This window comes from Zingiber officinale, chromosome 3B, assembly GCF_018446385.1.
Source record: "Zingiber officinale cultivar Zhangliang chromosome 3B, Zo_v1.1, whole genome shotgun sequence".
Lineage (NCBI taxonomy): Eukaryota > Viridiplantae > Streptophyta > Magnoliopsida > Zingiberales > Zingiberaceae > Zingiber > Zingiber officinale.
Window position 1 is genome coordinate 40,278,862 of NC_055991.1, and position 144,179 is coordinate 40,423,040.

Genomic DNA, 144,179 nt, shown 5'->3' on the forward strand with positions numbered 1-144,179 from the left:
AAATAATTTAAAGTTAAAATAATTTTTAAAATAAAATAATTTTTAGGTTAAAATAATTTTTAGATTAAAATAATTTTTAAGTTAAAATAATTTTTAAGTTGAAATAAATTTTTAAGGTAAAATAATTTTAAAATAATATTTAATTTAATTTAAATTAATTTTAAAATAATATTTTATGTTAAATTAATTTTTAAAATAATATTTAAATTAGATTAATTTTTAAAATAATATTTAAGTTAAATTAATTTTTAAAATAATATTTATATTAGATTAATATTTAAAATAATTTTTAAGGTAAAATAATTTTTAAAATAATATTTAAGTGAAATTATTTTTTTAAATGATTTTTTTGGTTAAAATAAATTTTTAAAATAATTTTACATCAAAATAATAAAATATTTTTTTAAGTTAAAATATTTTTTTTTGAAAACTAATTTTTTAATTTAAAATATTTTTTTGAAAAATAATTTTTTAAGATTAAATAATTTTTTAAATAATTTGAAATTAAAATTTTAATTTAGTTTTAAATTAAATTTAATTTGATTTAGTTTAATTTAATTTAATTTGAAATTTTGTTTAATTTAATTTTAATTGATTCGATTTGATTTGATTCAATTCAATTCGATTTGGTTTGATTCGATTTGATTTGATTCGATTCGATTTGATTTGATTTGAAGTCCTTAGTCATCTCACCCGATCTATATTTTCAATCAAGAAATCCTATAATTTTTATGAGATGAAGTTAAGTTCATTTTTTTAGGGTTTGGTTTAACTTTGTGTTAGATTCAGATTTAGCTTTGAGCTTAACAAATAGACATTCTTTGGATAAACTTCTAGGCTATGGTGAATCACTTGGACTGTAAAAATATCGAAAGAGGACGAATAACCATAAGAAATTTTTTAGAAATTTTCTGAGAAATTTTCTCAGAAAATTTCGGAGTTCGTATGACGTATTTGGAGGGGATGCATTTATAGACTTGGGAAAAGCCTGTTTGGAATATCCAAAAGCGGGAGTTGATTGAGGAGTATACTTAGGGTTTGATTAAGCAAAACCCTAAGTTCATTTTTCCTATTTATCCTCGCCAAACCCCTCTTCCTCTCCCGATTCCTCCCTCACCCGCCCCCGATCCCTTCCTCTCACCGAGATCGGAATCTAGTCACGATCTTAACTTAGATTTCTGAAATAGTTCTAAGTTGGATCGACACCTACTATTTCCTCAAACGGGGAACACGTCCTCACCAAGTCACTCTCCTCCAATGACTTACCTTAACTTATCGCTTTACTAGACATCCGGTCAGCCCATCGACCCGTCTGGACTTTATGCCAACTATCCGGTCGGCCCGTCAACCTAGCTAGACTTCGTGCCAAACATCAGGTCAGCCCGTCGACCAGTTTGGACTTCGTGTCAGCTATCAGGTCAGCCCGTCGACCTACTTGGGCTTCATGCCAACTATCTGGTCAACCCGTCGACGTAGCTGGACTTCATGCCAACTATTAGGTCAGCCCGTCGACCTAGCTGGGCTTCATGCCAGATATTAGGTCAGCCCATCAACCTATCTGGACTTCTCATATACACTTCGTCAAAGTGTTAGATCACAACAAAACTAACTTAACCTACTTTGTCATTTATTAAAACCTGAGTTAGACCGTTAGTGCTAACCGCACAAACACTAGCTTGACGACCATTGCTCCTATATGGTATGAGCTAGTTTGATGACCATTGCTCCCTTTACGGTATGAGCTAGTTTAACGGTCATTGCTGCGGTATGGTATGAGCTAGTTTGACGACCATTGCTCCCTTGTAGTCGGAGCCAGTTGATAGTGATTATTATACATCTGGATCTACATGCTCCTATCGACCAGGGCTCCCTCCTGTTGTGATTGCACTATACGGTGAGTGTTGTTTCCTAGGCTGCCCATAGTGATATGTGGTAGAGTGATCTCGCGCATCCCATAGCTAGACAGCTAGTTCCTGTCTGCCCACAATGATCTGTGGTAGAGTGATCTCACGTAGACAAGAACCCTAATATTTCGGACTGCCCACAGTGATTTGTAGTAGAGTAATCTCGTGCAGTCCCTAGTTAGATTGCTAGATGTCTTGGTCACTTGTATTTCTTGTGGTGGAGCGTCGCTCCCATATATTATGGTTTGGTTATGGTTTTATCCTTAAGTTATTATACCCTGGGCTACCCATAGTGATCTATGGTAGAGTGATCTTGCGTAGCCCGTAGCTAGATAGTTACTTCCTGTCTACCCACTGTGATCTGTGGTATAGTGATCTTATGTAGATAGGGACCCTGATATTTTGGACTGCCCATAGTGATCTATGGTAGAGTGATCTCACACAGTCCCTAGCTAGATAGCTAGATGTCTTAGTCACTTACGGATTGTTTGTGGTGGAGCGTTGCTGCCACATATTGTGGATTATTTGTGGTGGAGCGTTGTTCCCACATATTGCGGATTGTTTATGGTGGAGCGTTGCTCCCAATATTGTGGATTGTTTGTGGTAGAGCATTACTCCCACATACTGTAGATTGTTCATGGTGGAGCATTGCTCTCACATATTATGGATTATTGGTGGTGGAGCGTTTCTCCCGCATTCAATGGATTGCTTATGGTGGAGCGTTGCTCCCACATATGATGTATTCTTGTGATGGAGCAATGCTCTCACATTTGATGATCTATTACTATTAATCATACATGGGTATAATGTCATATATATAGCTCAGGTGTTTTGAGCAGGTTTATTGCTAATCCCTAGTGAGTTATTGATCATTATACTATTTATGTTAGACCGGTATGGGTATGTATATTTGTTATATAATATATATATGATCATATTCTTATTTCCCTCTTGTGACTGTATATCTTTAATCGCCTTATACTTTTGTCCATTCACTACCATGTTCATATTACCCACTGAGTGATCCGTACTCATTACCCCTTGTACTGATTTTTCTTTCGCTAGGTAACATGTAGATGATGGAGGAGTTACTTGGAGGATCCTACCTGCCAGTCCCACATCACATCTGAGATCAGTTTTCCATGCTATTTTGTATTGTGCTATTGGTACTTTGTATTTGGTTTTGGTATTGTGTTATGTGTTTTGTATATAGTTTTGAGCCTTTTGGCCACTTTTATTCGGTTTGGGTTTTATTGTGGTGTTAGTCATGCCGGCATGCAGTCAGTTTATTATGTTGTATTATTTTTATGTTTTGCTTATGTTTTCCGCTGTGTTTTTTTTAGCTGTGTAGGATGTTTATCAATTGCATGGTTGTGTTTACTTCCAGCCGAGTGAGCTGCTTATAAATTGCATGGTTGTGTTTACTTCTAGCCGTGTGGGCTGTTGATAACTTGTGGGTAGCTTTGTGGCATTGTATACATGTTTCATTTGTCACTGCTATAGGGGAGATGCTGTCCGATTTTCGTCGGACAACCTTACCCTTGGGGCGTGACACTGTTGTTGGTTGCTACTCGGAAAACCTATAGGTTCCACTGTACAAAAATTTTGTACAAAGGTCTGAACCTTTTCCTAGCTACCATGTGTTCTTTTAAATTAAATTTTGGATCGCCTGCGGAACTTAACACGTTTGATCCAAAACTTAATCTATTTGTTCTTTTAGGTTTTGACTTGGATCTCCTGCGGAACTTAACACGTTCGACCCAAGTCTCCTTAAGTTATTAATTCCATTAAATATTAATTTCCATAAAAGGTTCCCAGTACTGACGTGGCGAGGCACATGGCCTTCTTGGATATGGGAGCAACCACCACCGACTAGACAAAACCTTTAATAGAAAGCTAATATTTAATTTCCTAAAATAACTTTAGGTTAACCAAAGAGAACAATCAAATCACAAGGAAAAGAAAGAAACCAAGAACACAACTTCGAAAAACCATATTCGAAACACTAGAACGTAAGCCTCTTGTATTTGGTATTATTTCCAAAAATAACTAGTATGATGCGGAAAGAAAAATTACTAGTTATACCTTTTAGAAAAACCTCTTGATCTTCTACCGTATTCCTCTTCTTATCCCGGACGTCGTGTGGGCGACGATCTTCCGAAACGAGAACCACCACGCACCTTCTTCTTCTCCAAGCAAGGTTCGGCCACAAGAAGAACCACCTCCAAGGAAGAAGAACTTGATCACCACCAATACTCCAAGGGATCTTCAAGATGAGGCTTCCTCCTCTTCTTCTTCTCCTTCCTAGGTCCGGCCACCAACAAGAGCTCCAAGAGATGTATGGTTCGGCCACCAAAAGAGAAGAAGGGAGAAAGGCTAGGGCCGGCCACAAGAAGAAGAAAAGAGGGAGAGAAAAATAGAATAGATTCGTTAGCTATGAAGCCTCCTCTACCCCCTCTTTTATAATCCTTGATCTTGGCAAATAAGGAAATTTTAATAAAAACTTCCTTAATTCTTTTGCCATTGAAAAGGAAAATTTATTTAATTAAAAATAATTTCCTTTCTCAATTTTATAATGGCCGGCCACACCATAGAATTTCCAAGCAAATAAAATTTTAAACATCAATTAAAACTTCCTTATTTGCTTCCGGAAATTTATAAAAATTTCTCAATAATTTTTATCCCTTCATGATTGGTTTATAAAAAGGAAATTTAATAAATTAAAATCTTTCTTTTAAACATGTGGATAAAAAGAAAGTTATCTCTAAAAATTAAAATCTCTTTTAATCTACAAATAAGGAAAGATATCAAATCTTTTCTTAATCTCTTGTAGAAACTTATAAAAAAGAATATTTAATTTTTAAACTTTCTTTTAAATCATGAACATGATTTAAAAAGGAAAGTTTTCTTAAAATTTAAAATCCTCCTTTAATCAACAAATAAGGAAAGATTTCAAATTTTAAACTCTCTTTTAAACATGTAGATGATTTACAAATAAGGAAAGTTTTTACCAAAAATTAAAACCATCCTTTTAAACTACAAATAAGGAAAGAGGTTAATCTCTTCTCTTAATCTTTTGTAGAAAGCTATAAAAGGAAATTTTTAATTTTTAAACTCTCTTTTAAAAACATGATATCCACATAAGAAATCATTTTAATAAAAATCCTTTTTAATATTCTAGTGGCCGGCCACCTAAGCTTGGGACCCAAGCTTTGGCCGGCCACCAACTTAACTCATCCACTTGGTCTTGGCCGGCCCTAGCTTGGGTTCCAAGCTAGCTTGGCCGGCCCCATTGGATGGGTAAGAAGGTGGGTATGCGGTGGGTATAAATCTCTATATACTAGAGGCTACGATAGGGACCGAGAGGAGGAATTGGTTTTGGTCTCCCGATAAAATTAAGCATCCCGTGTTAACACACAACTTAATTTTATCAATAATAATTCATTCCACTAGAGAACTATTATTGAACTACCGCACCAATCCCAAATTACATTTTGGGCTCCTTCTTATTATGAGTGTGTTAGTCTCCCTGTGTTTAAGATATCAAATGTCCACTAATTAAGTGAGTTACTGACAACTCATTTAATTAATATCTAAGTCCAAGAGTAGTACCACTCAACCTTATCGTCATGTCGGACTAAGTCCACCTGCAGGGTTTAACATGACAATCCTTATGAGCTCCTCTTGGGGACATTATCAACCTAGTATCTCTAGGACACAGTTTCCTTCTATAATCAACAACACACACTATAAGTGATACCATTTCCCAACTTATCGGGTTTATTGATTTATCGAACTAAATCTCACCCATTGATAAATTAAAGAAATAAATATCAAACATATGTGCTTGTTATTATATTAGGATTAAGAGCACACACTTCCATAATAACTGAGGTCTTTGTTTCTTTATAAAGTCAGTATAAAAGAAACGACCTCTAATGGTCCTACTCAATACACTCTGAGTGTACTAGTGTAATTATATAGTCAAGATAAACTAATACATAATTACACTACGACCTTCCAATGGTTTGTCCCTTTCCATTTTAGTCGTGAGCTACTGTTTATAATTTATAAGGAAACTGATAACATGATCTTCTGTGTGTGACACCACACACCATGTTATCTACAATATAAATTAATTGAACAACTACATTTATCATAAATGTAGACATTTGACCAATGTGATTCTTATTTCTAGATAAATGTTTATACCAAAAGCTAGGCTTTTAGTATACACTCTAACAATCTCCCACTTATACTAAAAGACTAAGCTGCCATATCAGCTGCCATACATCTGATTCCCAACCCTTCAACATGCCCATCAAAAGCTCTTGCCTTAAGGACCTTAGTGAAAGGATCTATAGGTCATCACCTGATGCAATCTAGGCGGCAACAACTTCTCCTCGTTTATACAATTTCTTGTATTGGGTGGTACTTGCGCTCTATTGTGTTTACTTGTCTTAATAGACTTATGGTTTCTTCGAGTTTGCTACTGCACCAACATTATTACAATAAATTGTAATAATCTTTGGACAAACCAGAAATCATATCTAAGTCTATCTTGAGGTTATTGAGTCATTCAGCTTTTATGGCTACCTCAGAGGTTTGCCATATACTAAGCTTCTATGGTGGAGTCCAGAAAAACACCTATGCTTATCACTCTTCCATAGTTATGACTTTACCTCCTAAAGTAAACACAAAACCCCGAGCTTGATTTATTATTGTCCCTATCCGATTGGAAGTCAAAATCCGTGCAACCCACAGGGACCAAATTAACTGCCTTGTAAGCTAGCATATAATCTCTAGCGCCTCTAAGGTACTTTAATATATGCTTTATTGCAGTCCACTGTCCTTGTCCAGGATTACTTTGATATCTGCTAACTATGCCCTTGGCAAAACAGATTTCTGATCTCGTGCATAGCATACATTAGGCTTCCAACAGCCGTAGCATAAAGAACTGCCTTTATTTCCTTTATCTCCTTTGATGTCTACAGAGACATATCTTTAGATAAAGTTACTCCATCCTGAAAAGGTAAGAAACCTTTCTTGGAGTTTTGTATGCTTAAAACGAGCAAGAATTTTTTTTTTTTTTTTTTTTTTTTCGATGTATGAAGCTTGGGATAAGTAAAATATTCTTTTCTTGCGATCCCTTATTACTTTGATCTCAAGAATATATACATTCTCCCAAGTCCTTTATATCAAATTGTTTGGACAACCATACCCTTACTTCTGACAACATTTTGATATTGTTTCCAACTACCAAAAATGTTATCTAAGTATAGTACAAGAAATATCACCACGTTTCTATCACATCTTTTGTATACACAAGACTTATCCGGTTACTAAATCCATAGATCTGGATTACTTTGATAAACCGGATGTTCCAAGACCTTGAAGCTTTGCCTCAGTCCATAGACTGATTGAGCTTGCACACAAGATGCTCTTAGCCCTTTGCAATGAACCCTTCTGGTTGCTTTATATAGATGTTTTCTTCAAGACTTCCATTAAGGAATGTTGTCTTGACATCCACTTGCCAAATAGATAAAAGAATCCGAATAGACTTAAGCATGGCTACCAGTGAAAAAGTTTCCTTTTTCATCTAGCCTTGCTTTGAAGGTTTCTACCTTCCTGTCTATCCCTCTTTTCCTATTATAGACCTTTTACACCCAAAGGCTTTTACACCACTTGGTGGTTCTACAAGCTTCCAGATTTTATTAGAATACATATATTCTAATTCTATTATTCATTACTCTTTGCCAAGATGCTGCATATTTATCTTGGAGTGCTTTATCATATGTCCGGAGATCAGGTTTATGTCCTTCAGGGATCGAGTCCAAAAACTCTCCCAAAACATGACCTATTTAGGTTGCCTAACAACCCTCCCACTACGACAAGGCACTTTCTGCAATTGTGTATCATTTGTGATACGTGTTGCAGTTTTCTTGTGGTATCTTATCTTGTACAGTTGGTACTAGGTTAGATATGTCCTCTATTATTTCCTTAAGAACAAATTTACTTATGAGCACGTGGTTCATTATATAGTCCTTTTTTTTTAAAAAATCAGTCATTGTTGCTAACAATGACTTTCTGATTTTTAAGACTATAAACCTACTTTTGTTTATCTAGGATAACTTACAAACAAGTGGACTCCTATCCAACTTATCATTGTCTCTCATATGTGCTGGATTACCCGAATCCGAATATGCTTCAAAATAGGTTTTCACCTATTCAGCAATTCTATATGAGTAGAGAGTTCTATCTTGGAAGGTACTATGTTCACTTTCGTTTTCAGAGTTTATCCTTAAAACAAATTTGGTAATAACTCATCATCGATCTAATTATTCTATAAGAGCTTTATACCTTCCTTTTTCTACACCATTCTGTAGGGGTGTACCAGGTGTAGTTAGTTGGGATTGAATCCCTACTTTTGATAAGTGACTCCTAAATTCTCCCAAGAGGTACTTGCCACTACGATCTCACCGTAGTGTCTTTTACTTTGACGTTTCTCCGCATCAGCCTTGTACTCTTTGAACTAATCAAAGTACTTAGTCTTGCGGTACATTAAGTAAATTTATTTGTATCTTGAATAGTTGTCTATTAAATGGACAAAATATTCAATACTACCTCTTGTCTGGATAGTCATAGGATCACACAAATCAGAATGAACCGTTTTCAACATATCTTTGACTCCATACCCCTTGGACTTAAAAGCTTCTTGGTTATTTTCCTTCCAAATAAGACTCGTAGGTTGGAAAGATTTCCACTACCAATGAACCCAAAAGTTCATCAGCTACCAATGAATCCTACTCAAGTATAACCTAGCTTTAGATGCCAAAGATATAATTGGTTCATTTCCGAAGGTTGCTTTCTCTTAAAATTAGAAGATGTGTTACTAATTTCCATTTGTTGCATCGTGGGAGTTTATTGGATTATAAATTGTCAACCATCATACCGAATAGATAACTTTCCTATTTTCTTGATAACAACTTTGTTATCAAAATAGACATAATATCTATAATAGTTTAGAAACCGAAGTCGGTTCTTTCTAAACTTGGTACGTAAAGACAATTACTTAAAATCCATATTTTATTCTTATCAAAGGATAAACATCTCCCATTGCAACAGCTACCACTTTTACAGTAGTGCCCATGTGGACGGTGATTTTCCTTTCATTTAGTTGTCGGGTTTCTGGAACCCTGCAATGAATTGCAGACATGATTAATGGCATCTTGTATCTACACTCCAGGTTCCGGTAGATAACACCACTAGACATGTTTCAACTAATGAATTAAATACACCTAAATTGTTCTTAGTTCTAAGAAGGCAGTCTACCTTAATGTCCAAGTCCTATTTCCAATCATTACAATTGGGACTACTAAGTCTTTTCTATAGTATGACTACTAGGATTGACAAACATCCTAAGAATCACAAAATATTTGGTCAAGATCAACTCCTTAAAATCTCCATGAATTTTGTGTATACAAAATCAAGAGGAGATTTTATTCATTAATTTTATTATCTCGTCAACTTTACTTTATGAATAAAATTAATAGTTGATCTGTCTTTGATCAAATATTTGGTCAAACTCTTTGAATTTAAAATAACATTGATTCCTCAAACAATATTATTTAAATTTACCAACACCTCAAACACCGTGAATTTTGCATGCCACGTTAGTGTGGACGATACAAATTCAACATTTGTAAAGGAGGGTTTTACCCATTAACTATCTTGTCAACGTATCTTTATGACAAATAAAATTATCTCAAACACCGTTAATTTTGTATGCCACATTAGTGTGGACGATACAAAATCAATCATTTGTAAGAGGGGTTTTAACCCTTTAATTTTATTATCTTGTCAACCTAGTTTTATGACAAATTAATAGTTGGTTTCATTTGGTCACACAAATAATAGCAGTGACTCGATGGGAGGATACTATTAGATGTGTCTAAGTGTATACCATTACTTGACACTAAGTCCATTAATAAGATTATGCCCCTTCCGTTGGGGAAGATCACACGCCTTTAATTAATTCCAGTCATCCAAAATGGAAGTCAGTGAGATGATGATGATGATGGACGGCCACACCAAGAAACGCAAGCTTGTTTGCATCACTTACAAACCAATAATGGAGACCATGGGATTTACTTAAAATCCCTCTCCCACTTAGTTATTTATAAATGAGGAATTTTAACTATGCTAGCCTACTAAATATGTAAACCAACATGCACACGACAATATAAAAGCAATAAATAGAAAATCTAATTTTCAACTATTATGGCTTTTATCTCTAGTTGTCCTCCGTGTGTTGTCATCCCAAGTCACTGCCATATTTGGCCACCGCTATCGGGTCTAGCTTTCGCATCCATCTTGCTAGTTCCGCTGCGCCTCTGGTCCTCGGAAGGTTCCACGCTTTGCAAGATTAGATCCATGACATAAATAGAATTTTACATTTTGATCCTATATTCCATAAAAGGAATGTACATGTATCTAGATCAAAATAAAATCCTAATAAAACTAAATACAGCTGTATTTTATAATACAATCATGCACACACAATAAAATGCCCTTGACATGTCCAAGGTCCAATCACACACATAATAACTATAAGCCATAATAGTTGGATCCTGCATCCACAAAGTTAGCACATCCTACTATTAACCTGCCTAAATTATGTATGACATGTGCATAATTAAACTAATACCAAATACATAGAGGCAAAACCCTAGCTCTGATACCAATTGTTGGTTGCTACTCGGAAAACCTATAGGTTCCACTGTACAAAAATTTTGTACAAAGGTCTGAACCTTTTCCTAGCTACCATGTGTTCTTTTAAATTAAATTTTGGATCGCCTACGGAACTTAACACGTTTGATCCAAAACTTAATCTATTTGTTCTTTTAGGTTTTGACTTGGATCTCCTGCGGAACTTAACACGTTCGACCCAAGTCTCCTTAAGTTATTAATTCCATTAAATATTAATTTCCATAAAAGGTTCCCAGTACTGACGTGGCGAGGCACATGGCCTTCTTGGATATGGGAGCAACCACCACCGACTAGACAAAACCTTTAATAGAAAGCTAATATTTAATTTCCTAAAATAACTTTAGGTTAACCAAAGAGAACAATCAAATCACAAGGAAAAGAAAGAAACAAAAGAACACAACTTTGAAAAACCATATTCGAAATTCTAGAACGTAAGCCTCTTGTATTTGGTATTATTTCCAAAATAACTAGTATGATGCGGAAAGAAAAATTACTAGTTATACCTTTTAGAAAAACCTCTTGATCTTCTACCGTATTCCTCTTCTTATCCCGGACGTCGTGTGGGCGACGATCTTCCGAAACGAGAACCACCACGCACCTTCTTCTTCTCCAAGCAAGGTTCGGCCACAAGAAGAACCACCTCCAAGGAAGAAGAACTTGATCACCACCAATACTCCAAGGGATCTTCAAGATGAGGCTTCCTCCTCTTCTTCTTCTCCTTCCTAGGTCCGGCCACCAACAAGAGCTCCAAGAGATGTATGGTTCGGCCACCAAAAGAGAAGAAGGGAGAAAGGCTAGGGCCGGCCACAAGAAGAAGAAAAGAGGGAGAGAAAAATAGAATAGATTCGTTAGCTATGAAGCCTCCTCTACCCCCTCTTTTATAATCCTTGATCTTGGCAAATAAGGAAATTTTAATAAAAACTTCCTTAATTCTTTTGCCATTGAAAAGGAAAATTTATTTAATTAAAAATAATTTCCTTTCTCAATTTTATAATGGCCGGCCACACCATAGAATTTCCAAGCAAATAAAATTTTAAACATCAATTAAAACTTCCTTATTTGCTTCCGGAAATTTATAAAAATTTCTCAATAATTTTTATCCCTTCATGATTGGTTTATAAAAAGGAAATTTAATAAATTAAAATCTTTCTTTTAAACATGTGGATAAAAAGAAAGTTATCTCTAAAAATTAAAATCTCTTTTAATCTACAAATAAGGAAAGATATCAAATCTTTTCTTAATCTCTTGTAGAAACTTATAAAAAAGAATATTTAATTTTTAAACTTTCTTTTAAATCATGAACATGATTTAAAAGGAAAGTTTTCTTAAAATTTAAAATCCTCCTTTAATCAACAAATAAGGAAAGATTTCAAATTTTAAACTCTCTTTTAAACATGTAGATGATTTACAAATAAGGAAAGTTTTTACCAAAAATTAAAACCATCCTTTTAAACTACAAATAAGGAAAGAGGTTAATCTCTTCTCTTAATCTTTTGTAGAAAGCTATAAAGGAAATTTTAATTTTAAACTCTCTTTAAAACATGATATCCACATAAGAAATCATTTTAATAAAATCCTTTTAATATTCTAGTGGTTGCCACCCAAGCTTGGGACCCAAGCTTTGGCCACCAACTTAACTCATCCACTTGGTCTTGGCGGCCTAGCTTGGGTTCCAAGCTAGCTTGGCCGGCCCCATTAGATGGGTAAGAAGGTGGTATGCGGTGGGTATAAATCTCTATATACTAGAGGCTACGATAGGGACCGAGAGGAGGAATTGGTTTTGGTCTCCCGATAAAATTAAGCATCCCGTGTTCGCCCCGAACACACAACTTAATTTTATCAATAATAATTCATTCCACTAGAGAACTATTATTGAACTACCGCACCAATCCCAAATTACATTTTGGGCTCCTTCTTATTATGAGTGTGTTAGTCTCCCTGTGTTTAAGATATCAAATGTCCACTAATTAAGTGAGTTACTGACAACTCATTTAATTAATATCTAAGTCCAAGAGTAGTACCACTCAACCTTATCGTCATGTCGGACTAAGTCCACCTGCAGGGTTTAACATGACAATCCTTATGAGCTCCTCTTGGGGACATTATCAACCTAGTATCTCTAGGACACAGTTTCCTTCTATAATCAACAACACACTATAAGTGATACCATTTCCCAACTTATCGGGTTTATTGATTTATCGAACTAAATCTCACCCATTGATAAATTAAAGAAATAAATATCAAACATATGTGCTTGTTATTATATTAGGATTAAGAGCACACACTTCCATAATAACTGAGGTCTTTGTTTCTTTATAAAGTCAGTATAAAAGAAACGACCTCTAATGGTCCTACTCAATACACTCTGAGTGTACTAGTGTAATTATATAGTCAAGATAAACTAATACATAATTACACTACGACCTTCCAATGGTTTGTCCCTTTCCATTTTAGTCGTGAGCTACTGTTTATAATTTATAAGGAAACTGATAACATGATCTTCTGTGTGTGACACCACACACCATGTTATCTACAATATAAATTAATTGAACAACTACATTTATCATAAATGTAGACATTTGACCAATGTGATTCTTATTTCTAGATAAATGTTTATACCAAAAGCTAGGCTTTTAGTATACACTCTAACAACTGTGACTACAAATAATTTATTGAAGTCTTTTGTAGCCATGGTGATGACATTTGATATCTCAATATCCTCAACTTTGGGTCTTCTAGTATCGTCTATCTTATAACGTCTCAGTTCAGTTTTTAACTTAGAGTTCCTACAGACAATGACAATTTGATCCTACCTGAGAACGTCGATGGTCAACTAACTAGTGATTGTATGCTGAGGTTGACTATCATATTAATCACCTGACTACGTGGTCTTATGAAACTTCTACAAGGGGCTTGAGAAGGAAACACATCAGGAATATGAGGTTAGAATGATGACCAGGGGGTTTCCTGACGTAATCACTCCAACGCTTATATAAGTCTTCAAAGTATAGATGAAAGATATGTAAATGAATTAGGGTTTGATACATTATGTACATGTACCTTTTCTTATTAGGGTCGACTACCTTTCATTAGGTTATGAATATTCACCATGTTCTCCTTTTATCCTTTGTTTCTTGTGATCATTACCATATTTTTAGAAATAAATGATCATTACTGTCCATTTTATTTCAGAGTGAATAGCTGTGTTTTTTAACTTTCTCACGATAACGACGTTGTCCATGTCTTCAATAAATAACAATTTATCTCTTTAATTCTTGATAGCTAGGGTCGTTTCGGTTTAGTCAGGAAGGGTTCGAAATCCAAATTAAGAGTTGGTAGTCAGGAGTCGGGAGTTAATAGTGATTAGGACCAAAGCACTTTTATTGTTGACTTTTGAGTGTCACATTAGTAAGGTTATTGACTTCTTTAGCCATGTGACCTCTCCTGATTACCCCTGTATCGCAGCGATCACTGATTAAAGATGGAAAAATGATGAACTACCATGGTTGAGGGATGCCAGCCGCTCGTGAGCTACTGTGCAAGGATGCCAACCACTCGCGAGTGGTCGTTCGTGGACGTCCATCGCTCGCAACGAGCATTAGTGGCCGTGCGAGGCCAGTTGTGTAGAGCCGTCAGAGCTATCGGAGGCATGCATGGTTGAGGGCAGTGATGCACGCAACAATCGGACGAGAAGGCGTTCTACCTGATTTTAGGTGAATTAAAAATAGAACAAATCAATCATAGATAAATTTATGAATTCATCAGTCTATTATTCGATACGAAGTAAACTATGTAAAGGATTAATAATCCATTGTTTATGGAAAATTTTTCGCACGACAAACTTTCCTAGTTTCGGAATCCGTGACATAGTATAAGGGTCAACAGGTGAAAGTGGATAATTCATTTGAGAGCCTAAGTTGGATCGACACCTACTATTTCCTCACACGGGGAACACGTCCTCACCAAGTCACTCTCCTCCAATGACTTACCTTAACTTATCGCTTTACTAGACATCCGGTCAGCTCATCGACCCATCTGGACTTTATGCCAACTATCCGGTCGGCCCGTCAACCTAGCTAGACTTCGTGCCAAACATCTAGTCAGCCCGTCGACCAGTTTAGACTTCGTGCCCGTCGACCTACTTGGGCTTCATGCCAACTATCTGGTCAACCCGTCGACGTAGCTGGGCTTCATGCCAACTATCAGGTCAGCCCGTCGACCTAGCTGGGCTTCATGCTAGATATTAGGTCAGCCCATCAACCTATCTGGACTTCTCATATACACTTCGTCAAAGTGTTAGATCACAACAAAACTAACTTAACCTACTTTGTCATTCATTAAAATCTGAGTTAGACCGTTAGTGCTAACCGCACAAACACTAGCTTGACGACCATTGCTCCTATATGGTATGAGCTAGTTTGATGACCATTGCTCCCTTTACGGTATGAGCTAGTTTAACGGTCATTGCTGCGGTATGGTATGAGCTAGTTTGACGACCATTGCTCCCTTGTAGTCGGAGCCAGTTGATAGTGATTATTATACATCTGGATCTACATGCTCCTATCGACCAGGGCTCCCTCCTGTTGTGATTGCACTATACGGTGAGTGTTGTTTCCTAGGCTGCCCATAGTGATATGTGGTAGAGTGATCTCGCGCATCCCATAGCTAGACAGCTAGTTCCTGTCTGCCCACAATGATCTGTGGTAGAGTGATCTCACGTAGACAAGAACCCTAATATTTCGGACTGCCCACAGTGATTTGTAGTAGAGTAATCTCGTGCAGTCCCTAGTTAGATTGCTAGATGTCTTGGTCACTTGTATTTCTTGTGGTGGAGCGTCGCTCCCATATATTATGGTTTGGTTATGGTTTTATCCTTAAGTTATTATACCCTGGGCTACCCATAGTGATCTGTGGTAGAGTGATCTTGCGTAGCCCGTAGCTAGATAGTTACTTTCTGTCTACCCACTGTGATCTGTGGTATAGTGATCTTATGTAGATAGGGACCCTGATATTTTGGACTGCCCATAGTGATCTATGGTAGAGTGATCTCACACAGTCCCTAGCTAGATAGCTAGATGTCTTAGTCACTTACGGATTGTTTGTGGTGGAGCGTTGCTGCCACATATTGCGGATTATTTGTGGTGGAGCGTTGTTCCCACATATTGCGGATTGTTTATGGTGGAGCGTTGCTCCCAATATTGTGGATTGTTTGTGGTAGAGCATTACTCCCACATATTGTAGATTGTTCATGGTGGAGCATTGCTCTCACATATTATGGATTATTGGTGGTGGAGCGTTTCTCCCGCATTCGATGGATTGCTTATGGTGGAGCGTTGCTCCCACATATGATGTATTCTTGTGATGGAGCAATGCTCTCACATTTGATGATCTATTACTATTAATCATACATGGGTATACTGTCATATATATAGCTCAGGTGTTTTGAGCAGGTTTGTTGCTAATCCCTAGTGAGTTATTGATCATTATACTATTTATGTTAGACCGGTATGGGTATGTATATTTGTTATATAATATATATATGATCATATTCTTATTTCCCTCTTGTGACTGTATATCTTTGATCGCCTTATACTTTTGTCCATTCACTACCATGTTCATATTACCCACTGAGTGATCCGTACTCATTACCCCTTGTACTGATTTTTCTTTCGCTAGGTAACAGGTAGATGATGGAGGAGTTGCTTGGAGGATCCTACCTGCCAGTCCCACATCACATCTGAGATCAGTTTTCCATGCTATTTTGTATTGTGCTATTGGTACTTTGTATTTGGTTTTGGTATTGTGTTATGTGTTTTGTATATAGTTTTGAGCCTTTTGGCCACTTTTATTCGGTTTGGGTTTTATTGTGGTGTTAGTCATGCCGGCATGCAGTCAGTTTATTATGTTGTATTTTTTTTATGTTTTGCTTATGTTTTCCGCTGTGTTTTTTTTAGCTGTGTGGGATGTTTATCAATTGCATGGTTGTGTTTACTTCCAGCCAAGTGAGCTGCTTATAAATTGCATGGTTGTGTTTACTTCTAGCCGTGTGGGCTGTTGATAACTTGTGGGTAGCTTTGTGGCATTGTATACATGTTTCATTTGTCACTGCTATAGGGGAGATGTTGTCCGATTTTCGTCGGACAACCTTACCGTTGGGGCGTGACACTGTGACTACAAATAATTTATTGAAGTCTTTTGTAGCCATGGTGATGACATTTGATATCTCAATATCCTCAACTTTGGGTCTTCTAGTATCGTCTATCTTATAACGTCTCAGTTCAGTTTTTAACTTAGAGTTCCTACAGACAGTGACAATTTGATTCTACCTGAGAACGTCGATGGTCAACTAACTAGTGATTGTATGCTGAGGTTGACTATCATATTAATCACCTGACTACGTGGTCTTATGAAACTTCTACAAGGGGCTTGAGAAGGAAACACATCAGGAATATGAGGTTAGAATGATGACCAGGGGGTTTCCTGACGTAATCACTCCAACGCTTATATAAGTCTTCAAAGTATAGATGAAAGATATGTAAATGAATTAGGGTTTGATACATTATGTACATGTACCTTTTCTCATTAGGGCCGACTACCTTTTATTAGGTTATGAATATTCACCATGTTCTCCTTTTATCCTTTGTTTCTTGTGATCATTACCATATTTTTAGAAATAAATGATCATTACTGTCCATTTTATTTCAGAGTGAATAGCTGTGTTTTCTAACTTCCTCACGATAACGACTGCGTTGTCCATGTCTTCAATAAATAATAATTTATCTCTTTAATTCTTAATAGCTAGGGTCGTTTCGGTTTAGTCAGGAAGTGTTCGAAATCCAAGTTAAGAGTTGGTAGTCAGGAGTCGGGAGTTAATAGTGATTAGGACCAAAGCACTCTTATTGTTGACTTTTGAGTGTCACATTAGCAAGGTTATTGACTTCTTTAGCCACGTGGCCTCCCCTGACTACCCCTGTATCGCAGCGATCACTGATTAAAGATGGAAAAATGATGAACTACCATGGTTGAGGGATGCCAGCCGCTCGCGAGCTACTGTGCAAGGATGCCAACCACTCGCGAGTGGTCGTTCGTGGACGTCCATCGCTCGCAACGAGCATTAGTGGCCGTGCGAGGCCAGTTGTGTAGAGCCGTCAGAGCTATCGGAGGCATGCATGGTTGAGGGCAGTGATGCACGCAACAATCGGACGAGTAGGCGTTCTACCTGATTTTAGGTGAATTAAAAATAGAACAAATCAATCATAGATAAATTTATGAATTCATCAGTCTATTATTCGATACGAAGTAAACTATGTAAAGGATTAATAATCCATTGTTTATGGAAAATTTTTCGCACGACAAACTTTCCTAGTTTCGGAATCCGTGACATAGTATAAGGGTCAACAGGTGAAAGTGGATAATTCATTTGAGAGCCTAATTTTTAATCTGTGTTATATATCATAAAATATCCTATATTTAAAACAAAAATAAATCTCTTTCGATAATATTGTTATATAAATTTAAACTATCACACATTAGTTAAATAACTAAGCCCACTAAATTTAACAAAAGTTGTATATTTCAAATTCAGAAATCTTTAAAAATAAATTATTAAGATAAAAAATATTATTACATTATTCATATTTAGTTATTTTTAAAATAAAAAAAGTACAAAATTAACAATAAGATAATTTTATCTCAAAGGACTGTTACTTACTTTTGCTCTAATGTCTCTAACGAAGAAGATAATGATTATCCTGTGAACTAATAAGAATGAAGATTAAAGAAATCAAGAAAATAGGATGCCAAAATAAAGGAAAATTGTCAGATTTATTAAAAAATAAATTTTGTTAATAATAGAAAGATTAATTCACATACAATTATATAAGATGTTGATATAGACAAATTAGGATCCATAAATATCAAAAATATCAAAATTAAACTAATTAAATGTCATAAAAATACAAATTATTAAAAATAATAATAAAATCTTCAGATTCTCAATTGATGATCTAAACAGTAAAATTTAGGTCAAAAAATAATAGTTACGGATATCCTAGTAATAAATATAAATTTTTAAATTTTGTACTAATAAAATTTGACAAAACCTAATTCCAAATCTTGAATAAAAAATTATACCTTTTTAAAATTTAGATTGATACTGCATCAACCACTAAGTCTTCCATCAATTTACTTTGCATGGTTTAGCTCTTGTGAGCCACCAAATCCCACCATTCCAAAGCACTTATACATCCACATACAAAGTGTTCATTCACCTTTCAAACAACTCAATTCATTCATGATGTCGTTTGATTCTCAAGAATGACTATTTTATTTCAAATAAATATTTTATGTTCCATTAAAACTAATTTTTAAAAATAATATTTTTTACAAATATACTATTCCTTTGAATGGTTTTGAATTATGAGTAAATAAGTAAAGAAACAAATTAATTGTCCTTAAGAAGTAGTTAGTATAAACTGAAACAAAAAATTGCATAATTAATTATCTCATCTGATGCAAACAAAATTATGATGATCATGATCCACACTTGCATCCTTATCGTATAACATCATATGATATTATATTTGGAGCATCTTGCATATTGAGGGTCAAGGAGAATGAGATTCAGCACCTTAATTTTCTTTAATGATGAGATTGAATATAATTGAATAGAGCACTGAGTTATATATCTTTTCAACTTATATATCACATACTTTAAAGGAGTAGTCGATGTATATTAGATCTATTGTACGTATTGTTATCCTTTATAAGTGATTGTTTTCATGATTTGAATTCATAATCATAAAATCACACAACAATAACTTTACCCTTTATCAAGCCTCCTCTTCCTATATAAAAAAGAAAATTCATAGGCTTAAATATTGATACAGTATGTATAAACTTTTAAAATACAAAAACTAGTCACTTAGATCTATAAAACTATATAAAAAAGTCGATTAAAAATTAAGATAGAACTAAGTATTTAGTTAAATAGATTAAAAAGTTTTAAAAATAAAAAGAGATTCAATAGTAACTATTTTATTTATAAAAAAATATTAGAAGAATGAGAGAACTTATTAATATTATTTTTTATAATTATTTCATAATATTTAAATACTAATTTATTTTTATTTAAATAGATGTAATTTTAACCAAATGATTTAAATAAAAGAAGCAATTAATATTTTTTCATGGAATCTTAAAATCTAAAAATTTTATATGTACGAGTTTAATGATGAAGTCATTGTAATGAAATTATTATTTAAATTTACATATATTGGTTTCTACATTTCCTTTTTTTTTTTTATTGAAGAACACATTCAATTCATTTATTTGCAATAAATTATTATTATATTTTTTATTAGTAAATAAAAATTTATTGATCAAATTAAAATATGCATCTTAATTACTAGATTTAGCCACTACTATTCTTCTCTTCTTCCTCCATTACAAACCAATGTTGTAACTTACTATTTTGTCTTATATCGATCGGTTCGGTTTTTTTCTCCCTTTCGTGCTCTTTTTCTCAATTATAAAAATAAACAAGAGAATACCACTAACTTTTATTGATTAAAATTAATTTTACTGACTAAAAAAACGATTATCTGCTAAAAAGGAAGGTTACTATATTATAATGTTAAATAAAATATTCTCATTTAAAGAATGAAGTAGAAAGTGAAAATGAGAAAGAAAGTGATAAAAACATAAATGAAACAAGATATATATTACTTACTAAATGTATAAAATAATTAAAATTATGTTTATACTTTCTATCAACTGTAGCTCTGTCTGAATATTAATGCATATAGTTTCTAATATATTTTGTTTTCAAATCTTTAATTTATGAAGCTATAACTGTTGCTAAAAATGTGGGTGGCAACCAAAGTGAAAGAATTGCTCCTGCAAGCGATCAGCATGAAATGCCTCTAATCCCCAAGGAAATGTGCCTACTTTGCAATTAATGTTAATGGGCTTTTTATTGTGGATCATTTATGTTTTTTTGGAATACTTCGAATTTTGTTAAACTTTAATTTAGGTTGAACAAACTTTTATAACTTTTCTAAAATATCAAAATGTTGAGTATACATTTTTAAATATATATTCATCAAAGTGTTTGATATTTGTTTTTTTTATATATACAATGAACATGGAGAAAGAGACGTTCAATATAATTTTGAAGCACACCAAATTCATTTTCAGGAAAATTAGTCAAACGTCAATTTCAACATCTCTCTTTCCCAATCAGACTCGGCCTCTTGATTTGGCACTCGGCCATTGAGTCATTTGACAGTTGAGCCACTCAAACCTCTTAGCATCGGACCACTCGGATTATCTTCTGAGCACTGGATCAGTCATGATCCACTTGAACTCGGCTCCTTGACTTAGTGCTTACGCACCTGACTTAAGCAGATGACTTGCCACTTCACCTCTTCACTTGGCAGTCAACACTCGGTAGCTTGGGTATTAGAGTCATTTGGAAGTCAGCCTACTTGGTTGCTTAACACTAGGCCTACTCGTATCTCTCGACTCTCGGGCCGCTCGACAATCGACCCACTTGGCATCTCAAAATTCTGCCTACTTCGGCCACTTGGAACAGCCTAGTTGACGATCGTGCGGGCCACTTAGCACTTAGTCCACTCAACACTCGGGTCACTTGGCACTCAATGCTCAACTTGCTGATCAAGTCAAGTCACTCGACACTCGGCTAATTCGGGTACTCACTAGCTCATGTAATCGACATTTGATCGACTCGGATACTCAATTTATTCAACCTTCCTAATAACTCAAACATTCCAAACAACTCACCATTCCTAATTTGGCAACTTGTCAAAAGCTTTCGACATGTAAGTCTGAATTTAATTTTTACAAATTTTAAATTTAATATATATTCTCTATAACTCAGGCTACCATTTTAAAAAATTTTAAAAGTAGTTAAGAGGTCAAACGTACTGAAAATTTTATACTTTTAAATATTTTTAATTTTTTAAAAATATGTAATATTTTAATGAATATTTATTGATAGATTAAGTTGTCAATTACATGTAATGGAGTTATTTATGAGAATTAAAGTCATATACAATGGCAACCATCTAAGCGTATAACACACATTTTTTTTTTTTGAGGGGGGATTAAACAACTATATATACATTTACAAAAAAAAAAAAATACCATAACTAGCAACTATAGATTATTTTTATTATTATTATTTTTTTCAATTTGGAGTACTAAATAATAAAACATTTAACTTATATTTACACGTAGAGTGAGTGGACGTTCATCTTATCGATCCAGCCATTTTGAAGCAGATAAGCTACTGATTTTAATGAATTAAGACATTCTGTCAGTCTGTCAGTCTGTCGAGCGGGTGGATCGAAGACAGTGCCTAATCCAACTTCACAGAGTCAACGCTTATATGCATCTGCCATGGTTGAATTCCATCAAGTGGAGACAGTCAACTTTTCCATTCCAGATCGAACTACACTAAACGCAAAAATTAATGCAGATCAATCAGTGAGTGGGCGCACCCTTCAACAGTGGCGGCCGCTCTTGGCCCTCCTCAGTCAGCTGTCTGGTGGCAGACAGGTTTTATCCCAAGCGTCCTTGTTCATCATCTCCTAGAACATACACCTTGACTAGAACCTAGCTAAATTAACATTTTAATCCATCTCCTCTAATGTGTAGCATACAACAACAATATGTTCTGCCTTTGGGTCTGCATAGGACTTGTTAGATAAGGATGATAATTGGCAGAATTGTCTGCATAGATTTGGATGGTGGCCGGCCTACTCTAAATTCTGTACACCTTTATATATGATGATCCATCACGAGAGAACTTAATTGGCCATAAAGAATTAAAGATGCCACAACTCGCATGATATGTACAAGTGATTTGTTCTGAAAAAGTAGATATGGAATTGATACTTGTTTCCTTCCAGAATGCCTTCATTTCCATCAAAGAATATCGCCAAATTATTAACTCAAGAACTACAAAGAAAGTGAAAGTAGTTATGAATATTGTTCACCTCATCGATCGTTCCTGTAACTTTCAATTGGATAAGCTGCTGATTTGAGTGAAGACATATTCTGACAGGTAGCTAGATTGAAGATGAAGACTCAAGCCAATGTTCCAATTTGATCCAGTCGATGGATGCATGCCATGGTTAAATTCCATAGCACATTATAAGTCAACTGCTAGTTCCTCTACAACTTTGTTCTGCAAGTTCGTAGCTAGAGCACAATGAGTTCCAACTTCAACTCCATGTCATCTTCAACCGACGTTGTAGCCATATCAAACACGTCGATTAAAGCAAAGCAAAGCAAAGGGAGTGAACATGCCCTTCAACAGTGCTCTTGGCCCTCAGTACTATGTCTGGTGGCAGACAGGCTTTATCTCAACTAGTCTCCAAGTGTCATTGTGAGTCTTGATGAAATTGTGATCCTGAATGGTAGAATCCTATTCGCATTGTGATTTGGATGATGAAATTATGATTATATCAATATAATTCTTTTTTTTTTTCTATTCCACTAGTGTACAAGATCTTTGCATAAAGAGAATAAGAAGAAATATTTGATTTGGAATTATTATGAATTTCTTTAGCTTTTATACTATCAGATCGGTTCTTGTTCGTCCAGCTTAGTTTTAATTCAGAATCATGAAGGACACTAATATAATTATTGATAATTTAGATTTTCAATTTTTCAAACAGACTAATATATGATCAATATGATTTTACGAAAATTTTCCATCGACTACTAAGATAAATCAAGAAGCACTCGCAAAGACCTATTTAAGCGGTCAACGTTCTTAATTAGAATTATCATTCTAATAGAGAAAAATCCCTATAGTGCCTCACAGTTTAAATTTAACTCTTAGATATCTGATTAATCATTTGAAAAGTTTAATAATTGTACAATTATCCTGGGCATGATACACATTGTTATGAGACTATAAGAGAATGCAATAGTGCATAATTTACATTATTTTGAACCTTTATTTTAGCTAAAACATAAAAAATAGTTTAAAATTATAAATAAAGACTAAAACACTATATAATTATTAGAGGTGTAATTTGGGTCGGTTATTAATTAAATAGATTAAATTTAAAATAAAAAAATTTGAATAAATTGAACCAATCCAATTTTATCATGAAAATCTAACAAACCTAATAAAAAAATAATTAATTCAGTTAGTTACCAAATGAATCGATTTTTTTAATAGGCGGTTGATATTTAATCAGTTTAATCGATTTTTTGAATTTTAAAATCAAAATTAAATGAAATAAACTAAAATAATGAAGATTTTTTTTTTTTAAAAAAATAAATTTCTGAACCAACCGAATCTTACTTTCGAATTTGATCGGTTTGGTTTCAATTTAACCGATCTTTTGGGTGCACTAAGTGTAATAGTGTTCATATGATATGATTTTAAATATTTTTATTTGGTAAGACATTTGATTTATAAAAAAATAAAATCAACAAATAAATATAATAAACATTATCCGAATACTAATAGTACTACAATGATTCACATACATATGACATGATTTGAAGCCCTTTTTATCTAAATAACTCAAAATCATAGTTAAAGAGTTTTTATGGAATATATTTACCAAAATATCGTTTGTGTGAGAATCTTGGGCTTCTTCTGATTACCATGGTTAGGAAAACTATCCAAACCAATGTGCACACACAATTTAAAAGAGGGATTTGGGTGAAGGAATATTTTAATTATCTCACTTTGATAAATACAAAATCAAAATCATGGCACATTTGGAATAATATTAATATTTACATGGGGTGTTGCTATAATAAAATATCAAATTTAATTAACTTTATGTAATCTATATATCGAGTCATGGGGTCCAATTTAGACAGCCAACATGAGCTGCCCTCACTAGATATATATATATATTTCCCTAAGCTACCATAACTTATCACTGGAGTAGTATACAAGTTATTTCTCCATCCTCAAGTAGTTTTCAAGTTATTTCCAACCGTTATTCATTTTTATTTAAAAATAAAAAGTTAATTCTACAACAATCTAACAACCTACTAACTAAAAGTAGATCATACGTACTCCTCCCTACTTCATTTTATTACACTGGAAAAAAAAAGAACAGGTCATTTGCGAGCTTTTTTTTTTTAAAAATCATCACAAAAATAATTTGTCATAAATAATTCATTGACAAACTCTACGATGAAAAGATTAAAATTCATCATCAATTTTATGACATTTTTTTCATCATCAAATTCATTGTAATTTCATAATAAAAACAAAATTCAAAAGTCACCGCACTCAAATCTAAGACGAAAATATGTTTTCATCCCAGATTTAGCCAAGACTTAAGTTTTCATCGTGGATTTGCAACGAAAATGAATTTGTTGTCAAATCTAAGACGAATATTGTTTCGTTGTTAATCTGTGATGAATATATTTTCGTTGTCAATCTGCGACAGAAAATAGATTCATCACATAAGTACGATGCATAGTAGTTTTATAATAATTTGACGATGAAAACTTTTCATCACCAAATTTGTTGTAAAATGCTAATATTTTACCTAGAACCTGTCCATTTTCTATGATTTATCTTGTTTACATAATACATCATATCATATTCACAACATACATATCCTATTCACAACATACACCTGTTTATAACATATACATCCTATTTAATATCATATCATATCTTATTCACAACATACACATCCTATTTAACATTTCAAACCAAATCTACAATCATACAAGTCAAAAACAAACATATCCATAAGGATTGATACCATACAAACAAGTCAAATCCATACATATTGAAAATTCACACAATAGGATCGATTCATGGGGTGCTAGGGGGGATCAAGTTATTTAAAAATCTTTTTTTTTTTTTTGTCATTTTTAAAACAAATACGCAACTGTAGAAATTAAGAAAAGGAAAAACTAATCATATTATTAGATCTTAAAATTGATACAAAGTATAAGATCTTATATAGTTAAGTTAAGAAAGCCTAAACTCTATAAAAAATGAAAAAAAGTCCAAATTGTCCTAAAAGCTATAAATAAATAAATATATAATCTAGTATCCCCCTCAAACTCACGTTGTTATAGCTAGAAGCATTGAAAGTTTGTCAGATAAGAAATGAAAATGTGAAGCGGAATGTGCCTTGGTAACATATCAGCACTTTGTAGCTTTGAAGGAACAAAAGATAATGTGATGGTGCCAATCTGAAGATGATGATGAGTAATGTGACAATCAATTTCAATATGTTTCGTCCTCTCATGAAAAACTGAATTGCATGTAATTTGAATAACATTATGATTATCACAATATAACGGAGTAGGTTGATGAAGAGAGACACCCATATCCGCAAGCAACCAACACAATCCAACTATCTCACAAGTAGTTGAGGCCATGGCACGATACTCAGCTTCTGTAGAAGATCTAGAAATAACATCTTACTTTTTACTCTTCTAAGAAATGAGGGAATCACCAAGAAAAATGCAGAAACCAGTGATAGATTTATGATATGTAGGATCACCATCTCAATCCGCATCAGAGTATGTATGCAACTTAAGAGATGGAGTAGAAGGAAATAAAAGGCTTTGAAATTGAGTGCCACGAAGATACTTGAGAATACGAAGAACAACAACCCAATGAACTGTAGTTGGTGCAGTGACAAATTGACTAACCACATGAACAACATATACAATATCTAGACGAGCCACGGTGAGATAAACCAAGCTTCCAACAATAGTTCTATACTGTAACGCCCCGCCCCTCCTGCTAAGGCCACGGGGGTTACTTTACCATACTTACTAATTACAGCGGAAGTCTTATTCGTAAAATTTTAAAACTTTTCTTTAGCTTTTAAATCACCATGACAAATCATCTAACATATAAACCACACAGCATACTTAACATATTTTTGAGACATGATACTCAAACACATAATAAAATGTCATGGATTTATGAAATAGTGACATAAAGCTAGGTATAATTATCAAACTGTAGCGCCCCGCCCCTCTTGCTAAGGCCACGGGGGTTACTTTACCATACTTACTTACTAATTACAGCGGAAGTCTTATTCGTAAAATTTTAAAACTTTTCTTTAGCTTTTAAATCACCATGACAAATCATCTAACATATAAACCACACAGCATACTTAACATATTTTTGAGACATGATACTCAAACACATAATAAAATGTCATGGATTTATGAAGTAGTTGTTGGTGCGGTTAGCACTAACGATTTAACCCAGGTTTTGATGAATGAAAAATATGTTAAGTTAGGTTTATTGTTAATCTAACACTCTGATCGAGTGCGCAGGACAAGTCCAGACAGGTCGACGGGATGACCGGATGTCTGACACGAAGCCCAGCTAGGTCGACGGGCTGACCGGATAGCTGACACGAAGTCCAAGCGGGTCGACGGGCTGACCGGACGCTTAGGCACGAAGCCCAGCTAGGTCAACGGGCTGACCGGATAGCTGGCACGAAGTCCAGACGGGTCGACGGGCTGACCGGACGTCTGGTAAGTCACTGGAGGGGAGTGACTGCGAGGACGCGTTCCCAGGAAGGGAACATTAGGCGTCGATCCGGCTTAGATCCATTTCAGATATCTAAGTCGAGATCGTGACTAGATTCCGGTCTCGGAAAGACGGAATCTAAGTCATACTTTTTCTGTTAATTCATACGTTATAAATTGTGCTAACAATCTGTGTTGCAGGATATATTTTGCCTCGGACTAACCTTGTTTTACAGGAGAAGGAATCTCTGGAAAAAGGTGGTCCGAGCGCCCGGAGGGGATTCGGGCGCCCGGAAGGGATCCGGGCGCCCAGAGGGGATCCGGGCGCCCGGAGACAACTTTTATCCTCTGCGCCGTCTCGCCACGTGGAGCATCCTGACTGGACTTGCCACGTCGCACCAGGGCGCCCGGAAGGGATCCAGGCGCCCAGAGCAGCATATAAAAGAAGCCCTATGGGTGGAGCTTCAATATCATCTCAGAATTCCCAGATTGCTTTGCTGCTCTGTGCTCCAGCGACGCTAACAAAGCTCCGACAACGCGCCCTTGCTCTTTAAGCTTTCTTTTCTGTCGGTATAGCTTTGTGTTTTGTTTCATTAGCATTTCTTGCACTCTTTTTGTAATCACATTCGAATTGCTAGTGATTGCCCAACGAAAGTGGTCAAGGACCACGGGCCTTCGAGTAGGAGTCGTCACAGGCTCCGAACGAAGTAAAATCAATTGTGTTCATTTACTTTTCCGCTGCGTACTTTTACACTCGAGTTTTCGAATCGATATTCACCCCCCCTCTATCGAACGATCACGGTCCTACAAGTGGTATCAGAGTAGGTACCGCTCTGATTTGGTGCAACCACCAATCAGACAGGGGGTGAAAAATTAATCTTTTTTTTCGATTTTTAGTTTTACGTTTAATTTCAAACTAGTATTTTTACCTGTTTTGAATTTTTTTTCTCGTTGCAATTAAATCTAAATTGGTGCAACACCAATTTAGATACTTCTATTATTTTTCTTCTTCCGCACTACTAATCCAAGACCAAGTCTTGGGATTTTTGTTTTTCTTTTCTTTCTTCTGTGCGCAGGACTAAAATGTCTCAGACAGAAGGATTCAGCACAGTACGACCTCCACTCTTCAACGGGGATGACTTTCCGTACTGGAAGAAGCGCATGGAGGTTTATCTCAAAACAAACTTCGACCAGTGGATGAGCATTACGAGACCCTATAAAATTCCAGCAGACAACTCCAGGAATATACTGGATCCTGAAGACTGGACAGCAGATTTGAAGAAAAAGGCGTCAACAGAAAATAAAGCGATCAACACTCTACAGTGCGGATTAACAAGAGAAGAACTAAACAGAGTCGGTCCACACAAAAACGCTAAAGAGCTGTGGGACAAATTGATCGAGCTGCACGAGGGAACGAGCGACGCCAAGGTAACAAAACGAGACCTGCTTTTAAATAAAATTCTTAATATAAAAATGCAGGAAGGTGAAACGGCGAATCAGCTCCACGCGAGGATCAAGGACATCCTCAACGGGCTTCATGCGATAGGCCACCAGATGGAAAATAGAGACTTAATAAGGTACGCATTAAATGCTTTTCCACGTAATAGTTTGTGGGCATCAATCGTAGATGCCTACAAAATTTCTAAAAATCTCTCTAAGTTAAAATTAGACGAGCTTTTCTGTGAATTAGAATTACATGAACAAACTAATGCTGGAGCCGAGAAAGGTATAGCTTTATTTGCAGGTTCCTCCAAAGAAAAGAAGAGCAAGCCTGAATATGAAGAAGATTTCGACCGAGACTCCGAAGACGAAGAGCACCTGGTGAACTTGGTAAGAAAAATGTTCACCAGGAGAAAAAGGAGCTTCAGCAAAAAGGACCTTCAAAAGATCAGTTCTCCCTCAGAACAAAATAACGTGACTTGCTTCGGCTGCAATAAAAAGGGACACTACAAGAACGAATGCCCAAAACTGAAGTTCGACAAACCGAAGTCAACCAAAAAGAAGGCCCTCAAAGCAACGTGGGACGACTCCTCGGACGAATCGGAGGAAGAAGAGTAGAAACATCAGAGCCACCTCGCACTGATGGCCCGCGAAGCTGAAACAGAAGACGAGTCGGAAGATGAAGACGGGTCTGAACCCGAGTCTGTACTCGTTTCCGAAGGCTCAAATGAGGTATATTTTAATTTAAACAAATTTTTTTTTAGAATTATTTCCTGTTTAAATAGTAAATTAATTAAAATAGAAAATGAAAACAAATCACTTCTTGAGGAAAATCAAAACCTCAAGGAACAAATAAAAAATTCAAATCCAACTCAAGATCTAACACTTGAGGAGGAGAATTTATCATTAAAAAATGATATTAACAATTTAAAAGAAATGCTAGAAAAATTTACAACAAGATAAAAAAATCTTGACTTAATCCTGAACAATAAAAAAACATGTTATAATAAAACCGGACTCGGATACAAGTCAAACTCAAATAAAACTTTTAAGTCATTAATAACTCAATACAAATCAACTAATCAAGTTTGGGTTCCAAAAGCGTGTTTGACCACGCAAGTAGGACTTAATCAATATTATATACCTAAAGAAAAAGTATATTATATAAACTCGATTAAACCAAATAAAAAACCAAAATACAAACCTAAATCGAAAAATTCAAAATTTAAAACTCAACAAAATATAAACTATCACCAAGTTAATTACAATTATAAAAGAAACAGACACAAACCTAAAACGAAAATTTAAATTAAAGGTCAATAATTCAGGGGGAGGCTCCAGAATAGCTGACACCTCCAAAATTAACTAACTCGGCAGGGTAATTAGGATTAGTTAAAAAGAGACCAAGTTTAACTTGAATCATGGTACTGGTGAAGTTTTTGGATGATAGTACGTTAGGGAAGCTTGGGCATCGCATGTCTAGAAAGATATGGTTTCGATCTGGTGCATTTGGCCAAGTGGAACTGACCGAAGCTACCCTTAAATGAATCCTAACCAGTTAGACCAAGATTTAGTACTAAGCTCCGTGGACAGGACTATTCGGAAAACCTCGAAAGGTTGGTTACTACTAATGACGTCCATGTGACTCACCAAGCTTAGAAGTTTATCCGAAGATTGCCTATTTGTGGAGACCAAAGCTAAATCTGAATCTAACACAAGTTAAACCAAAACTCCATAATTAAAAATCCAATTTTATCTCACAAAATCATAGGATTCCCTGATTGATAATATAGATCGGGTGAGATGAACAAGGCTTAAATTTGTTTAATTAAAAATTAATTTCAAAATTTTAATTTCAAACTTAAAAATTAATTTCAAAATTTTAATTTCAAACTTAAAAATTAATTTCAAAATTTTAATTTCAAACTTAAAAAATTAATTTCAAAATTTTAATTTTAAACATAAAAATTAATTTCAAAATTTTAATTTCAAACTTAAAAATTAATTTCAAAATTTTAGTTTAAAAATTAATTTCAAAATTTTAATTTTAAACTTAAAAATTAATTTCAAAATTTTAATTTCAAACTTAAAAATTAATTTCAAAATTTTAATATCAAACTTAAAAATTAATTTCAAAATTTTAATTTCAAACTTAAAAAATTAATTTCAAAATTTTAATTTCAAACTTAAAAAATTAATTTCAAAATTTTAATTTCAAACTTAAAAATTAATTTCAAAATTTTAATTTCAAACTTAAAAATTAATTTTAATTTAAAAATTAATTTCAAAATTTTAATTTTAAACTTAAAAATTAATTTCAAAATTTCAATTTCAAACTTAAAAATTAATGTCAAAACCAAACTTAAAAATTAATGTCAAAACTTTAATTTTAAACTTAAAATTAACTTAAATAATGTCTGCTCAAAAATAAAAAGACTAACTTTAAATCCTACTTACTGTAGGAAACCAAGTGGATTTTGGACAGTGGTTGCTCCAAACATATGACTGGAGATCACACCAAGTTCACTCAACTCACTTACAAAAGCTTAGGAACAATTGCCTTTGGAAACAACGGCAAACTCAAGGTAATTGGTATAGGTAATATTGAATTAAAAATAGACTTTATAATTACAAATGTTTTACTTGTTGAAAATTTTAAATATAATCTTCTGAGTATAAGTCAATTATGTGATACTAGGTATAAGGTTAAATTTCTATCCACAGAGTGTTTAATCAAACATCTAGATAATCCTACCATAAGCCTAAAAGGTTTTAGAAAAGACAACATCTATGTCATCAACTTAACCACTTCTTCCATTAAGTGTTATTTAACACAAAAATAAGAAACATGGTTATGACATAGAAGAATGTCTCATACCAACTTTAGAAATATAAGCAAATTAAATGGACTAGTGAGAGGCTTACCAAAATTACCTAACATAGATTCAACCATATGTAATGCTTGTCAACAAGGTAAACAAACTAAATTCACTCACAAACCAATAAATCAGCCACAAACCAACTCAATATTAGAACTTCTACACTTAGATCTTTTTGACTCCCATGGAGTCAAATCCATAAATGGAAACTTATACTGTTTAGTCATAATAGATGATTATTCTAGGTTTACTTGGGTAAAATTCTTAAAACATAAAGATGAAACTTTTGAAATCTTTACAAACTTTTGCAAACAGATTGAAAATGAAAAAGATCTTAAAATTAAAAGAATTAGGAGTGATAATGGGGGAGAATTTAAAAATCATAATTTTAACAAATTCTGTCTTGAAAATGGCTACCATCACGAATTTTCATGGCCTAAAACCCCCCCAACAAAATGGAATTGTAGAAAGAAAAAATAGAACCTTACTAGAAGCCTCTAGAACTATGTTAAATGAATATAACCTACCTAAATATTTCTGGGCAGAAGCTGTTAGCACAACCTGCTATGTGCAAAATAGAACAACATTAAATAAAAGACATAATAAAACCTTCTTTGAAATATTTTATAACAAACAACCTAACATAAAATATTTTAAAGTATTTGGGTGTCCAGCCTTCATCCTAAATACTAGAGAACATTTAGGAAAATTCACCTCTAAAGTAGAAAATGAAATTTTGTAGGATATTCTCTAAACAGTAGGGGTTACAGAATATATAACAAAATTACGCTAAAAATCGAGGAAACCACAAATGTAAAATTTGAAGAAACCCAAGGACAAAATCAACTTCAACCTACTGAAATTAATGATTCTGAAGAAACCAATAAATCCCTAGACTATGAAGAAGATGAACACACTCAAGAAAATCAACCCCCTAGAACTATAAAAGTAAATCCTAACCATCCAACTGATCAAATAATTGGTGACCCAGACCTAAGGGTTCAAACCAGATCATCTTTTAGGAACCTGAGTCAAATCTCCCTGATTTCAAAAATCGAACCCAAAACTGTAGATGAATCCCTACTAGACCCAGACTGGATTATAGCTATGCAAGAAGAACTAGCCCAATTTGAGCGTAATGAAGTTTGGGACCTAGTACCACCACCTAAGAATAAGAAAATAATAGAAACAAAATGGGTATTCAGAAACAAATTAAGTGAAACTGGGGAAATTACTAGAAATAAGGCTAGACTAGTTGCCAAAGGGTTTAGTCAGGTTGAAGGACTTGACTATGATGAGACCTATGCCTCAGTAGCCAGATTAGAATCCATTAGAATGTTACTAAGTTATGCAGCCCACAAGGGATTCAAACTATACCAAATGGATGTTAAGTCTGCCTTTCTTAATGGACTAATTAAAGAAGAAGTTTATGTAGGTCAGCCTCCTGGGTTTGAAAGTCTAGAACACCCTGATTATGTTTTTAAGTTAAAGAAAGCATTATATGGACTTAAACAAGCACCCAGGGCATGGTATGAAAGGCTAACATCTTACTTAACATCTAAAGGATTCAACTAAGGTCAAATTGACCCAACCTTGTTTGTTAAATCATTAAATACAGACATATTTATTGCACAAATATATGTAGATGATATAATATTTGGTTCAACAAATTCAGAATTTTTAGAAGAATTTATTAATCTAATGGAAAAAGAATTTGAAATGAGCTTAGTAGGAAAATTAACTTATTTCTTAGGATTACAAATCAAACAAACAAATGAAGGAAATTATATTTATCAACACAAATACACTAAAGAATTACTTAAAAAATTCGGAATGGAAAATACAAAAGAAATAGAAACACCTATGGCAGTAAACACAATCTTAGATAATGACCCAAATGGAAAACCAGTTGATTTAAAATATTATAAGAGTGCAATAGGTAGCCTACTGTACTTAACCCGATATTTTATTTGCAGTTAGTATGTGTGCTAGATACCAAACTTGTGCTAAGGAATCCCATTTGACACAAGTTAAAAGAATTTTTAGATATCTTAAGGGAACAACAAATGTAGGAATTTGGTATCCTAGGACCAATAATTTTGAACTAATAGGATATTCTGACTCAGATTATGCTGGATGTAAATTAGACCACAAAAGCACAAGTGGTGGATGCCAATTATTAGGTTCATCACTTGTCAACTGGTTTAGTAGAAAGCAACATTGTGTTGCTCTATCTACCACTGAGTCAGAATACATAGCTATAGGCGAATGTGTTGCACAATTATTATGGATGATGCATACTCTAAAAGATTTCAACTTAAATATCACAAATGTAAAAGTATTAATTGACAACATAAGTTCAATTAATTTAACCAAGAACCCTGTGTATCATTCAAGAACCAAACATATTGAAATTAGGCACCACTTTATCAGGGATCATGTTACTAAAGGTGATATTGAACTCAAATACATTGAGTCCAAATCAAATTTAGCTGACATTTTCACAAAACCACTCCCTGAAAGTGAATTTAGCAACTTACGTCAAAAATTAGGGATGTGCTTAATAGACTAGGGTTTTTCAAAATCATTTTCAAAAATTGTTTTCAGATTATAAGTTAAACCTGTTTGTTTTCAAAACTTTCCATTTTTAGATTTTCAAAAACAGTTTTGGCCTTAGACTAGTTTTTGAATTCTTAGAAAGCATGTACCCATAGGTCTAGTTTTGAGCATCTCACCAAAACCCTAGGCTTGCCTTGCTTGTGTTTGCCAAACAATAGAAAGGAGTGAGATGCATAGGCCACTTGCCTAAGACTTAAGATGCTTATTTCAGTGCATCGACATAAGTCTGGGCGTTAAAAACAAAATATATATTAATCAAGTTAAGATTGACCTTAACTTGACTAACCAAGTGAAAGCTGCTATCTTTTGATAAGTCAGTCAGTAACTAACTGGTTAGACATTTGATTTGATGTCAGGTCCAGGGGGAGGAATCAATTAAAATTTTTTGATTTTTCAAAACATTTTTTTTTAAAAAAAATTTCTTAAACCTATTTTTGAAAACTAAGTTATTGAATTTCAAAATTAGACGTAGTTTTGAAAATTGAATTTAAAAATCTAGTTCTGAGAATTTGACTTTACTTAATTCTACTTAATTCTACAAAAATTATTTTTTGTAAACTAAACGTAAGTTTATAAACTAAGTCTTTTTAATTTTTTTTTAATTTTTTACAAACTTGAAAATTAGACTTCAATCAATCTTGAAATATATTTTAAAACTTAGCTTTGAAATCTTGCTTATGTTTGAAAAGAGTTGAAACCTGTTTTAAATTTTTTTTTTGAAATTTAGAACTTATTTAGAAGCTATACTTGAAAAATTAGCTATTTTTCACAAAACTTAGCCTTTAAATCTAAATTTTTTTATATACACCTATTTTTGAAAACTAGCTTTAAAAAAAATCAAGTCTTTTATGTTCTTAAGTCTTGAAAGTTGAATCCTTTACCAACTCAGTTTTAGAAAATCAATTTTACCTAGTTTTGAAAAATAGATCTTTTAAACTTGTCTCAAAACTTAGCTCTTTTACAAAAGATAAATTACTAAATTTAACTCCCCCAGATTAACTTGACATGACTCCTTACTTTGTCTGAAGTCTGTATTTTTAATTACTTTAAACATGCTTATTTTTGATGAATGCCAAAGGGGGAGGGTTAGGTGGGTTAAGTTAGCCAAACCAATTGAAAATACAAACTAACTTAAAAACCTCCACATATTGATGTTATCTGTTTTTCTTTCAAATGTCTTCACTAACTTAACCAGGTTGTCATTTCATCAAAAAGGGTGAGATTATTGGTGCGGTTAGCACTAACGATTTAACCCAGGTTTTGATGAATGATAAATAGGTTAAGTTAGGTTTATTGTTGATCTAACACTCTGATCGAGTGCGCAGGATAAGTCCAGACAGGTCGACGGGATGACCGGATGTCTGGCACGAAGCCCAGCTAGGTCGACGGGCTGACCGGATAGCTGGCGAGGGGTCCAAGCGGGTCGACGGGCTGACCGGACGCTTGGCGAGAAGTCCAAGCGGGTCGACGGGCTGACCGGACGCTTGGCGAGAAGTCCAGACGGGTCGACGGGCTGACCGGGCGTCTGGCAGGTAAGTGAGGTAAGTCACTGGAGGGGAGTGACTGCGAGGACGTATTCCTAGGAAGGGAACATTAGGCGTCGATCCGGCTTAGATCCATTTCGGATATCTAAGTCGAGATCGTGACTAGATTCCGGTCTCGGAAAGACGGAATCTAAGTCATACTTTTTCTGTTAATTCATACGTTATAAATTGTGCTAACAATCTGTGTTGCAGGATATATTTTGCCTCAGACTAACCTTGTTTTGCAGGAGAAGGAATCTCTGGAAAAAGGAGGTCCGGGCGCCCGGAGGTCCGGGCGCCCGGAGGCAACTTTTATCCTCTGCGTCGCCTCGCCATGTGGAGCATCCTGCCTGGACTTGCCACGTCACACCAGGGCGCCTGGAAGGGATCCAGGCGCCCAGAGCAGCATATAAAAGAAGCCCCAGGGGTGGAGCTTCAATATCATCTCAGAATTCCCAGATTGCTTTGCTGCTCTGTGCTCCAGCGACGCTAACAAAGCTCCGACAACACGCCCTTGCTCTTTAAGCTTTCTTTTCTGTCGGTATAGCTTTATGTTTTGTTTCATTAGCATTTCTTGCACTCTTTTTGTAATCACATTCGAATTGCTAGTGATTGCCCAACGAAAGTGGTCAAGGACCACGGGCCTTCGAGTAGGAGTCGTCACAGGCTCCGAACGAAGTAAAATCAATTGTGTTCATTTACTTTTCCGCTGCGTACTTTTACACTCAAGTTTTCGAATCGATATTCACCCCCCCTCTATCGAACGATCACGGTCCTACAGTAGTGACATAAAGCTAGGCATAATTCTTATTTTTATGAAAGCAGGTCTTTTCTTTTTCGTTAGCCAAATCACTGCCACACACATCCTTCTAGCCCCTCCTGCTGCTCCCCTAGTTCATCCATCCCTTGCCCTTATCTGTAGTACAAGAAAGTAAGCTGTGAGCACTCATGGCTCAGTAAGTTCCTTTCCTACTCACAAAAACCGTATAGCATATTAAGAACACAAGTCATATCATATGGAGTTAATTTCATCATATCCTGTAGCACATCATGGCATGATCACAACATAAACATAAGATATCATAGTATCACACAACATAAACATCATACATGTCATAAGCATCATCATAAATATCATGGCATCATCATGTCATAAACATAAGGTATCATGGCATCACCTAAGGTATATGCAAGGTGAACTCTTAAACATGCATCATGAAAACATATGCAACATGTCTTTTAAAACTTATAACATACATACTTAAACATAATCTCAACATGATTAGGGCCCCGGCTTGTACCACATACATAAATGCGCGCGTCCTATGTAGGTCCAAGGTAGCAAGTCTTGAACCCTACAAGGCATACATACTAGGCCCGTTTCTTAGTCCATCGACCTAGGGGCACTTAGGAGCCCATCCCTAACGAGGCCCGTTTCTTAGTCCATCGACCCCAGGGCGCTTATGGAGCCCACCCTTGGTACAAGCCTTAAAAGTAAAGTAGCATGTCATAATAATAAAATTCTTAGCATAACTTTCATGTCATATTCATATCATGAAGAGTGCTCTTGATCCCACTTGTAGGGAAGCAACTCTTAGGCATACTTAAAGCATGTGAAATTGAGCACATAGCATATCATGAATTTGGGCACACAGCATATCATGATCACATGCATAATTAAGCACACAGCACATCATGAATTTGAGCACACAGCATATCATGATCATAAGCATATTTAAGCACACAACATATCATGATCATAAGCATAATTAAGCACACAGCACATCATAAATTTGAGCACACATCATATCATGAATTTGAGCACACAGCATATCATGGTCATAAGCATAATTAAGCACACAGCACATCATAAATTTGAGCACACAACATATCATGAATTTAGGCATATAGCACATTGTTACTCATAAGTCCTAATCACATAAATGAGTATAGCTACATAGCATATTCTTATCATGTCATAAAGCATTGCATGTGAGGCACATAAAAGATCAAAATTAGGTTTCTACCCTAATATCATGTGATGGCCGAAACATGCTAATTTGTGACCTAGTTTAGTAAGCAACATGAAAGCATATGAACCCCAAGACTTTATCATATCTTACATCATAAGGAATACTTTGAACATGTTTGGTTTGGGTTCTTAGCTTCCTAGGTCTCTACTTTCATCATGGCCGAAACTTGTAGGACTTGATGCTAGGGTTCAAGTGTCCTAAAAGCATGAGAACCTTAAACAACTTTCATAGCAAACATTCCAAGGAATAACATGAGCATAGTTGAGTTAGGTTCTAGGGTTCCTAGGCCCTTAAACATGATGTGGCCGAATGGTATAGGTCTTAAAACCAAAGTTCAAGTGTCCTAAAAAGCATGAGAACCTTAAACATATTTCATAGCAAACATTTTAAGGACTAACATGAGCATAGTTGAGTTAGGTTCTAGGTTTCCTAGGCCCTTAAACATGATATGGCCGAATGGTGTAGGACTCAAAACCAAAGTTCAAGTGTCCTAAAAAGCATGAGAACCTTAAACATATTTCATAGCAAACATTTTAAGGACTAACATGAGCATAGTTGAGTTAGGTTCTAGGTTTCCTAGGCCCTTAAACATGATATGGCCGAATGGTGTAGGACTCAAAACCAAAGTTCAAGTGTCCTAAAAAGCATGAGAACCTACACAATTTCATGGTATCATTTGTAAGGAAATAACATAAGCAATTTGGTTCAAGTTCTAATCATCCTAGGTCTTGGAACCTTAAGTGGCCGAAGGTTATAGACATGTAATCATCATTCTATGCAACAAATAAGCATAAAAGCAACAAGTTAACTTCATATCATTTCATCAAGAAGGTCATGAGCATCTTAGACTTGTTATAAATTTTCCCTAGGCTTCCCATCTTAATATGGCCGAATCTTCTTGCATATGAAATAGGGTTTATATCTTCATACAATCATGGCACATCATAATTACCCTATCTTAGAGAAACATAGCATGCTTAGTTTTAGATTTAAAGCTCTCCTAGGCTTTTAGTTTTATCATGGCCAAATACCCATGTGAAAGAAAATTAAGTTAAATCAACATACAATTGGGAACAAATATGTTAACCACACTATTATCATAGAGCACATATTATGAGTACAAGAGATCATGCTTAGTTTAGTTTTGAAGCTCTTCTAGTTCTTTTGTTCATGCTTGGCCGAAATATTAAGTTCATGAACCTATAACCCTTTTAGCGTAAAAACATAAGGATAAACTCCTACCATAATATACATGTCACAAGAAGTATATTGAGCACATCTAGTTAGGTCTTTAAACTTAGATTCTTTCTTTTGATCTTGGTTAAAAAAAAACCATGGATTTTCATGAAATAATACCTAGGTTGTTAAGAAAATCTATTTACATGAAAAATCCCTATAAGCTATTGTACCACAGGTGAGGGGAACTTACTTCCTTTTGCTTGTGGTTTCTCTTAGAGAAAAATGTTCTAGTTGCTAAAGAAAGGAAGAAGCTTCTTCTTCTTGTGCCTCCTTTGGTTTCCTTTGCTTGGAAGGGCTAGAACTTGAAGATTTCTTCTCAGAAATTAGCTTTCTTGGAGAAGAACTTAACTTAGTGTTCGGATCAAGGAGAGGGAAGACCCCTTGGTCTCGGTGGAGAAGAGAGAAGGGAGAAGGAGGAGGAAGAAGGAGAAAAATGAGAGATTTCTTTTCTCATTTTCTATTTATTCATCATGAGGGGAATTTATGCCTTCATTAATCCTTCCCTTAATTCATCCATCACTCCTCTCTTGATTCCCATGAAAATGAGGAGAGGGAAGGGTGAGGAAGGCAACTTGCCTTCTTCTTGTTCCTTCTCTTAACCAAGAGGAAGAGGAGGTAAGTCACTTGGTATTCTCTTGCTCTTTTGCTTAATTTTCTTTTATTTTTCTTCTCACCTTTAACTAAGATTCCATTCTTTCCTATCCATATGTAAATCATTATCCTAGTGGTTGTCATGCATCAATTTATCTTCATTATTTGTGGGAGGTCCAAGGTTCAAACCTTGACCTCTTCTTCTTTTTATTTCTATTATTTATTTCTTTGATTCCTCTTACTTTCATGCTCTAAAGAGATTAATGCTCATATACTTATCTTAAAATTTCGTGGGTGTTACAGTACCCCATACCTCATAGAAAGTTCATCCTCGAACTTATAATAGCTCCGGATATTTTTGTTTCATATCATCTTCTCGTTCCCACGTGGCTTCCTCATACTGTTGGCTTTGCCACAGGACCTTTACTAAGGTACTTCTTTGTTCCTTAGTCTTTTGACATCTCGATCCAATATCTGTATTGGTCGGCTCTCGTAGGTTAGGTCCTCTTGCACTTGTACTGTCCGTGGTTCAACCACTTGGTCTGTACTCGGAATACATTTCTTTAGCATCGAAACGTGGAACATGTTGTGAATGGCTGACATCTCTTGAGGTAACTCTATTTCATAAGCTACTTTGCCGATTCTTTTCAGAACCTGATATGATCCCACATAGCGCGGGCTTAGCTTTCCCTTCTTACCGAACCTCATTACTCCTTTCATAGGAGCTACCTTGAGGAATACTGAGTCTCCGACATTGAACTCCAATGTCCTTCGTCGCTTATCCGCATAATTCTTCTGTCGACTCTGAGCAGTTTCTATTCTTTGGCGGATATTCTGTATAACATGGGTGGTGTTATCGATAAGTTCCGTTTGAAATCCCATCTCTTTCTTTTCACCGCCTTCATACCAACTTATAGGGGATCTACATTTCCTACCATACAGAGCCTCGTAGGGTGCCATCCCAATAGTAGCCTGGTAGCTATTGTTGTAAGCGAATTCTGCTAAGCATAAATATCGGCACCAGCTGCCTTTGAAGTCTAAGGCGCATGCTCGTAGCATGTCTTCTAGCACTTGGTTCACCCTCTCTGTCTGTCCGTCGGTTTGAGGGTGGAAAGCAGTACTGAATAATAGCTTTGTGCCAAGAGCATTCTGGACGCATTCCCAAAAATGCGAAACAAAACGACCATCTCTGTCGGAGATGATGGTCTTAGGGGTCCCATGTAGTCTGATAATTTCCTTGACATATAATTGGGCCAGTTGCTCAATTGAATAAGTCATCTTAATTGTCAGAAAATGGGCGGATTTGGTTAATCTATCTACGATTACCCATATAGCGTCATAGCCGTTTGTTGTCTTGGGTAATCCTGAAATGAAGTCCATCGAGATATCTTCCCATTTCCATTCTGGAATTTGGACAGGCTGCAGTAATCCTCCCAGCCTCTGGTGTTCTGCTTTAACCCTCTGACAGGTCAGGCAGGCACTGACGTACTGAGCCACATCTCTTTTTATACCGGACCACCAGAATTTCTTTTTCAAATCCTGGTACATTTTGGTGGATCCCGGATGCATTACATAGGGCGTTGAATGAGCTTCTTCTAATATCTTCCCTCGCAACTCGGGATCCTCGGGAATACATAATCGATCCCTGAGGTACAATATTCCACTATCCGCGACACGGAATCCGTCACTCTTTCCTTCTAAGATCTCTTGTTTAATCTTTTGGAGGCTTTGGTCACTGGTTTGCTTTTCTAATATATTGTCGAATAGGGTGGGTGTTATGGTCAAGGTGGAGAGTTTCCCAGAGATAATCTCGATCCCATGACACGAAATGTTTCTCGGTTTCCCGATAGATTCAACCACTGGTTTGCCTTCAGTATTAAATAAAACCTTAGCGTATCTAAAAATAGGCGGCTGACCTGTGACGACAGTAGAGGCGCTTGCCACATCTTCTTTAGTAAGCGAGAAAACCCTGGCGTCTGTCATCGCTGGCGGGGCTTCCAATCTCCCTTGGCTGATCAAAGTCCCTTCTATAGCAGTTTGCATCTGGTGTAGTTGTGGAGGGGCACTCCTGTTCTGGTTATTCTGCTGGGGTGGTGCCTGAAACCGGTTAGTGCAGTCTTTGGCCAAATGTCCTTCCCGTCCGCAATTATAGCATTTTCTTGTACCTTTGTGACATACTCCGGGATGCAGCTTCCCACAAATAGTACACTGAGGGTACTTCGGTTGCTTATTCACTGGACCACCTTTAGCATTGTCCCATTGCTTCCTTTTCCCAGTAGGGGTTCCTTTCCAGCCTGTTTTAGTACTCTGAGGTCTCTGTCCTTCTGCTCGTGTCTGATTCTTATTCTCGTTCATTGCTTTCTGATAGTGTTATATAATTAGGGCACTGCTGACCAATTCCTCTGTAGTCTGCGGCCTATTAATTCCGCCGGCCACATTTAATGCTATCTCGGGTCGAAGCATCTTCAGCATCAGTCTAACCCTTTCTCTTTTTGTGCGAACCAACTCTGGACATAGGCGTGCCAAACGGTTGAAGCGTTTTACCGCCTCGTTCACTGATAGGTCACCTTGACGGAACTCGGTGAACTCGTCATAGTGTCGGTTCGTCACTTGCATATGGAAGAACTCTTCAAAGAACTCTGTCTCGAAGTCCATCCAGGTCATCAGATTAATCTGTCTCTTTGCCTTCACTCTTTCCCACCACATCCTTGCATCTCCGGAAAAATAGAACGATACACATTTGATCTTTTCCGGTACAGGCCAGTCCAATAGTTCTACTATGCTTTCTACTGTCTTGAACCAGGCCTGGGCGTCCCATGGCTCGCAAGTACCTGAGAAATTCTCCGGCTTCAACCTTAGCCACTGGATCAAGTAGGTCTCCTGTCGGACCACCGGGATAGGGGCTATCGGTGGTACTGGTGCAGCTAATGGAATAATAGGCACTGCGTTCTGATTTACTGGCGGGGTGGCAGGATTTTCTTGCTGACCCATTAAAGTCGTAATCAGCTGTTGTTGCTCCGTGATATGACGCTGGAGGTCGGTAACTATCTGTGTCAGATCCGGTGGAGTCGCTGTCTCGTCTGCTCGAGTAGTGCGTCTCCTAGCCATGCTTATCTTCATTAAACGATAATAAATTATCGTTATTTCTATCCAAGTTAACATAGGGTCGTTATCATTCTTATTCTACCATCATGCATACCTATCCTATAGTTGTGACCTATCATAATCAGACAGGATAAGTAAACATGCATAATATTAAGGCATCATAACAAAGGAATTTAACTTAAACATATAAATTCTTACTTGGAGCGGCAGGATGGAGGCTTGACATGTTAGAGTGTATACTAAAAGCCTAGCTTTTGGTATAAACATTTATCTAGAAATAAGAATCACATTGGTCAAATATCTACATTTATGATAAATGTAGTTGTTCAATTAATTTATATTGTAGATAACATGGTGTGTGGTGTCACACACAGAGGATCATGTTATCAGTACCTTATAAATTATAAACAGTAGCTCACGACCATAATGGAAAGGAACAAACCATTGGAAGGTCGTAGTGTAATTAGGTATTAGTTTATCTTAACTATATAATTACACTAGTACACTTAGAGTGTATTGAGTAGGACCATTAGAGGTCGTTTCTTTTATACTGACTTTATAAAGAAACAAAGACCTCAGTTATTATGGAAGTGTGTGCTCTTAATCCTAATATAATAACGAGCACATATATTTGATATTTATTTCTTTAATTTATCAATGGGTGAGATTTAGTTCGATGAATCAATAAGCCCGATAAGTTGGGAAATGATATCACTTATAGTGTGTGTTGTTGATTATAGAAGGAAACTTTGTCCTAGTGATCTAGGTTGAGAATGTCCCCAAGAGGAGCTCATAAGGATTGTCATGTTAAACCCTGCAGGTGGACTTAGTCCGACATGACGATGAAGTTGAGTGGTACTACTCTTGGAGCTAGATATTAATTAAGTGAGTTGTCAGTAACTTACTTAATTAGTGGACATTTGTTATCTTAAACACAGGAGACTAACACACTCATAATAAGAAGGAGCCCAAAATGTAATTTGGGATTGGTGCGTAGTTCAATAATAGTTCTTTAGTGGAATGAATTATTATTGATGAAATTAAGTTGTGTGTTCGGGGCGAACACGGGATGCTTAATTTCATCGGGAGACCAAAACCAATTCCTCCTCTCGGTCCCTATCGTAGCCTCTAGTATATAGAGATTTATACCCACCGCATACCCACCTTCTTACCCATCCAATGGGGCCGGCCAAGCTAGCTTGGAACCCAAGCTAGGGCCGGCCAAGTCCAAGTGGATGAGCCATGTAGGTGGCCGGCCAAAGCTTGGGTCCCAAGCTTAGGTGGTCGGCCACTAGAATATTAAAAGGATTTTTATTAAAATTATTTCTTATGTGGATATCATGATTTTAAAAGAGAGTTTAAAAAATTAAAAATTTCCTTTTATAACTTTCTACAAAAGATTAAGAGAAGAGATTAATCTCTTTCCTTATTTGTAGATTAAAAGGATGGTTTTAATTTTGGTAAAAACTTTCCTTATTTGTAAATCATCTACATGATTAAAGAGAGTTTAAAATTTAAAATCTTTCCTTATTTGTTGATTAAAGGAGGATTTTAAATTTTAAGAAAACTTTCCTTTTAAACATATTCATGATTTAAAAGAGAGTTTAAAAATTAAATATTCTCTTTTATAAGTTTCTACAAAAGATTAAGAAAAGATTTGATATCTTTCCTTATTTGTAGATTGAAAGAGATTTTAATTTTTAGAGATAACTTTCTTTTTATCCACATGTTTAAAAGAAAGATTTTAATTTATTAAATTTCCTTTTTATAAACCAATCATGAAGGGATAAAATTATTGGAGAAATTTTTATAAATTTCTGGAAACAAATTAGGAAGTTTTAATTCTTGTTTAATTAAAACTCTCCTTGATTTGAGGAAATAAGTGGCCGGCCATGTTTAAGTGAGAAGAAAAATTATTTTAATTAAAATAAAATTTTCCTTTTCATGACAAAAGAATTAAGGAAGTTTTTAATTAAATTTCCATATTTGCCAAGACCAAGGATTATAAAAGAGGGGGTAGAGAAGGCTTCAAGGTGAACAACCTCTATTATTTTCTCCCTCTTTTCTTCCTTGGTGTGGCCGGCCTCCTTCCTTTCTCTTCTCTCCATCTTGTGGCCGGACCTCTCTTCCTCCTTGAAGATCAAGTGGTGGCCGGATTTTAGCTTGGAGAAGAAGGAGAGAAAGCTTACATCCCTTGGAGCTTGATTGGTGGAAAAGATCTTCATCTCTTGGAAGCATAGTGCTTGGCCGAAACTTGAAGAAAGGAGAAGAAGGTGCTTTGGTGGTTTCTCATCTCGGAAGATCGTTGCCCACACAACGTCCGAGGTTAGAAGAGGAATACGGTAGAAGATCAAGAGGTCTTTCTAAAAGGTATAACTAGTAATTTTTCTTTCCGCATCATACTAGTTATTTTTGGAAATAATACCAAATACAAGAGGCATGCGATTCTAGTATTTCGAATATGTTTTTCGATGTTGTGTTCTTTTGTTTTCTTTTTCCTTGTGATTTGATTGTTCTTTTCGGTTAACCTAAAGTTATTTTAGGAAATTAAATATTAGCTTTCCATAAAAGGTTTTGTCTAGTCGGTGGTGGTTGCTCCCATATCCAAGAAGGCCATGTGCCTCGCCACGTCAGTACTGGGAACCAATTATGGAAATTAATATTTAATGGAATTAATAACTTAAGGTGATTTGGGTCGAACGTGTTAAGTTCCGCAGGAGACCCAAGTCAAAACCTAAAAGAACGAATAGATTAAGTTTTGGATCAAACGTGTTAAGTTCCGCAGGCAATCCAAAATTTAATTTAAAAGAACACATGGTAGCTAGGAAAAGGTTCAGACCTTTGTACAAAATTTTTGTACAGTGGAACCTCTAGGCTTTCCGAGTAGCAACCAGCAATTGGTATCAGAGCTAGGGTTTTGCCTCTGTGTATTTGGTATTAGTTTAATTATGCACATGTCATACATAATTTAGGCAGGTTAATAGTAGGATGTGCTAACTTTGTGGATGCAGGATCCAACTATTATGGCTTATAGTTATTATGTGTGTGATTGGACCCTTGGACATGTCAAGGGCATTTTATTGTGTGTGCATGATTGTATTATAAAATACATGAGGCTGTATTTAGTTTTATTAGGATTTTATTTTGATCTAGATACATGTACATTCCTTTTATGGAATATAGGATCAAAATGTAAAATTCTATTTATGTCATGGATCTAATCTTGCAAAGCGTGGAACCTTCGAAGGACCAGAGGCGCAGTGGAACTAGGAGCAAGATGGATGCGATAGCTAGACCCGATGGCGGTGGCCAAATATGGCAGCTTGGGATGACAACACACGGAGGATAACTAGAGATAAAAGCCATAATAGTTGAAAATTAGATTTTCTATTTATTGCTTTTATATTGTCTTGTGTGCATGTTGGTTTACATATTTAGTAGGCTAGCATAGTTAAAATTCCTCATTTATAAATAACTAAGTGGGAGGGATTTTTAAGTAAATCCCATGGTCTCCATTACTGGTTTGTAAGTGATGCAAACAAGCTTGGCGTTGGCTCGAGTGCCTTCCTCCATATGCGGATGATCATGATCATCTACATCTCTTCCATTTTGTGGTGACTGAAGTTAAAGGCGTGTGATCTTCCCCAACGGAAGGGGCATAATCTTATTAATGGACTTAGTGTCAAGTAATGGTATACACTTAGACACATCTAATAGTATCCTCCCCATCGGAGTCACTGCTATTATTTGTGTGACCAAATGAAACCAACTATTAATTTGTCATAAAACTAGGTTGACAAGATAATAAAATTAAAGGGTTAAAACCCCTCTTACAAATGATTGATTTTGTATACGTCCACACTAACGTGGCATACAAAATTAACGGTGTTTGAGATAATTTTATTTGTCATAAAGATACGTTGACAAGATAGTTAATGGGTAAAACCCTCCTTTTACAAATGTTGAATTTGTATACGTCCACACTAACGTGACATGCAAAATTCACGGTGTTTGAGGTGTTGGTAAATTTAAATAATATTGTTTGAGGAATCAATGTTATTTTAAATTCAAAGAGTTTTGACCAAATATTTGATCAAAGACAGATCAACTATTAATTTTATTTGTCATAAAGTAAAGTTGACGAGATAATAAAATTAATGAATAAAATCTCCTCTTCGATTTTGTATACACAAAATTCATGGAGATTTTAAAGGAGTTGATCTTGACCAAATGTTTTGTGATTCTTAGGATGTTTGTCAATCCTAGTAGTCATACTATAGAAAAGACTTAGTAGTCCCAATTGTAACGATTGGAAATAGGACTTGGACATTAAGGTAGACATCTTCTTAGAACTAAGAACAATTTAGGTGTATTTAATTCATTAGTTGAAACATGTCTAGTGGTGTTATCTACGGGAACTGGAGTGTAGATACAAGATGCCATTAATCATGTCTGCAATTCATTGCAGGGTTCCAGAAACCCGACAACTAAATGAAAGGTAAATCACCGTCCACATGGGCACTCTTGTAAAAGTGGTAGCTATTGCGATGGGAGATGTTTATCCTTTGATAAGAATAAAATATGGATTTTAAGTAATTGTCTTTACGTACCAAGTTTAGAAAGAACTGATTTCAGTTTCTAAACTATTATAGATATTATGTCTATTTTGATAACAAAGTTGTTATCAAGAAAAATAGGAAAGTTATCTATTCTGGTATGATGGCTGACAATTTATACTCCAATAAACTCTCACGATGCAACAAATGGAAATTAGTAACACATCTTCTAATTTTAAGAGAAAGCAACCTTGAAATGAACCAATTATATCTTTGGCATCTAAAGCTAGGTTATACTTGAGTAGGATTCATTGGTAGTGATGAACTTTTGGGTTCATTGGTAGTGGAAATCTTTCCAACCTACGAGTCTTATTTGGAAGGAAAATAACCAAGAAGCTTTTAAGTCCAAGGGTATGGAGTCAAAGATATGTTGAAAAGGTTCATTCCGATTTGTGTGATCCTATGACTATCCGGACAAGAGGTAGTATTGAATATTTTGTCCATTTAATAGACAACTATTCAAGATACAAATAAATTTACTTAATGTACCGCAAGACTAAGTACTTTGATTAGTTCAAAGAGTACAAGGTTGATGCGGAGAAATGTTAAAGTAAAAAGTTGCTATGGAAGATCGTAGTGGCAAGTACCTCTTGAGAGATTTTAGGAGTCACTTATCGGAAGTTGATCCCAACTAACTGCATCTGGTACACCCCAACAGAATGGTGTAGTAGAAAGAAGGTAAAGGACTCTTATGGAATAATTAGATAGATGATGAGTTATTCAGAAAATTACCAAATTTGTTTTAAGGATAAACTCTGAAAACGAAAGTGAACATAGTACCTTCCAAGTTAGAACTCTGTACTCATATAGAATTGCTGAATAGGTGAAAACCTATTTTGAAGCATATTCGGATTCGGGTAATCCAGCACATATGTTAAAGAGAGACAATGATAAGTTGGATAGGAGTTCACTTGTTTGTTATCCTAGATAAACAAAAGTAGGTTTATAGTCTTAAAAATCAGAAGGTCATTGTTGGCATCAATGACTGATTTTTAGAAAAGGACTATATAATGAACCACGTGCTCATAAGTAAATTTGTTCTTAAGGAAATAATAAAGGACATGTCTAACCTAGTACCAACTGTACAAGATGAGATACCACAAGAAAACTGCAACACGTATCACAAATGATACACAATTGCATAAAGTGTCTTGTCACAGTGGGAGGGTAAATAGGTTCATGTTTTGGGAGAGTTTTTGGACTCGATCCCTGAAGGACATAAATCTGATCTCCGGACATATGACGAAGCACTCCAAGATAAATATGCAGCATCTTGGCAAAGAGTAATGAATAATAAAATTAGAATATATGTATTCTAATAAAATCTGGAAGCTTATAGAACCACCAAGTGGTGTAAAAGCCTTTGGGTGTAAAAGGTCTATAATAGGAAAAGAGGGATAGACAGGAAGGTTGAAACCTTCAAAGCAAGGCCTGATGAAAAAGGAAACTTTTTTCACTGGTAGCCATGCTTAAGTCTATCCGGATTCTTTTATCTATTTGGCAAGTGGATGTCAAGACAGCATTCCTTAATGGAAGTCTTGAAGAAAGCATCCATATAAAGCAACAGAAGGGTTCATTGCAAAGGGCTGAGAGCATCTTGTGTAAAGCTCAATCAGTCTATGGACTGAGGCAAAACTTCAAGGTCTTGGAACATCCGGTTTATCAAAGTAATTTAGACCTATGGATTTATTTAGTAACCGGATAAGTCTTGTGTATACAAAAGGTGTGATGGAAGCGTGGTGGTATTTCTTGTACTATACGTAGATAACATTTTTGGTAGTTGGAAACAATATCAAAATGTTGTCAGAAGTAAGGGTATGGTTGTCTAAACAATTAGATATAAAGGACTTGGGAGAATGTATATATTCTTGAGATCAAAGTAATAAGGGATCGCAAGAAAAGAATATTTTACTTATCCCAAGCTTCATACATCGGAAAAATCCTTGCTCGTTTTAAAGCATGCAAAACTCCAAGAAAGTTTTCTTACCTTTTCAGGATGGAGTAACTTTATCTAAAGATATGTCTCTGTAGACATTAAAGGAGATAAAGGAAATAAAGGCAGTTCTTTATGCTTCGGAAGCCTAATGAATGCTATGCAAGATAAGAAATCTGTTTGCCAAGGGCATAGTTGGCAGATATCAAAGTAACTCGGACAAGGACAGTGGACTGCAGTAAAGCATATATTGAAGTACCTTAGATGCACTAGAGATTATATGCTAGTTTACAAGGCAGTTATTTTGGTCCTTGTGGGTTGCATGGATTTTGACTTCCAATCGGATAGGGACAATAATAAGTCAACCTCGGGGTTTTGTGTTTACTTTAGGAGGTAAAGTCATAACTATGGAAGAGTGATAAGCATAGGTGTTTTTCTGGACTCCACCATAGAAGCTTAGTATATGGCAAGCCTCTGAGGTAGCCATAAAAGCTGAATGACTCAATAACCTCAAGATAGACTTAGATATGATTTCTGGTTTTTCCAAAGATTATTACAATTTATTGTAATAATGTTGGTGCAGTAGCAAACTCGAAGAAACCATAAGTCTATAAGGCAAGTAAACACAATAGAGCGCATGTAGCACCCAAGACGAGAAATGGTATAACGGGGAGAATTTGTTGCCGCCTAGAATGCATCAGATGATGACCTATAGATCTTTTCACTAAGGTCCTTAAGGCGAGAGCTTTTGATGGACATGTTGAAGGGTTGGGAATCAGATGTATGGCAGCAGATATGGCAGCTTAGTCTTTTAGTATAAGTGGGAGATTGTTAGAGTGTATACTAAAAGCCTAGCTTTTGGTATAAACATTTATCTAGAAATAAGAATCACATTGGTCAAATATCTACATTTATGATAAATGTAGTTGTTCAATTAATTTATATTGTAGATAACATGGTGTGTGGTGTCACACACAGAGGATCATGTTATCAGTACCTTATAAATTATAAACAGTAGCTCACGACCATAATGGAAAGGAACAAACCATTGGAAGGTCGTAGTGTAATTAGGTATTAGTTTATCTTAACTATATAATTACACTAGTACACTTAGAGTGTATTGAGTAGGACCATTAGAGGTCGTTTCTTTTATACTGACTTTATAAAGAAACAAAGACCTCAGTTATTATGGAAGTGTGTGCTCTTAATCCTAATATAATAACGAGCACATATATTTGATATTTATTTCTTTAATTTATCAATGGGTGAGATTTAGTTCGATGAATCAATAAGCCCGATAAGTTGGGAAATGATATCACTTATAGTGTGTGTTGTTGATTATAGAAGGAAACTTTGTCCTAGTGATCTAGGTTGAGAATGTCCCCAAGAGGAGCTCATAAGGATTGTCATGTTAAACCCTGCAGGTGGACTTAGTCCGACATGACGATGAAGTTGAGTGGTACTACTCTTGGAGCTAGATATTAATTAAGTGAGTTGTCAGTAATTTACTTAATTAGTGGACATTTGTTATCTTAAACACAGGGAGACTAACACACTCATAATAAGAAGGAGCCCAAAATGTAATTTGGGATTGGTGCGGTAGTTCAATAATAGTTCTTTAGTGGAATGAATTATTATTGATGAAATTAAGTTGTGTGTTCGGGGCGAACACGGGATGCGTAATTTCATCGGAGACCAAAACCAATTCCTCCTCTCGGTCCCTATCGTAGCCTCTAGTATATAGAGATTTATACCCACCGCATACCCACCTTCTTACCCATCCAATGGGGCCGGCCAAGCTAGCTTGGAACCCAAGCTAGGGCCGCCAAGTCCAAGTGGATGAGCCATGTGGTCGGCCAAAGCTTGGGTCCCAAGCTTAGGTGGTCGGCCACTAGAATATTAAAAGGATTTTATTAAAATTATTTCTTATGTGGATATCATGATTTTAAAGAGAGTTAAAAATTAAAATTTCCTTTTATAACTTTCTACAAAAGATTAAGAGAAGAGATTAATCTCTTTCCTTATTTGTAGTTTAAAAGGATGGTTTTAATTTTGGTAAAAACTTTCCTTATTTGTAAATCATCTACATGATTAAAGAGAGTTTAAAATTTGAAATCTTTCCTTATTTGTTGATTAAAGGAGGATTTTAAATTTTAAGAAAACTTTCCTTTTTAAACATATTCATGATTTAAAAGAGAGTTTAAAAATTAAATATTCTCTTTTATAAGTTTCTACAAAAGATTAAGAAAAGATTTGATATCTTTCCTTATTTGTAGATTGAAAGAGATTTTAATTTTAGAGATAACTTTCTTTTATCCACATGTTTAAAAGAAAGATTTTAATTTATTAAATTTCCTTTTTATAAACCAATCATGAAGGGATAAAATTATTGGAGAAATTTTTATAAATTTCTGGAAACAAATTAGGAAGTTTTAATTCTTGTTTAATTAAAACTCTCCTTGATTTGAGGAAATAAGTGGCCGGCCATGTTTAAGTGAGAAGAAAAATTATTTTAATTAAAATAAAATTTTCCTTTTCATGACAAAAGAATTAAGGAAGTTTTTAATTAAATTTCCATATTTGCCAAGACCAAGGATTATAAAAGAGGGGGTAGAGAAGGCTTCAAGGTGAACAACCTCTATTATTTTCTCCCTCTTTTCTTCCTTGGTGTGGCCGGCCTCCTTCCTTTCTCTTCTCTCCATCTTGTGGCCGGACCTCTCTTCCTCCTTGAAGATCAAGTGGTGGCCGGATTTTAGCTTGGAGAAGAAGGAGAGAAAGCTTACATCCCTTGGAGCTTGATTGGTGGAAAAAGATCTTCATCTCTTGGAAGCATAGTGCTTGGCCGAAACTTGAAGAAAGGAGAAGAAGGTGCTTTGGTGGTTTCTCATCTCGGAAGATCGTTGCCCACACAACGTCCGAGGTTAGAAGAGGAATACGTAGAAGATCAAGAGGTCTTTCTAAAAGGTATAACTAGTAATTTTCTTTCCGCATCATACTAGTTATTTTTGGAAATAATACCAAATACAAGAGGCATGCGATTCTAGTATTTCGAATATGTTTTTCGATGTTGTGTTCTTTTGTTTTCTTTTTCCTTGTGATTTGATTGTTCTTTTCGGTTAACCTAAAGTTATTTTAGGAAATTAAATATTAGCTTTCCATAAAAGGTTTTGTCTAGTCGGTGGTGGTTGCTCCCATATCCAAGAAGGCCATGTGCCTCGCCACGTCAGTACTGGGAACCAATTATGGAAATTAATATTTAATGGAATTAATAACTTAAGGTGATTTGGGTCGAACGTGTTAAGTTCCGCAGGAGACCCAAGTCAAAACCTAAAAGAACGAATAGATTAAGTTTTGGATCAAACGTGTTAAGTTCCGCAGGCGATCCAAAATTTAATTTAAAAGAACACATGGTAGCTAGGAAAAGGTTCAGACCTTTGTACAAAATTTTTGTACAGTGGAACCTCTAGGCTTTCCGAGTAGCAACCAACATGACATATGTGTAGTGAGAGGCTAACTTGGCTCTGATACCAAACTGTAACGCCCCGCCCCTCCTGCTAAGGCCACGGGGGTTACTTTACCATACTTACTTACTAATTACAACGGAAGTCTTATTCGTAAAATTTTAAAACTTTTCTTTAGCTTTTAAATCACCATGACAAATCATCTAACATATAAACCACACAGCATACTTAACATATTTTTGAGACATGATACTCAAACACATAATAAAATGTCATGGATTTATGAAGTAGTGACATAAAGCTAGGCATAATTCTTATTTTTATGAAAGCAGGTCTTTTCTTTTTCGTTAGCCAAATCACTGCCACACACATCCTTCTAGCCCCTCCTACTGCTCCCCTAGTTCATCCATCCCTTGCCCTTATCTGTAGTACAAGAAAGTAAGCTGTGAGCACTCATGGCTCAGTAAGTTCCTTTCCTACTCACAAAAACCGTATAGCATATTAAGAACACAAGTCATATCATATGGAGTTAATTTCATCATATCCTGTAGCACATCATGGCATGATCACAACATAAACATAAGATATCATAGTATCACACAACATAAACATCATACATGTCATAAGCATCATCATAAATATCATGGCATCATCATGTCATAAACATAAGGTATCATGACATCACCTAAGGTATATGCAAGGTGAACTCTTAAACACGCATCATGAAAACATATGCAACATGTCTTTTAAAACTTATAACATACATACTTAAACATAATCTCAACATGATTAGGGCCCCGGCTTGTACCACATACATAAATGTGCGCGTCCTATGTAGGTCCAAGGTAGCAAGTCTTGAACCCTACAAGGCATATATACTAGGCCCGTTTCTTAGTCCATCGACCTAGGGGCACTTAGGAGCCCATCCCTAACGAGGCCCGTTTCTTAGTCCATCGACCCCGGGGCGCTTATGGAGCCCACCCTTGGTACAAGCCTTAAAAATAAAGTAGCATGTCATAATAATAAAATTCTTAGCATAACTTTCATGTCATATTCATATCATGAAGAGTGCTCTTGATCCCACTTGTAGGGAGGCAACTCTTAGGCATACTTAAAGCATGTGAAATTGAGCACATAGCATATCATGAATTTGGGCACACAGCATATCATGATCACATGCATAATTAAGCACACATCACATCATGAATTTGAGCACACAGCATATCATGATCATAAGCATATTTAAGCACACAGCATATCATGATCATAAGCATAATTAAGCACACAGCACATCATAAATTTGAGCACACATCATATCATGAATTTGAGCACACAGCATATCATGGTCATAAGCATAATTAAGCACACAACACATCATAAATTTGAGCACACAGCATATCATGAATTTAGGCATATAGCACATTGTTACTCATAAGTCCTAATCACATAAATGAGTATAGCTACATAGCATATTCTTATCATGTCATAAAGCATTGCATGTGAGGCACATAAAAGATCATAATTAGGTTTCTACCCTAATATCATGTGATGGCCGAAACATGCTAATTTGTGACCTAGTTTAGTAAGCAACATGAAAGCATATGAACCCCAAGCCTTTATCATATCTTACATCATAAGGAATACTTTGAACATGTTTGGTTTGGGTTCTTAGATTCCTAGGTCTCTACTTTCATCATGGCCGAAACTTGTAGGACTTGATGCTAGGGTTCAAGTGTCCTAAAAGCATGAGAACCTTAAACAACTTTCATAGCAAACATTCCAAGGAATAACATGAGCATAGTTGAGTTAGGTTCTAGGGTTCCGAGGCCCTTAAACATGATGTGGCCGAATGGTATAGGTCTTAAAACCAAAGTTCAAGTGTCCTAAAAAGCATGAGAACCTTAAACATATTTCATAGCAAACATTTTAAGGACTAACATGAGCATAGTTGAGTTAGGTTCTAGGTTTCCTAGGCCCTTAAACATGATATGGCCGAATGGTGTAGGACTCAAAACCAAAGTTCAAGTGTCCTAAAAAGCATGAGAACCTTAAACATATTTCATAGCAAACATTTTCAGGACTAACATGAGCATAGTTGAGTTAGGTTCTAGGTTTCCTAGGCCCTTAAACATGATATGGCCGAATGGTGTAGGACTCAAAACCAAAGTTCAAGTGTCCTAAAAAGCATGAGAACCTACACAATTTTATGGTATCATTTATAAGGAAATAACATAAGCAATTTGGTTCAAGTTCTAATCATCCTAGGTCTTGGAACCTTAAGTGGCCGAAGGTTATAGACATGTAATCATCATTCTATGCAACAAATAAGCATAAAAGCAACAAGTTAACTTCATATCATTTCATCAAGAAGGTCATGAGCATCTTAGACTTGTTATAAATTTTCCCTAGGCTTCCCATCTTAATATGGCCGAATCTTCTTGCATATGAAATAGGGTTTATATCTTCATACAATCATGGCACATCATAATTACCCTATCTTAGAGAAACATAGCATGCTTAGTTTTAGATTTAAAGCTCTCCTAGGCTTTTAGTTTTATCATGGCCGAATACCCATGTGAAAGAAAATTAAGTTAAATCAACATACAATAGGGAATAAATATGTTAACCACACTATTATCATAGAGCACATATTATGAGTACAAGAGATCATGCTTAGTTTAGTTTTGAAGCTCTTCTAGTTCTTTTGTTCATGCTTGGCCGAAATATTAAGTTCATGAACCTATAACCCTTTTAGCGTAAAAACATAAGGATAAACTCCTACCATAATATACATGTCACAAGAAGTATATTGAGCACATCTAGTTAGGTCTTTAAACTTAGATTCTTTCTTTTGATCTTGGTTAAAAAAAAACCATGGATTTTCATGAAACAATACCTAGGTTGTTAAGCAAATCTATTTACATGAAAAATCCCTATAAGCTATTGTACCACAGGTGAGGGGAACTTACTTCCTTTCTCTTGTGGTTTCTCTTAGAGAAAAATGTTCTAGTTGCTAAAGAAAGGAAGAAGCTTCTTCTTCTTGTGCCTCCTTTGGTTTCCTTTGCTTGGAAGGGCTAGAACTTGAAGATTTCTTCTCGGAAATTAGCTTTCTTGGAGAAGAACTTAACTTAGTGTTCGGATCAAGGAGAGGGAAGACCCCTTGGTCTCGGTGGAGAAGAGAGAAGGGAGAAGGAGGAGGAAGAAGGAGAAAAATGAGAGATTTCTTTTCTCATTTTCTATTTATTCATCATGAGGGGAATTTATGCCTTCATTAATCCTTCCCTTAATTCATCCATCACTCCTCTCTTGATTCCCACGAAAATGAGGAGAGGGAAGGGTGAGGAAGGCAACTTGCCTTCTTCTTGTTCCTTCTCTTAACCAAGAGGAAGAGGAGGTAAGTCACTTGGTATTCTCTTGCTCTTTTGCTTAATTTTCTTTTATTTTTCTTCTCACCTTTAACTAAGATTCCATTCTTTCCTATCCATATGTAAATCATTATCCTAGTGGTTGTCATGCATCAATTTATCTTCATTATTTGTGGGAGGTCCAAGGTTCAAACCTTGACCTCTTCTTCTTTTTATTTCTATTATTTATTTCTTTGATTCCTCTTACTTTCATGCTCTAAAGAGATTAATGCTCATATACTTATCTTAAAATTTCGTGGGTGTTACATATACAAACTAGGATCCGACAAAGGTGAGCCATCAGATGGAGAATATCGAGCATTAGTCTCAATAGGAGTATCTACAACTCTATTATCAGTAAGACAAGAACACTCAAATAAATTAGATATATACTTTGATTGAGATAAAAGATAACCTTTCGGGGAATAAGCAATCTCAATGCCCAAAAAGTAGCGTAGTATACCCAAGTCTTTCATAGCAAAACAATGAGCCAACTTAGACTTCAAGGAAGCAATTTCATCAGAATCATCACCAGTAATAATCATGTCATCAACATATAATGATAAAAGAATATGACCTGCACTCGTACATCTGACAAACAATGCTGAATCATGATTACTAGAATGAAAACCAAACGAAATAATCACTGTAGAGAACTTCTCAAACCAAGTACGACGTGCTTGTTTGAGACTATAAAGTTCTTTACAAAACCTGCAAACTTCACCAGGTTTGTGTGAAATACTAGGAGGAGGTGCTATATAAACTTCTTCATGAATATCACCATTTAGAAATGCATTCTTGACATCCATCTGAGATATTCTCCATCGATAAACAGAAGCAACAACAATTAGAGTATGAACAGTTGTCATTTTTACAACAGGAACAAATGTTTCTTCATAATCCATGTCATACTCCTAAGAATAACCTATAGCAACAAGACGAGCTTTGTATCATTCGATAGATCCATTAAATTTAGTTTTGATCTTATATACCCAACGGGAACCAATAGTATGCTTTCCTAGTGCTAATGGAACCAAATCCCATGTATGACTCTGATGCAAAGAAGTTAGTTTCTCAGCCATAGCACTCTACCAAAGTGGATTACAAACAACTTCTTTATAGATTCAGGCTCAGAAAAACAATGAATAGATGCAACAAATGAAGCAAAAGAATGAGAATAACAAGAGTAAGCAAAATCTGGTAGTTTAGTAGACTTACGAATCAGTGGATTGACGATGATGGAGAGAAGGATCATCTGCAACCTCAAGAGATAATTGGGTAGTGGCAGAAAGAGGAACATGTGGAACGGATATCTCGGGAAATAAAGTACTAGATTCAGTTGAATTATCAGTAGGATTTGTGGGTGAATCTTCCTCAGTATCAGTATTGAAAGGATCAATACAAAGCAAATCTGACTTTATCATATTATGCGAACTACTCGGAATAAAAAAGAATGGAATATGCTAAAAAAACACAACATGATGAGAGATATACAATTTTTGACTAACGGGGTCAAAGCAACGATATCTTTTTTGACTAACACCATAACCTAGAAAGACACAAAGTGTTGGCTGCTACTTGGAATACCGTCCTAGCTCCCCTGTACAAAAATTTATATAAGCATAGAACTATCCTAGCTACCCATGTGTTCTACTAAAGTTAAATTTGAATTGCAAACGATGCTTAACATTATTAATCCAAATTTCCCTTTAGGAGTTAAACTTAGATTGAGAACGAAACTTAACATTCTTACTCCAAGTTCAACCGATGTGATCTTCCTAAGTTAAACCATAATACAGAAGTTATCAAATATCTATTTCTAAGATCGGCTTCCAAGTTAAACATGGCGAGGCACTAGGCCTTCTTGGGTATGAGATCATCCACCACTTCCTAGACAAAGCCTCATAGAGAAATTGGATATTTAACTTCTTATAGTAAACTAGGTTTAACTATAGAGACCTCAAGAGAAACACATTATCGAAACATGAAATCAAAAAATAAAATCGATAACAAAAATGATAACTTAAAACCGATAACCTCTTGTGTTTGGTTTTACAAGATCTATACAAAAGGATGAACTAGTCATGATGCGGAAACTAATAACTAGTTATACCTTTCGTAGCTTATAGACCTCTTGATCTTCTATTGTATTCCTCTCATTCTCTTGAACATAGTGTGGGTGACGATCTTCTAAGAGGTAGTCCACCCACCCAAGCTTCTTCCAAAGCTTCCAAGATCTGACCACCAACTATCCTCCAAGGGATGCTAGACAAGAGAGCTTCCTTCTCTTCTTCTTCTCCTTCAAGCAACCGGCCACCAAGAGATCACCACCAATTGATGCCGCCGGCCTCCAAGAGAGAAAACAAAAGGAGAGAAGAGAAAGAGCAAGGGCCGGCCACCAAGGAAGAATAGAGAGGAATAGAAGATGTGTTATTGGGTGAGGCACCTCCTCCTTCTCTTTTGTATTCCTTGGTCTTGGCAAAAAAGGAAAGTTTTGTAACAAAAAATAACACTTCCTTTCTTATCATAGCATGGCCGACCACAAGCTTGTTCTCCAAGCAAGGAAAGATTTTAAACAAAAATTAAAATCTCTCTTTTAAAATCCCTTTTGTGGATAGTTATAAAAGGAATGTTTTATAAATTAAAATCTCTCTCTTTTAAATCCTTTTATGGATATCTATAAAAGATAAGATTTAAAATAAAATATGGTTTCAAAAAAGGAAAGTTTTATAACAAAAATTAAAATCTTTCTTTCACATTATAGATGACTACAAATAAGGAAAGATTTCAAATCTTTCTTTTATTCCTTTGTATAAAGCTATAAAAGGAAAGATTTTAAAATTTAAAACTCTCTTTTAAAACCAACATAAAAGGAAAGTTTTTAACAAAATAAAAACTCCCTTTTATTTTCTTTTATGACCAATCTAAAAAAGAAAAGTTTTATATTAAAATCATCCTTTTAAATCCTTTTTATGGATCTCTATAAAAGAAAAGATTTTACAAAAAAAATAAAACTTCCTTCTTCTTGTGTGTGGCCGACCCCTTGCTTGGGTACCAAGCAAGGCTTGGCCGGGCCTAGCTTGGGCTCCAAGCTTAGCTTGGCTGGCTTTAGCTTGAGCCTTAAGAAGCTAGGCTTTAGGTGGATATAAGGCTTTATATAAGAGGCTACAATAGGGACCTAGAGGAGGAATTGACTTTGGTCTCCCAATGAGCTTGAGCTTCCCGTGTTCGACTCGAACACCCAACTCAAGTTCATCAATAATAACTCATACCACTAAAGAGTTATTATTGTACTACCGCACCAATCCCATATTACAATATGAGCTCCTTCTTATTATGAGTGTGTTAGTCTCCCTATGTTTAAGATATTGGATGCCCACTAATTAAATGAGTTACTAACAACTCACTTAATTAATATATAGCTCTAAGAGTAGTACCACTCAACCTTATTGTCATGTCGGACTAAGTCCACCTACAGGGTTTAAATGACAATCCTTATGAGCTCCTCAAGGGGACATCATCAACCTAGATTACTAGGACATAGTTTCATTCTATAATCAACAACACACCATATAAATAATATCATTTCCTAATTTATCAGGCCTATTGTTTTACGAGCTAAATCACACCCTTTGATAAATTAAAGAAATAAATATTAAATATATGTGCTTGTTATTATATCATGATTAAGAGTACACACTTCCGTAATAACAAAAATTTTATTCTTTTATATAGTTAGTATAAAAAGAAACTACCTCAAATAGTCCTGCTCAATACACTCATAGTGTACTAGTGTAATTTATTAGTCAAGATAAACTAATACCTAATTACACTACAACCTCTCCAATGGGTTGTCTCATTCCATCTTGGTTGTGAGCAACTATTTTTAATTTATAAGGAATTGATAACATGAACTTCTGTGTGTCTCCTCACACCATGTTATCTACAATATAAATTAAACGGACAACTACACTTAGCATAAATGTAGACATTTGACCAATGTGATTCTTATTTTAAAATAATTGTTTACAAAAAGATAGACTTTTAGTATATACTCTAACACAAAGAGCAAACCAATAGGCTAACTTATTATGCTCTGCATGTGGACGAAGGATAAAGCAAGTACAACCAAAATCACGCAAAGAGGAATAGATAGGAGCATACCCATATAATTTTTCAAAGTGTGACAAACCTGAATTGTGTGACGTTGGAATTCTATTAATGACATGAGCAGCAGTAAGGATTGCTTGCCCCCAAAAGACACTAGGAACACTAGCAGACAATTAAAATGAATGGGATGTTTCAACTAGATGTCTATGTTTCTGTTCAGCCATGCCATTTTGTTCAGGAGTATCTGTACACGAGGTTTAATGAATAGTATCATCAGAAGCAAGTAACTGTGAAAATTGATTCGAAGTGTATTAACCCCCCAAATCACAACGAAAACACTTTTATGACACTAGAATGTTGAGTTTTCACAAGAGCTATAAAGTTATTGAAAATTGTAAGATAATCAGACCTATGTTTCATAAGATAGACCCAAGAGTAACGAGTACAATCATCAATAAATGAAATATTATACCTTGACCCCCCTTTTGTAGGATTAGAAGAGGGTCCCCACACATCAGAATGGATAAGATCAAATGGAGCAGAAGAAAAAGAAAGACTTTTAGAAAATGGTAAGGTAGAAAATTTGGCCAGTTTACAACCACTACAATCAGAAATATCAGAACTTTTTAAAGGTCTAATGCTCCTGTAGAGGGTAAAAACTATTAATGAGGCGCTGAAACATGACCTAAGCGTGAGTGCCACAAATAAAAATCAGAAGATGAACGGCTCAGATGAAAAGATGATAAATCCACACTCGAAGCTACAACCTCTAGTAATTTGAGTTGATCTAAAACATAGAGTCCTCCTTGCTTATGGCCTATCCCAATTAGCCTCTGAGATTGCGGGTCCTGAACATAATAATTGGTTGAAGAAAAAGAGACTAGGTATCTAGACTCACATAATTGACTAAAAGAAACAAGATTTAAAGTAAGACTCGGAATATAATAAACATTAGTAAGAGATAAATAAGATGTAACAATTGAACCAACACGTACTAATGACATAGGAGTATCATCAGTAGTTACAATAGATATAGATGAACTTGGAGAAAAAGAAACAAAAGATGACAAATTGGATGACATATGATGAAAGGCACCAGAGTTCAAAATCCACAAGGATGAAAATATACCTGAAATACCAAACGACGACAAGCCTATATGAGAGGAAGCTGACATGGCAGAGGGATGGAAGCAAGGAACTATTGAAAATGCTCAAACATATATGAATCAGATTTCCATGAAGCATCTGTACGATCAGGCATGATGACAGAATGAATATTTCTCAGAATAACCAAACTGTAAGGATACACATTTGTATGATCCGCAAAAACTGATGTTAAGATGACCCGTGGTCACACAAAGAATTTGAGGCAGAAAAGGATGTCAAATGTAGAAATCAGTAGCATAGGACGTCGATGTCAAAATCAGTAAAAAATGAAGTCAATGTCGAAATTGACAACATAGGGTTTTAGCGTCAAAATTGGTAGAAAAGAGCATCGGCGTCGAAATCGACAGCACAAGACGTCGGTGCTGAAATCGGCAGAAAATAATGTCGGCACCTAAATTAGCAGAAAATAATGTCGGTGCCGAAATTGATAGGATAGGACGTCGGCACCGAAATCGATGGAAAATAGATGTCGGCACCGAAATCAACAACAGCAGGACAAAAAATAGATGTTGATTCCGAAATCAATAGCAGCAATAGGACACGACAGCGACAACAGGGAGCAATAACAAGGGGCGGTAGAAAAAAATTAGGTTAGAGAAGAAGAACCGCTATGATACCATTTAGAAATTAAGAGAAGGAAAAAACTAACCATATTATTGGATCTTAAAATTGATACAAAGTATAAGGTCTTATATAGTTAAGTTAAGAAACCCTAAACTTTATAAAAAAAGAAAAAAGCTCAAATTGTCCTAAAAGATATAAACAAATAAATATATAATCTAACAACAACGTACAAACATAAATAAGAAAAGGTAGAAAATAGTACAAAGGTATTTTACTTAGTTTAGAGCCTTCGACAACTCGTATTCCAAAATCTAGGTTCTTTAGATTTTTCTTGATGGGTAAGTCACTAATATAGAGCAATCAAACACATAAATGAAGGAATGTAACAAAACTATACTTTCTTATGCAATAATTAAATAAATTAAATTTGTTACCCAATACGAAGATGGATTATTTGCTTATTCTCGGGTTTTGGTGTTGGTCCATCTTCAGTAGTCGGGCGTAGTAGAGTCACAGCAAAGCAGTAGCACAAAGATGATGCAGTAGAATGATCGAAGAAGCTTATATAAAAGTTGTGTAGAGGCTACTGGCTAAGACTACCTTATACAAGTCATTGGAGGTGCCTCTAATGCCCTAAGGTGCCTCCAATGGCACTGATATGATTCATAAACTTTGACCATTATCCTCTTGAAAGAACCTCCAATAGCTTCGAGGCACCTCCATTAGCCTCAAGGCACCTCCAATCACCTCTAAGGTGCCTCTATTGGCCGAAACTTCATCTGGGAAACTTATCTACGAGAGAGCACCTCCAGTGCTTCATTTGAGCTACCTCCAATAATATTTGAGGCGCCTCGAGCATTGTTCATCTGAGATTAACTTTTTGCAATTCCAAAAACAAGTTAATCCAATAACAAAAATAACATGTAAAATAGATTAAGCACATAAATGAAATAAAATAAAATAATGTGTTAGATCCTATCCTATCAAGACCAAGATATAGTCTTGGTCTCAAACTAGTTTTGAAAATGAATCTAAGTTGAATCAACACCTACAGTCGCACTAGGACTCATCATCAATGGATATCTCTCCTCTAGTTCTTACCTCCATGTACCATTTGTACTTACTTGACTTTGATCTCTTGACCCACTAGATCTTCCTACCAGATGTCTCATTAAGATTTTAGCCAATTGTTAGGTCCTGTAAGCCCAACTGACCTTTTTACCAAATATCAAGTCCTCTCTTGACCTATCTAAACTTCCTACCAGTTATAAGTTCCTTCTGACCTAAATGGACTTTATCCTAGTGTCACATTCTCTAGATTCGTCAAGTCTTTTAGCTTGCACACTTAGTAAATACATTAGATTATATATAATATAGCTAACTTTCTCCTCTTGTCATGCATCAAAATATGAGTTTGATTATTAGTACTAACTGCACCAACAATCTCTCCCTTTTTAATGTAATAACAACCTATGTTAAAGTTAGAAAAAAAATAAAGAAATAATAATAAAGTAAAATAACAACATCATTATAAATTTTCTTTAATTATCTTAATCCATTATCCTTTCCCTTTGACATCCATCAAAATAAGTAGTACAAGTAAACAAGAAGAAGTAATCACCATATATCCAAAGTACCAAACATATGTAACCAAAAGAAACTAGTAAATAAGTCAAACAGATAAAAAGTACAAGCATATCCTAAAAGTAACATAAACCAAAGTAACAACAATGTATAAAACTCATTAGCTGATTAGGGTGGAGGAGGGTGAGTCAAATGTAAGACACGAAGAATGTCCTCCATCCGCTACTCCATCAATTGAAATCCAGTAGTCACCTCCTCATGAAGACTAGAAAGTGACTACTCAAGACTAGAGGAAGACTCCTCTAGTCTAGCAACTTGCTCCTGTAAATATTGGGAAGTTGAAGACGGGGTTAGAAATGGAAGAGATAAAATATTTTAGGAAAGGTGAACTTCGACATCTCCTCCTCCATGGCCATAGCTGCCTCATCAGCCACAACTGCCTCATCGGCCTCGGTTGGGTCATCTAGCAAGATACCCCCCCTCCAAGTCAGACCCCCTTGAGCAGCAAACTCTATATGGACTAATGATAACTATCGCTGACCAAACACATTATACTCACTAAGGGGAGTGAGTGTTCTGTTGGTTGCCACTCGGAATATCGTATCGGTTCCCCTGTACAAAAATTTTGTACAAGTTCTGAACCTTTACTAACAACCTATTGTGTTGTTTAGAAATTAAATTAGGAATCGTAAACAGAACTTAACATTATTGATTCCAAATTTAATTTATCTGTTCTTAGAGGTTTAGACTTGGATCGCAAACGATGCTTAACATTATTAATCCAAATTCATCTATGTTACAAATTTGATTAAATATTTATTTCAGAGATCGACTTCCATGTTAAACATAGCGAGGCACAAGGCCTTCTTGTGTATGGGATCATCCACCATTTCCTAGACAAAGCCTTTCAACGAAATTCAATATTTAATCTTATTATAGTAACCCTAGGTTTAACCATTAAGAATAATTGAATCACAAGATCGAAAAATAAAAGAAACACAAAGTCGAATCATAAATCCAAAATCTAGAATCGCTAGCCTCTTGTGTTTGGTATTTCAAGATCTAAACAAAAGAATAAACTAGTTATGATGCGGAAACTAATAACTAGTTATACCTTTTGTAGCTTATAGACCTCACGATCTTCTATCGTATTCCTCTTCTTATCTCAGATGTCGTGTGGGCGATGATCTACCGAGACAAGAATCCACCCAAGCCTCCTTCTTCTCCTTGCAAGTTTCAGCCACCAACAATCTCCTTGAGATGAAGAACTTCGGCCACCAACCAAGCTCCAAGGGATGCTAAGAAACAAAGCCTCTTTTCTCTACTTCTTCTCCAATAAAAATATGGCCACCAACCAAGCTCCAAGGGTTGATACCGCCGGCCACCAAAGAAGAAGAAAAGGAGGAGAGGAAGGATGAGGGCCGACCACCACCAAGAAAGAGAGGAGAGGAATAATAGATGTGTTATAAGGTGAGGCACCTCTACCATCTCTTTTATATTCCTTGGTCTTGACAAATAAGGAAAGTTTTAAACATTAACACTTCCTTATTTTCCTTGCCAATAAAAGGAAAATTTAATTAAAAATCTCCTTTTATTCTTTTAATGGCCGACCACCTCAAATCCTCCAAACAAGGAAAGTTTTAAACATAAAATTAAAACTTCCTAATTTGTTTCCAGAAATTTTTAAAATAAAAATTTCTCTTTTAAAAATTCCCTTCATGGTTGGTTATAAAAGGAAACTTTTATAAATTAAAATCTCTCTTTTAAAACATGTGGATGATTACAAGAAGGAAAGTTTTCTCCAAAATTAAAATCTTACTATTCAACTACAAATAAGGAAAGATATCAAATCTTTCTTTTAATCTTTTGTAGAAAGCTATAAAAGGAAAGATTTATAATTTTTTAAAACTTTCTTTTAAAACCATGGGGATGGTTACAAAAAGGAAAGTTTTATCAAAAATTAAAATCTTCCTTTTAACTACAAATAAGGAAAGATATCAAACCTTTCTCTTAATCCATTGTAGAAAACTATAAAAGGAAAGATTTATAATTTTTAAAACTCTCTTTTAAAACCAAAAGGACAGTTTTATCCAGAAATTAAAATCTTTCTTTTAACTACAAATAAGGAAAGATATCAAACCTTTCTCTTAATCCATTGTAGAAAACTATAAAAGGAAAGATTTATAATTTTTAAAACTCTCTTTTAAAACCATGGCTTCCACATAAGGAAAGATTTAAAATTTAAAACTCCTTTTAATCTAATGTGGCCGGCCACCCTACTTGGGCTCCAAGCTAGGGCCGACCACCACTTGCACCCATCTTGCCTTGGTTTGGCCGGCCCTAGCTTGGGCTCCAAGCTAGGCTTGGCCGGCCACCTTAAGGTGGGTAAAAGTTGGGTTTTGGGTGGATATAAGACTTTATAAATAAGAGGCTACGATAGGGACCGAGAGGAGGAATTGGTTTTGGTCTTCCGATGAACTTGAGCTTTTCGTGTTCGCCCCGAACACCCAACTCGAGTTCATCAATAATAACTCATACCACTAAAGAGTTATTATTGAACTACCACACCAATCCCATATTACTATATGGGCTCCTTCTTATCATGAGTGTGTTAGTCTCCCTATGTTTAAGATATAGAATGCCCACTAATTAAATGAGTTACTAACAACTCACTTAATTAATATCTAGCTCCAAGAGTAGTACCACTCATCTTCATTGTCATGTCGGACTAAGTCCACATGCAGGGTTTACATAACAATCCTTATGAACTCCTCAAGGGGACATCATCAACCTAGATTACTAGGACACAGTTTCATTCTATAATCAACAAGACACCATATAAATAATATTATTTCCCAACTTATCGGGCCTATTGATTTAATGAGCTAAATCACACCCTTTGATAAATTAAAGAAATAAATATTAAGTATATGTGCTTGTTATTATATCATGATTAAGAGTACACACTTCCATAATAATAGAGGTTTTGTTCTTTTTGTTAGTTAGAGCCCTAGATCCAATCATTTGATGATTGTATTATAGACTTGTTGTATCATATTCTTATATAAATAAATGCATTTGTTTTTGGGTTATTATACTTACTTGTATTAGTGCCAAATAAACTAAGTATAATAGCGCCCTTGAGTAGAAGGTTCTTACCTATATCAATCGATTGGTTGAACTGATAGTGAGATGATATAGGGAACACTACTCTTAATCATTCCTAGTCAAGTATTAACATTCAGGGACAATGTTAATGCAACAAGACTAGCATGTAGGTCAACTCGATGACTTGATCTCACAAGTCATGGATATAGAGATATCAAGTTGACACATGGGTATGCATTGGAGAATGTATACTGAATGACCCGCCATGAGAAAGTATCATGGATCGTTATATGAGTGTCATATACTTTCTCATGTGGCTATTAGTATGACTACTAGTCCTTGGACCTGAAGTCACCATGGTTCCCTATATAAGGAGTTATGTACTTTGGTTTCGTCAAACATCACCCGTAACTGGGTGGACTATAAAGGCGATTACTGGGTATGTAATGAATTATGCAGAGGGATGTGAGTGATGTAGATGGGATCTATCCCTCCCATATGACGGGAGTGACATCGATATTCTTGATAGAGTGAGATCACGAAGTGCATGGCCATGCCCAAATGAGTCAATATGAGATATTGAGCTCATTTGATTTAGTGAGTCTAATTGGAGTTCAAGATTTAGTTTGATTAGAGGATGACACGGTCTATGCCTCACATTGATCAATCTAGATGTCTAGGATAGAAGGACACTTGTCATATATTGTGAGGAGTCACAATTAGTAGTCACAAGGTGATGTTGGATCTCAACATTCTTGTAACTTGGGTAGTAATGATGTGTTGCTAGATATCGCTCATTCCTTATGCTCCTAAATGGGTTTAGGGGCATTGCCAACGTTACAAGAACCTATAAGGTCACACACTAAGGACAATTAGATGGAGATTGAGTTCATATGATAAACCAAGAGGATTAGATTCATGTGATGAATCAAATTGGATTAAGAGTAATCCTAATTGGGCTAATTGAGTTGGACTCAAGTTGATTCATGTGTTCAATGAGTCTAATTTAGATTATGACTCATTGAATCAATTTAATTAAATGAATTAGATTCATTATATTAAATTAGTTTGAATCAAATGGTTAGATTAGATCAACCATGAGAGAGATTATGTCAAGTTTGACTTGACTTGAGAGGAAGAGGAAAAGACAAGTTTGACTTGACTTTATGCCACATCATTTGTGAGTTGGCATTAAGTGGCCAATGATGATGTGCCACATCATCATAGTTAGCACATGTGTGTGCCACCTAATGGAGGTTACAAATCCTCTCTTTAATGGCCACATTTAATGAAAAGGAGTTACAACTCCAAGAGGTGGCCGACCACTTTTGTGAGGAATGAAAAATTCATTTTTCATTCAAGGGCATTCACTTCATCTTCTTCCTTGCTCTCTCTCTCCTCTCTTGGCCGAACCTTACTAAGGTGCTAGCACACCTTTGTGTTAAGTTTCTCCACCTAGTTTGTTCGTGTGGATACTTCTAGAGGATTGTCTACTTTGACAATCTTGAGATCCGGCACCTTGGACGAGCGGGATTCGCAAAGGGCGCGCATCAAAGGTAAAGGCTCTTCTTCTAGTGTAGATCTAGGCTTTAGTAAACTCGTACTCGTATTTTTGTTTTATTTTACTTTGCACGGATCTGTGGCTTGGGGTTTCGGGGTTTCCGTGACGCGAAAAAGCGGTTTTTGCGGCACGAAAAACCCAACAGTGGTATCAGAGCCACGTGCGAAGACTTGTACGAGTTTAGTTTGTATTTTTATGAAAAATATAGATTCTGTAACATTCTGTAATTTTAAGTATTTTATGATTTTTAATGGATAATTTTCTCGTAGAAGCGAAGCACAAGTATTTCGACACTTGTAGGCTTAGACTACCGAGAAGATTTTTCCGAAACGGCAAGGTTTCGCCACAAACCTTTTTGGGATAGCAGGCTAAGGTGCCGTAGGATCGCTAAGGAACCCTCGCAATGGTTAGATCACAGGTAGGGGCGCTGCCCCTGGCCCCGCAAGGGGATTCGTTCCGCGATTGCACCCGAAAATCGCTAAACGGGACCGCAAGGAAATTTTACTCGTAAAAATTGTAAAAATTAGTATTAAAATTACAGAAAATTATGGAAATTACATAATTTATGTTGGTGCAGGAAGCATCCGACGATCGAACCTGAGTTTTGATAATGGCAAAGGATTCAAAGTTAAGGTGTATTGTGAACTAACGTGCTTGATTGAGTGTTTCAGGTAAGTCCTAACTGTGGTTATGCAAGGTAAAAACCCTAGGGGTGGTAACCCTAGGTCATAGGGAGTGGTAACCCTATGCGGAAAGTCTTGATGGGTCGAGAGCTTCAGGCAAAAGTCCTAGGGGGTGGTAACCCTAGGTGGAAAATCCTGGTGTCGCGAACCAGGTGGAAGACTGGACGGGTCGGGAAGCGGGCGTCCAGCAAAAAGTCCGGAGGCATCTAACACCGAGCAAAAGTCCAGTCGATCTGGAGGATCGCACTAGCAAAAGGTAAAATCTCCTGAGTGGAGTAGGTGAGGACGCGTTCCCCGTAGAGGGAACAGTAGGCGTCGGGTCGACCTAGGGTTTCCGGTAGGAAATCCGAAATCAGACCCGGACAGTCCGATGACTGTCAAATTTGTTTATATATATTATCTTTGTGTTCTAACTCTGTTTTTCAGGAAACTTGTTGGGTAATCGGGCTGCGAAAATCGCGTTTTCGCGTCGCGGAAACCCCGAATCACCCATGCCACTGGATCTCGTGCGAAGGATAGATTTCAAAATTTTAAATACGAGTACGAGTTTACTAAAACTTAGATCTACTCCTAGATCTACATGGAAGAGATCTATACCTTCGATGCGTGCCCTTTGCGTATCCCGCTCGTCCAAGATTCGTCGGATCTCGAAAGTATCAAAGATAGATACTTCTCTATACGTATCCACACGAACACACTAGGTGGAGATGACCAAAACAAGGTGTGCTAGCACCTTATGGGATTCGGCCAAGGAAAGGAGAGGGAGAGCAAAAATGGCTAGAGGAAGGAGATGAAGTGAATGCACATGAATGAGAAAATGAATTCCCATCCACAACAAAAGGTGGCCGGCCACTTTCCCAAGTGTAACCCCCATTTTTGCATTAAGTGTGGCCATTAAGAGATTTGTAACCTCCATGAGGTGGCACACACATGTGCTAAACATGATGATGTGGCACCTCATCATTGGCCACTTAATGCCAACTCACCAATGAGGTGGCATGAAGTCAAGTCAAACTTGACTCTTCATCTTCCTCTCAAGTCAAGTCAAACTTGACTTAATCTCTCTCATGGTTGATCTAATCCAACCATTTAATTCAAGCCAATTTAATATAATGAATCTAATTCATTTAATTAAATTGATTCAATGAGTCATAATCTAAATTATACTCATGAAACACATGAATCAACTTGAGTCCAACTCAAGTTAACCCAATTAGGATTACTCTTAATCCAATTTGATTCATCAAATGAATCTAATCCTCTTGGTTCATCATATGAACCTAATCTCCATCTAATTGTCCTTAGTGTGTGACCCTATAGGTTCTTGTAACGTTGGTAATGCCCCTAAACCCATTTAGGAGCATAAATAATGAGCGGTATCTAGCAACACATCATTACTACCCAATGTTACAAGAATGTTGAGATCCAATATCACCTTGTGACTACTAATTGTGACTCCTCACAATATATGACAAGTGTCCTTCTATCCTAGACATCTAGATTGATCAATATGAGACATAGACCGTGTCATCCTCTAATCAATCTAAATCTTGAACTCCAAGTAGACTCACTAAATCAAATGAGCTCAATATCCTATATTGATTCATTTGGGCATGGCCATGCACTTCATGGTCTCACTCTATCAAGAATATCGATGCCACTCCCGTCATATAGGAGGGATAGATCCCATCTACATCACTCACATCCCTCTGCATAATTCGTTACATACCCAGTAATCGCCTTTATAGTCCATCCAGTTACGGGTGACGTTTGACGAAACCAAAGTACATAACTCCTTATGTAGGGATCCATGGTGACTTCAGGTCTAAGGACTAGTAGTCATACTAATAGCCACATGAGAAAGTATATGACACTCATATAACGATCCATGATACTTTCTCATGGCGGGTCATTCAGTATACATTCTCTAATATATACCCATGTGTCAACTTGATATCTCTATATCCATGACTTGTGAGATCAAGTCATCGAGTTGACCTACATGCTAGTCTTATTGCATTAACATTGTCCCTGAATGTTAATACTCGACTAGGAATGATTAAGAGTAGTGTTGCCTATATCATCTCACTATCAGTTCAACTAACCGATTGATATAGGTGAGAACTGTCTACTCAAGGACGTTATTATACTTAATTTATTTGGCACCAATACAAGTAAGTATAATAACCAAAAACTAAATGCCTTTATTTATATAGAATATGATACAACAAGTCCAAAATACAATCATCAAATGATTGGCTCTAGGGCTCTAGCTAACAATCTCCCACTAGCACTAGTGCCAATCAGTATAGGCTCTAAGCCCTAATGACCTAGTGTGACCATCATGCTTCCTCTGTGCCAAAGCCTTGGTCAAGGGATCTGCGATGTTAGCCTCTGAAGGTACTCTGCAAATCTTCACATGCATCTCCTCTCTCGATGATCTCTCGAATGAGATGGAAGCGCCGTAGTATGTGTTTGGTCCGCTGTTGTGAGCGAGGTTCCTTAGCCTGTGCTATAGCTCCATTGTTGTCACAATAGAGCTCAATATGGTCAGCAATGCTAGGAACCACCCCAAGTTCAGTGATGAACTTGCGAATCCAAACTGCCTCCTTTGCTGCCTCTGATGTAGCAATATACTCGGCCTCTGTTGTAGAATCAGCTATTGTGTCCTGCTTCGAACTCTTCCAGCTCACAGCACCACCATTAATGTAAAACACGAACCCCGACTGCGATCTATAGTCATCCTGGTCGGTCTAAAAGCTAGCATCACTGTAACCCTTTACATCTAGCTCATCATTGTCTCCATATATCAAGAAATATTCTTTAGTCATTCTTAAGTACTTAAGAATATTCTTGACCGCTATCCAGTGACTTTCACCTGGATCTGACTAGTATCTGCTCGTTATGCTCAAAGCATACGAGACATCAGGTCGAGTACATAGCATGACATACCTGATCAATCCTATAGCTGAGGCATAAGGGATCTGATCCATGCGGTCTCTCTCCTCTCTAGAAGAGGGACCTTGAGTCTTCAAAAGACTCACGCCATGTGACATCGGCAGAAATCCCTTCTTGGAGTTCTGCATGGCAAACCGAAGGAGTACCTTGTCAATGCATGTACTCTGACTTAGGCCAAGCAATCTCTTAGATCTATCTCTATAGATCTGTATCCCTAGAATGCGGGATGCCTCACCTAAGTCCTTCATTGAGAAGCAACTCCCTAGCCAGGTCTTGACAGATTGAAGCAAAGGGATGCCCTTCCCAATGAGTAGTATGTCATCCACATACAATATGAGGAAGACAACTATGTCCCCTACAACCTTCTTGTAGACACAAGGCTCATCTTCGTTCTTGATGAAACCAAACTGTTTGATTGCATTATCGAATCGAAGATTCCAGCTCCGAGAAGCTTGCTTTAGTCCATAAATGGACCTATGCAGCTTGCATACTCTGCTAGTATGCTTTGGATCTACAAAACCCTCAGGTTGTGTCATGTACACATCCTCGAGTAGGTTTCCATTCAGAAACGCGGTTTTGACATCCATCTTCCATATCTCATAGTCATGGTAGGCTGCAATAGCAAGCATGATCCTAATGGACTTAAACATTGCTACTGGAGAAAAGGTTTCATCATAGTCAATACCATGAATCTGCTTGAAACCTTTAGCTACCAAGAGACCCTTATAGATAAGTCCATCCATGTCAGTCTTTCTCTTAAAGACCCACTTACACCCAATGGGTTTTACCCCTTCAGGTGGATCAACCAAAGTCCATACTGTTGGTGCAACATTAGGTCAAGGTTGACCTGGGTGACCCGACTCGAGTTGACCTGACTCGAGGTATATTTTGATGTTTGACAAGAATAGAGAAGTTTTATTTTGATGTTTGACAAGAATAGGAACTTGGGGGATTGTGGGTGCAACCTTTGGTCAAGGTTGAACTGGTTGACCTGACTTGAGTTGACCTGATTCGGGAAAAGTCCAAGTATGGAGACTTGGCACGGAAAAGTCCAAGTAGGGAGCTTGGCACGGGAAAAGTCCAAGCAGGGAGCTTGGCACGGGAAAAGTCCAAGCAGGGAGCTTGGCACGGGGAAAAGTCCAAGTATGGAAGCTTGGCATGGTAGGTCAGAGAGGGCTCGGTAGCTTATTCTCTGGACCGGACGAAGTCGGAGAGGGCTCGGCAGCTCGTTCTCCAGACTAGGTCAGAGAGGGCTTGGTAGCTCGTTCTCTGGACCGGACGAAGTCAGAGAGGGCTCGGCAGCTCGTTCTCCGGACTAGGTCAGAGAGGGCTCGGTAGCTCGTTCTCTGGACTGGATAGAGTCGGAGAGGGCTCGGTAGCTCGTTCTCCGGACTAGGTCTGAGAGGGCTCGGTAGCTCGTTCTCTGGATCGGACGTGGAAGTCGGAGAGGGCTCGGTAGCTCGTTCTCCGGACTAGGTCCGAGAGGGCTCGATAGCTCGCTCTCTGGACCGGACGTGGAAGTCGGAGAGGGCTCGGTAGCTCGTTCTCTGGACTAGGTCAGAGAGGGCTCGGTAGCTCGTTCTCTGGACCGGACGTGGAAGTCGGAGAGGGCTCGGTAGCTCGTTCTCCGGACTAGGTCAGAGAGGGCTCGGTAGCTCGTTCTCTAGATTAGGAAGACTTTAGGGTTTAAGGCTGCGAAATTGGATCGGTCTGCTGACCGATCCAGTGATACTATGGGTATCTGGATCGGTCTGCTGACCGATCTAGTGATACACTGATTCTCACTGTGGGTCATCTGATCGGTCTGGTGACCGATCAGTAACCAAACAGATTGGGAGAAGAAATAGGAGGGATCAGTCTGTGGACCGATCCACCTATGGCCTGATCGGTCCACAGACCGATTAGGGATGGCCTGATCGGTCCACAGACCGATCAGGGCTCTGCAAAACTCTCTCTGTGAGAGTTGGGATCGGTCTGGGGACCGATCAGCCTAGGGCCTGATCGGTCCCCTGACCGATCAGCCTAGGGCCTGATCGGTCCCCTGACCGATCAGATCCCTCCTAGATCGATCAGGGTGGAGCCTGATCGGTCCAGGTCTAGCCGTTGAGTCACAACGGCTAGATTTCTGTGTCTTCTTCTTCGCAGGTTCATATAAATCAAGAGTAAATCAAGAGGTGCAGGGGCTCTACATCAACAGTGCTGCTGACTTCTTCTTGCTCCTGCAATCAAGAGGTGAGGTGTAAAGTCTTCATTTTGAACACTAAAGACTACTTAGGGAAATTTACATCAAAAACAACCCTGGAAATATTTTTAGGGTATTCAACAACCAGTAGAGCATATAGAATGTATAACAAAAATACCCTAAAAGTAGAAGAAACAATAAATATAATATTTGATGAAGAAAATAAATTACCCAACACAATAAATGAAAATGAAAATACAGAAAATATTAACCCAATAAACAGAGAAGATGACGAAATTCAACCTGAACCTATTGAATCTGAAGAACAAATCACTAACTCAAATGATATACGACCAACTAGAACAAGCACAAATCACCCATCTGACCAAATTTTGGGTGACCCAACTGTAGGAGTCAAAACTAGATCATCTTATAGAAACCAGAGCCAAATAGCCTTGATTTCAAAAATCAAACCCAAAACCATAGAAGAAGCCCTACCAGACCCAGATTGGACTCTAGTAATGCAAGAAGAATTGGCCCAATTTGAAAGAAATCAGGTCTGGGAATTAGTGCCTAAACCCGTTAATAAATCCATAATTGACACTAAATGGGTTTTTAGAAACAAATTAAACGATCAAGGTGAAATAGTTAGAAACAAAGCTAGGTTAGTAGCTAAAGGATTTAGTCAAGTAGAAGGGTTAGACTATGACAAGACCTATGCCCCAGTAGCAAGACTTGAATCCATTAGGATGTTGCTGGCCTATGCAGCACACAAAGGATTCAAGCTATTTCAAATGGACGTAAAATCCGTATTTTTAAATGGATTTATTAAAGAAGAAGTATATATAGGTCAACCCCCAGGATTTGAGGACTTAGAACAACCAAATTATGTCTTTAAATTAAAAAAGGCCCTATACGGACTAAAACAAGCACCTAGGGCTTGGTATGAACGTCTGTCCAATTACTTAATATCAAAAGGATTTAACCAAGGTCAAATAGACCCAACCCTTTTCATAAAAACCTTAAAAAGTGACATTTTTATAGCCCAAATTTACGTTGATGATATTATTTTCAGTTCCACAAACTCAAACTTTCTAAAAGAATTCACCAAACTAATGGAAAATGAATTCGAAATGAGTCTGGTAGGAGAACTTAATTTCTTCTTAGGTTTACAGATTAAGCAAACTAAAGATGGAATTTATATTTATCAAACTAAATATGCTAAGGAATTAGTTAGAAAATTTGGCATGGAAAACTCAAAAATAATCAATACACCAATGGCTACAAATACTAAAATTGACTCAGACTTAAAAGGTAAATCAGTAGACTTGAAATACTATCGAAGTGCTATAGGAAATCTACTGTATCTAACTGCGAGTCGACCAGACATTATTTTTGCAGAAGGTATGTGTGCACGATACCAATCTTGTGCAAAAGAATCTCACTTAACCCTTGTCAAAAGAATCCTTAGGTATGTTAAGGGAACCCTAAATGTAGGACTATGGTACCCTAGATCTGGCACCCTTGACCTAACCGGCTACTCTGACTCAGACTATGCCGGATGCAAGCTAGATAGAAAAAGCACAAGTGGTAGCTGTCAATTTCTAAGACAATGCCTAGTAAGTTGGTCAAGTAGAAAGCAACACTGTGTTGCCTTATCTACCACTAAAGCTGAATATATAGCCTTAGGTGAATGCACATCTCAGTTGCTATGGATGATGCATACCCTTAAAGACTATCAACTGGAGTATCATAAAACTAAAATCTCAATTGATAATATAAGCTCAATAAATCTAACAAAAAACCCAATTCATCACTCAAGGACTAAACATATAGAAGTGAAACACCACTTTGTAAGGGATCACGTAGCTAAGGGTGATATTGAACTCAACTATGTTGAGTCAAAATCAAACCTAGTTGACATCTTCACAAAGCCCTTATCTGAAATTGAGTTCGGCGCACTCAGAAGATAAATAGGAATGTGCTAGGTAGAATAGATATTAATTTTCAAAATTCACTGTCTTACTTCAAAACTCATTCTTTTATTCTTTTCAAAATCTAGGAAAAATAATGATTTTAAAATCCCATTTTCTTAAGAATTTTCAAAAATATGACTTAGCCTAGATTCTACCCTAGAAATCTTGTTCCCCTAGATTTAAGCTAGAGCATCTCACAAACACCTAGGTATACCTTGCTTGTGTTTGCAAAACATAGAATGGCGCGAGATACATAGGGTACAACCTAGACTCGAGAATGCTTATTTCTGTGCATCAATATGAGTCTGAGCATTAAATACTTTATTAACAGTAATCAAGTCAAGTCTTCCACCCTTAGTCAAATCTAACTGGACTAAATGACTTTACTTGACTAACCAAGTGAAAGCTGTTGCCCTCTAGGCAATCAGGAAGTAGCTAACGGTTAGACAGTTTGTGAAGGAAATGTTAAGCTTAAGCTTTAGGGCTCTGATACCTGATCAAAACAATTTAAATAATTTAACAACTATTTAACTTGACTCATGTTTGGACTTAAGGACTAACTGAATAAATAACCTAAATTAAATTTCTAGTTACTCCCTCTTCATCCTAAGATTTCATAAATTCTTACTCCTATTTTCTTCAAAATATTTTTTTTAAGTACCTTTTCAAACTGAAACTACATTTTTAAAATTTAATGTTTGCAAAAGGCTTAGCTAAGTGGCACGAATAGCAATCTTCAAACTTAGCCATCTTTATTCTTGCAAAGAATAAATCTGTTCTTTTTTCTAAAAACTTAAAACTTGCTTTCAACTAAGCTTATTTTTGATATATGGCAAAGGGGGAGAGTAGGAAATTCAAAAGTAAAAATTCAATTAAAAATTGCTTTTATTAAGGGGAAGAGTAGGAAATTCAAAAGTAAAAGGAAGCCCTGTATTAAGGGGGAGCTTCACAAAGTTCAAGTGTTAGCTTAAGTTATGCTTTTACTTTAATTTATATACTTAAGCTTGCTCACTTAAAATTTGTTAATATAGTTGTTTTACTTAACTTTGAATTTGGGTTGCCATAATCAAAAAGGGGGAGATTGTTGGTGCGGGAAGCATCCGACGATCGAACCTGAGTTTTGATAATCGCAAAGGATTCAAAGTTAAGGTGTGTTGTGAACTAACGTGCTTGATTGAGTGTTTCAGGTAAGTCCTAACTGTGGTTAGGCATGGTAAAAACCCTAGGGGGTGGTAACCCTAGGTCATAGGGAGTGGTAACCCTATGTGAAAAGTCTTGGTGGGTCGAGAGCTTCAGGAAAAAGTCATAGGGGGTGGTAACCCTAGGTGGAAAATCCTGGTGTCGCGAACAAGGTGGAAGATTGGACGGGTTGGGAAGCGGGCGTCAAGCAAAAAGTCCGGAGGCATCGAACATCGAGAAAAGTCCAGTCGATCTGGAGGATCGCACCGGCAAAAGGTAAAATCTCCTGAGTGGAGTAGGTGAGGACGCGTTCCCCATAGAGGGAACAGTAGGCGTCGGGTCGACCTAGGGTTTCCGGTAGGAAACCTGAAGTCAGACCCGGACAGTCCGATGACTGTCAAATTTGTTTATATATATTATCTTTTGTGTTCTAACTCTATTTTGCAGGAAACTAATCTTTTTGTGCAGGGTTAGGACTGACCAGGATCGGTCGATCGAACCTTGGGATCGGTCGACCAAACCCACAAGTCAGCAGATCAGATCTCCAGAGGTTGGACCGGGTTCGACCAGGGGATCGGTCGACCGGACCTTGGGATCGGTCTACCGAACCTGGGATAGGTGTCGACTGGATCAAGTCGAGGTGTGCGGATCAGAGGAGACTGATCGGTTGACCGGACCCTGGGATCAGTCGACCGAACCCAGAGATAGAGTTTGACCAGATCGAAGTGGAGCGACGGATCGATGGATCAAATGCGGTGGAGATCATCTGATCGGTCGACCGAACATGAGGATCGGTCGACCGATCCGCTTTGGGTCAAACCTGATCCCGAGACTTGGGGATCTGGATCAGATCTTACAGAGCTATAAAAAGAGGCCTCGAGGTGCAGCTCAGATCATCAATTTCTGAATAGAAGTTCTATGCTCTTGTGTGCTCCGTATGATTCAACAACGCTCTGCTGCTACAACGAACTGAAACTCCAAAGCTCTTCTATTTTCTTGTTCATTGGTATAACTTTATTATTTGTACTTAATTGCAATTGCTTATAGCTTGTAATAATTCCGGATTTATAGTTGTTGCCCACCGAATGCGATCAAGGACCGCGGGCCTTCGAGTAGGAGTCGAGATAGGCTCTGAACAAAGTAAAATACTTGCATCTTTTGTGTTTGCATTTACTTTCCGCTGCATTTCTACTCTTAATTTTAAATCATTAAAATAGCCACGAGCGCTATTCACCCCTCTCTAGCGCTTTCGATCCATCAATTTAGAATTATGTAGAATTTGTGATAGTCATGGCCCCAAAAGACCCAATCTGATTGGATTTGTGTTGTAATTCATATTACGGCCTGGACGCCATCATTTGTGTTGTGTGTGTTGTATATTTGATACGCGACCTGCGCGTCATGCCTTTCTCCATTTATTCTTGTTGTAAATTAGTTTAGACTCGAATGTAACTCGAGTTTCAAAATTGTAATGTACAAAATTGGAGCCGTGGAAGGTCCACTCGAGACGGAGTTACGAGGAGGGCGCGAGCAACACAAGGTGGTCAAAGGGAGGAGCTTGAGAAGTTGTGGACCCTAGGTTGACCATCCGATCTTCTCATTGGCTTGAGAAGATCGTAGTAGGGCCATGACTAATCACAAATAGTATAATTAATTGCTTGTGTGTGTGTATTTGATGCATGCTAGTAAAGTAGTTAATTAGCGCCTTAATGATTCGATTCGATCAATCGCGTATATGATACATCTCGACGATTAGATTAGATCTAAGTCGCGCACATGATGCACCTCTTCTATGATTAGATTAGATCTAAATCGAGTATATGATACACATCGTCGATTAGATTAGATCTAAATCGCGTCAACTCTAAAATGCCTACCATGTCATGATACCTATCACTACCTCGATCACATGTGTTGTTGAATCTGCCAAAGCAGAGCAACACATATTATCTTAGTAGGGTACGGAGGGACAATCTTGGTCCCACCTATCAATGCATGGGTGAGTACAACTCAATTAGATTGAGTAACTAGTTAACTCTGTTGGATCGAGTAAAACTATAGGCATATTTCCAACGGTTGGAATATAGGACATAATCACATTTATATTAATTCTTGGGGGTATTAGCCAAAGCTAACTCAAGTTTTAATATAACTGCGGATAATGATACTATAAACAAGAGTTGCATAGAGATGTAATTGGTAAATCGTTACCTACCGATCATACTAAATCTTGGGCGTATTAGCCAAAGCTAACTCAAGGGTTAGTATGATGTGGATCTTGTCCCACATGAATTATAGAATTCAGTGGGAGCATCATTTAGTTAAAGGCCTAATTAAATGGTTTAAAAGAATATGATATTTATTTTCTGCATCTTTTTGTTGTAGATAACCATGACGTCGAATACGAACTCTTTCTCCCTGCGTTCTGTCCTTGAGAAGGACAAGCTCAACGGAGCAAATTTCCTGGACTGGTACAGGAACCTGAGAATAGTTCTCACCCAAGAACGTAAACTGTACGTTCTAGAGCAGTCCATTCCGGAGGCTCCTCCTACCACTGCCACGCGAGCTGAACGAGATGCTTACAAGAAGAATCAAGATGACGCATTAGATGTGTCCTGTTTTATGCTCGCAACCATGAACTCCGAGCTTCAGAAGCAACACGAGTTAATGGGCGCATATGATATGGTTGAACATCTTCGTCAACTGTATCAAGGACAAGCAGGGCACTGGAAGAGGAACTGCATAGGATACCTGGAAGATCTTAAGAAGAAGAGAAATAAGATTCCTACTTCAGGTATAAATGTTATAGAAGTCAATCTCTCTATTTCTTCATCGTGGGTATTAGATACCGGATGTGCTTCTCACATTTGTACTAATGTACAAGCGTTGAGAAATAGCAGAGCATTGACGAAGGGTGAGATAGACCTACGAGTAGGCAATAAAGCACGGGTTGCTGCTGTTGCTGTAGGAACTTACTATCTATCTCTATCCTCTGGGCTTGTACTAGAATTAGATGAATGTTGTTATGTGCCTACCTTAACTAAGAACATTATATAAGTTTCTTGTTTGGACAAGAAAGGGTTCTCTTTTATAATAAAGGACAAATGTTGTTCTGTTTATTTAAAAGATATGTTCTATTGTAGTGCACCTCTGATGAACGGACTCTACATTCTAGACCTTGAAAGCCCTATCTATAACATAAATATCAAGAGGTTCAAGTCAAATGACCTGAACCAAACCTATTTCTGGCATTGTCGCTTAGGTCATATAAATGACAAGCGCTTATCCCAGCTCCATAAGGATGATTTCCTGGACTCATTTGATTTTGAATCTTATGAGACGTGCGAGTTATGCCTACTAGGCAAGATGACCAAGACTCCCTTTAGTGGGCACAGTGAAAGAGCGACTGATTTGTTAGGACTTATACATAGTGATGTATGTGGCCCTTTCAATGTCGCTGCTAGAGGCGGTTATAGGTACTTCATCATATTTACTGATGACTTCAGTAGATATGGTTATGTGTACTTGATGACACATAAGTCTGAATCCTTTGAAAAGTTCAAAGAATTCAAGAATGAAGTACAGAACCAGCTTGGCAAGAGTATTAAGATACTTCGATCAAATCGAGGTGGAGAATACCTTAGCCATGAGTTTCGTGACTATCTAGCTGAGTGTGAGATTCTATCCCAACTCACTCCTCCTGGAACACCATAGTGGAATGGTGTATCCGAAAGGAGGAATCGTACCCTATTAGATATGGTACGATCTATGATGAGTCACACAGATCTTCCGACATTCCTTTGGGGCTATGCTCTAGACACGACAGCTTTTATACTCAACCGAGTTCCATCCAAGGCCGTGATAAAGACACCATATAGGATATGGACTGGGAGAGATTCCCAGGTGTCTTTCATGAGGATTTGGGGTTGTGAGGCGTACGTTCGACGTCAAGTCTCAGACAAGTTAGGACCCAAATCCGACAAGTGCTACTTTATTGGATATCCCAAGGAAACTAAGGGATATTACTTCTACATTCCCAGTCAGCACAAGGTAGTTGTGGCAAAGACTGGGGTCTTTCTAGAAAGGGACTTTGTTTCTAGAAAGACTAGTGGGAGTAAGTTCGATCTTGAAGAAGTTCAAGATGCAGACCATAGCACTGAAGCCTCGATGGAAGTTGAACTGGAACCAGAAAGTGTTGTGGATGATGTTGTTCCACAAGGAGTTGAGGAACAACAACCAGTTCAAGTAGACATACCTCTTCGCAGGTCTGATAGGGTACGTCGTCAGCCTAAGAGATACTCATTTCTCTTGTTTGACCATGATGACGTTGTGCTCATAGAGGATGAGCCTACCACCTATCAGGAAGCTGTGATGAGACCAGATTCCGAGAAATGGCTAGAGGCTATGAGATCTGAAATGGAATCCATGTACACCAACCAAGTATGGACTTTGGTTGATCCACCTGAAGGGTAAAACCCATTGAGTGTAAGTGGGTCTTTAAGAGAAAGACTAACATGGATGGACTTATCTATAAGGGTCGCTTGGTAGCTAATGGTTTCAAACAGATTCATGGTATTGACTATGATGAAACCTTTTCTCCAGTAGCGATGTTTAAGTCCATTCGGATCATGCATGCTATTGCAGCATACCATGACTATGAGATATGGCAGATGGATGTTAAAACCGTGTTTCTGAATGGAAACTTGCTTGAGGATGTGTACATGACACAACCTGAGGGTTTTGTAGATCCACAACATACTAGCAGAGTATGCAAGTTGCATAGGTCCATTTATGGACTAAAGCAAGCTTCTCGGAGCTGGAATCTTCGATTCGATGATGCAATCAAACAGTTTGGTTTCATCAAGAATGAAGATGAACCTTGTGTCTACAAGAAGGTTGTAGGGGACATAGTTGTCTTCCTCATATTGTATGTGGATGACATACTACTCATTGGGAAAGACATCCCTTTGCTTCAGTCTGTCAAGACCTGGCTAGGGAGTTGTTTCTCAATGAAGGACTTAGGTGAAGCATCCCGCATTCTAGGGATACAGATCTATAGAGATAGATCTAAGAGATTGCTTGGCCTAAGTCAAAATACATATATTGACAAGGTACTCCTTCGGTTTGCCATGAAGAACTCCAAGAAGGGATTTCTGCCGATGTCATATGGCGTGAGTCTTTCGAAAACTCAAGGCCCCTCTTCTAAAGAGGAGAGAGACCGCATGGATCAGATCCCTTATGCCTCAGCCATAGGATCTATCATGTGCGCCATGCTATATACTCATCCTGACGTGTCATATTTTTTGAGCATGACGAGCAGATACCAGTCAGATCCAGGTGAAAGTCACTGGATAGTGGTCAAGAATATTCTTAAGTACTTAAGAAGAACTAAAGAATATTTCTTGATATATGGAGGCGATGACGAGCTAGCTGTAAAGGGTTACAGTGATGCTAGCTTCTAGACCGACTAGGATGATTATCGATCGCAGTCAGGGTTCGTGTTTTGCATAAATGGTGGTGCTGTGAGCTGGAAGAGTTCGAAGCAGGACACAGTCGCTGATTCTACAACAGTGGCCGAGTACATTGTTGCATCAGAGGCAGCAAAGGAGGCAGTTTGGATCCGCAAGTTCATCATTGAACTTGGAGTGGTTCCTAATATCGTTGACCCTATTTAGCTCTATTGTGACAACAATGGAGCTATAGCACAGGCTAAGGAACCTAGCTCACACCAGCGGACCAAACACATACTACAGCGCTTCCATCTCATTCGAGAGATTATCGAGAGAGGAGATGTGAAGATTTACAGAGTACCTACAGAGGCTAACATCGCAGATCCCTTGACCAAGACTTTGGCACAGAGGAAGCATGATGGTCACACTAGGTCATTGGGGCTTAGAGCCTACACTGATTGGCACTAGTGCTAGTGGGAGATTGTTAGTTAGAGCCCTAGAGCCAATCATTTGATGATTGTATTATGGACTTGTTGTATCATATTCTTATATAAATAAAGGCATTTGTTTTTGGGTTATTATACTTACTTGTATTGGTGCTAAATAAACTAAGTATAATAGCGTCCTTGAGTAGAAGGTTCTTACCTATATCAATCGATTGGTTGAATCGATAGTGAGATGATATAGGGAACACTACTCTTAATCATTTCTAGTCGAGTATTAACATTCAGGGACAATGTTAATGCGACGAGACTAGCATGTAGGTCAACTCGATGACTTGATCTCACAAGTCATGGATATAGAGATATCAAGTTAACACATGGGTATGCATTAGAGAATGTATACTGAATGACCCGCCATGAGAAAGTATCATGGATCGTTATATGAGTATCATATACTTTCTCATGTGGCTATTAGTATGACTACTAGTCCTTGGACCTGAAGTCACCATGGTTCCCTACAAAAGGAGTTATGTACTTTGGTTTCGTCAAACGTCACCCGTAACTGGGTGGACTATAAAGGCGATTACTGGGTATGTAACGAATTATGCATAGGGATGTGAGTGATGTAGATGGGATCTATCCCTCCCATATGACGGGAGTGACATCGATATTCTTGATAGAGTGAGACCACGAAGTGCATGGTCATGCCCAAATGAGTCAATATGAGATATTGAGCTCATTTGATTTAGTGAGTCTACTTGGAGTTCAAGATTTAGGTTGATTAGAGGATGACACGGTCTATGCCTCACATTGATCAATCTAGATGTCTAGGATAGAAGGACACTTGTCATATATTGTGAGGAGTCACAATTAGTAGTCACAAGGTGATGTTGGATCTCAACATTCTTGTAACTTGGGTAGTAATGATGTGGTGTTAGATACCGCTCATTACTTATGCTCCTAAATGGGTTTAGGGGCATTGCCAACGTTACAAGAACCTATAAGGTCACACACTAAGGACAATTAGATGGAGATTGAGTTCATATGATAAACCAAGAGGATTAGATTCATGTGATGAATCAAATTGGATTAAGAGTAATCCTAATTGGGCTAATTGAGTTGGACTCAAGTTGATTCATGTGTTCAATGAGTCTAATTTAGATTATGACTCATTGAATCAATTTAATTAAATGAATTAGATTCATTATAATAAATTGGTTTGAATCAAATGGTTAGATTAGATCAACCATGAGAGAGATTATGTCAAGTTTGACTTGACTTGAGAGGAAGAGGAAAAGACAAGTTTGACTTGACTTTATGCCACATCATTTGTGAGTTGGCATTAATTGGCCAATGATGATGTGCCACATCATCATAGTTAGCACATGTGTGTGCCACCTAATGGAGGTTACAAATCCTCTCTTTAATGGCCACATTTAATGAAAAGGAGTTACAACTCCAAGAGGTGGCAGACCACTTTTGTGAGGAATGAAAAATTCATTTTTCATTCAAGGGCATTCACTTCATCTTCTTGTTGGAGTGTATACTGAAAGCCTAAGCTTTTGTAAACATTTGTTTTGAATAAAGAATCACATTTGGTCAAATTATCTACATTTGTTTGTAGTTGTTCAATTAATTTATATTGTAGATAATATAGTATGTGGTGTCACATGCAGAAGATGATGTTATCAGTACCTTATAAATTATAAACAGTAGCTCACGACCAAAATGGAAAGGAACAAATCATTACAAGGTCGTAGTGTAATTAGGTATCAGTTTATCTTGATTGTATAATTACACTAGTACACTTAGAGTGTATTGAGTAGGACCATTTGAGGTCGTTTCTTTTATACTGACTTTATAAAGGAACAAAGAACTCAGTTATTATGGAAGTGTGTGCTCTTAATCCTAATATAATAACAAGCACATATATTTGATATTTATTTCTTTAATTTATCAATGGGTGAGATTTAGTTCGATGAATCAATAAGCCCGATAAATTGGGAAATGATATCACTTATAGTGTGTGTTGTTGATTATAGAAGGAAGCTATGTCCTAGAGATACTAGGTTGATAATGTCCTCAAGAGGAGCTCATAAGGATTGTCATGTTAAACCCTGCAGGTGGACTTAGTCCGACATGATGATAAGGTTGAGTGGTACTACTCTTGGACTAAGATATTAATTAAATGAGTTGTCAGTAACTCACTTAATTAGTGGACATTCGATATCTTAAATACAGGGAGACTAACACACTCATAATAAGAAGGAGCCCAAAAATATAATTTGGGATTGGTGCGGTAGTTCAATAATAGTTCTCTAGTGGAATGAATTATTATTGATAAAATTAAGTTGTGTGTGTTCATGGGATGCTTAATTTTATCGGGAGACCAAAACCAATTCCTCCTCTCGGTCCCTATCGTAGCCTCTTATTTATAGAGTACTATACCCACCTATACCCACCTTCTATACCCACCAATAAGGGGCCAGCCAAGCTAGCTTGGGAACCAAGCTAGGGTCGGCCTAGGTATAAGATTGGGTGGTAGGCCCTAGCTTGAACCCAAGCTAGTGGGGGCCGGCCAAATTAAATTAAAAAAAAATTTAATTTTAATTTTTATTATGTGGAAAATATAATTTATTAAAGAGAATTAAAATTAAAATATCTCTCTTGTAAAAGATCTACAAAAGATTAAAGAAAGAGATTAGATCTCTTTCCTTATTTGTAGATTGGTGAGATATTTTATTTTCTCTTTAAAAATTATTCACATGTTGTAAAATTAAAATTATAGAAATTTCTTTTTATCAACCATGAAGAGATTTTTTGAAGAGAAATTTTATTTTTTTAAATTTCCGGAAACAAATTAGGAAGTTTTAATTTGTTGATTAAAATTTGTCTAAATTTATTTCTCTTAATGTGGCCGGCCAATATTGATCTAATTGGGAAATTTTATTTTATTTTTCTCAATTAAATCATGTCAAAGAAATTAAGGAAATTTTATTGTAATTAAATTTCCTAATTTGTCAAGGCCAAGGAATATAAAAGAAGGGGTGGGGATGCCTTCATGAGATGAACCTCTATTATTTCTCTCCCTCTTTTCCTTGGTGTTGTGGCCGGCCATCATCTCTTCTCCTCTTCCTCTTTGTGGTGGCCGAAACTCTCTATTGATTGGAGCTCTTGTGGAGGCCGAATACTACTTGGAGAAGAAGAAGAAGAAGGAGAGAAAGCTTGCATGTCTTGGAGCTTGGTTGGTGTTTTTCTTCTTCCTTGGTGAAGCTTTCTTGTTTTGGCCGAACCTAGCTAGGAGGAGAAGAAGGTGCTTGGTGGTTTCTCATCTCGGAAGATCGTTGCCCACACAACGTCCGAGGTTAGAAGAGGAATACGGTAGAAGATCAAGAGGTTTTTCTACAAGGTATAACTAGTAATTTTTCTTTCCGCATCATACTAGTTATTTTTGGAAATAATACCAAATACAAGAGGCTTACGATTCTAGTATTTCGAATATGTTTTTCGATGTTGTGTTCTTTTGTTTTATTTTTCCTTGTGATTTGATTGTTCTTTTTGGTTAACCTAAAGTTATTTTAGGAAATTAAATATTAGCTTTTCTATAAAAGGTTTTGTCTAGTCGGTGGTGGTTGCTCCCATATCCAAGAAGGCCGTGTGCCTCGCCACGTCAGTACTGGGAGCCAATTATGGAAATTAATATTTAATGGAATTAATAACTTAAGGTGATTTGGGTCGAACGTGTTAAGTTCCGCAGGAGACCCAAGTCAAAACCTAAAAGAACGAATAGATTAAGTTTTGGATCAAACGTGTTAAGTTCCGCAGGCGATCCAAAATTTAATTTAAAAGAACACATGGTAGCTAGGAAAAGGTTCAGACCTTTGTACAAAATTTTTGTACAGTGGAACCTCTAGGTTTTTCGAGTAGCAACCAACAATTGGTATCAGAGCTAGGGTTTTGCCTCTGTGTATTTGGTATTAGTTTAATTATGCACATGTCATACATAATTTAGGCAGGTTAATAGTAGGATGTGCTAACTTTGTGGATGCTGGATCTAACTATTATGGCTTTTAGTTATTATGTGTGTGATTGGACCCTTGGACATGTCAAGGGCATTTATATGTGTGTGCATGATTGTATTAAAAATACAGCATGAGCTGTATTTAGTTTTATTAGGATTTTATTTTTGATCTAGATACATGTACATTCCTTTTATGGAATATAGGATCAAAATGTAAAATTCTATTTATATCGCGGATCAAATCTTGCAAAGCATGGAACCTTCTAAGGACCAGAGGCGCAGCGGAACTAGGAGCAAGATGGATGCGACAGCTAGACCCGGTGGCGGTGGCCAAATATGGCAGCAGCTTGGGATGACAACACACGGAGGACAACTATAGATAAAAGCCATAATAGTTTAAAATTAAATTTTCTATTTATTGCTTTTATATTGTGCTGTGTGTGCATGTTAGTATACATGACTAGTAGGCTAGCATAGTTAAAATTCCTCGTTTATAAATAACTAAGTGGGAGAGGGATTTTTAAATAAATCCCATGGTCTCCATTACTGGTTTGTAAGTGATGCAAACAAGCTTGCGTGTTGGCTCTGAGTGCCTTCCTCCATAACGGATGAGCTTGTTTGTGGATCACTAGAACAGACTTCCATTTTTGGATGACTATAGGAAGTTAAAGGCGTGTGATCTTCCCCAACGGAAGGGGCATAATCTTATTAATGGACTTAGTGTCAAGTAATGGTATAAACTTAGATACATCTAATAGTATCCTCCCCATCGGAGTCACTGCTATTATTTGTGTGACCAAAAGACACCAACTATTAATTTTATTTGTCAAAAAGTTAGGTTGACAAGATAATAAAATTAATGGGTTAAGACCCTCCTTTTACAAATGTTGAATTTGTATACGTCCACACTAACGTGGCATACAAAATTCACGGTGTTTTGAGGTGTTGGTTAATTTAAAATAGTATTGTTTGAGGAATCAATATTATTCTAAATTTAGAGTTCTGACCAAAAATTATTTGTGATTCTTAGGATGACTTTCAACCCACTGCCCATCATACTTCAACAGAATAGACTTACTGGACCTAATTACATAGATTGGAAAAGGAACCTGGACATTGTTCTGACTGCTGAAAGCTATAAATTTGTACTGACTGAACCTTGTCCTGATGCACCCACTGGTGAATCTACCCAAGAGGAGATTGAATATCATAAGAGATGGGTAAAGGCAGATGAGATGGCGCGGTGTTACATTTTGGCTTCAATGTCAAATGTATTGCAACATCAGCATCAAGATTTACCAACAGCTTATGATATTATGAACAATCTCAAGGAACTCTTTGGTCATCAGGATAGGGCTTCTAGACAAGAAGCCATGAGAAAGATAATGACAGCCACCATGCAAGAGGGTACTCCTGTGAGGGATCATATCCTAAAGATGATGGCTTATCTGAATGAGATACAGATCCTTGGAGGAGAAATTGATGGGGAAACCCAGATCGATATGATCCTCCAAACACTGCCTAGAAGTTTTGAGCAATTCCGCCTGAATTACAATATGAACAAAAGGGTATATTCATTGGCGGAACTACTGACAGAACTTCAGGCAGCAGAAGGTTTGTTTCGTCACAATTCTCATATTCACTATGCTGAAAATGGTTCTACTTCTAAACCGAAAGGAAAGAAGAAGAAGAAACAAGTTGGTTTAGCAAAGAAAGTGAATAAATATCAGAGTACGGGACCTAAAGCTGGAATGAAGAAACCGAAGGGCAAGTGCTTCATCTGCAAGCAATCAGGACATTGGAAGGCGGACTGTCCTCGAAAGAACCAAAACAAAGGTATATCTCATGCTCTAGTTGTTGAAACATGTTTAGCGGTGTTATCTACCAGCACCTGGTGTGTAGATACGGGAGCCACTGATCATGTATGCAATTCCTTGCAGGGGTTCCAGGAAACCCGACGACTATCTGAAGGAGAGATTATTATCTACATGGGCAATGCTACTAAGGTGGCAGCTGTTGCAGTGTGAGACGTCTACTTATCTTTTAGTAGAAATAGAAATTTGATTTTAAGAAATTGTCTTTATGTACCCAGTTTTAGAAAGAATTTAATTTCAGTTTCTAAACTATTTTTAGATGGATATTCAGTTTCTTTCAGTAACGATGTAGTTATTAAAAGAAATAAAGTGATTATCTGTTCTGGTGCATTAGTTGGTAATTTGTATATTTTAAATCCAATTTCTTCCACAAGGCAAAACATGGAAATTTATAACTCATCTTCTAACTCTAATAAAAGAAAAGAACCTTCGGAAATGAACCAAGCATATCTTTGGCATCTAAGGCTTGGTCATATTAACTTAAGTAGGATTCAGAGGCTTATAGCTGATGGACTTTTGAGTTCATTAGAGTTGAAAAATTTTCCAACTTGTGAATCTTGCTTGGAAGGTAAAATGACTAAGAGACCGTTCAAGGCCAAGGGGTATAGAGCCAAAGAAGTGTTAGAATTGGTTCATTCTGATTTGTGTGGTCCTATGTCTGTCCAGGCAAGAGGTGGTTTTGAATATTTTGTCTCTTTTATAGATGATTATTCAAGATATGGATACATTTACCTAATGCGCCGCAAGTTCGAGTGCTTTGATAAGTTCAAAGAATACAAGGCTGATGTGGAAAAACGATTAAGTAAAAGTATCAAGACACTACGATCTGATCGTGGTGGCGAATACCTCTTAGGAGAGTTTAGGAATTACTTATCAGAGGTCGGGATTCAATCCCAATTGTCTGCACCTGGAACACCAGAATGGTGTGGCAGAACGAAGGAATATGACTCTTATGGAGATGGTTAGATCAATGATGAGTTATTCGGAATTACCAAATTCGTTTTGGGGATACGCTCTGGAAACGGCAGTGTACATTCTGAACTTAGTACCTTCTAAATCAGTTTCTTCTACTCCCATAGAATTGTGGAATGAGCGAAAACCCAGTCTAAGACATATTCGGATTTGGGGTAGTCCAGCACATGTGCTGAAACCAGATGCTGATAAGTTAGAATCTCGTACAGAAGTTCGCGTGTTTGTAGGATATCCCAAAGGAACGAAAGGTGGTTTATTTTATAGTCCTAAAGACCAGAAGGTCATTGTTAGCACCAATGCCCAGTTTTTAGAAGAAGACTATATAATGGATCACAAGCCCAGTAGTAAAGTTGTTTTAGAAGAACTAAGAGAGGACACGTCTACTTTAGTACCAACAGTACAAGATGAAGTACCACAAGAGACTGCAACACGTGTCACACATGATACACAACCACGGACAGTGCCTCGTCGTAGTGGGAGGGTTGTAAGGCGACTGAGAGATTCATGTTTTGGGAGAGTCTTGGACTTGATCCGGGTAAACATGAACCTGATCATGATGAAGCACTCCAAGATATAGATGCATCTTGGCAAAAGGCGATGAATTCAAATAGAGTCTATGTACTCTAATAAGGGAGCTTGTAGAACCACCTGATGGTGTAAAAGCCGTTGGATGCAAGTGGATCTACAAAAGGAAAAGAGGGACAGACGGGAAGGTAGAAACTTTCAAAGCTAGGCTTGTTGCGAAAGGGTATACTCAGAAAGAGGGAATCGATTATGAGGAAACCTTTTCACCGGTAGCCATGCTTAAGTCTATCCGGATACTCTTATCCATTGCTGCTCATATGGATTATGAGATTTGGCAAATGGATGTCAAGACAGCTTTCCTTAATGGAAGTCTTGAAGAGAACATCCATATGAAGCAACCAGAAGGGTTCATTGAAAAAGGCAAAGAGCATCTAGTGTGCAAGCTCAATCGGTCCATTTATGGACTGAAGCAAGCTTCAAGATCTTGGAACATCCGGTTTAATGAAGTAATCCAGTCATATGGATTTATTCAGTGTCCGGATGAGTCTTGTGTATACAAGAAGTGTAACGGAAACGTGGTGGTATTTCTTGTACTATACGTAGATGATATTTTGTTAATTGGCAACAATGTCAAGGTATTATCAGACGTAAGGGTATGGTTGTCCAAACAATTTGATATGAAGGACTTAGGAGAGTGTGCACACATTCTTGGGATCAAAGTTATAAGGGATCGCAAGAAAAGAATGTTGTGTCTGTCCCAAGCTTCATATATAGATACAATCCTTGCTCGTTTTAGTATGCAGGATTCCAAGAAAGGTTTCTTACCTTTTAGGCATGGAATAGCTCTATCTAAAGAGATGTCTCCAAAGACATCAAAGGAGATAGAAGACATGAAAGCAGTTCCTTATGCTTCGGCTGTAGGAAGCCTTATGTATGCAATGCTATGTACGAGACCTGATATTTGTTTTGGCATGGTTTCAGAGTAACCCTGGACAAGGACATTGGACTGCAGTAAAGCATATATTAAAGTACCTGAGAAGGACTAGAGATTATATGCTAATTTACCAAGCAGACGATTTGCTCCCTGTGGGTTACACGGATTCAGATTTCCAATCAGATAGGGACAATAATAAGTCTACATTAGGCTATGTGTTTACTTTAGGAGGTGGAGCCATTTCATGGAGTGTTAAGCAGAAATGCGTATCGGACTCAACCATGGAAGCTGAGTATGTAGCAGCCTCTGAGGCAGCTAAAGAAGCAGTATGGCTCAGGAACTTTCTAATCGACTTAGATGTGATTCTTGTTTTTGTAACGCCTGAAAATTCTCAAAACTATTTTAGAAATATTCTATGATTTTTCTGGAATTTTAGAATATTTTTATGGAATTTTTAGAGTAGCGGAAGTAGCAAAAATAAATAGAAAACGAAAATAGCTTAAGCGGGAATTGAACCCGAGACCTATTGGGTCCTACGACTTATGGTGAACCATGGTAACCAAGTGAACCCAGCAGGGCCGTGCTGAAAGGAAAGAGAAACAATTTTATTTAAGTTAGAGTTGGGCCGGAATTATCACTTAATATAAATAGGAAATAATTAGGTGAAGAGTTATTTTTCTTGGATCGTAGCTTTCTCCACCCCAACCTAATTCCGCCGCCCACTTCTCCTCTCCCTCTCTCGGCGCCAACCATAAGGAAGGCTGAGGTTCGGCCCAAGGACACTTTCCGGCGACGACTTCGACACGAGGACGCTCCCCTCCGCGAGAGGAACGCATAGACGTGAGAAGATCGTCGAAAGGATCGTCTCCTCCGGAAATCCAGCGATTAGAATCGTAAGAAAATCCAAACAGGAGGTAAGAAACCCCTCACCTGCAGTATAAGTAGCTTCCATGTGAATTCCATGTTTTGGTTTAATAATATGTAGACTTTCGGCACAAGGATGCGAATTAGTGCATACTAACTGTTCGATTAAATTATTTAGCACAGAAAAATGCAACTTAGGCATTTTAATAGCTCAGTAAATGCAATATAAGCATTTAAATAGTTTAGTTAGCCTTGCCACAGCATATATGGGACTACGGTCCAATGGGTGGGCACCCATAGTCGCCTCTAGGTTCAGATAACCTAGTAAAAGCAAGGTAAATTAATTAGCTATGATCCAGTATTTTACTTCCAGTAGGGGCACTGTACAGGATTAGATATCCATTGGGCTAGGCTCCCATAGTCGGTCCCTAGGTTTAGATAACCTAGTAAACCTTACTAAATTTGGGATTTGCAACCCCGGGTCTAGTTAAGGATGCGCGCATAGCATGTACAGTTGCCGGGCCCACTAGCAGTATGATTATGTATTTTAATCTATTATATTATAGTTTTTCAAAACTCACAAAGATCACTTATGTTAGTTGAGTTTGAATTCAGTTCCAGACTAGCTTAATTCATGTTCAGCTCCGTTTTCTTTATTGTTACACATGATAGTTATGGTTAGCTTTGTATGCCATGCTTTGGTGTTCATGTTCAGATTTTGTTACCATGTTTACATGACATATGTTTGATAGCATGTTTTTTATGTATGATAAATGCCATGTTTTAGTGAGGTAGATGGTTTACTTTCAAGCTTATAGATACTTTCTTTTCCTTATACTGCAGATAAAGGTAAAGGAAAGATGGACTAGCGGAGGCTGGAGGACAATGCTACGAAGATGTGTGTGGGCAGGAACTTGGAAAGAAGATCTTAGGGAACTCTAGCAAGCTTTGTTTAAACATTAGTACTTTTTAGTGTTTTAGCAATTTGCACTTTAGTATGTTGATCGCTATGAATTAGTTAACCATGCACTCTATTATGCTTAGAACATTGTTCTTTATGATGTTAGAATGTTAGTTGTGGTTGTTAGAGTGTTTCCTAGCCATCTTAGAACATGTAATGTGATTGAGGCACGAAATAGTGCTGAAATCAGGGGTTCTGGTTCGAAATCAGAAACCCAGATCGATCTATACTGGATCGGTCAGCTGACCAATCCAATCACGAACAGAGAGTTAGCGTCTGTTATGGATCGGTCAGCCGACCGATCCAGATGCGAACAGAGAGTACAGAAGCTCACTGATCGGTCAGCCGACCGATCAGTGAGCCACTGGATCGGTCTACCGACCGATCAGTGTACTCCTGGATCGGTCGGTAGACCGATCCAGCCGCATACAGAAGCAATATAGCTTATGGATCGGTCAGCCGACCGATCCAGAGTTTTTCTCCTTGCCAGTATCAAGCTGGATCGTTCCGACAGGCCAATCGATTAATGGATCGATTGAAATACCTGTTTACAGCTAGCAGGACATCCGAGAGGCATAGATTATCTTCCCTAGCATGTGTACAACTTCTAGGTACACCTAGAATATTAAGTTCATATTTTACAGTAATCAGTTTAGTAAAATTTTAATCAATCCAGATTTCTGCAATAGTAATTTAGCACAGCATAATGTAGCGATCGGCCTCACAGCCTAGTCAGTAGAAGGCGGGTCGTTACAGTTTTGCCCAAAATCATCACAATTTATTGTGATAATAGCGGTGCAGTTGCAAACTCGAAGGAACCACGAGCTCATAAGGCAAGTAAACATATAGAGCGCAAGTACCACCTGATACGAGATATCGTGAAGGGAGGAGAAGTTGTCATCGCCAAGATTACATCAGCGGATAACCTGGCAGATCCTTTCACTAAGGCCCTTCCAGCGAAAGATTTCGATCGACATGTGGAGGGAATGAGAATCAGATGTATGGTAGAAGATATGGCAGCTTAGTCATTAGTATAAGTGGGAGATTGTTGGAGTGTATACTGAAAGCCTAAGCTTTTGTAAACATTTGTTTTGAATAAAGAATCACATTTGGTTAAATTATCTACATTTGTTTGTAGTTGTTCAATTAATTTATATTGTAGATAACATAGCATGTGGTGTCACATGCAGAAGATGATGTTATCAGTACCTTATAAATTATAAATAGTAGCTCACGACCAAAATGGAAAGGAACAAATCATTAGAAGGTCGTAGTGTAATTAGGTATCAGTTTATCTTGACTGTATAATTACACTAGTACACTTAGAGTGTATTGAGTAGGACCATTTGAGGTCTTTTATACTGACTTTATAAAGGAACAAAGACCTCAGTTATTATGGAAGTGTGTGCTCTTAATCCTAATATAATAACAAGCACATATATTTGATATTTATTTCTTTAATTTATCAATGGGTGAGATTTAGTTCGATGAATCAATAAGCCCGATAAATTGGGAAATGGTATCACTTATAGTGTGTGTTGTTGATTATAGAAGGAAACTGTGTCCTAGAGATACTAGGTTGATAATGTCCTCAAGAGGAGCTCATAAGGATTGTCATGTTAAACCCTGCAGGTGGACTTAGTCCGACATGATGATAAGGTTGAGCGGTACTACTCTTGGACTAAGATATTAATTAAATGAGTTGTCAGTAACTCACTTAATTAGTGGACATTCGATATCTTAAACACAGGGAGACTAACACACTCATAATAAGAAGGAGCCCAAAAATGTAATTTGGGATTGGTGCGGTAGTTCAATAATAGTTCTCTAGTGGATGAATTATTATTGATAAAATTAAGTTGTGTGTTCGGGGCGAACACGGGATGCTTAATTTTATCGGGAGACCAAAACCAATTCCTCCTCTCGGTCCCTATCATAGACTCTTATTTATAGAGTACTATACCCACCTATACCCACCTTCTATACCCACCTAAAGGGGGCCGGCCAAGCAAGCTTGGGAACCAAGCTAGGGCCGGCCTAAGCATGGGTTTAGGGTGGCCGGCCCTAGCTTGAACCCAAGCTAGTAGGGCCGGCCATAATTAAATTAAAAAAGATTTTGAATTTTAATTTTTATTATGTGGAAGATATAATTTATTAAAGAGAATTAAAATTAAAATATCTCTCTTGAAAAGAATCTACAAAAGATTAAAGAAAGAGATTAGATCTCTTTCCTTATTTGTAGATTGGTGAGATATTTTATTTTCTCTTTAAAAATTATTCACATGTTGTAAAATTAAAATTATAGAAATTTCTTTTTATCAACCATGAAGAGATTTTTTGAAGAGAAATTTTATTTTTTTAAATTTCCGGAAACAAATTAGGAAGTTTTAATTTGTTGATTAAAACTTGTCTAAATTTATTTCTCTTAATGTGGCCGGCCAATATTGATCTAATTGGGAAATTTTATTTTATTTTTATCAATTAAATCATGTCAAAGAAAATAAGGAAATTTTATTGTAATTAAATTTCCAAATTTGTCAAGGCCAAGGAATATAAAAGAAGGGGTGGGGGTGCCTTCATGAGATGAACCTCTATTATTTCTCTCCCTCTTTTCCTTGGTGTTGTGGCCGGCCATCATCTCTTCTCCTCTTCCTCTTTGTGGTGGCCGAAACTCTCTATTGATTGGAGCTCTTGTGGAGGCCGGATACTACTTGGAGAAGAAGAAGAAGAAGGAGAGAAAGCTTGCATCTCTTGGAGCTTGGTTAGTGTTTTTCTTCTTCCTTGGTGAAGCTTTCTTGTTTTGGCCGAACCTAGCTAGGAGGAGAAGAAGGTGCTTGGTGGTTTCTCATCTCGGAAGATCATTGCCCACACAACGTCCGAGGTTAGAAGAGGAATACGGTAGAAGATCAAGAGGTTTTTCTACAAGGTATAACTAGTAATTTTTCTTTCCGCATCATACTAGTTATTTTTGGAAATAATACCAAATACAAGAGGCTTACGATTCTAGTATTTCGAATATGTTTTTCGATGTTGTGTTCTTTTGTTTTATTTTTCCTTGTGATTTGATTGTTCTTTTTGGTTAACCTAAAGTTATTTTAGGAAATTAAATATTAGCTTTTCTATAAAAGGTTTTGTCTAGTCGGTGGTGGTTGCTCCCATATCCAAGAAGGCCGTGTGCCTCGCCACGTCAGTACTGGGAACAAATTATGGAAATTAATATTTAATGGAATTAATAACTTAAGGTGATTTGGGTCGAACGTGTTAAGTTCCGCAGAAGACCCAAGTCAAAAACTAAAAGAACGAATAGATTAAGTTTTGGATCAAACGTGTTAAGTTCCGCAGGCGATCCAAAATTTAATTTAAAAGAACACATGGTAGCTAGGAAAATGTTCAGACCTTTGTACAAAATTTTTGTACAGTGGAACCTCTAGGTTTTCCGAGTAGCAACCAACACTTCTTCCTTGCTCTCTCTTCTTGCTCTCCCTCTCCTCTCTTGGCCGAACCTTACCAAGGTGCTAGCACACTTTGTGTTAGGTTTCTCCACCTAGTTTGTTCGTGTGGATACTTCTAGAGGATTGTCTACTTTGACAATCTTGAGATCCGGCACCTTGGACGAGCGGGATTCGCGAAGGGCGCGCATCAAGGGTAAAGGCTCTTCTTCTAGTGTAGATCTAGGCTTTAGTAAACTCGTACTCGTATTTTTGTTTTATTTTACTTCGCACGGATCCGTGGCTTGGGGTTTCGGGGTTTCTGCGACGCGAAAAAGCGGTTTCGCGGCCCGAAAAACCCAACACTTTTATATAGTCAGTATAAAAAGAAACTACCTCAAATGGTCCTGCTCAATACACTCATAGTGTACTAGTGTAATTTATTAGTCAAGATAAACTAATACCTAATTACACTACAACCACTCCTATGGTTTGTTCCATTCCATCTTGGTTGTGAGCAATTGTTTATAATTTATAAGGGACTGATAACATGATCTTCTGTGTGTGACACCACACACTATGTTATCTACAATATAAATTAATTGAACAACTACACTTAGCATAAATGTCGAAAAATGACCAATGTGATTCTTATTTCTAAATAAATGTTTATACAAAATGCTAGGCTTTTAGTATACATTTCAACATGTTCCCTGTGTGACATCTACTCCAATGGTCGAAAATATATATGTCAACACCTGGCAATAGGGCATATGGACCTGTCCTTAGTGATAATGCTAGATGTATGAATAATGTTATGAAATACCCACAGTGCAATATCAATGTCCAACTGTCGATATAATGTATAAAGAAGAAATAATGGGATGGGCGCATTATAGTAATATCTCGAGATGTGACTGACAGAATATAGGTAGTAAGTGTTAGTGCAATTTTCACTAATGATCTAACTCAGACTTTGATAAATGATAAGTGGATTAAAATTAGAGTGTTTATGGTCTAATTGCTTTACCAAGTGTGTAGGAGTTGACGGGTCTGGAGGACTATACTAGGATGAAATCTAGCTAGGTCCGCAAGACCTGATAGTTGGTACAAAGTCTAGATAGGTCCGTAGGACCCGATATCTGGTGGGAAGTCTGGTTGGGTCCATGGGACCTGACAACCGGCCGAAGTCCAGTTGAGTCTGCGGACCAGACAATTGGCGGGAAGACTTGGGGGGTCAAATGCAAGTCAAGCGACTGCAGTTGGTAAGTAAGAGGTAAACAAATAGAGGAGAGATCCAGTGAGGACACATTCCCTGTTAAGCGAACTGTAGGCGTCAGTCCATCATAGGTCCATTTGGGAAATCTAAGTTGAGACCTTGACTAAATCCTGGTATCGAGGAGATAGGATCTAATTGTTGGATTATCCTAGGAAAATCGTACCGGTTCCACTGTACAAAATTTTTGTACAAGTGTCGAACCTTTCCTTAAATAACCTATTGTATTCTTTAGAAGTTAAATTAGGAATCGCAGACGGAACTTAACATCATTGATTCCAAATTTAACTTATCTGTTCTTAATGGTTTAGATTTGGATCGCAAGCGGAACTTAACACTATTGATCTAAATTCACCTATGTTATTAATTCCATTAAATATTAATTTCCAAAATTGGCTTCCAGGACTGCATAGCAAGGCACATAGCCTTCTTGGATACTGGAGCAACCACCACCGCCTAGACAAAGCCTTTTAAGGAAAGCTAATATTTAATTTCCTTAAATAACTCTAGGTTTAACCAAAAAGAACAATCGAATTACAAATTCAAAAACTAAAACAAAAGAAACAAAAATTCGAAACAAATCTGAAAACTCTAGAATTATATGCCTCTTATGTTTGGTATTTCCAAAAATAACTATATAAAGAAAACTAGTATGATGCGGAAAATAATTACTAGTTATACTTTTCTTTGTAAGCAAATAACCTCTTGATCTTCTATCGTATTCCTCTTCTTATCCCGGACATTGTGTGGGCAACGATCTACTGAGATGAGAATCCACCTAAGCCACCTTCTTCTCCAAGCAAGATTCGGCCACCACAATTCTCCAAGAGAAGTAGAGGTCCAGCCACCACCACCAAGCTCCAAGGGATGCTAGAAACAAAGCCTCCTTTCTCTCCTTCTTCTCCTAGCTAGAACCGGCCACCATGGACTTCTCTTGTGTTGATGCCGCCGGCCACAAAGGAGGAAGAGAAGAGAAGGAGAAGAGACCCTAGGGTCGGCCAAATCAATGAGGAAAAGAGAGGAGGAAAATAGAATAGAGTCGTTAGCCATGAAGGCACCTCTATCCCCTCTTTTATAATCCTTGGTCTTGGCAAATAAGGAAATTTAAATAAGAACTTTCTTAATTCTTTTGCCATGAAAACTAAAATTTAATTAATTAAAATTCAATTCCTTTTCTCATATATCATGGCCGGCCACTATAAACTCCAAAACAAGGAGAGTTTTAATTAACACAAGAATTAAAACTTCCTAATTTGTTTCCGGAAATTTATAAAAAAAATTTCCAATAATTTTTCCCTTCATGGTGGTTTGTAAAAAGGAAATTTTATAAATTAAGATCTTTCTTTTAAACATGTGGATGATTTCCCAAAAGGAAAGTTATCTCTAAAAATTAAAATCTCCTTTCAATCTACAAATAAGGAAAGATATCAAATCTTTTCTTAATCGTTTGTAGAACTTATAAAAGGGAATATTTAATTTTTTAAACTCTCTTTTAAATTATAAACATGGTGAAAAAGGAAAGTTTTCTTAAAATTAAAATCCACCTTTCAATCTACAAATAACGAAAGGTTTTAAATCTTTTCTTAATCTTTTGTAGAAAGCTATAAAAGGAAAGATTTAAATTTTAAACTCTCGTTTAAAACTATGATATCCACATAAGAAATAATTTTAATAAAAAAACCCTTTTTATTTTCTATGTGGCCGGCCACACCTAGCTTGGACTCCAAGCTAGGGCCGGCCACTAATCTTGGCTCTTTCCTTGGGTCTTTGCCGACCCTAGCTTGGGTTCCAAGCTAGCTTGGCCGGCCCCCTTGGGTTGGGTAAGACGTGGGTATGTGGTGGGTATAAATTTGTAACGCCCGAAAATTCTCAAAACTATATTAGGAATATTCTATGATTTTTCTAGAATTTTTAGATATTTTTCCGAAATTTTTAGAATAGCGGAAGTAGCAAAAATAATTAGAAAAGCAAAAATAGCTCAAGCGGGAATCGAACCCGGGACCTCTCGAGTACGCTAAACCTTTAGACCGCTTAAGTAACCAGTTGCACCCAGCAGGGCCGTGCTGAAGGGAAAGAGAAACAATTATATTTATGTTAGAGTTGGGCGAATTAATTCCTTGATATAAATAAGGAATTAAGTGAAGAGTTTTATTTTTTATAACATGACCTATCTCTTCTCCTCAACCCTCACTGCCACCCACTTCTCTTTTCCCCTCCCTCTCTTGGCGCCAACCACAAGCCAACCCTAGGGTTCCCTCCCTAGGGCCCCAAGGTCACTTTCCGGCGACGACTTCGACACGAGGACGCTCCCCTCCGCGAGTGGAACGCATAGACGCGAGAAGATTGTCGAAGGGGTCGTCTCCACCGGAATTCTAGCGAATAGAATTGTAAGGAAATTAGTGTACGAGGTAAGAAACCCCTCACCTGCAGTATAAGTAGCTTCCGTTTGGTTTCCCATGCATTAGTTAGTTATATGCAGATTTTTTTCGGACACATAGGGTGTATTTAACCCTCCTCGCAGGTTTAGGGATTTAGTGAGTACCTTTGGATGGGCCGGACACGTCTTTCCCCCTTCAGTTGGAGGTTTTAGATGTTGTCGGGTGCCTAGAGGTAGTCTCCCTAATAGAGGGGAGAGTTTAAGCACACTAGATGTTCGATTAAATGATTAGCTCAGTAAAATGCAACTTAGGTATTTTTAATAGCTCAGTAAATGCAATAGAAGCATTTAAAATAGCTTAGTTAGCCTTACTACAGCTTACATGGGACTACGGTCCAATGGGTGGGCTCCCACAGTCGCCTCTAGGTTTAGATAACCTAGCTCTAGGTTCAGATAACCTAGAAATAACAAAATAAGCAATTAGTAGTTATGTTCAGTATTTTATTTTCAGTGGCACTGTACAGGATAGATATCCATATCCACTGGGCTGGGCTCCCATAGTCGGTCCCTAGGTTTAGATAACCTAGTAAACCTTACTAAATTCGGGATTTGCAACCCCGGGTCTAGTTAAGGATGCGCGCATAGCATGTACAGTTGTCGGGCCCACTAGCAGTATGATTATGTACTTTAATCTATTACATTATTAGTTTTTCAAAACTCACGAAGATTAGTTATGTTAGTTGAGTTTGAATTTAGCTCCAGTCTAGCTCAGTTTATGTTCAGATCAGTTAGTTTTCTGTTGATACCAATGATAGTTTATCATTAGCTTTATTGTCATGATTAGTTTACTTCTATGTGTTGTATGCCATGCCATGCTTAGCATATTCAGTATGTATTTCCATTAGCATGTTTTAAAAACATAATTTGCATCGTATGCATGTTTTAGTGAGGTAGATGGTTTCTTACTAAGCTTAAAGCTTACAGATACTATTTTCCCTTATACTGCAGATAAAGGTAAAGGGAAGATGGACTAGCAGAGGAAGCTGGAGGTCAATACAGAGATGGTGTGTGTGGCAGGAACATGGAATAAAAGATCCTTAGGGGATCTAGCAAGCTTAAACAATTGAACCTTTAGTATTTCTATTTTCACGCACTTTTAATTGTTAAATGCTACGAACTAGTAAACCATGCTTTATATCCAGTTTAGAATGCTAGCTTTATGTCATTAGAATATATTCTATGGATTGTATAAATGAAAAGTGAGATTTTGGCACGAACAAGTGCTGAAATCAGAGTTTCAGTTGTGCCACTGGATCGGTCAGCTGACCGATCCAGTCACGACCAGAGAGTTTATGGATCGGTCAGCCGACCGATCCAGAGGCGAACAGTGAGTGCAAAAGCTCACTGATCGGTCAGCCGACCGATCAGTGAGTCACTGGATCGGTCTACCGACCGATCAGTGCACTCCTGGATCGGTCGGTAGACCGATCCAGCCGCGTACATAAACCAGACAGCTTGTGGATCGATCAGCCGACCGATCCAGGGCTTTTCTCGGCGCCAGTATCAAGTTGGATCGATCACTGGATCGATCCGACAACCCAATCAACTCATGGATCGATTGAAATGCCTGATTACAACTAGCAGGACACCCAGAGGCATAGATTATTCTCCCTAGCATGTGTACAACTCCTAGGTACACCTAGAATATTAAGTTCAGATTTTACAGTAATCAGTTTAGTAAAATTTTAATCAATCCAGATTTTTCGCAATAGTAATTTAGCACAGCATTACGTAACGATCGGCCTCGCAGCCTAGTCAGTAGGAGGTGAGTCGTTACAAAATCTCTATATACAAGAGGCTACGATAGGGACCGAGAGGAGAAATTGGTTTTGGTCTCCCGATGAAATTAAGCTTCCCGTGCTCGCCCCGAACACACAACTTAATTTCATCAATAATAATTCATACCACTAAAGAATTATTATTGAACTACCGCACCAATCCCAAATTACATTTTGAGCTCCTTTTTATTATGAGTGTGTTAGTCTCCCTGTGTTTAAGATGTTGAATGTCCACTAATTAAATGAGTTACTGGCAACTCACTTAATTAATATCTTAATCCAAGAGTAGTACCACTCAACCTCATTGTCATGTCGGACTAAGTAGGGTTTAACATGACAATCCTTATGAGCTCCTCTTGGGGTCATTCTCAACCTAGATTACTAGGACATAGTTTCCTTCTATAATCAACAACACACACTATAAGTAATATCATTTCCCAACTTATCGAGCTTATTGATTTATCGAGCTAAATCTCACCCATTTATAAGTTAAATAAATAAATATTAAATATACGTGTTTGTTATTATATTAGGATTAAGAGCACACACTTCCATACTAACTAAGGTCTAGTTCTTTTATCAAGTCAGTATAAAAAGAACTTACCTAAAATGATCTAACTCAATACACTTAGAGTGTACTAGTGTAATTTTTTGGTCAAGATAAACTAATACCTAATTACACTACGATTATTCCAATGGTTTGTTCCTTTTCATCTTAGTCATGAGTAACTGTTTATAATTTATAAAGAACTAATAACATGATCTTCTGTGTGTGACACCACACACCATGTTATCTACAATATAAATTAATTAAACAACTACACTTAACAAATAAATGTAGGTATTTGACCATTGTGATTCTTTATTTCTAAATAAATGTTTATAAAAGTTAGGCTTTTAGTATACATTCCAACACTAATTACTACCATCTTACTATATTATGCTAATTTTATTTTGTAGGATAAATATATTTTTATTTCCCAAAACTAACTCTTTTTTATAGGGAAGATGGCTAGAAAAAAGAGTGGCAGGGCGCTCAGAAGGCATCCGGGGGCCCAAACTCCCGGCACACATAGCTAGTCCGGGCGCTTGGACCATCCTTACCGTGGTAGTCTGGCCAGGCACCCGAGCAGTTGGGGTGCCTAAAGTTGGTCCAGTCACCCGGACTAGAAATTTCATCCTGAAGCTAAGTTGGAACTCGATGACTGGTCGAACCCACGTCAAGGGTCCAAGCGCCCGGAGGGGATCCAGGCTCCCGAAGGGGATAAACTTGATAGATCAAGTTTCGACGAGAGATCACCACATTAGCAATGGTCCAAGCACCAAGAGGTGTTCCAAGCATCTGGAATGGCCCTATATTAAGGACTTCAACTAGTAGCTTCAAAACAATAACTGCTACAACTTTCATTCCTGCACACTACTCTAAAAAAGCTCCTACGACGCTGTAATACTCCACAGACAACCGAACATCAATCTTTACTTAATTTTCTCTATTGTCGGTAACCTTTCATTATAGTTCTTATACTTCATTATTTTAACTTTTTAAACTATTAGTGATTGCCTAACGAAAGCACTCAATGAGTGCAGACCTTGGAGTAGGAGTCGTCTAAGGCTCTAAACCAAGTGCAAGATTTCTTATGTTAGCGTGTATTTTTGTTTTCTTTATTCCACTGTGTAACTTATTTTAAATCGCTATTTTTGATGAACTCTATTCACCCCCTCTAGTGTCTCTATGATCCAACAAGTTGTATCAAAGTGAGTACCACTCTGAATTAGTGAAACCACCAATCAAGCAAGGGATGATTTTCAAACTTACTTTAAATATTTATTTTTTAGTTTGAGCTTTTCGATATAATCTAAATTTAGTACAATTATCTCTTTAGACAATTTTTTTTCCGTTACAAAATACTTTGAATTGGTGCAACACCAATCGAGTTTTAATACTTTTATTATCTCCCACACTATTACCCCAAAATCAAGTCTTGGCAATATTTCTATGTTTTTCTTTCAAAAAGTAATGACCCAAAGAGAGGGATACAACAATGTTCGTCCCCCTTCTTGGAAGAAGCAGATGGAGGTATACTTAAATACCAACATTGATCAATGGTTCATCATCCGACGAGGATACAGGGCGCCGATGGACGAAGTAACAAAAGTACCGATCAAACCAAAAAGATGAAATCTTGATGATAAGAAAAAGGCCCAGATCAACTCAAAGGCAACAAACACAATCTAGTGTGGACTTACTAAGGAAGAACTTAACCGTGTCGACCCATTCTAGAATGCCAAGGAGCTCTGGGATAAACTGATCAAACTACACGAAGGCATAAGTGATGCAAAGGTAATGAAGCATGACTTATTATTAAATAATTTGTTTAACATTAAAATGCATGATGGAGAAACAACACTCAGCTACACACAAGAATCAAGGATATTCTGAACGAGATCCACCTAATCAGTCACCAACTAGAGAACAGAGATATAATCTGGTATGCCTTGAACTCTTTTTACTTGAAATGCACTTTGTCCGACTAGTCTTCACCAACTATAGTAGATGCCTATAAAGTTTTGAGGAATTTGAATAAAATAAAATTAGATGAAATATTTTCTGAACTTGAGCTCCATGAACAGACTAACTCAAAGCAAGTTGAGAAAGGTATTGTATTTTTTGCAGGTTCATCAAAAGAAGCCAAGAACAAGAATAAATTGGAGCCAGAATCTGAATTTGACATAGAAACTGATGAAGAACAACTAGTGAACATGGTCAGTAAAATATTCACTAGAAGGAAGAACAACTTCACGAAGAAGGACCCATAAAAGGTGATCAAATTAAATGAAGTGAAGGTGAAGAACACTTCTATGGGTGTAACAAGAAAGGACGCTACAAGCACGAGTGTCCAAAAATGAAAGAGGACAAACCCAAGACAACTAGAAGAAAAAGGACACTCAAGGTGACGTGGGACAAATCGTCTTTGGAAGAATTGGACGTCGAAGATCAGAAGCATCACAACTACCATGCGCAGATAGCATCCAGACCAGAATAAAAAAGCAAGTCAGAACAAGATGATGAATCTAAAGACAAATCAAGGCATGAGTCCACACTCATTTTCGAAGGTTCGAATAAGGTATCTTCTATCTTAACTACTAAATTTTTTAGAATAATTGCATGTGTGAACAAAAAATTAATTAGATCTGAAAAATAAACTGAAACACTTCTTGATAAAAATCAACACCTCAAGGAATAAATTAAAAAGGAAAATCCAAATCAAGCTATAAAACTTGAGGAGGAAAATATAATTTTAAAAGGTGAAATTAATAAACTCAAAAGATTATTAGAAACTTTCACCACAATACCAAAAAATTTGAACCTAATTCTTAATACACAAAAAACTATATACAATAAGTCTGGGCTCGGATATAAGTCCAGTTCTACAAATAAATCTTTCATCTCTTTAATAAGTCAAAATTTATAACAAAACAAAGCTTGAGTTTCGAAAGCATGCCTAACCATACAAGTAGGACACAATCAATTTTATATACCTAAAAATAAAATTCATTACCTAAAACCAAATCTAACTAAATCTATTAATTCAAACCCAAATCTAAAATGTAAAATGAAATCAAACAAATCAAACTCAAATTGAAAAACTGGATTTAAATCAAATAACTATAAAATTAATTTAAATTCAAGTTACAATCAAGTTTACTATAACTATAAAATAAGTTGACATAAACATAAAATCTAAACCTAAAGCTTAATAATTCAGGGGGAGACTCCAAATTAGCTGGCACCTTGAAAATAATAGTTTATCCTGCTGGGCAATTAGGACCAACTTAAAAAGAGACAAAAGTTTAACCTGACAAATAACATTGGAGAAGTTTTGGATGATAGTAGGTTAGGAAAACTATGTCTATGAATGTCTAAGAACATATGGCTTTGACTTGGTGTATTTGGCTTAGTGGAACTAACTAAAGCTACCCCTTACTAATCCTTGCTGGTTATACCAAAGTTTTATATTAAATTCAGTAGATAGGACTATTTAAAATTTTTTGAAGGTGTGGTTACTTGAATGATGTCCAAGCAACTCACCCAGCTTAAAAGTTTATCCAAAGAATGTTTGTTTGTTTAACCCAAAGCTAAACTTGAATCTAACACAAGTTAAACCAAACCCTAAAATTTAACTTAACTCATCTCACAAAATCATAGGATCCCTTTGTTTGAAAACTTAGACTAGTGAGATGAATAAGGTTAAATTAATTTAAAATAAATAAATAAAATAAAATAAAATAAAATTATGATTAATTCTAATTAATCAATCTGAAATTCAATAGTTAAGTCTATTAAACTTATTAGTTTTCAAATTATTATAAGTATATTATTTTTACCTAAAAACTAAGACTTTAGGTTAAGGGAGAGGATATTATTTGGATAATTTTCAAAGTCTAGGAAAATTATTTACTTATGTTTTCTAAAAATTTCCAATTTTTAGTATTCAAAATTTATTTTGTCCTTACCGTAGATCAAACCCATAGAAAGCATGATCTTATAGATTTAGGAATCGAGCATCTCACAAACACACTAGGTTTACCTTAATTGTATATTCAAAAATATAGAATGACGTGAGATGCGTAGGCCATTTGCTTGAACTTCAGAGGCTTATATTAGTGCATCAAAATAAGCCTGGGCTATAAATATAATAATACATTGATTAAGTTAAGTGATCCTGTCTGAAGGCCGAAGAGATGGCGTTCTGGCTCAAGTGGATGGCTTGTTGATGAATAGTTGACTCTTCGATGTGTAATGAAACTCCTCAACGATCCTACGCACAACCAAATGATCCCACAAAGTGTTAGTGACCAAAGACCAGGTAAGGAGTCCCTAGCAATGCCCTCTGATGCTCAAGTTAGTACCGAAGAAGAATAGTAGAGGATGTGCAAATGAATGTCTCAAATGCCAAAATTACGTACCTTGCCAACGGAGAGGACTCCCCTTTTTATACCACTTCTGACTATCTCCATGATCATGAGGTGGTTTCATGCATTAGAATTTGTTAGGTTATTCTTCAAAGAGCTTCCGAGGAATCTTTTTTCTAACCACAGATGTATCTCTTTTGTTTTTTATAACTTAAACCCTCGCTGAAGTCATTAGAGGAGGATGTCATTATGGATGAATCATCCATGGAAAACAAGATAGTCTCTGAAGGAGGTTCCAAGGAATATTCCCTGCAATTATGATAGGATGTTAAAATGTTGTATGTTATTTGTCTGCTAAATGTATCTCAGCCGATCCACAAGACCAGCCGTATTGCTTGCCATTGTATCAATCTAATTTGTTATATGTTAAATACTACAAAGATCTATTCTAAAACAAATATAATGCCCATAGTAGGCCAAAGCTTTATTCAAGAAGTAATATGATAGATTATGTATGTTAGAGCTTTATTTTAGGTAACTTAAACTCGGTCGACCTATGCCTAATCGAATGGATATGTAGAGTTTTCTAAAGATAAGTGTCTTTAAGTCCGTTCAGCCTTTGTCCAACCAGGCGTACATGGAGAGCCTTATGTTTGATCGGCCTTTGTCCGACTAGTCTTATACTAAGAGTTTTATAAGGCCAAATATCCTTAAACCTGTCCGGTCATTACTCAGATAGACGTAGACAGAGAACCTTATGTTCGACCGGCCTTTGTCTGACCAATCTTATACTAAGAGTTTTATGAGGCCAAGTATCCTTAAACCCACCTAGTCTTTACCCTACCGAGCAAAGATGGAGAACCTTATGTTCGACTAGCCTTTATCTAGCCAATCTTATATTAAGAGCTTTATAAGGCCAAGTGTCCTAAAGCCTGCTCGATCTTTACCCAGCAAGGTGTAGATGGAATGCCTTATGTTCGACCGACCTTTGTCCGACCAGTCTTATAATAAGAGTTTTAGAAGTGATGTGCACAGATTTTATACACTTGTTTAGCATGTTTTGACGCAAATTCTTATGTTTTATACATGCTTTATCTATGCACTTTCATGTTCCTTGCTTTGCTTTTAGCATAAATACTTTTCTTTGTTCGAAGATATATTTTTGTGCATTTTATGCTTTCAGGAGTTAAATTTGGAGAAGAATTGATGTCCATGGCTGATTCTATAACCAAATGGAGGAAAAACGACTTTGGCAATGAGTGCCACACGACCTTGCAAAGGGGAATGGCTCTGGCCGTGTGGTCATGATAGGGCCGTGTAGCATCAACAGCAAGGGAGAGTGCCTTGGCCGTGTGTGGTTACACGGTCGTGCCACCTTTTCCAGCCAGCCAGTACATGACCGTGTATGATTACACGACTATGCAGCCTTTCCAGAGTCGAAAAATGGCATGGCCGTGTGTGCCACACGGCCGTGCAACACTTCTAGAGACAAGAATTGGCCAGGCTGTGTGGTTTCACACGACCATGTAGGCAGGCAGAAGTGGAACATGGTACGACCGTATGAGGATCATACGGCTGTGTGACCTTGGCCGAGAGGAGGAATGCCTTGGCCGTGTGGATCTCACATGGCCGTGTCCTGGGCCGTGTGGCACCCAAATGTCCTCCTCTATATATAGAGCCTGTTTCTCTTTGAAAGGGAGGAGGGCTCTCCCTTTGGGGAGATCTGTTCTTGGGTGAGTCTCCAGCGTTCGGAAGGCGATTTCTGTCCAAGATTCGACTCCAAGAGCGGAGGATTGGTTCCGAAGATCACTCATCGTATTGAGATAAGTAGTCCTTTCTATTTTCTTGATTTGGATCGGAATGTCTTTAACCTTCTTATCTTCGATTCTTTCCTCATCTTCTATGGAGTAGATCCTTTGTTCTAGGAAGGAGGGAGTACTTGTGATGTAACTTGATGTAAGATTCATGGATTTGCCATCTTCTTGATTCAAGGATATTGTTATGTTTTATATCAATCAATCTTGTATGGATTATTGTGTTTTGTGCCTAATTACCATTCTTGATTAGTTTTTTTTATTTCTTGTGGAATCTTGTTGAGGAATTCGCTAAATTGTATGACCGAGGGGCGTTGTGACAGGGCTGCCCCACTAATGGACATTTTAGGGGATCACCTTTAGGGGTAAAGCAAGAACTTGTTGGATCGAAATGTGCTAGAGGGGGGGGGGGGTGGGGTGAATAGCGCTCGCGACTATTGTGTTCGATTATCGAAATCATAAAAAAGATTCGTTCAGAAATTAAAGCAGCGGAAATGAAATAATGAAACATAGACACTAAGGATTTTACTTCGTTCGGAGCCTGTGACGACTCCTACTCGAAGGCCCGCGATCCTTGATCACTTTCGATGGGCAACAACTATAAGCACGATTATTACAAACTAAGTATTACAATAAGTGCGTTAAATAAATCTATACCAATGACGGAAAATGAGATCTCGGAGCTCTGGGTCGTCGGGCACGAGTAGCAGCACTTCGAAACGTCTTTTGGAGCAGTACGTGGCAAGAGAATCACTTGTAATCAGATAAATTGAGGTGCTGCTTGAAACCCCCTTATAAAGGGTGTTCAATGCGCCTTGGAAGCCTCTGAAGGCGCCTCCATACTGCCGAGTCACCCGCGTGGATCAAGCTTGAACTGGTCGAAGTTCATCTGCTCAAGGCGCCTTATGCCCCATTCAAGGTGCCTTCCAAGGCGCCTTATGACTCCTTCAAGGTGCCTCCCAAGGTGCTTCGCAGCCAGCTCCAGCTTTGCACCCGAGGCACCTCCAAGCTCCATGGAGGCACCTCGGACATTGTTCATCAGTGGAAAGACTTTATTATTTTATACCTGCAAGACATGTTAGTCCAAAACAATATCCTTCAACACAAGGTTAGCACATAAAGCCATAAATAAGGTAACAAAATATTATCGATAGTCATCAGACTATCCGAGTTTGACTTCGCATTTCCGTCCGGAAATTCTAGGTCGACCCGACGCCTACTGTTCCCTCTACGGGGAACGCGTCCTCACCTACTCCACTCAGGAGATTTACTTATTGCCAATGTGATCCTCCAGATCGACTGGACTTTTGCTCAGCACTCGAAGCTTTCGGACTTTCTGCTGGACATTCGCTTCCCGGCTAGTCCAGTCTTTCACCTGGTTCGCGACACCAGGACTTTCCACCTAGGGTTACCACCCCCTAGGACATTTGTCTGAAGCCATCGACCTGCAAAGACTTTCCGCATATGGTTACCACCCCCTATGACCTAGGGTTACCACCCCCTAGGGTTTTCCCTTTGCCTAACCGCAGCTAGGACTTTCCTGAGATACTCAAGCATACTTGTTAGATCACAAAACACCTTAACTTTGAATCCTTTGCCATTATCAAAACATGAGTTCGATCGTCGAATGCTTCCCACATCAACAATCTCCCCCTTTTTGATTATGGCAACTCAAATTCAAAGTTAAGTAAACAGATATCAAATAACGAATAGATGAAAACATTTAATGCAAGCTTAGCAAATTTGCTAAAGTTAAAGCAAGCTTAGCAAATTTGCTAAAGTAAATTCTATGAATTTAAAGTATAGCACCAAGTATAGGCTCCCCCTTAACTGTTACTCCCCCTTTAATGTTCATTATTTTAAATTTGAATTTTACAATTATTTGAATTTGCTACTCTCCCTCTTTGCCATATATCAAAAATAAGAAAAAATTAGCTTAGCTCTTTGCAAGTATTGAAATTTGAAAGCTTTAGGTTAAAAAAAACTTAGCTTGATTTTAAACAATACTTATTTAAATTTTAGGACAGGGAGGGAGTAGAGTAGCTAAAAATTTGGTTTAGGTTATTTATTCAAAGTCAGTTGGTCCTTAAGTCCAAGCATGAGTCAAGTTCAATAGATTGAATTTAAGAGGTATCAGAGCCTTAAAGATCAAACATGTTTAACCAGAAAACTGAGTATCCTTTACCAACTGTCTAACCTTTAGCTACTTGCTGATTGCCTATAGGGCAACAACTTTCACATGGTTAGTCAAGTTAAGTTAATTTGGTCCAGTTAGATTTGACTAGAGCTGGAAAACTTGACTTTATTGATGTATATTACGTGTTTAACGCCTAGACTCCTATTGATGCACAGATATAAGCATTCTTGAGTCCAGGCTGTACCCTATGCATCTCATACCGTTCTATGCCTTTCAAACACAATCAAGGTATACCTAGGTGTTTGTGAGATGCTCTGGCTTAAGTCTAGGGGAACATGATTTCTAGGGGGAAAGCCTAAGTTAAGTCCAACTTTTTGAAACTTCTAAGAAAAAGGAATTTTGAAAACTATTTTTCCTATATTTTTAAAACCAATTTAAAAGTTATTTTGAAATTATACTCACACTTTTGAAAAAAAAATAACACATAAGTACTCAATTAAATATAAGGCAGCTAAATATCAAATAACCAACTCCAAGATACAATCCAAAAGATGAGTAAGATAGGCAAATCCAAGAAGTGAATGACATGTCCAGACGGTCTAAAAGATGTAATCAAGCTGGTGGATCGTCAGCTGGAGGATCGGCTAGAGGCTGCTCAGGTGGCGGCTGAGGCTGTCCCTGACGCCGAATCTCGCCTCGGAGAGATGTGCAACCAGCAGCCATCTCGGATCGCATAGATCGAAGGAAGCGATGTCTATCTAGCACAGCTCGTCGCGTCTGAGTGGACTGGATCTCAAGTCGAGTGAGTCTGTCCTCGACAGAAAGTGGTGTCGAAGATGAAGGCCCGGCTGATGTGGAGGGTCCGGCAGAGGTGGAAGGATCTGTGAAAAAGTCCTCTGCCAGGAAATCGGGCCACACCTCATCAGCATCTGGTACGTCCTCAGCCTCTAGAGCACCAGGGGTAGCAATTGGTGGTGGTCTGCCCTTCTAGGCCAGAATCCCCTCGGTAGTGACCTCTGCCCCCGCTAATCTAAGGCTACGCTGACCGAACTCATCATAAATGGTAAGCGGGATGAGTACCCCTCTAGTGATGTCTATCCTAGAGCTGGAGAATATCTGGGTCAGGATATGGCAGTAAGGCATATGAACCACTCCAGATGTAACTGTACTAGATGCAAGAACAATGTTATGAAACATATGGAGGGCTATGTCTATATCTAGGCGCTGGCTGAGGGCGTACAGAAAGAACGAGTGGGACGGTCGCATCTTTGAGACGTCTCGAGATGAGATGGGTAGTATGCAAGCTGTCAGGACTCTATACATAGCATAATCCTGAACACGAAGAAGAGTGGATCTGAACTCGGTCAGGCCCAGGGGTCTCTCTTCCCCAAAGAAATGCATGTAGATGTCATCTAAGGTAATGTGGGAATAGGGATCACTAAAGGGTAGGTTCCTACTCGGGTAAAATTAGAATGTACACTGGGACTCCCTAAGCTCTAGGCTAGTGCGAAGTAGGGAGGGAGTAAGCTGAAGGTTAGTACCACCAACTCTGGTGGAATAGGTACTATCATCAACCTTTTCAAGGTTGTGATAGAACTGGGCACACAGATCTTGGTTGACTGTAGTGGTACAGTCAACCAGTTTATCTAGATGATAATAATTTATCATCTGGATTATGGGTTGACAGTATTGGGACAAAAATTTTCGACCAATATATCTAGGTTTAATAGACTCAAAGGTGAACCTAGCGAAATCTATCCTATGCTGTTCCGAGGGGAATCTAGGGTCCGTGGAAGGGGCCCTAGCTGGTGTGGAATCCACAATACGACACTTCCTATTGTTGACATTTATACAAGAAAAAATTGCAAAACTAGCAAAGAATTTAGGAAATAGATGATTGAGAAGAGTTTAGATTATACCTCGGAGACATAGCTAGGATTGAAGGGGGAAGAGATGGGTAGAGGGCGCCTTGGTTGGGAAAAACTCGGACTGAGTTGTGTTTCGGCAGAACACGAACAGAAGGAAATGCTTCTGTTCGTGGCAAAAGTGAAGAGTTAAGGCGCCTTTAAGGGCTCTTTAGGGCGCCTTAAAGGGTACCTTAAGGCGCCTTAAGTAGGCGGTGGGAAATTTCCCGCCGCTGTTGAGGGCGCCTCCCTCGTGTGGGAGGCGCCTTCATTCATGTGCCACGTGTCCCTTAAAATTTTTTTATTATTATTATTTTTTTATTTTATAATTAGGTTGAATTAGTTTTAAGTTAACACATATTTCACATATTTTAGGTTAATTAAATTTTGACAAAAATAATTTTAAGTTAATTTGTGAAAAATAATTGAATTAATTTTGTAAAATAAGTTAATTAATTTTGGAATAAGTTTTGAAATTAAATTTTAAAATAGTTTTAAAATCATTTTGAAATTAAGTTTTAAAATTATTTTGAAATTAAATTTTAAAATCATTTTGAAATTAAGTTTTAAAATCGTTTTGAAATTAAGTTTTAAAATCATTTTGAAATCGTTTTGAAATTAAGTTTTAAAATCGTTTTGAAATTAAGTTTTAAAATCATTTTGAAATTAAGTTTTAAAATAATTTTGAAATTAAGTTTAAGTCAATTTTAATTTTTAATTTCTTAGTCATCTCACCCGATCTAAATTTTCAATCAGGGAACCCTATAATTGTTGTGAGATGAATTATGGTTGAATTTTAGGGTAAGGTTTAACTTTGTGTTAGATTCAGGTTTAGCTTTGGGTTCAACAAGTAAGCATTCTTTGGATAAACTTCTGGTATATGGTGAGTCACAAGGAACTCATTAAAGTAACCATGCCTTCGAGGTTTTCCAAATAGTCCTATCCATTGAACTTAATACTAAACCTTGGTCTAACTAGTTAGGATCTATTTAAGGGTAGCTTCGGTCAGTTCCACTTGGCCAAATGCACCAGGTCGAAGTCATATCTTCCTAGACATGCGATGCCCAAGCTTCCCTAACGTACTATCATCCAAAAATTTCACCAGTACTGTGGGTCAAGTTAAACCTAGCCTGTTTTAATCTAACCTTAATTACCCTGCCGGGTAATCTACTCTTGTTTTACCCATTTAGGGTAGATTAAGTTCAGTTACCCTGTCGGGTAGTTCAGTTGGGGGTGTCAGCTATTCTGGATCCTCCATCTATATTTTATTTGATTTGAATTCGAATTTGATTTTGATTTTTGATTTTTGAATTTTGAATTTATAATTTAATTTCGAATTTTTAATTTGATTTTGATTTTTGAATTTTGAATTTTGAATTTAATTTCGAATTTTTAATTTGATTTTGATTTTATAATTTAATTTCAAATTTTTAATTTGATTTTGATTTTTGAATTTTGAATTTATAATTTAATTTCAAATTTTTAATTTGATTTTGAATTTTGAATTTTTTTTTATTAAGATCGTTTTTCTTTTAATTCCCCCTGGATCATAGCCTCGATATGGTCTATCGAGGTAGTGTATTTGATCCTTCGGGACCCAGTATTGACCAAGTCCAACTTGATTGACCAATTTGGACTTGGGGACCCATGCTTGGACTGATTTACTATTTTGTTTGTTTATTAAGGATAAATAAGATTTATATTTCTTTTTAGTTTTATATCCTAGCCCAGTTCTATTGTAAACGACTCTTTGTGTCCCAAGAATTAGGTCAAGATTCTTGGAGCCCAAAGAAAACGTTCTAAGGTATTTTTTAAATCCTTGACCTGATTTTTCAAACTAGAATTTTCTTCCTCAAGTTTTTGAACTTGAGTTGAATTTCCAGTCTGAACTTGATCAGGTAAGGATTTAGTGTTAGTCACTTTTTTAAGGACAGCTACTTCCTTTAGAAGTGACTTAATCTTAAGGTTTGACTTAGCTAACTTGCGTAATAAGTAATTGACTAAATTATTAAGTCTAGGAATACTTACAGTGGAGTCTGGCCCTTCAGAAACGGATGCGGATCCGTGGCTTCGCTCGGCCTCGGCCTCTGACTCGCTCTCGCTCTCGGATTCAACGATCTGGCCCCGGGCCATCAATGCGAGTAAACTCGTCTGATCGAGTTCGTCGTCGTCGTCCTTCGAAGAAGATTCATCCCACGTCGCTTTCAGGGCCTTCTTTCTTCTTTTCTTTTTGTCTTCCTTTTGGTTGGGGTAGTTGGCTTTGATGTGCCCCTTTTTGTTGCATCCGTAGCAGGTTACTTCAAATTTTACCTTTGAACTCGGTTGGGCCTCCTTGGATTGTACCACCTTCTTCAGGTCTTTCTTGTTGAAACCCTTCTTCTTCTTGTAGAGCTTCTTTACGAGGTTCACGAGTGTAACGTCCACCCTTCTTACTACTACTATTCTCTAAAGATGACCGTTACTTAACTACTAACTCTACTTAACCGGTGTGATTAAAAACCACATGGAAACCCTATCGAAAAATTTCGACAGAATCTCCCCTGTACCGGTGACTATATTCAACAATACATGCAGTATATATACTCAGCCACAAGCGGCTGGAACACATAACTAACAACCACGCATTATAATAAATCTAACTCAGCAACAATAAAGGAAAACTAATCCACAACCACAACTAAATAGCAAACACAGTATCAAGTGTCCTTATAAACAGTTATCAAATTTCCTTAACACATAAAAACTTAATTAACTCAAAGAACAAATCATAATTCAACTTATTCGCAAGGATCCCTAGAACTTCCATAGTGCAGTCATCACACACCCCTCTTGCATCTCCTTGTCGCCTTCCTTCATATTAGCTTTCCTTTTTCTTTATCTGCAGTAGGAGAAAGTGCAGTCTATAAGCATAAAGCTTAGTGAGCGCTATCTAACTCACAAAAACTCGATATGCATGTATACAAATAAAAACATGCTAAAACTGAATGCTAATATATAAAGCTACTCATGCTCATAAATAGCAAAGAAATCAACTAACAGAAAAGATAACATGTATAACTACTCATGCTCATAAACTAATAAAGAAAGCAAACTAACTGGAATGCTAACATATAAAGCAAAACATGCTCATCAACTAGCAAATAAATAACATGTAAGAAACTAAACATGTAAAAGTTGCTAGCATAAAAGAAAGCTAAACTTGTTGATCTTTAAAACAAAGTGAAACTTACTTCTTTTACTGTAAACTTATTCTTTTATTTCACTTGTTTAAAATTTATACTTTAATACTTGAAAATAATAATCAACTTCTCTTGGGCCCAGGCATAGTACCATCTTATGCGCGTTCCCTAATAGGTTGGGGTAGCGAGCCACCAATCCTAAAAGAGCAGACCTTGGTCTACCAGGGCCAAGACCTTGGAATTGGACACCTGGATTTGTTTAACGACAACCTTGGAAGTCGGGTACTAGCCTCTTCTTAAAAGTAAAATACTTATTATCTTAATTACTTCTTCTTTAAATGCCTTGGCATTTTAATAGCATCTTATGTGCCAAAATCCCTAAAGTCTTGACTTTGGGATTTACTTAAGGCCTTGGCCTTTTCTTTCTTTTCTTTTTCTTTCTTTTTACTTGTTAATGCTTCTAAAAGAATTTGATAGAACTCTTATTTTCCCACTAGAATACATGGTTGTTCATGCTTATTAAAATAGCAAATGAAAACTAAAGAAACTGCTCATGTGTATCTAGTAATAAAGAAAACTGATCATGCTCAACTTATAGCAATTAAAAACTGCATAATAAATTGCAACATAAAAGAATCAAGCTTGCTGAATTCTTGCAACAGAACACTTGGAACAGAATACTAGCAACATCAATAGAATACTTGAAACAGGATACTTGAATCAAACTTGCTAAATTCTTCCACTAAACCTGTTGGAAACTTGGAACCTATATAAAGCTTGTTTCGTTCCAAAATCAAAACCCATATCTAGCAATAGGATACTAATTCTAGCTGCCACAGAATTTAAAAGGAAGAAAACCAAGAATGCATGCTACTAAACTTCAATTAAACAGAACCCTAATCAAAAGGGAACAACTTGGGCGGAATTAATGGTCATGGCAGCACCCAACACAAGCAACCCGAAACTACAACTCTTCCCCTATTCAATGTCAACTGCCCTATATCTAAAGGAACAAGAATGCCTAGTTCATACAATTATTTCCCTTCTTTAAAGTGCACGGCAGCAAACACACAAGTGATTTCACAGCATACTTCAAAATTCAAAAGACACAAGCATAATCTTTACAGCATGATTCAAAATCAAGAAGAACAAAATCCGAAATCCCCTCCTACCACATGCTTCAGAACTCTATCTCACGGCAAAATCATAAAACCAAAATCCTTTATCACGGCAGCAAGGAAAACAAAACTCGGAGCTATCCTACTGCAGGTGAGTAGCAACTCACCTCGCTGTTTTGAACTTACAACCGGAAAAGAGAACTCTAAAGCTTCTAGGTTTCGGGTGAAGATGAAGATCTCGGCGATTCCTTCCTTTCCGCGTGTTCCCCTTGACGAGGAGAGCTCGGTTCCGCAAGAGCTCGTGGAAATTCCCTTCGGCCGGCCGTCGGAGACGAAGTTGGCTTCGTTTTTCCTCCGCTCGACAGAATCGGCGCACGCACGGGAGAAGAGATGGGATTAGGTCACGGGAAAACACTTAACCCTTTATAACCTAGATTTTATTTTTGCCCTTTACAATAACTTAAATACATCTCGCTACATACTTAATTAACAAATCACGCGCAACCCAGTTGGTTGGCCAGATTTTAACCAAATCAAAGGTTTGGGCTTCGATTCCTCTGCCGCGCACTTTTATTCCAATTTATTTTAAACGTTCCAGCTATAGCTTAAATCTATTTCTCTTCACATTTGATTAATAAAACCTGCGTAGCTCAGTTGGTTGGCTGCGTCCGATTGGGTTAGGTCCGGCCGGAGGTCTTGGGTTCAAGTCTCAACTTCCACATTTTTGGTCAAAACTTCTTTCTTTTTGTAAACATACTAAACGACTTCCAAAAATTACGTAAAAATACTCTAAAAATTCCTAAAAATCTCTAGAATATTTTAAAAGTATTTCTAAATATTTTTATGGACTTTTAGAACTTGAAATAGGGAAAATTGGGTCGTTACAACGAGTTCGCTGGTCAGTTCATCTTCTTCATCTTCTGAGTCGGGTTCGTCTTCTGATTCCGGTTCAATTTTTCGCCGTACTCTTGGTTCCCGTGTTCGACTAGTACCTGCAACCAAAGCAATATCCTTCTCGGTTGGCTGTGCATTAGTTTGTTCATGAAGTTCAAATTCACTAAATAATTCATCTAATTTTAAACAAGACAAGTCCTTGGAGACTTTGTAGGCATCTACCATTGATGACCACAATGTACTCCTTGGAAATGAATTAAGAGCGTACCTTATTACGTCTCGATTTTCGACTTTCTACCCGATCGCATGTAGAGAATTGAGAATGTCTTGAATCCGTGCATGGAGCGAACTCGCTGTCTCTCCTTCCTGCATTGTTAAATTGTACAGTTTATTAAATAACAAGTCACGCTTACTTACCTTGGTTTCTGAGGTGCCCTCGTGGAGTTCGATCAGCTTTTCCCAAAGCTCCTTTGCTGATGAGAATGGACCGACTCTGTTGAGCTCTTCTTTGGTCAGTCCACACTGGAGGGTGCATGTAGCTCTGGCGTTGGCTTCCACTTTCTTGATAAAGGATGGTTCCCAGTCTTCGCAGGGGGTAGGTTTGCCATTAGTGCCAGTTGGTAGTTGAAATCCAGTTCGAATGATCATCCACATTTCGAACTGGATTTTTAGAAATGTCTCCATCTGTCCCTTCCAGTATCCGAAATCTTCTCCGAAGAAGAGTGGGGGACGGACAGTGCTGAAACCCTCTTGATGGGCCATTAAGAGAATATGCAAAAAAGAAAAAGAGAAATATGTCCCAAGACTACATCTTGGATTAGTAGTGCGGGAGTAAAAAAAAACTAACTCGAGTGGTGTTGCACCAACTTCGAGCGAGATCGATACGAAAAAAAACTGGAATGTAGTAAGAATACTAATTTCAGTTGACTCCGAAAAATTAAAAACACCGCGAAAAGAACTGCGTGATTGGTGGTTGCACCAGATCAACGCTACCCCGCTCTGATACCAATTGTTGGATCGAAATGCGCTAGAGGGAGGGGGGGGGGTGAATAGCACTCGCGGCTATTGTGTTCGATTATCAGAATCGTAAAAAAGATTCGTTCAGAAATTAAAGCAGCGGAAATGAAATAATGAAACACAGACACGAAGGATTTTACTTCGTTCGGAGCCTGTGACGACTCCTACTCGAAGGCCCGCGATCCTTGATCGCTTTCGATGGGCAACAACTATAAGCACGATTATTACAAACTAAGTATTACAATAAGTGCGTTAAATAAATCTATACCAACGACGAAAAATGAGATCTCGGAGCTCTGGGTCGTCGGGCACGAGTAGCAGCACTTCGAAACGTCTTTTGGAGCAGCACGTGGCAAGAGAATCACTTGTAATTAGATGAATTGAAGTGCTGCTCGAAACCCCCTTATAAAGGGTGTTCAAGGCGCCTTGGAAGCCTCTGAAGGCGCCTCCATACTGCCGAGTCACCCGCGTGGATCAAGCTTGAACTGGTCGAAGTTCATCTGCTCAAGGCGCCTCCCAAGGTGCTTCGCAGCCAGCTCCAGCTTTGCACCCGATGCGCCTCCAAGCTCCATGGAGGCACCTCGGACACTGTTCATCCGAGGAAAGACTTTATTATTTTGTACCTGCAAGACATGTTAGTCCAAAACAATATCCTGCAACACAAGGTTAGCACATAAAACCATAAATAAGGTAACAAAATATTATCGATAGTCATCAGACTATCCGGGTCTGACTTCGGATTTCCGTCCGGAAATCCTAGGTCGACCCGACGCCTACTGTTCCCTCTACGGGGAACACGTCCTCACCTACTCCACTCAGGAGATTTACCTGTTGCCAGTGCGATCCTACAGATCGACTGGACTTTTGCTCAACACTCGACGCTTCCGGACTTTCTGCTGGACATCCGCTTCCCGGCTAGTCCAGTCTTTCACCTGGTTCGCGACACCAGGACTTTCCACCTAGGGTTACCACCCCCTAGGTCTTTTGCCTGAAGCCATCGACCTGCCAAGACTTTCCGCATAGGGTTACCACCCCCTATGACCTAGGGTTACCACCCCCTATGACCTAGGGTTACCACCCCCTAGGGTTTTCCCTTTGCCTAACCGCAGCTAGGACTTTCCTGAGATACTCAAGCAGATTTGCTAGATCACAAAACACCTTAACTTTGAATCCTTTGACATTATCAAAACACGAGTTCGATCGTCGAATGCTTCTCGCATCAATAGAACCTACAAAGAAGTAGGACAGATTGATTTGCTTAACTCTATATCTTAATGTGAATTGATTAGTTATGCGTCTCTATGTCGTATGACAAAGGGGCGTCGTGACAGGGCTGCCCCGCTAACGGACTTCAAAGGGATCATAACTCTTTGATTCACTACAACAAATATGACTTTCCGCAGCACATCATTAACGACGTGCAGTTAGAGCATGCCGTTAATAATAGATTTTACGGCGCACCTAATTATGTGTGCTGCGAATAGTATAATATTTAAACAAACGACGGCGTGCAAAAAAAGTACACTATCAATAAACTTTTCTACAGCATATAAAGTGCACTGTTAAAATTTAATATTAACAGCATACAGAGTGCACTGTTAATATTATTATAATTATATAAATGACGGCGTAAACAAATACACATGATCAATAAATATTATTTATTAAAATTAAATATTAATAGCAACTTACTTGTACGCTGTAAATAATTTGTTAAAGATTTTATGAATTCTTTCCGCCCACAGATCCTTTGCCTTCCAAAAAAAAAAACAAATTCTTTCTTCCTCAAATTCTTTCCGCCGAATTTTTCTGCAACCCCTCTCTACCACAAACCCTCTCTGCCCGTAAACCCTCTGCCAACTGACTACGAGGAAGAGGATGCGCACCGTAGCTTCCATCGGTGCCCACAGTGAAGTTAAATTCCCTCTCCACCTCCTCCCCTCTTCTCTCCCGACTCATCCTCTTCCTCGTCATCTGTAACGACAGCGAACTCGAGGTCGAATAAAGGCCGCTCGTCATTCGCTATCGTTGTCCTCCTCCTTCTCATTATGAGTAGAGGACGAAGGCTACGATGGTGGAGCCAGCGTCGGTCGGGTTAAAGGCAGGGGAAGAGGCCTCACCCCTTCGTTGTCTTCCTCTTCCTCGGCGTTAGGGATCTCTCCCTCTTCTCCACCGAGGGGGTTCCCTTGTCCTCCGTCCACCTCGTTGTGTTCGACGACACATGGAGGCAAGCCAAGAAGATGGTGGCGACGAGTGCGTCGTTCCTCGAGTGATTTGTTGTTAGGGTTTCACTAGGCAAATGTGATCGACTGGTGGAGAGGCCGAGCACGTTCGAGTCAGAGCTGATGCTTAGGGGTTGTGTGAGCACAATGGAGATAGTGGCGAGCATGTTGCGAGTGATGGAGCCAAGTGGAAAGGGGTGGAGGGCATGCTGTTGTTGCTGAGAGCCATGGTGGGCTTCCAGGCGCTCCACCTAAAGCCGACGAAGCCCCGCACCGAACTGAAGAAAAAGAAGGAAATCATTGTGGAAATGTTGACAGCTAGGAAGTCAAATGAGAAGAAGGGAGCTGTCGAGGAACACAATCTGGTACAATTCTATGCTCATAACTTGTTTTTTGTTATTAGTCTTAGAAAGAGCAATATTATTTAACCTGTTTGTTGTTCTGAAAGAGAATTAGTTGTTTAATAACCTGTTTGTTGTTTAAAAGCCTTTCCATTTTGAAGCTATTACTGAAATTGAATTGTACAAATTTGCCCCTTGGGATCTCCCAAGCAAATCTCAATTGCATAACAAAGACCTTGAGTGGTACTTCTTCTGTGCTAGAGATAGAAAATATCCTAATGGCTCTAGAGAAAATCGCACAACTGGAAATGGCTACTAGAAAGCTACTGGAAAGGATAAAGATGTTGTTCACAACTCTTCTACCATTGGGATGAGGAAATCTTTGGTTTTTCATGTAGGAAAGCTTCCAAAAGGCATTAGAACTGACTGGATGATGTATGAGTACAGACTAGAAAGCAAGGAACTGGTTGATGCTAGATTCTTTTAGGATGCATATGTTGTCTGCAAAATCTTCTAGAAAAGTGGTTCAGGTCTTAAAATTGGGGAGCAATATGGTGCACCTTTTAACGAAGAGGATTATGATGATGACACAACTACTGAAGATTCTTTTCCTCTTGGTCCAGAATCCTTAGATTGTCAGACTACTTTGTTCAATCCTATGACTGAGCAAGCTATGACCTCTGCTATCATTGAGACATCTTCCAACCATGATTTTCTTGAATTTGATGGAATACTGCTGGATGAATTTTTAGAGTTTCTTAATAACTCTCCACCTAGAGAGAATGCTCATCATGAGGTCCCTGATTCAGTTGTTCCCAATAAAACTGTGGATGAAACCTCTTCAAATGGAGTTGTATGGCTTGTGGTATATTTATAGGCAAAAGGATACATATATAACAGTGACCACTTCTCAATTCTAAGTTATATAGTGAACATCTTCTTTATATCAGTGGCCACTTCTCAATTCTAAGTTATATAGTGAACATCTTCTTTATATTTTTCACATCAGATGCAATTAATTAGTTTTATATTAGATTGTGGTCATCTAAGTTATATAATGAACATCTTCTTTATATTTTTCACATCAGATGTAATTAGTTTTATATTAGATTGTGGTCAATGATTATTAATTGGATCGTTACAAAATATTATGATGTAGGAATCAATTTTTTATATTTAGGTTTTTTATTTATTATGTGATGTTTTCTTATACATATATTTTGATAAAATCTCATAATTATTTCATATAAATGACAAAGGTTTATTCACAAGATGGATAAGAAATGGATGCATCTGCCTTCAAGGCTTGTACTCGAGTATGAAGAAGGGGTTAAAAAAATTATTGCACAAGCTAGGAACTATGCAAAAACACGTAAAGTAATCTTCTGTCCTTGCAAGCATTGTAAAAATAAAAAGTATATGAAATTTGACTAAGTGTAAGACCACTTAATTATTAAGGGGTTTGATCCTACTTACACTATTTGGGTTTTCCATGGTGAAACTTATAACTCACAATCTCAAGATGAAGGTAGTTCAAAAGGAGTTCAAAAAGAGGATGAATGTAGAGAGGCATATCACTTATATAAGGATGTTTTTGTACCAAAAGAAAAGGTTGGACACACTCATTTTAGATTTCTTTGGTATTTTATTCCACTCATATGGTTTTTCATAAGCATTTATACTTAAGATCTCCATTTTAGTTTATTCATCTCTTGCTGGTATTTCATCATCTGTTACTCTGTTGCTGTAAGAGTGCTACTGTAAATCAATGACTTTTTATACTTAAGATCTCCTCGTGTTTTTGATTTCTGAATTTAATCGCTCACTCTGAAGCTTATAATCTTCAATTTCAGATTGCTGTGACAAAAGCTTTTCTTAATTTTCTCTGGAGTCAGTAAACCTTTCATGCAATGCTGCAGCTAAACCTTCCATTGATTTTTTTATGTTTTCTCTGTGATCTTTGCTGGCATTAAGCTTGTTAACAGTCTCTCAATTTATGAAGCAGAAACATTGTAATTGTCAAGTGCTTGTAACCTGTTTTAGATCCGTAAGAATGTATGTAAAATGTGTTTAATTTTCAAAATATGTGCCTATGCAATTACAGCTGTGTTTGCCGTTTCTGACTTCGTATCGTGTTATGTTTTTGTTGCTTTGGTTTATTTTTGCTAGTTATTAGTTATTCAAATTCACTATTGTAGGTTTTTTTCATTTATTTACCAGTTTTGATAATAATTTTTGTGTCATCCTTTGTATTTACTCTGTCTTTGGAACTAAATCAGTATCTGATAATAGTCTGAGGTTTTTTCTCATATGGTCAGTGAACATAAGTCTCTAAAGTTTGTCTGTCTGTTTTAATTTTGCTTAGTATATGAAGTGAGTTTTAAAATTCCTTATTGTTTAAACTTAGTTTTGATAATAATTTTTGTAACACCCTTTGAATTTAGTTGACTTCTTAACTGAACTAAGTTCAGTATAGTTCATTTATTCACATGCAGAAATTTTTATAGTTCATTGATAATAATTTTTGTAACACCCGTGGTATATGAAGTTGTGCATTTCTTTATTCTATTTCAGAATTTTCACATGAGTTGATTTCTTTATTATATTGCTAGTGGTGGCATTTGTAGCGGTATTGGGAATGAATTTGGTAGCAATAGCGATATCAATATTGGTGCCAAAAAAGGTGTTTTTCAGGTGATTATCATAAAATTATGTATTTCTGAATCACAAAATTATTACAAAAATATATATGATTGAATTAATAACTTTGTATTGTTTATTTACAGTCAAATTTGAGAAATGTGAGTCGTGGAGATATCTGTGCTAATACTAAATGTAAGCTGCTTCATTGGTCTGCTGAAGAATTAGTTGTTGCAGAAGGTCGAATTGCATCCACAGATCCAAACACAAAAGTGCATCACGTTATTCTTGGTGGATCATGTTGGAAAGTTTGGGTTGATAAAGTTTTGGTGGAAAAGGTGGACCTAATTCGACCAAATGATGAAATGAAGTTTCTTGATGATGCAATAGGAAGCACGGTTGCATAGTTATCGAAATTTATAGTATTGTGTGATTGATACATAATATACTAATTTGTGTGGATCGTAAGTTTAATTGTTGATATGTAATAACTAGTTTAATCGAAGTTTGTAATAGCTACTCTTGGATCTTAAAATTGTTTTTTGGTATAATGAAATGACTTTTATTAATTGTGTGTGGATTGGATTTGTATTTAATTTATTGTGAAATGTTTATTGATTGTTTTAGCATAATGAAATTATTTTGTTTTACATTCATTAGACTATCCGCGGTGCGCATTGCGTGCTGCAGAAAATAGTATCCGAAGCGCACAATGCACGCCGCGGAAATTACTATCCGCGGCATGCATTGTGTGCCGCGGATATTATTTTCCGCAGCGTGCATTGCGTGCCGCGGATACTATTATCCGCAGCGTGCATTGCACGCTCCGGATATTATTTTTTATTTCACGAAAAATATAATCCATAGCGCGCATTGCATGTTGCGGATAGTCTTTTTCCGCGGCGCGCAATGCGCGCCGCGGATAGTATTTTCTGCAGCGCGCAATGCGCGCCGAGAATAATATAGGACTTTCAACAGCTTTTAATTACGCAGCATGCAATGTGCGCTGCGAAAAGTGAATTTGCGCGCTGCGAAAAGTGATTTTTGTTTTAGTGATTACTTAAGGTTTAGATGTGAGTCCTTGGCCAGTGTTTTATGTAGAAGACAACTGGTGACTTCTTACGAAAACATTACAATTGAGTACAAGAATTGATAGATTGCATTACATCGATGAATATCACAAAGAAACCAAAACTCCAAGAACCTTTATACAACTGAATTTCTGCATTTTACCCTTACTTCTAATCTTTAGTTGTAAATGATCTTTTAATCGTTTGTTTAGCTAATTCACTTTTGAGACATCTTTAGTGATTATAACCAGTCCCTGTGGATTCGATATTCTTTTATTACTGATGACATAACCGTACACTTGCAGTTCGTAACAAGTTTTTGGCGCCGTTGTCGGGGACTACGCTTATAATATTAGAGATTATCAATTGAGTTAGACTAAACTTTTCTTTTCTTTTCTTACATCTAATTTGTAACTAGTTTTCTAATTTTGTTTTGTATTCCTTCATTGCATTCATTCTTTGTTTTCACTTTAATTCTTTTTGTAAACCAAATTCTTTCTATTCTTTTCTTTTCTTTGAATAAAATTCTTTAGTCTTGTTCTTGTAATGCCCGAAAATTCTCAAAATAATTATTAGAAACATCCTAGTATTTTTCTGGAATTTTAGAATATTTTTACAGAATTTTTAGAGTAGCGGAAGTAGCAAAAAAAAATAGAAAACGAAAATAGCCTACGCGGGAATTGAACTCGAGACCTATTGGGTCCTACGACTTATAGCGGACTCTAGTAACCAAGTGAACCCAGCAGGGCCGTGCTGAAAGGAAAGGGAATCAATTAAATTTATATTAGAGTTGGGCGAAATTACCCACTTAATATAAAAAGGGAGGAATTAAGTGAAGAGTTATTTTTTTTAACGCAACTTCTCCTCTCCTCAAACCCTCACCGTCGCCCACCTCTTCTTCCTCTCTCTCTCGGCGCACCAAGCCAAGGGTTCTAGGAGCACCTCCCGGCACCATCAAGGATACGGGGACGCTCCTCTCCGCGAGAAGAATGCGTAGACGCGAGGAGATCGTCGAAGAGATCCCTCCTCCGGAAAACCTAGCGATTAGAATCGTAAGAAATTACGAACAGGAGGTAAGAAACCCCTCACCTGCAGTATAAGTAGCTATCCGTGTGATTTTTGTGCATTAGTTTAGTGGTATGCAAATTTTAGCACATAGGGTGTGCACTAGCGTACACCAAGTGCTCGATAGAAGGTTTAGCACAGTCAAATGCAAATTAGGCATTTCATTAGCTTGGATAAATGCACTAGAAGCATTTACACAGCCTATTTAGTCTTGTTTCAGCTTTTACAGGACCAGATGTCCAATGGGTGGGCTCCCACAGTCGCCTCTAGGTTTAGATAACCTAGTTCTGGGTTTAGACAACCTAGTAAAAGCAAGACAAGAATTATTAGCTTATGTTCAGTATTTTACTTTCTCAGTGGCACTGTACTGGATTAGATATCCATTGGGTTGGGCTCCCACAGTCGTCCCTAGGTTTAGATAACCTAGTAACCCTACTAAATTCGGGACTTGCAAACCCGGGTCTAGTTAGGGATGCGCGCATAGGAAGTACAGTTGCCGGGCCCAAACAGCAGCTTGATTATTATTTTAATCTATTATGAATATAGTTTTCAAACATCACAAATAAATATGTGAATTCAGTACAGCTTTAGTATCAGTTTAGTATTAGCTTAGCTCAGCTTTTGTATCAGTTTAGTTTCAATTGATACAACATGATAGATTATGATTAGCATTTATTGCCATGATCAGTTTCGATTTCCATGTGTTGTATGCCATGCCATGTTTAGCATATTCAGTATGTTCTTTTCAAATAGCATGTTTTCAAAGCATAAATAGCATCGTATGCATGTTTTTGTGAGGTAGATGGTTTCTTACTAAGCTTTCAAGCTTACAGATACTATTTTCCTTATACTGCAGATAAAAGTAAAGGGAAGATGGACTAGTGGAGGCTGGAGGTCAATGCAGTGATGAAGATGTGTGTGGATGGAACTTGGAACAAAGATCTTATGGATTTTAGCAAGTTTAACTACTAGAACTTTGTTATTTTAGTTTTTGCCATTCAGTTTGCTTAAATGTTATGAATTAGTGGATTATGCACCATAACATGTGTAGAATGCTGGATAATTGATGTTAGGAGGCATTTCATTTAGTTTGGAATTGATATGAGTGATTTTGTCACGAAACAGTGCTGAAATTAGATTTCTGGTACGAAATTAGAAACCCCAATCGATCGGCTGATCGATTGGAGGCTTCTCAATCGATCAGCCGATCGATTGAGAAGTTCGTACCGTGAACAGTAGGCCTCTGGATCGATCAGCCGATCGATCCAGCAAATTCTGTCGCGAACAGAAGGCTCTGGGATCAATCACTGGATCGATTGGCCGGTCTGGATCGATCAGCCGATCGATCCAGAATATTGCCCGAGCACAGTAGCGTACTGGATCGATCACTGGATCGATCCAACCTAAGCCCCACATACAGTAGCCACCTGGATCGATCAATGGATCGATCCGACCATTCCAATCGATCCGTGGATCGATTGGGAGGCCTGATATCAGCAAAAAACTCTTAGTTAAGTTCCTTGACCATTGGGGGATGTAATATATGTCATGAATAGTTTAGATTACACCCTTTAGCACATGTAGAACCAAGAAATGATGAGAGATTAGCAAAATTTTAATTAGTGCAGCTTCCGCACTTAGATTTAATGATGGTCATGGAATAGTTAGCACAGCATAATGTGACGATCGGCCTCACAGCCTAGTTAGTAGGAGGCGGGTCCTTACAGAGTGGTATCAGAGCAGTTTCCATACTTCCTACACACACATCAGCATTGAACCTGCAGCTTCCAAGTAAGAACACCTCTCACCTTATTTATGTTTACTGTTTTCATGTTAAAAGTAAATGAAGCATGTTCTTTTTTATGATAGTACCTAACATGATAACCATAGATATGCAGTTATGATTGTATTAGTTATATATGTCCTCTATGTCTCTAGAATGGCACGAGGACGCCCAGCTAGGAGGGCACCAGCTACTGAGCCCCAGCATGAGGCAGGCAGTTCAGTGCCTACTCTAGACCTTACAGCATTAGTGGCTCAGTTACAGCAACAGCTAGCTGAACAGCAAAAGGAGAAAGCCACCTTAAAGGCTAATCAGCAGAATACTCCCACAGTCACCCCAGAACCAAACGTAGCAACGCCAGTAGTCTTAGAGGTTCCACCAGTAGCCCCAGCAGCAGTAGAGGCAAAGAGAGAAGCCTATCTGATCCAGTGGCAGAGAGTCAGGCCCGAGAACTTCTCAGGCACCAGTGAACCATGGGATGCTCAATCCTGGTTCAAAACACTGGAGAGTACAATGGAGCTTCTGGACTGGCCAGAACATGAGAAGGTGAAGTGCGCCTCCTTCTGTCTGACAGGAGATGCACGCATGTGGTGGGAGAGAATCAGAGCGAAGCGCCCAGTAAACTAGATGACATGGGCAGACTTCGAGAAGGAGTTCTTTGAAGAATTCTTTCACATGCGGGTCACAAACCGCCACTACGACGAGTTCACTGAGTTTCGTCAGGGCAACCTATCAGTTGAGGAAGCCGTGAAGAAATTCAATAGATTGGCTCGTCTATGCCCTGAACTAGTCAGCACAGAGAAAGAAAGAGTCCGGTTGATGCTCAAGATGCTGAGGCCGGAAATAGCAATGAACGTGGTTGGCGGCGTTCACAGGCCGCAAACCACCGAGCACTACCAGAACAATATCAAGCAGTAGAAGCAAGTTCTTACAGAATCTAAAGGTCAAGGAGGTTCAGGCACTCAGAAACAACAGGGCCATAGCTCCAATTGGAAAGGGAACTCTAGCAATAAGCGCAAGCCAGGGAGTTACCCAAAAGGAGGGCCAGCTAGCAAACAGCTTAGTTATCCCAAATGTGCTACTTGTGGAAAATTTCACCCAGGAGTTTGTCGCAAGGGCACACGAGGATGCTTTGAGTGTGGACAAGAAGGGCACATGGCCAAGCAGTGTCCGAACAAGACAAGTCTTCCTCAACCACAGCCGATACAGTATGGAGGACGGTCAGCACAGCTACATCAGATGCAGGCCGTTTTAGATGGTCCACACATCAGCCAGGGCAGGCTAGAAGCCCCTCCAGCTATGACGAATGCAAGGATCTACTCCTTAACCAGAGAAGACGTAGCAAATGCCTCGACAGTTGTTACAAGTCAGAATAGTATTTTACAGCAAAGTACAACTGTCTTATTCGATACTGGGGCAACCCATTCATATATATCCAAGGCATTTGCTGAGAAGTTAGCAAGACCTCCAGAGGTACTCAGTGGTCAGTTTCTGACGACCTTACCTTTAGGAGAAATTATGGCATCCACGCACTGGCTCAGAGCACTGCCAGTCATTATAGCAGATAGAGAACTCTTTTGTGATCTGATAGTGCTAAATATGACTGACTACGGTGTCATCTTCGGAATGGACTTCTTGATCAGATACGGTGCTTCCATCGAGTGTCGTAAACAGAAAGTCGTATTCCAACCTGAAGCAGAAGCACAGTTCGAGTTCATCGGAGAACCCAAGAGAAAGGCCAAAAAGTTTCTCTCCGCTATGAAAGCACAGAGATTAATGGATTCAGGATGTACGGGATTTTTAGCACATGTAGTCAGTACCGGTCAGGACAAGGACCGACAGCTAGCAGAGGTCCGAGTCATACGTGACTACCCAGCAGTCTTCCCTGAAGAGTTACCAGGCCTAACACCAGACAGGGAGATCGAATTTGAGATAGAACTCATTCCCGGTACAAATCATATCTCCAAAGCACCTTACCGCATGGCTCCAGCAGAACTGAAGGAACTTCATGAGCAACTACAGGAGCTGCTTGACAAGGGCTTCATACGTCCTAGTCACTCACCATGGGGAGCGCCTGTATTGTTCGTGAAGAAGAAGGACGGGAGCATGCGCCTATGCATAGATTACAGAGCACTGAACCAAGTCACCATTAAGAACAGGTATCCTCCTCCCAGAATAGATGACCTGTTCGATCAGCTGAAGGGAGCAACAGTGTTCTCTAAGATAGACCTCAGGTCAGGTTATCATCAGGTGAAAGTTAAAGAAGGGGATATACCCAAGACAACATTTAGGACTAGATATGGACATTACGAGTTCGTAGTCATGCCCTTTGGCGTGACAAATGCTCCAGCTACTTTCATGGACCTCATGAATACAGTATTCAGAGAGTACTTAGATAAGTTCATTATCGTATTCATCGATGACATCCTTATCTATTCAGGAACTCAGGAAGAACACGCAGAGCACCTGAGAATAGTACTGCAGATCCTCCAGCAGAACCAGTTGTACGCCAAGTTCACGAAATGTGAATTTTGGTTAGATCAGGTGTCCTTCCTGGGTCACATCATCTCAAAGGATGGTATCATGGTAGACCCCAGTAAAATAGAAGCTGTGAGTAACTGGAAAAGACCCAAGAATGCCAGTGAGATCAGGAGCTTTCTGGGATTAGCAGGTTATTACAGAAAGTTCGTAGAGGACTTCTCCAGGATAGCCTCCCCACTGACAGCTCTTACCAGAAAGAACAGAAAATTTCAGTGGACAGAGGACTGTGAGAACAGCTTTAGCGAGCTAAAGAGGAGATTGACCAGTGCACCTATTCTGACTCTACCAGAGAACGCAGATATCTTTGATATATATAGTGATGCCTCTAAGTTGGGACTAGGAGCAGTGCTGATGCAAGATGGCAAGGTAATCGCCTACGCCTCCAGACAACTCAAGGATTATGAGAGGAATTACCCCACTCATGACCTTGAGCTTGCAGCAGTGGTGTTCGCCCTCAAAATTTGGAGACATTACTTGTATGGAGCTCAGTGCAGAGTGTATACAGATCATCAGAGTCTGAAGTACTTCTTCACTCAGAAGGATCTGAATATGCAACAGCGCAGATGGCTAGAGCTGGTCAAGGACTACGATATAGACATCCTCTACCACCCAGGAAAAGCAAATAGGGTAGCAGATGCACTTAGCAGAAAGTCCAGTGCTACCTTTTTATCTTTAGCAGCCATGACACCGCCCCTATAGAAAGAGATCACAGACTTCGATCTTGAACTCATAGTTGGACAGCTCTCTACTATGACGTTAGAGTCTACCTTGCTTGGTGATCTTCAGACAGCTCAGGAACAGGATCCTAAAATTCAGAAAATCAAGCAAGGGATAGCAGAATCAGAAGGTGGAGAGTTCAGAATATCAGATAGCGGGGTATTATACTTTGGTGACAGATTATGCATTCCAGATCAGGAGGAACTACGCAGGAAGATTTTAGATGAGGCTCACAAGACTCCTTATGCGATGCATCCTGGCTCCACCAAAATGTACCAGGACTTGAAGAAACGTTTTTGGTGGCCTGGGATGAAGAGAGACATCGCTCGATATGTCAGCATCTGCCTAACCTGTCAGAGGGTTAAGGAAGAACATCAGTGACCAGGAGGAGTCTTGCAGCCCATTCAGATACCCGAATGGAAGTGGGAAGACATTTCCATGGATTTCATAGTGGGACTACCCAGAACCACGAATGGTTTTGATACCATCTGGGTAATAGTCGACAGGTTGACTAAATTAGCCCACTTCTTAGCTATCAGGATATCCTACTCCATGGAACAGCTAGCACAGTTGTATCTCAAGGAGATCGTTAGACTACATGGAGTCCCATGAACAATTATATCAGACAGAGACAGTAGGTTCATATCACACTTTTGGGAGTGTGTACAGTCAGCTTTGGGCACGAAGTTAAAGTTCAGCACAGCTTTCCATCCTCAGACAGATGGTCAGACGGAGCGAGTAAATCAGGTACTCGAAGATATGCTCCGCGCATGTGTCCTAGACTTCAAAGGAAGTTGGTGCAAATATCTGAGTTTAGCAGAATTTGCATACAACAACAGCTATCAGGCCACCATCGGCATGACACCTGGAGGTGTAGATCTCCAATCTGCTGGTATGAGAGTGGTGAACAGAAAGAACTAGAACTTCAGACAGATCTAGTGGCAGATACCACAGCAGCTATACAGCAGATCCGCCAGAGGATAGAGATAGCTCAAAGTCGCCAGATAAGCTATGCTGATACACGACGCAGGCCCTTAGAGTTCTTAGTTGGGGATTCAGTGTTCCTCAGAGTAGCTCCCATGAAGGGAGTAATGCGTTTTGGGAAGAAGGGCAAACTAAGTCCCAGATATGTGGGACCATACCTTATCAGCAGGAGAGTTGGCAAGGTAGCATATGAGCTAGAGCTACCACAGGAGATGTCAGCCATCCATGATGTATTTCATGTCTCTATGCTGAAGAAGCATATCCCAGATGCCACCCAGGTGATTGAGCCCCAGTCGGTACAAGTCCGTGAAGACCTCAGCTATGATAGTCGGCCTATTCAGATAATAGACCGAGCAATTAAGAAATTACGGAACAAGGAGGTACCATTAGTAAAAGTTATTTGACAAAGTCACACATCAGAAGAGGCAACATGGGAGACAGAAGCCAGTATGAGACAGAAGTACCCAGAGTTATTCTAAGTTCGAGGACGAACTTTTTATAAGGTATGGGGAATTGTAACACCTAAAAATTCTCAAAATAATTATTAGAAACATCCTAGTATTTTTCTGGAATTTTAGGATATTTTTACAAAATTTTTAGAGTAGCGAAAGTAGCAAAAATAAATAGAAAATGAAAATAGCCTACGCGGGAATTGAACCCGAGGCCTATTGGGTCCTACGACTTATAGCGGACTCTAGTAACCAAGTAAACCCAGCAGGGCCGTGCTGAAAGGAAAGGGAATCAATTAAATTTATATTAGAGTTGGGCGAAATTACCCACTTAATATAAAAAGGGAGGAATTAAGTGAAGAGTTATTTTTTTTAACGCAACTTCTCCTCTCCTCAAACCCTCACCGCCGCCCACCTCTTCTTCCTCTCTCTCTCGGCACACCAAACCAAGGGTTCTAGGAGCACCTCCCGGCAACATCAAGGATACGGGGACGCTCCTCTCCGCGAGAAGAATGCGTAGACGCGAGGAGATCGTCGAAGAGATCCCTCCTCCGGAAAACCTAGCGATTAGAATCGTAAGAAATTACGAACAGGAGGTAAGAAACCCCTCACCTGCAGTATAAGTAGCTATTCGTGTGATTTTTATGCATTAGTTTAGTCGTATGCAAATTTTAGCACATAGGGTGTGCACTAGCGTACACCAAGTGCTCGATAGAAGGTTTAGCACAGTCAAATGCAAATTAGGCATTTCATTAGCTTGGATAAATGCACTAAAGCATTTACACAGCCTATTTAGTCTTGCTTCAGCTTTTACAGGACCAGATGTCCAATGGGTGGGCTCCCACAGTCGCCTCTAGGTTTAGATAACCTAGTTCTGGGTTTAGACAACCTAGTAAAAGCAAGACAAGAATTATTAGCTTATGTTCAGTATTTTACTTTCTCAGTGGCACTGTACTGGATTAGATATCCATTGGGTTGGGCTCGCACAGTCGTCCTTAGGTTTAGATTACCTAGTAACCCTACTAAATTCGGGACTTGCAAACCCGGGTCTAGTTAGGGATGCGCGCATAGCAAGTACAGTTGCCAGGCCCAAACAGCAGCTTGATTATTATTTTAATCTATTATGAATATAGTTTTCAAACATCACAAATAAATATGTGAATTTAGTACAGCTTTAGTATCAGTTTAGTATTAGCTTAGCTCAGCTTTTGTATCAGTTTAGTTTCAATTGATACAACATGATAGACTATGATTAGCATTTATTGCCATGATCAGTTTCGATTTCCATGTGTTGTATGCCATGCCATGTTTAGCATATTCAGTATGTTCTTTTCAAATAGCATGTTTTCAAAGCATAAATAGCATCGTATGCATGTTTTTGTGAGGTAGATGGTTTCTTACTAAGCTCTCAAGCTTACAGATACTATTTTCCTTATACTGCAGATAAAGGTAAAGGGAGGATGGACTAGTGGAGGCTGGAGGTCAATGCAGTGATGAAGATGTGTGTGGATGGAACTTGAAACAAAGATCTTAGGGATTTTAGCAAGTTTAACTACTAGAACTTTGTTATTTTAGTTTTTGCCGTTCAGTTTGCTTAAATGTTATGAATTAGTGGATTATGCACCATGACATGTGTAGAATGCTGGATAATTGATGTTAGGAGGCATTTCATTTAGTTTGGAATTTATATGAGTGATTTTGGCATGAAACAGTGCTGAAATCAGACTTTTGGTACGAAATCAGAAACCCCAATCGATTGGATGATCGATTGGAGGCTTCTCAATCGATCAGCCGATCGATTGAGAAGTTCGTACCACGAACAGTAGGCCTCTGGATAGATCAGCCGATCGATCCAGCAAATTCTGTCGCGAATAGAAGGCTCTGGGATCGATTGGCCGGTCTGGATCGATCAGCCGATCGATCCAGAATATTGCCCGAGCACAGTAGCGTACTGGATCGATCCAACCTAAGCCCCACATACAGTAGCCACCTGGATCGATCAATGGATCGATCCGGCCATTCCAATCGATCCGTGGATCGATTGGGAGGCCTGATATCAGCAAGAAACTCTTAGTTAAGTTCCTTGACCATTGGGGGATGTAATATATGTCATGAATAGTTTAGATTACACCCCTTAGCACATGTAGAACCAAGAAATGATGAGAGATTAGCAAAATTTTAATTAGTACAGCTTCCGCACTTAGATTTAATGATGGTCATGGAATAGTTAGCACAGCATAATGTGACGATCGACCTCACAGCCTAGTTAGTAGGAGGCGGGTCGTTACAGTTCTTGTATGCGAAGATCTAACTTTACAGGAGATCCACTTCCTCTTGATCCTGGGATTGATAGAATATTCCATAGAAGGAAAATCTTGCAAAGACTTTAAGAAGAACAGGAGAAACTCAAATATGACATTCAAATCATTGAAAGATTATGGAGCTCCAAGGTCTGCCCTTGAATTAGGGCCAATTGTTCATCAAAACATTCAAGTGAAAAATTTCAATCTCAAACCATCCTTTATCTCAAAAATTTAGTAGTACCAGTTTGGGGGATTAAAGAGAGAGAATCCTTATTCACATCTCATGGAATTCCACAGATATTGCAATATAGTGAAATATGAGGAGGTTCCATCTGATATTATTCGATTATTGGTTTTTCCCTTCAGTCTTAAGGATGCTGCAAAGAGGTGGTTTAATAATTTACTACCTCAGAGTATCAGAACCTGGAATGAGTTAGAGCAGAAATTTTTGGACAAATATTTTTCACCACAGAAGATCATACACCTGAGAAATCAAATTCTGAACTTTAAGCAACTTGAAGGGGAGGAATTACATTCAGCCTAGGAGAGATATTCATCCCTTTTGCACTCATGTCCACATCATGGCATTGAGAAATGGTTAATAGTATATTTATTCTATATTGAACTCTCTTTCAAAAATAAGAGTCAGTTGGATTTAGCATTTGGGGAATCTTTCATGAAGAAAAGTTTTGATGAAGCATATGAGATAATTTGCAGGATAACATCAAATATTAATGATTGGTCAGGACAAGATTTAATGGCTTCCTCACTTAGTGCATGTGAAAATAAAGGAAAAGAAGAATGTGAAAATAAACTCGAGGGAGGCATCACTTTGAATCAAGAAAATTTCCAAAATTTATTTCCCTGGTGTGGTGAATCTCTATCGAAAATGTTTGGTAAAGGGATAGCTTTAAATGACTCTTTTGAAAAGGTAGATTGTCTGAATATTTGCAAAGAGGTTTATGAGGAGAATCTAGAAGAAGAATATCCAAAAGAGGAAATAAGGTTGTTAGAGGAAGACTTAACTGTTGGAGCAATCTGGGTACCCTAGGTTTTGATGTTTGGGCAAAGGTTTAAGTTAGGTTTATTGTTGTATTTGATATGCATTGTGAGTGTGCAGGATACAGGTACAACAAGGAAAGTCCAAGGGTGAGTCTTGGCGGTGTAAGTCCAAGCATGTAGTCTTGGCAACGTAAGTCCAAGTGTGATCTTGGCAAAGGAGGAAAGTCAAAGGATGAGTCTTGGCGGTGTAAGTCCAAGCATGTAGTCTTGGCAATGTAAGTCCAAGTGTAACTTGGCAATGGATGAAGTCCCGGAGGCGCGACCTCTTGGCAAAGGAAGACCCGACAACAATGACAAGGCCGATGGAAGCTCCAGAAGGCAAGACGTGAAGGATGAGGAGGCATCCGAGGGACGCAAGGCTGATGGAGGAGGCTAGAAGGCTAGGTCTAGGTTGGTCGGGCAGGGACGAGTGCTGAGAGATTGTACTCGGAGTAAAATACTAGAATTAGGATTTACTGCATGTTTTAGCAGTCGACTGGCAGCGAACAGAATGTGTGAAATCGAGCCGTTGGGGTGTAACGGTCGAATTTCCACAGAGGGCAGTCGACTGCATGTTTTAGCAGTCGACTGGTAGGCGGGGTTTTCAACCCGCGGGCTATAAAACCAAAGCTTGGGAGCTTGGTTTGACTTGACGAAATTAGACTTGGTTAAGGTCTAATTAGTAGTCTACAAGTGCTCAAGAGTTTTCCTTGTGTCCAAGAGGTCTTGGTGAGTTTGTGGTGAGGTTTCTCCACCCACAAGGAGTTTGAGCTAGCCGGAGGTCTTCCGGGGAGTAATCCACCGACGGATAGGGATCGTCCACCTTACGGACACGCCGTGGAGTAGGAGCTTTATCTCCGAACCACGTAAATAATCGTGTAGCTTGGTTTGCATTCTTTCTTGTCTTATATTTTGTTTAGCTTGTTTATTTTTGTATTATTCCGCTGCGCAAGCTAACAACGTAGGAAGCGAACGATTTGGGTGAGCCGCTATTCACCCCCTCTAGCGGGCACATCGGTCCTAACATTAACTTTGCAGGAAATTACACCCCCACACCTTGAATTAAAGTCATTGCCATCTAACCTCAAATATGCATTCCTTGGACCGAATTTCACCTTTCTAGTTATAATTAATGCAAATTTAACTGAGCCAGAAACACAAAGACTGCTTAAAGAATTAAGATTGCATAGAAAAGCCATTGGGTACACCATTGATGATATTAAAGGAATTAATCCTTCTCTCTGCATGAATAAAATCTTACTTGAGGAAGGATATAAAAGTTCAATTAAACATCAAAGAAGGTTGAACCCAAATTTGAAAGAGGTGGTAAAGAAAGAGGTACTTAAACTTCTGGATGCCGGAATCATTTATCCTATTTCAGATAGTGAATAGACGAGTCCAGTGCATGTAGTCCTAAAGAAAGGAGGAATGATTGTGGTCAGAAATGAAAATAATAAATTAGTTTCAACACGAACAGTTATGGGGTGGCGAATGTGTATTAACTACAGAAAACTGAATAAAGAAACTAGGAAGGATCATTTTTCTTTACCATTCATTGATGAGATGATTGAAAGACTAGCAAAACATTCATACTTTTGTTATTTAGATGGTTATTCAGTTTTTTTCCAAATTCCAATTCACCCTCAAGATCAAGAGAAGACTACATTTACATGTCCTTTTGGAACTTTTTCTTATCGTCGTTGCCATTTGGACTTTGTAACACCCCAGCTACTTTTCAAAGGTGTATGATGGCAATTTTTTCTGATTTAATAGAGAAAATCATGGAAGTTTTTATGGATGACTTCTTAGTTTATGGGAATGATTTCGATACTTGTTTATAAAATCTCTCTATAGTCCTTCAACGGTGTGAAGAGGTGAACTTAGTATTAAATGTCACTTTATGGTTAAAGAAGAAATTTTTTTGGGGCATAAGATATCTGAGCGTGGGATTAAGGTAGATCAAGCTAAAGTGATAGAAAAGTTACCCCCACCAATTAATGTGAAAGGAGTAAGAAGCTTTTTGGGGAATGCTAGATTCTACAGGCGATTTATTAAAGACTTCTCAAAAATTTCTAAGTTACTTACGAATTTGTTGAATAAAGATGTTGAATTTTTTTTGATGATGATTGTATTGAGGCTTTCAAAAAAATTAAAAGTGCCCTTATCTCAACCCCAGTAATCCAAGCACCAGATTGGGAGTTTCCATTTGAAATTATGTGTGACGCTAGTGACTTTGCAGTAGGAGCAGTTCTAGGTCAAAGAAAGAACAAGATTCTACATGCAATTCACTATACGAGTAAGACACTTGACGCAGCTCAAGTAAATTACTCTACCACAGAAAAGGAATTCCTAACAGTAATTTTTGCAATTGATAAGTTCAGATCCTATCTAGTTGGTTCAAAGGTGATAGTATACACTGATCATGCAACCATTCAATATTTACTGGATAAGAAGGATGTTAAACCAAGACTTATCAAATTGATTTTACTTCTTCAAGAATTTAACTTAGAGATTAGAGATAAAAAGGGGCAGAAAATGTAATGGCAGATCATTTATCTAGAGTATGGCAGGATGAAGAAAAAAATATAGAGGATGATATGCCTATTAATGATATTTTTCCAAATGAACACCTATTAGCATTAACTTGTGTCAAAATACCTTGGTATGCAGACTCTGTAAACTATTTAGCAAGTGGAGTTCTTCCCCCAAATTTCTCTAGACAACAAAGAAAAAAATTTCTTTCAGATGTTAAAAATTATATTTGGGATGAGCCGCTTCTTTACAAGAAATGTAGCAATGTGATCTATAGAAGGTGTGTACCGGAGGATGAGGTTAAGGATATTCTGTTTCATTGTCATTCTTCATCATATGGAGGACATTTGGGATGCTTAAAGACTTCTGCAAAAATTCTATAAGATGGTTTCTTCTGGCCTTCTCTATTCAAGGGTACCAGAGAATTTGTACAGTCCTGTGATCAATGCCAAAGGACTGGAAATATTTCTAGAAGGAATGAAATGCCACTGAACTACATTCTAGAAGTTGAATTATTTGATGTATGGGGGATAGATTACATGTGACCATTTCCTCTTTCCTATGGGAATAGGTTTATTATGATGGTAGTAGATTATGTATCAAATTGGGTGGAAGCTATTGCTTCTCCTATAAGTGATGCAAAGACAATAATCAAATTATTTAAGAAGATAATCTTTCCGCGGTTTGGCATACCTAAGACAGTAATTAGTGATAGAGGGTCACATTTTATAGAAAAATAGTTTGAAAACTTACTCAAGAAATATGGAGTAAATCATAGAGTAGAAACATGTTACCCTCCACAAGCCAATGGAAAAGTTGAGATATCAAACCGTGAAATCAAAGCTATACTAGAGAAAATAGTCTCCACTTCACGAAAAGTTTGGTCATTGAAGCTAAATGATGCTTTATAGGCTTATCGTATTGCTTACAAGACTCCTATTGGCATGTCTCCATTTCAGTTAGTCTATGGAAAACCATGTCACCTTCCAGTTGAATTGGAACATAAAGCTTATTGGGCAATCACAAAACTTAATATGGATCTCAAGCTAGCGGGAGAAAAAAAACTTCAGTTAAATGAGCTTGATGAGTTAAGAATGGATGCCTATGAACATGCTCGGTCTTATAAGGAAATAACGAAGAAGTGGCATGATCAAAATATTTCACGAAGGGATCTTAAAGAAGGAGATTTAGTCCTACTATTCAATTCAAGGTTAAAACTTTTTCCAGGAAAGCTTAAGTCGCGATGGTCAGGTCCATTCGAAGTTAAGAAAGTGTATCCTTTTGGAGTAATAGATATTGGAAATAAAGATTCAGGAATTATTAAGGTGAATGGGCAGCGTCTTAAGAGATATGTACATGGTACGAGCTTAGAAGAGAAACAAAAATTGTACTTCTCTGAACCTCATCCTCCAGATGAAGGAGAACGATCGAGCTAAAGACCTTAAACAAGCGCTTCTTGGGAGGCAACCCAAGGGTTTCTTTAGTGTTTTTCAGTTGTAGTTTTTCATTTCATTAGTTAGTACTTTTAAATTTGTTGTTACTTATGTTTTCAGGTTGAAATTTTGCTGGCCATGACTTCTTCATGGGCATGGAAGCATTGGAGAAGTTGGGAAGGAGCGAGATCGTCTAAGATTGAGCAAAACAGAGCTTGGTTGTGTGTCATACATGACCATGTGTGATTTGCAGAGAAGGAGGATGCATGGGTCATGTCACTAAGACACGATCATGTAAGGGTTCCCATGAAGAAAAATTGCCCAGCCGTATACCAGACACGGCCGTGTGATGATTCCAGAGGAAGAGATGTGTCCGGTTGTGTCCCACACACGACCGTGTAAAAATCCAGAGGAGGAATTTGCACTGCCCGTTCCATTTAGCACGACCATGCAAGGCTACCTGAAGAGGAAAAGGATGAGGTCATGTCTCATACACGACCGTATGAGTTAGACCGAGAAGAAGACAAGAAGGAGAGGGTCGGGGCCGTGTAGATCTACACGGCCCGTGTAGAGCCATTTACTTTGGCCGTGTCTAGAAGACACGACCATACCTAGGCCGTGTCGGCCATACACACACCTCATCTCAAGACATTCCTCTCTCCCAAACTCCTCTCTTCTTCAATCTTTCTTCTAAATCTTCTCAGATCTAGATCTCAAACTCGTTTCTCTCCACAAACTTCTTCTAGACCTAGATTTTAATAACACCTTTCTCTTCTCCTATCTTCAAGATCTAAAACTCCTAGTCCCAAAGATCTTGTCTTTCAAGATCTATTCTTGCAAGAATGTACTTCCCCAACAAAAAAAATAGCACCTTTCCTTACCTAAGCTTGACGACATGTCCAATATTTTGAAGAAACTTCGCAAAAGGAATTGGTGGGGTCAAGCGGAGGAAAGGAGCCAAGCAAGGAAAAAGGAAAGCAATCAACAAAAGGCAAAGGAAAGAGGATAGTACGCGATGAAGGCAACGACAATGAATTCAATATTATTTTTATAAATGAAGATAATAAGTCTAGATTTGAAATTCTTGTCAATAGAAAGATTGTGTATACCCGTTATATGGACCCAACTATTTTAGACATGTTAGGAATTAGGGATGATGTAGATTGGATGATTGGGTCCCTTGATTTGAATGATATTATGTACACACATCTACCTACATATCCTCATATCATACTGGAATTTTTGAGTTCACTAGATGTTCACTTTACTAATGAAGATGATTTTGTTGGAAAAATAACTTTTAGACTAATGAATCAAGAGTTTCAGTGGACATTTAATTTTTTCCTAGCTTTCCTATTGGACGTCCACGCATACCTCCTTTCCCTCGTCCACCTCCACCACCATATTGATTTCATCGGGACGATGAAAAGTTTAAGTCTGGGGGGTGATTTGTAACTTGAAAATTTTTACATTTTTCTGTACTTTCAGTTTTTAGTTTTGTATTTGTTTTGCTTTGTTTGGATTATTTTTGATAGTTATTTGATTGTCTTTTGAAAAGTTTTGTGGCATCCCTATTGAAGAAAACATCAATCCTCACTTTTATGCTTACTTGTTCAAAAGCAAAATTATTAGCACGTTCTTTATCTTGATTCATGATATTGTAAATAATGCTAGTATGTTTAGTGTACCTCTTTTCTCTATCTTGAGTAGCATGTTGTGAGCTAAGTATCATATAGAAATAAGTTTGAGTTTTGGCTTAACCTTAAGGATCTTACCTTCACTTCACTTTACTTGAACTTGAATAGTTGATATCATTGAAATAGTCATGATTCATCCTATTTGTTTAGTACTTGGTTTCCATGGTGATTTCTCAAACTTCATTTTGGTTACTGGATGAGATTCGAATCTTGAAACCTCATTTGGAAAAATCAAAATATCCCAAATTTTGTGCCTATGAACTTATGTGTTTAAGTGTTGCACAATGCAATCACTTAGTGAAAAAAAGGTGCATGATGATGAGAAAAAAAAAGAAGAGACAAAAAGTGTTGAAAAAAAAGGGATATAAAAAACAGTTGTCGTGAGTGGAACTAGCAAGTCACCCCTTTGAGACCGAGTTAGGTTACTGGGGAAATGACTTCTATGGTTCTCCTGATATCGAGCACTCCTTTGAGACCCTGGGTGGATTGAGAAATATGGACCAAGTGTGTGGCAGGTAAGTCCTATCACCGGAAACATTAGGAACTCAATTGGATGATGACTTGACTAGGACAAAGATTGAAACTTGAAGGGTTTTGAGTTACTTATTTGCACCGTGCACAGGAGACTTATGCTTAAGCCATACTTGGTTTGTTTCTATGATCATGCTTATTAATGAAATTTTTAGATAGAGTTAGGAAAGTGCATTAAAGATTATGATGCATTATTGAATACATGAATCTTGATTGTAGCATTTTACTTGAGGACAAGCAAAAGTCTAAGTCTGGGGTGTGATGTGTGTATATTTTATACACTTGTTTAGCATGTTTTAACGCACATTCTTATGTTTTTTACATGCTTTATCTATGCACTTTCATGTTCTTTGCTTTGCTTTTAGTATAAATATGTTTCTTTGTTTGGAGATATGCTTTTGTGCATTTTATGCTTTCAAGAGTCGAATTTGGAGAAGAATTGATGTCCGTGGCTGATTCTATAACCAAATGGAGGAAAAATGACTTTGGCAATGAGTGCCACACGACCATGCAAAGGGGAATGGCCCTGGCCATGTGGTCATGAAAGGGTCGTGTAGCATCAACAACAAGGGAGAGTGTCTTGGTCGTGTGAGGTTACATGACCGTGCTAGCTTTTTTAGCGAGCCAGTACATGGCCGTGTATAATTACACGGCCGTGCAACCTTTCTAGAGTCGAAAAATGGCATGGCCATGTGTGGCACACGACCGTGCAACACTTCCAGAGACAAGAATTGATAAGGTTGTGTGGTTCCACATGACCGTGCAGGCAGGTAGAAGTGGAACATGGCACGACCGTGTGAGGATCACACGCTCGTGTGACCTTGGCCGAGAGGAGGAATGCCTTGGTCGTGTGGATCTCACACGGCCGTGACCTGGGCCATGTGGCACCCAAATACCCTCCTCTATATATAGAGCCTCTTCTTCTTTGAAAGTGGAGGAGGGCTCTCCCTTTGGGGAGATCTGCTCTTGGGCGAGTCTCCAGCGTTCGGAAGATGATTTTTGTCCAAGGTTTGACTCCAAGAGTGGAGGATTGGTTCTGAAGATCACTGGTCATATTGAGATAAGCATTCCTTTCTATTTTCTTGATTTGGATCGGAATGTCTTTAGCCTTCTTGTCTTTGATTCTTTCCTCACCTTTTATGGAGTAGATCTTTTGTTCTAGGAAGGAGGGAGTACTTGTGATGTAACTTGATGTAAGATTCATGGATTTGCCATCTTCTTGATTCAAGGATATTGTTATGTTTTGTATCAATCAATCTTGTATTGATTGTTGTGTTTTGTGCCTAATTACCATTCTTGATTGGTTGTTTGTATTTCTTGTGGAATCTTGTTGAGGAATTCGCTAAATTATATGACCGAGGGGTGTCGTGACAGGGCTGCCCCGCCAATGGACATTTTATGGGATCACCTTTAGGGGTAAAGCAAGAACCTACAAAGAAGTAGGACGGATTGATTTGCTTAACTCTATATCTTAATGTGAATTGATTAGTGATGTGTCTCTATGTCGTATGACCGAGGGGCATCGTGATAGGGCTACCCCGCTAACGGACTTCAAAGGGATCATAACTCTTTGATTACTTAAGGTTTAGATGTGAGTCCTTGGCCAGTGTTTTCTGCAGAAGATAACTGGTGACTTCTTACGAAAACATTACAATTGAGGACAAGAATTGATAGATTGCATTACATCGATGAAAATCACAAAGAAAGCAAAACTCCTAGAACCTTTATAAATATGAATTTATGCATTTAACCCTTACTTCTAATCTTTAGTTGTAAATGATTTT

General features: G+C 37.6%; 1 pseudogene; it reads left to right on the forward strand.

Moving 5' to 3' along the window:
* Window positions 1-121,495: 121,495 nt before the first annotated feature.
* Window positions 121,496-122,503, forward strand: LOC122054831 (annotated as a pseudogene).
* The last annotated feature ends 21,676 nt before the right edge of the window (window positions 122,504-144,179 follow it).